Source organism: Gnatocerus cornutus, chromosome 1, assembly GCF_029298725.1.
Source record: "Gnatocerus cornutus isolate USDA-ARS CGAHR chromosome 1, icGnaCorn1.1, whole genome shotgun sequence".
NCBI classification, from domain to species: domain Eukaryota; kingdom Metazoa; phylum Arthropoda; class Insecta; order Coleoptera; family Tenebrionidae; genus Gnatocerus; species Gnatocerus cornutus.
The window spans coordinates 30,454,632-30,598,810 of NC_142233.1; the positions used below are offsets into that span (position 1 = coordinate 30,454,632).

General features: G+C 35.1%; 7 protein-coding genes across 12 annotated transcripts in view; 4 read left to right on the top strand and 3 right to left on the bottom strand.

Moving 5' to 3' along the window:
• The first annotated feature begins 2,721 nt into the window (after nt 1–2,721).
• On the top strand, nt 2,722–88,099 carry LOC148181531 (zwei Ig domain protein zig-8-like). Of its 2 annotated transcripts, none has more exons than XM_088045727.1 (6): nt 2,722–3,154; nt 65,709–65,860; nt 82,931–83,141; nt 86,041–86,231; nt 86,375–86,501; nt 87,971–88,099. In XM_088045727.1, the coding sequence occupies exons 1-6, from the start codon at nt 3,100–3,102 to the stop codon at nt 88,084–88,086; spliced, it is 852 nt and encodes a 283-aa protein (XP_087901853.1). In that variant the 5' UTR covers nt 2,722–3,099; the 3' UTR covers nt 88,087–88,099. The 2 variants fall into 2 exon arrangements, with proteins under 2 accessions (XP_087901853.1, XP_087901861.1); XM_088045735.1 differs by having other exon boundaries at nt 86,044–86,231.
• Nucleotides 78,555–79,181, bottom strand: LOC148181532 (E3 ubiquitin-protein ligase MARCHF3-like). Its single transcript, XM_088049545.1, has one exon. It carries the CDS (start codon nt 79,179–79,181, stop codon nt 78,555–78,557), a length of 627 nt encoding a protein of 208 aa, XP_087905671.1.
• A 417-nt stretch (nt 88,100–88,516) lies between the features above and the next one.
• On the top strand, nt 88,517–90,583 carry LOC148181533 (uncharacterized). Of its 2 annotated transcripts, XM_088037161.1 has the most exons (4): nt 88,517–88,667; nt 88,729–88,868; nt 88,917–90,173; nt 90,225–90,583. In XM_088037161.1, exons 1-4 carry the CDS (start codon nt 88,608–88,610, stop codon nt 90,301–90,303), a joined length of 1,536 nt encoding a protein of 511 aa, XP_087893287.1. In that variant the 5' UTR covers nt 88,517–88,607; the 3' UTR covers nt 90,304–90,583. The 2 variants fall into 2 exon arrangements, with proteins under 2 accessions (XP_087893287.1, XP_087893278.1); XM_088037152.1 differs by having other exon boundaries at nt 88,917–90,583.
• Nucleotides 90,584–90,813: 230 nt separating this feature from the next.
• Rme-8 (receptor mediated endocytosis 8) lies at nt 90,814–99,671 on the top strand. 3 transcript variants are annotated; one of them, XM_088030226.1, is made up of 27 exons: nt 90,814–90,882; nt 91,310–91,388; nt 91,442–91,709; nt 91,787–91,949; nt 92,209–92,644; nt 92,702–92,951; nt 93,002–93,174; nt 93,221–93,428; nt 93,475–93,630; nt 93,677–93,931; nt 93,985–94,362; nt 94,410–94,781; nt 94,829–95,098; nt 95,150–95,638; nt 95,685–95,836; nt 95,885–96,086; nt 96,132–96,320; nt 96,371–96,506; nt 96,550–96,734; nt 96,780–96,971; nt 97,018–97,359; nt 97,407–97,628; nt 97,678–98,387; nt 98,437–98,653; nt 98,699–98,884; nt 98,938–99,319; nt 99,366–99,671. In XM_088030226.1, exons 1-27 carry the CDS (start codon nt 90,849–90,851, stop codon nt 99,473–99,475), a joined length of 6,756 nt encoding a protein of 2,251 aa, XP_087886352.1. In that variant the 5' UTR covers nt 90,814–90,848; the 3' UTR covers nt 99,476–99,671. The 3 variants fall into 3 exon arrangements, with proteins under 3 accessions (XP_087886352.1, XP_087886344.1, XP_087886359.1); XM_088030218.1 differs by having other exon boundaries at nt 90,815–90,882; nt 99,363–99,671; XM_088030233.1 differs by lacking the exon at nt 90,814–90,882 and adding an exon at nt 90,921–91,253 and having other exon boundaries at nt 99,363–99,671.
• Nucleotides 99,672–99,773: 102 nt separating this feature from the next.
• Nucleotides 99,774–105,078, bottom strand: LOC148181535 (tyrosine-protein kinase receptor torso-like). The gene is made up of 13 exons (XM_088030243.1): nt 104,863–105,078; nt 103,013–103,088; nt 102,831–102,967; nt 102,558–102,783; nt 102,440–102,507; nt 102,228–102,393; nt 101,604–101,773; nt 101,289–101,558; nt 101,039–101,243; nt 100,795–100,996; nt 100,594–100,747; nt 100,194–100,546; nt 99,774–100,146 (listed from the first exon to the last, which is right to left on the bottom strand). Exons 1-13 carry the CDS (start codon nt 104,980–104,982, stop codon nt 99,936–99,938), a joined length of 2,358 nt encoding a protein of 785 aa, XP_087886369.1. The 5' UTR covers nt 104,983–105,078; the 3' UTR covers nt 99,774–99,935.
• Nucleotides 105,079–107,879: 2,801 nt separating this feature from the next.
• Nucleotides 107,880–108,618, bottom strand: LOC148181536 (dolichyl-diphosphooligosaccharide--protein glycosyltransferase subunit 4-like). The gene has a single exon (XM_088045339.1). The coding sequence runs from the start codon at nt 108,164–108,166 to the stop codon at nt 108,059–108,061; it is 108 nt and encodes a 35-aa protein (XP_087901465.1). The 5' UTR covers nt 108,167–108,618; the 3' UTR covers nt 107,880–108,058.
• Nucleotides 108,619–143,365: 34,747 nt separating this feature from the next.
• The window catches only part of LOC148181537 (uncharacterized), a 6,275-nt gene continuing 5,461 nt past the window's right edge, over nt 143,366–144,179 (top strand). Inside the window, exon 1 of one of the 2 annotated variants that reach the window (XM_088032691.1) lies at nt 143,366–143,990. In XM_088032691.1, the coding sequence (XP_087888817.1) occupies nt 143,868–143,990 (123 nt within the window). In that variant the 5' untranslated portion in view covers nt 143,366–143,867. The remainder of the gene's footprint in view (nt 143,991–144,179) is intronic. The other variant, XM_088032699.1, reaches the window with a different exon arrangement.

Below are 144,179 nucleotides of genomic sequence, written 5' to 3' on the forward strand. Positions count from 1 at the left end.
TAAGTATTATCTCGGGGGTAGTTTCAATATCTAGGTACGCAAAAATGGGAAGATGCGTGAGAGAAATCATCAGTTGTGACAGTCCCACAACTTTCAACTTAACAAGTTGTGCGTTAAGAATTTGAAAACTAGGGTGAGGGGAATGATAATGTCAAGTTTTACGGTAATGATTGGCATGACTTTCCCTCCCTCTATGACTAATGATTTTTATGTGAAACTGATATACTCTTTGTTTGGGTGCGGTTGGGGCGAGCTGAAAAAATAGTTGGCTTCCTGAAACAATTTCTGTTTCACTGATCAACGGCCGGTTTTAATAAGCGACTTTGCAGTATCTTATCTCTTCTTCCAAGAGCTTTATCATGGAACGAACGTATATAAGAGACTTCGTAATTAACAAGATGCATCAAGTAGGCTATAAATTTTAGAGAACTTCTCAATTTGATCGATTATCGCCATTAACCTAATTATATTCTCGTCTCATCAATGATGATCGATTGGATAGTGAGCTTATACATTATTAATTTTAAAACATGAAGCATCTCTTTTGATAATCTCAACAAGAGGGAAACTAGGTGGCTAAGTGGATATACCCGGATTTGGGAATAATAGTGGCGTTGAATAAAAGCTAATTATTTATTTATTATCGTTGAGTACTGTCTCTAGTTGTGAAACATTTTCCGTCGACCGAATATTTTACACCCGAATTTTTCATCGTGTGTGATGTTTATAATGTCCATACTTGCTACGGTTTTGTTGTAAAACACAAATTCGGTTAGCCCTAGCTGGCCGAGTCTTATTGACGCAGGTTACACAGAAAGTCAATATTGCAAAACAAACCCTTGAATTTATTTTTCCCTCGTGTTTATGTTTTGATATATTAAAAAAGAATTACAATTTACATTCAAGATAACCCAAATTTTATAATAAATCATTACGACATTGTTTTATTTATAAAGAACGCAGAATAATTAATTTCTACGGATGCGGTCAGTAGCATGGCAAAGTTCATTAATTTACATTTTGCATTGAGTCCCCGAGCGCTGCTGACCACGGGGAAATAACAATGTTGGCTCTTATTTCTGGTGAAAGTAAATCGTTTTGAATCTCGCTAATTAAATTTCGACCTAAATTCTACTGATTGACAGCTTCATTCATTTAAGAATCGGTTCTAAATAATTAATTTTTAGTGGACTTTAGACATGCAAATTGAGTCAGCAGAGTGTTGCTTCTTGTAAGCTATGCATATTAAGGGACAAGTATATGAAACGGTGATAAAACGGGAATTCACAGTTTCGTTAAATAATTCAGATCCTGAAAGCTTAATTGTGTCTAGTTCGCAGCTACCCTCGCACAAATTATGGTAGTTTTCGTAGGGATTTTATTGCTAATTTAATTTTTAAACAGGTGCGCTTGGACCCGATTTTTCTCTATTCTAATTTAGATATAACAGATAATTGGGACACATTATGGTAGTTGATTTGATCTTCCCTTTCAGGAGCATAATGAAATTGAGTGTGAAGCCGCTTTATACTTTCCCGCTTCATTAAAATGTACTAGCTAGGAATTTGTAATTACTTTCAATTTGAATATCATTGATGTAGGACGAAAAGAAGACAAGTTTACACTTCGAAATTTGCAAAATTAGAAGTTTCGAAAAGTTTTCAATAACTCCTCAGTAGTTAATGTCTATTTCCTTTTCAGGTGAGCAAGGGCGCTTTTGTGGAGGAAAACAAACATTTGGGACAAGGACCGGACTTGGTATGATTTCTCTTCTATTTTTATAATGAATTGTCAGTTCTTGTTTTAATCGGTTTACGCGGTGAGGCTGTGCTAGTGGTTAGGGCTTCACCCTCTTTGCTCTCAAGAGTCTTTTCATTAAAACTACATAAAATAATTGGGAGTTTTCGAATGGCAACAGTAATTTTAATTTCTACTAACAATTTTTTTTATTAATTCAAATTTTATCCTTAGACGTATCAATTTCGTATTTTGTGCATAAATCCGTTAATGGTAAAAGTCGTTTAGTTTCCCGGAAATTCAGTACACACCTTTCACAAAACTTTAATTTCCTTGAATAATTAACTTGATTCTCCTTTTGACATCTCCACAATAAACAGTCGGAAGTTCTCTCCAGACTGGCACCGGAAAATTTTTGCATAATTTTCCCTGAAATTTTAATTAGAAGGCACCTGAACTACCTATTATCGTCAATGTCGCAGTGGGTCTAGTTGAAAGTGTATTACTCTCTGGAGACGTTTTTTATCTATACTCTTACATTAGCTATTTAGTTAAAGATCCTGTGCTCCAGTAATTGGTCAATTTAAACCCGAAGTAAATTGGGATTGGTCGTAAATTTGCGCTGTGATTTTTCACTGTAACATGTAGTTAAATAGCGACAATTTTTTTACAGCTTGTCCCTCGCAATTATGTAGGGTTACAATCGCGTCGGAACGAAATTAAAATCGATTTGAAGATTTGAGTTGGCACTTGTGTGAAGCAGGCTAACAGTGTAAAGCTCTCGAAAAGCCGATAGTACCTTTTTATCTAGAAACTGGCCACTGACGTAAATAACTTTAAAGCAAAAGGGTTTTGATAAAGAAAGGAGGAGATCCAAGCAACTATCCATCAATATCGAATCTGTGTTATCAGCGATGACTATAATCATAATAGAATTAAAGGGACAGACGCAGGCGCCCAAGAGCGACCGGGTTTTGCGGCGTCGAGGCGCCACTCGCTCCCGGTAGTTCTTAACAAACACTTCGCGGCATGTTTCCTCTCCGCAACCCGCGCGCTCGAACACCACCTGATAAGCGCGCTAATTGTCAACAATAAAACTCTTTCAGAAACTAGTGTTGTCTTAAAGTTTTGACTTTAGAAATTACAAGTAGCCGCTCGTAAGGTGTAGATAGAGTTAGTGAACTTCCTCTTCTTCTGTGATTTTTAAGTGTACAGTGTTAAAGTGTTTAGTGTTAAAAGTAGATCGAATGATCACCACAAAACAATTGGATAGAAAATGACCGCTGTGAGCTCCAGAGACGCGATGATAATGGTAACAAATTATAGTGTTGGCGGTAATGTTGAAGAACCCCTCTAAGAGCAATGGAGAACGCACGAGAACTTTTGTTCTTAGGCCTTTTGTTTGTAGCTTGCGTGGGTAAGTTGCACCGACCTTCCCTTTTACTTTTCCATTGTAAACGCGCTGCCGTTATGATATTTTCTGTCATCATTGCGACGTGCCACAATGACTTACAAGAAAGAACAAACATCGATTGTATGCCAGACACAGAATTTCTAATGTGCACGACAACGTCTAAAGCTAAATAAATATCTCAAATATTTCTTCATTTCCGACCTGCAAATATTATGGAAATCAGAATCAATCAAATATTCCGAAAGTTCTTTTTCTGAAACGTTTCTCAAATATCGAAGTCACAAAATGGAAGGGAACTCGAGGATAACATTTTATCGAGTTTTTTTTATTGACACTACAATTAATCTCACACTAGTAATTCTACTCAAAGGTCTTGTATTAATCTTGCGCCCCTTGATTATCGATTTTTGTTTAACATGTTAATAATGTGGGAAAGCATTAAACTTATTAGATTGCGAGGTTAAGTGTATTGTGCGGAAGCAAATGCGAACCCACAGGTTGATAATTGTATTGATTGTGTTTGGAGAAGATTAGAGTCTACTTATTAAAGTTCCAAGCTGGTTAAGAATGGGAACAATAGTTGATTTATTTCCTTTGCAATATCTAAGATAGTGATCATTGATATACAGTCTTTTCAACGAAATAAATTAGAATTTACCTTTACTTTTTGTACGCTCAAGGTTCGAAATATTCGTGAAAAATGTCCATGTAAATAACGCCCTTTTATTGTACCGTTTTTTTTTTCAGTGTTTCGAAATGTTAATCGCAGGACATGCGCAGTGGTCTCGTTTTGATAAATTGCAGCTACTTCCCTCATTTTTTAAAATTAGATGCACTTTTGTTGTGTTAACAAGAGGGAATTAGACTTTTTGTTGGTACGACTGGTTTCTGGAGTAGAATGCATATATTTCACCCTGAGTGCATGAAATAAATCTGCGCGCATCCACCAATTTTATTTTCTCTGATTGATGGCGCAGTGGTTCTTACGACTTGCTGCAGATTCACGATATTTTTCATTACTGTAAGCAATTGCTTTGATAGTCAGGTCAGGAGGTTGAATAAATTCCACTTATCCTCCTCTGTTTGTTAATTAAAGATTGAAGATACCCCAGAAAAACTATATTTAAAGACATAGTTTCACTGGAACGCGGTACTCACAAACTCCCATCACACTTAAAACCAATTAAAACAAACGTAATGAAGCTATTTGTACACGTGCTGCTTACAAAGTTTAATACACTTCCACAAGAATGTTATGTCTTTTTCATCGCAACGGTGAATGATTACTAAAACGTCAACGGAATTGTGTCGTTTCTTCTAATAGAAGCTTAAAGTGGATTTGTCACAAACTTGTGCACAGTTATAACATGAATTTTTATCAGATAATAAAACATTCCGCGCAAGATATCGAATATCTCTCGTTTTGCCGCACTTGTGTCTCACCTGACCGTTTTTCAATTTTCCGTGTCACAGTTGAAATTGCGCAATACGTGTGCTTTATAGTGCTAGATAGCGGCAGTAAAAAATATGTACACATAACTTAACGAAATAGGAGTTGAAATTGCGAGAAACTAATTAAATTGTTGATGCAAAATCAGAGTCGCATTGTTTAAAAAATAAACTTTACCTACAAACAACTTCCAATTAAGACGTAATTTCAAACACCAACCTGCAGCAGAATTTATGCAGATACTCACAACTAGTTTGAGCAAGTAAACAATAGAATCTCGTCAAACAGATGAACTTTGCAAGTTTTGTAGATCAACAAGGTTGAGGAATGAATACTTAATATAAATGTATAATAGCATATCCGGAATTATAATAAAACTTGGCGCTCCGGGCTGCTTTGTTTCATTCTCTCCGTTTCGAGCTCAAGTTTTTTTTAAATCGACTTTTATCGAATACTTGACCATTCGAATTTATGTATCCTGTTTTTCCACACAGTTAGCTAACTGTCAAGTTCAGAGCTTTTTACTTTTAATAGTCAGTTCTGACAATATCGAAGTCTATTTTTCATCGAAATCTGGTCGACTGTCAGACATCCCTCGTCCTTGCTTCAACGAGTGCTTGTTTGTATGATAAATGGCTACGATCAAAGCGCAAATAAAACCGACTACGAATGTTTTATCTACCTATCTTTGGTCTATAAAAGCTTGTCTAAAATAACTCAAAAATTTATAATTTAAATTAACGATGGAAAATCGACGCGGCCTGAAATGCTACTTTTCGAATCGAAGGCGTTTAAGTTTTTATGGAACAAAGAACAGAACGAGTTTTTCACTTTGTTTTTTGATTCGGGTCTTGTATTGATGTATTGTCTTGTTGATAGTAAGGGAAGTTTTAATTAATAAACTTCGCAGAAACGTAGAAAGAAAGGCACTTTTCAAGACTGTTACTGTAATTACATAAGTTGGATGGTAGATGCGAAAAAAATTGCTTTAAGTAAATAGAAAAAAAAAACATTATTTGAGCTGATAAAATGTCGGTGTAGACATAAAATTTCAGAAGGGTAAATAAGTTTTTAGCGGAATATGATTGATGTTTTCAAATTTGAAATTGATTTTTGAAGCTTTACGCTTAATAGCATTACAACGGCAGACAACGGCAGTTTGACATTGCTCATTATTTTATGACCGCAACAGTACAGTTAGATTTATTGAAATAGAGATTTATTATTTTTAAAATTGGTACTATCTATTTAACATTTTGAAATTCGCTCATTTAGGTATAATTAATACTGATTTTTCTTTATTTTGATATGTTAATATGTTAATATTGTTCAACATTGCAACTACTTCTGCTTTGATTTATCTACTGCTGGTTTCAAATTTAATGCTTCTATTGTATTCAGAGTAATATTTTGCGTATGTTAATATAATCACACGATTAACGACAGATTCCACATTGGCTTCAATATTGCGAAATAATAATTGATGCTTAAAATGGAAATGCTGGCTTAAAATGAAACTGAATCCATCATTTTTAGAGGATTATTAATTTTATTTGCAGATGTTTTGGAAAATACCATGAACCTAATCACATAAAAAAGCCTAAAGAGACAGATAATACCTTAAGGTCATAATTTTAAAAATCAAATTTGTCTGTTGCTCTCGTAAAACTTTTGTAATTAGACACAAGGAGAATTTACTGATTTTGACTTGTATCTAATTGTAAAATCATATAGCAAAAGAGATAAATTTTAGACATTTTTATTTTGGGGACGAAGCAATAGTATAAGTATTAAGAACGGTAAGAACACGGTATAGTCTTTACCGTTCGTGATGCTTATAATATTTTTTGCACGATAGACAAATTTCGATTATTTTTATAAAACTAAAAATGTTTCAAATAATTGACATTAATTGTTCTTCAATAATTTTTGAAAACTCAAAATTTCGGTATGAAAATGTATATAAATTCTTTTTTTGAAATGACAATTTCTAAATTTTTACTTACCGTTCTAGAACGGTAAGTAAATTTTGTACTTACCGTTTTGTTTATCTTGGTAACCAGTAAACCCAACTTACTGTTCTAACAGCAAACGCGGTAACTAAGCAAAATTGTTCTATCGTGCAAAAAATTCTTTAAGATACTTTATTACTACCTACAATTTACGCACTTCTAATCAAATTTAAGAACATTATTGATTTAGATCTGTTCATTAGTTGTAAATAATTGGAAAATTATACAGCAAGCAAGACAAATTTCACAAATTTTTATTTGAAGACCAATCGAAAACTTTAAAAATAGTTTGTTTGGCTTGAAACTGCAATAATTTTCACCTAATTTTAATCAAATTTAGGAACAGTACTGATTGTAATCACTGATTGTAATAACTGTGTCTAATCGCAAATTTTTGTTTGTAGCAAACGACACAAACTGTAGACAGTTTTATTCTATTTTTATTTGAACCTGTAACATTATAATTTTAACGTGTCTAAAATTCTGAAACTAAAGAATCTAATTTTTAAGCTACTAAGACTCGGGTCTTAATGGAACACACATAATGGGAGGCCCAACTTAACAACAAGTTTGGCGCATCCACCAATTTTTCAGTATCTTCAAAACTTTATATTTGAGTAAGCTAATGCTTTGTTTGCTCAATGGACGCATCAATCGTTCCTTTAAGGCAAGTTTGGAATCTCGACAAGAAGATTTTTGTCATCATGGCAGTGACAGCAACAAAATATTTTTTTAATCGCCAACATACTTCTGTGGTAGACTTTTCCGGAATATTCACCGCCACGTAACCTTCGATTTGCTTCCCTGTATTGATCCTGCATGTAAAAACTCCTTTTTTCCTCGAATTTCAAAATTCGAACTCGCCGCAGCGTAAATCCGATACAATCTTAAAATGACCTAAAATAAACCGCCCCAAATCCAATAATTTGGCTCCGTGTTAGTTTATCTCTACTGCAAGCCCAATAAAATGAATCATTTACAAACAGTTAACTGTATCTATAAGCCACAACTTTTATTAACAATAAAATTTGATTTTATTGGAAACTGAGGACTGGACCGTTTCTTTTAGTTTCACTAAAGTTACAATTTAAACACTCTCTATCCACTGCGTGTGGTCGTAGGTTAGGGACCCCTTGTGCGTGTACTTCTAAATATTTCTTTCGTTTGATTGATGTGAGCGTACCTTAAAATTAATGACACGTAAACAAGCTGACAACTGTACGACCTTCGGAGAGACATCGCAGGATGGCACTCCCAAAATAATGTGGTTGCAGGATGAATGAGTGAGCGACGTCCGCTTCGATCGGCACTTTGGAACTATACGTCGCGACGCGTGGCGTCGCTCTCAGAATACGTCACCTGCAGAAGCAACAGACGGTGAATGTCGTATCATCAAAACGTCATTTAGGGCACAACTGTATCGTCGACATCATTGAGGGATTAGAGTTAACAGAGGATTGTGCATCAGCGAGGATTTTACCTTCGATCGATAAATAGCGTACAAAGTTTATAACACGGAAATTATTGGTGTTACGAGGCGTTAGAATTTTAAAGTGGATTGGAACTATTTGAGCCACAGCTTCCACACATTTTATAATAATTAAGCGGGAAATTACCTGAGAGAACATCTTTTTTATATGAACTTTCTACATTAATATCTGATTGTAAGCATTTAGCTAAAACTTAGCGAAGTTCAAGAGGAAAAGTGAGACTTTTCTACGGATTTTATGAATGTTGGGTTTGCTAAAAAACTGCTCTTAGACTTCAAAGAACGGCCGACTCGTACTAAGATAATTAAGTAAATCATAACCTTTTCTGTACAAATAAGTTTTCTTTGAACGTAAAGAACTTAATAGTTCACTTTATAAAGTAAATGTTTATGGTATTGTGGGCCACGGCTTTGATCTTTAAAATTTGTTTCAAAGCAATTATTTATTTTTCGCCTTATCTTTTTACCATTGAAACTTTGATGGGACAATCGAGGCTGTGATTAAATTTTTGTTTTTAGATGTTTGTTTGCTCGGATTGGGATAAAAATTTAGCGCAGCCAACACAAACAAAAACAAGTTAAGCTTTTGCTGTACAGATAGACATTGTGTTATCTGTTTTATTTTATAAGTGGCAAATTTCTAGTTTGTTTTTATCAAATTCATTAATTTAATGTATTTTATAATTAAAATGCTTTTTACTTAATTCAAACAAGAAAATATTTTTAAACTTAATTAGGGTAGACGCTTTTTTATGTGGAAATAATTTCTCTTCAAACTTTGTTGTGCACAGAACAAATCTGTAGGTACACTTTTTGTATAAAGTAATGTTATTTTAAATTTTCACAAAAAAAAGAAAATGTAGAGACTAAACAAAAAGTGCAGGCAATACTTTGTTTACTTTTAAATATATTGATTAAATACTAAATATTTTATTCCTCTATGTAAACAACAATTTTTGTAACGCTCTATTTATTTGTCAATCATAAATAAAACATTAAATATTGCGTTGAAAACATTAATTATTTTTCATTGAATAGAAAGGTGGACAAATCCTAATAAAACTCCATCCAGAGTGTTTTTCTTTTTATTGCCTTATTACGCTTAAGATATAAGTGTTTTTTTCCCAATAAAAGTTCTTAAAGCAATTTTCTGCACCCTCATAAGCACTCCAATTTGTTTACCTATTTGGCCAATACTTGGAAAATAGGTCGCTTTAAACACATACAATCGCTGTAGAATAAATTCTGAAGCTTGTTTTTCAGAGCTTGGCAGAATGAAGGTGAGAAAAGAAACAAGGTAATTAAAAACATTCGGTTTTTGCGTGCGTCCCACACAAAGGTTTCTGCTTTTTCGGACTTTACAAGATCAATCGTCAACATTGACATTAAAACTCAATAAAACATACTTAACCATCACGGTTTGTTTGGCTTATTTATTACTGCCCGGCGAGTTTCTCATCCAGAAAAATTTCTGATGGTATTAACTTGAATGTTTCAACAAAACCAATTTCTATAAACTTTTATATCCAGCGGAATATTTCTCTTACTCGGGATTTAGCGAAACATAAGCACAAATCCACCGTCGGTCAACCAAACTCTTCTCAAGAAGTCCCATTACATATTTGCCGGAGGCTGGTTTGGGCTCGTAAATAATCTCACAACTTTTTTATCTATGAAAGAGACAAATTATAAAAAGAGACTTTATGTTGCTTCGTTTGCGTAATATTTCAAGTGTGAATATCGTTTTATGTAAGAAGTCAGAAAATGTCGGATTCAACTAGGAAAAATTGACGTTGATTTTCTTTGCTGTTAATATCTGTTTTCGTGTTTGACATAAAGTACTTGAATTTATTCCAACGTGACGTTTAATCTGGAAAAAATATCACCGGAAGGCTCAGTGAATTTAATTACTGACTTTGAAACGTACGAGAATCACTCAAAGCTTGAAAGAAAAGAGAGAACAAGTGCCTTTGTGAATACATTTTAGAGGTATTTATCTGATTTTTTCTAGTCCTCGGAGGAATAAAGCGTGAAAACGATCTAAAATAGATTATACTTCGACCATTAGCATAAAACCCACAATGTTTGATGGAAATTATTTTGTTTTGTCTTAATCCGAAGTACAGTTGTGGTCAATAAATCAATATTGAGCTTATTGAGAGCCACAATGGAGAAATATTGTAGATACGACATAAATTATAGTCCTCCAAATGAGCACGAACATTCATCAATTTTGACACCAGTTTGTTTTTATTTTTCTCTCTCGTTCTTCATTTCTTAATCTAGATAATAAATAATTTGAAATTGAACTCGGCGCATGCACCATTTTTAATCAATCTCTTCAATTTTAAAACAATATTGGCCAATAGTTAGCTCCTAGCACTTTATAAACTCAGACCCTGTAAAGTTGAACAAAATCAATAATAGTTCGGGTGGCTCAAGTTTTGAACACTTGTGTTTAATTTTATCGCTCTCTCAGCAACTAAAAGATGACGATTCTCTTCATTTGGAATTCAAGCTTCCATGACGATTCCATCGAAATTCATAAAACTTAGTGTATCTCGGCTCCTCGCAGTCGTAGATTTGTTTACGTTATTCATGCAATAAAAGCAAGACGAGATGTACGTACAAGTCGGTTAACTAAAACAAGATTCAAAGAGTGTGATGTTGAGGAAAAAATGCGAAGCGACGCTGGGAATTTATCACTGACGATGTATCAATACACTATTTGCATGCGACATTAAGCACTAACGTAAGATTGGAGCAATTCTTTCGGAAATTGGAAGATCTTATTATGGGCGTTTCCCACGACAAACAATTCATGTTCTTCATTTTTAAGTGTCACGTCCATGATTTAAATTTCATAGTGATAAAGTGCGAACGCAATTCACAATTATGTGATCCAACGAAGTAGGGAAACTTAATAATATTGCACAAAACAGCAATAAATTTCGGGCAACAGCTATGCATACAAATTCAGTAATAATTATACATGTATAATTCAAGCGAAACAATATTACTGTTTCCATAATTTGTTCTAGAGTTTGCGTTCATTAATTTTCTGTTTAAATTCAAATAAGCGCACACATAAATTAAGTTGGAGAAGCAAATTTTTTTTATTGTCGGTGCAAATTTGCTCACTAACAGTATCAAAGCAATTGTAAAACATCATCTCGGAGATGGGCCGCCCATGAGGACAACAAAGACGAACTTAATAAAATTTAGTTGTACAATGTTGCTACTCTTTTCTCGCATTTTGTATTCGTGCACTTTCATGGGAATTGAACCAAGCTAAATTAAAATTACGAAACAATCGGATGTAATATCGTTGGCACAAATTTAAATTGTTCATAACAGTCATCGCGAGGATAAATTTTAATTATGCTTTTGATTATGGCAATGACGTAACGTAAAACATTTCTGTAATTTGGTGCAAACGAGATTGGATTAGCGAAATTTATTAGGGTAGTTCTAGAATTTAACATATGAAAAAAGTTTAGTTTAATTAACTGAATTTTTTAATAAAACTTTACTTTCATTAGCGCTCATTTTAATGTGTGCAAAATTCACCGCTTCACGAAGAGGTAAATTTTATTTATATTTTTAAATAATTGCAATTTTGTGGATAATAATCGATTTGCAAACAATTTTAAACTCGGGCTAATATCGTTTTGTTAATTTTAATTTCATTTTGTCTGGGAATGGAGATCGCGCGATGTTTTTGTAATTTTTCTGGCAGTCTAGTCCCTAATTAATTAGTCTAGATTTTATTGAGTTTATCAACAAAGCAAAATCTGTTTATATAATATTTCCGTGTTGATTTAGGTACTTATTTAAAAACATTCCCGTGCGCAAACAAGCCCGTAATTTAAATTGAAATTAATTTCATTTTTATTCAGAGCACTGTTGTATTTTTTAAATTAAATTCATCGGCGTGATTACTTAATTTAATAACTTTGTAAAGGCAACCTTATATTAATATCCTAAAGGCAACCGATTTAAATTAATTTTGGAATCGAAAGAGAAGGGAAATTCTGGTTATTATGTGCTCAAGTAAGCTAACATGGCTATTTTTCGTTTAGCAACCGTAAAGATTTACACCAAAAAAGCTGCTTGCATGTTGAAATTTTCAGTCCCAAGGCCACGTCGTCCAATTATTACAGTTCCGTTTTGTGACTTTCCTTTTATAGCGTCGTTTATGTTTTTAATTTTTTAAGCTGGTTTTCCGCGGGAATAGTCATTTTCAGTTACTTTTCGTTATTAGCGATTTTCTACTACTCTTGCTACCATAAATTGCTTTTATTACCATCATTTGGGATTCTTAAACTCCCATGGCTTGCGACTTTAAAATCGATATGAAATTCCGAGCTCCAAGTTTTCGCGGCTCCGAACGAGAGACAAATTAAAAGATTTCGATTTCCATCAATGGAATTAAAATGTGATCCAATGTGATCCATATTTACTGCTTGTCATAATAACACAGTTTCATGAAACACAGAAGCGCATCAATTATCTGGCATCTTGGGAACACAAATATTAAATTTCCGCGCCGTAATTTTCTTGCTAAAGGAAAACTTAATGATGTCATTATGTAGGCATCGTGTTGACATTCATGCGAGTTGTTCACATATTGGATACAAATTTTCAATATGTGTCGCCTCTTTTATATCGTTTGTTGTCATCAACAAATGCTAAAGCCTGTGCATAAATTATGAGAATAGGAGCAAAAAGACGTAAAAGCGATGTTTGTCTTCTTTTAATATAATTGACACGAAATTCGAAATATAACTGTCTGGGACTTTGTTGCTATAACAAGCTGGCGAAGAGTCTTCAAGTAAAAAAAACGTGTTAGATGGTTGAATTCGTCGCGTTTTATTTGCGTTGCGTTCGGTGTAAAAATAGAAGTCACAACTAGAAAAATGTTAAAAAAAAATTTGTTGGAAAGTGTTCATTACTGACGAGAAAATCCCAAAGTGTTTCGTTGAATCTTCGGTTGTTGAAACCTCCGCATTACGGCGTTACCGGAATCACATAACCTCAATAAAAACCACTAGCGACTACAAAGGTGGCAGTTTACCAACCTATGAATATTTTGTTCCAAATCCTGGGAATTGAGGCAACACGTTCCGAAATAAATTATTTGACGGTCTCCATTCGGTTTTCCGTGCGTTTCTTGTATTAGAACATCGATACGATAAAATAAAAGTCGCAAAATGAAACGTGGATTACCAAGCGTATGACAAGTTCTATAAATAGAATTTCCTTTCTCGTCGTGCAAATTTAATTTGATTTTGGATTCGAATCAACACGCAACAGTCGACTTGAACTTTATTTACTTTTTATAAACTCTGAAAGATAAATTTTCAATAAAGTGTTTCTTTCAGTGTCCTAATTCAATTTTCGCCGGTGGTAGTGAAAAAAAGCAGCTGTAAAACGGTAAATAAAGGCAGCCATGCTTATTATCTAAATGAAAAGGCTCGAGCGAGGCGGATACATGCAACAAAAGTGTGCTTAGGGAGCAAAAGTTTCTAAAACAATTTGTGCAACTTAAATTAGTTAATTTACCTTAATCACAACATATATAACTGCAAATAACGATGCCCACATGTTCATCTACATGCTTATAACTCACTGTGTCAGCTGCTGCGAGGCACCAATTTTAGTTCAGAGAAAGTTAAACCATTTGAAATTTTAGGTTATTAAATAAAGTAAGAGCAACCGTGGAACGCGCTTCCAGGTTTCATCATTAGCAATATGTATGCTCGAAGAGTTTTAAGTACTTAATCTATAACATACATTCTGTTAACACCCCAAAAGGCTGTTAGGAGGGCGGTTGGAGAGATCACGTTTTGGTTATATAGAGTATTTGCAAATTTTATAGCAACAGAAAAAGTAATAGGTCCATACTTTCCCTTTTCATTTAATATTCGAAGAAAGTCATAAAGTGAGCAAGAAGAACCGGAGACTACGCAGAAATTCACTGAGTTTATTGAATTTTTTTCACAGATATGTCAATTAGTTGGATAAGTTATCGAGACAAGAGTACATCCGATATTGGGAAATTTTTGCTGCGTCGGCTGTCGTGCTCGGAAAACGCAGTTGCAAAAAATGGTTACAATCTTAAGTTAATTCCAATTCATCACATTTTGTTACCGACACGGATCCCCTCAAACAACGCACCAAAAATGAAACCGGATAATTCATTTTGGACGTGTTACAGCACGAACGAAAACAGCTGTAGCAAAAACTCATACAGTAATAAAATGACGGATTGGGATGTGTTGATTGCGGTTTGCATTTTCAAACGGTTTTACCGCTGAACCTACTTTAGCACGCATGATATTGAATTAGACATTGAAATTGTACTTTGGCTTTTAAATTGATTGGAACTTTGACCCGGCGCATCCACCATTTTTTTATTTTATAAACAGGCCCGGTGTTGTTAATCTTCTTTCCTCTCAACGCACTTGCTAGTTTGGAATGTGTTTAGTAATGATCCCGATTATAATGCTGCTTCAGTGGTTATATTTGCCCAAGTGTTTAAACCTACATCTTGAATAACAGAGAGTAAAGCTAGAGCTTTCAAACTTATAATTTAGTTCAGAGTTTCAAAGAAACACACCTAAAGCAGTTTGAGACAAGATTTTAAACTAGGTAGACTTTTGTCGGTGAAATATTACACTTTTCAGGGCTAGCAGTATTTTACAAAACTCGTGATTCCATTATCTATTCGAAGCAAACGAGATGTATTCTAGTCTGTATTACGAAATATTGATTCATCGGATATCAGCTGTTCAAAATTATGCATCTTTGTTCAGTAGGAAAGCCTCATAAATTTTCATTCCTTTGAAGGGTTAAATTTGATTTACATTAAAGAGTGTGTTACGCAGAATTGGTTAATGTGAGATTATTGGTTTCCGGCTCTGGAGTTTGTAGATTAATTATCCCCGAATCGATCGCTTGCTTTGTTGAAATGGAGGACGCCATTCATTGTCACATTTCTTTTATTTGTACACAGGAAAATGTACATGAGAACAAAAAGACTGAGCTTTAAAGCGATGTTAAGACGAGATCCGCTTTAATATTTTATAAAGAGTGACGATCTGGATACTTCACGTTGTAAATTTTTAGCATCATTTTATATGCGGTGTCATTTACAAGACTTTTATCTGTTTGTTTGTTAAACAATTTTTTAACGAGCTCCAGGCTTTTCACATAACAATTTTAATTGCAAAATGAGAGAGTCGTCGAAATTAATTCATACAAAAAGCGCACAATTTCCAAAGTTTCGTGTCCCATGAAAATTGGAAGTACATAATTGAATCGATGTCGGAATTGCGGTCTGTAATCAAAGTGCTTTCTGCTTTCTGCTGCTTTCTAATGGCATTGGCGGCACGTGAATTTCAATAAGATACTGAAAGACAGCGAAATTTTAAAATCAGGTCTCATACTTGCCAGTTCAGGGAAAAGTCTGCAATTTTTGGAACCGGACGTTGCTTCGTACTAATTTATTTTCTCGAATTATCCTGTTTTGACCCGCTGGAATAAAGCAAAATTTACTCGGTTTCAATTACGAACTCCACGACCGCGTCTGTATTTCCAATTCTTGAAGTTTTGTTCAAATCTTACTAAAACTCCGTTTGGTAAGTTCATTCCAAGTAAAACTTTAAGTGCTACGTAAAATCGTCAGTTTTTTATCATCGCGTTCTGGTTAAATGCTTTGTTGAGAAACAACACTGACACTGTGTACAGGAAAAATATGCTAATAATTTTTCTTTTCTTTTCTCTGCTGAGCTCTTGGTAGAAAACTCAACGAGTATTTCGAAATGATTAAAGTGGAGACTGTTTAATTAACTGGTGAAGGATTCCACTTCTAACGCGAAATAATTGTACATTTCTCATATGCTGATACTGCATACAAATCGCTAATTTAAAATGAAATGAGGGTAACTGAGATAGTATAGAAATTTTCACCTTTACAGTTGTGCTTTTAATTAACAAATCTAATTGAAAAGTCAGTGTAGTTTGATACTGGAAAACTATAAATTGTGTGTGGAAAATTCTCTTAAAAGTTGAATATTTTTTGCAATTAACCGACAGATGCTTCTCAAGAAAGTTGGTGTTGGTGTTCGCTTATTTTATGGCTTCGTACCGTTGGCAGAATTGGCTCTTATGTCGTCTGGAATCAATACAGAAAGACAAGCTGCAAAACTAATATTTCGCCGGCTAGAGAGCGTCTAGTTCACCACTGGGAAACTCAATCAAAATTTATACGATAGGGCGACCTTAATATCTTGAGAGAATTAGAACTATTGATTTTATTCTTTGTACCTTCCTTTGCTAACGTGTGCAGAATTTGGAATCAACGCGAGATATTGGCAATTTGCTAACACTGTATTAATACAGTGATGTCGGTAAGGTAGATGGCTGGCCATTAGTTCTTGTCGATTTAGAAAGTTTATTCAAAATTAAGTGAAATGCCACGGAGCGGCACTAATGCCTCAGGCAAACAATCGATGAAAAAGAGTTCCGCGAGGTACGTGAACGATTACGTAGAGTGGCTGCAGGGTTAAACTCGAGGGGTTAGCCGAAGAGAGCATTGTGGATGCAACTCCACGACAAAAGCAGCGGGAAATGCAGTGAGCGTGAGATCGATGACACTGGAGTAGAGAGCCTGACGCGGACAAGTAATAACCTATTTTCCAGCGCTCTGGAGCTGGAGACAACCCCATCACACGCCCATCGCAAAATTTAGACGGCTCTCAACTTGCGATACAATTTTTGACGAGTTAATCGTGCGAACGCGTCGGAAAGACATTAAATTTCGATCTTTGAGGGACTAACTAGAAGCCTCGAGATAATTCACGACGGGAATTTATTAGAATTTATGGAGCTGGCGCGTACAAGACTTCGATAACTTTCTATGCTTATGTAGTAATCTTTTTGTAGTAACAGCCGTTAGTGTCGGAAAAGAAACTTGGTCTAGCCGATAACGGGCTGTCTGAAAATTTAAACAGCCTCCATGTTTCCAATTATCATGCAGTCAAACCAAATCTACTCTGATATGTTCAAATCAAATTCCAGCACACCAATTTTCATTATTACTGCTGCACTTACAGACGAGAGATTAAAGGGAACCTCGTTTGTTTATACTGCATATTAATTATTATAGGTTAGTAATGAGAAAACAATCTAAATACGATTCGCACATCAAATACAAATAATGGAAACAAGTCTCCACAAACTCTGACTCAATCAACATTAGAGGTTTCATTAGCTGAGACAACTTAGAAACTAACAATAATTATGTTGTCAAGTTAAATGAAGTACTTACACAAACGATCACAAGTTACAATTGCTAAAACGATGATTGATTGACTCGGAGCTAATAGGTTTCTAGAACGAAATAACGTAGTTATAAAACCGAATCCGACCGAATTGTAGAAGCAGAAGTAATTTATTTCAGAAAAATCGGCGTACAATCGGCTTACCTCACCTAGAAATGAAAAAACTTTGACGAAATTCAGACACAGATCTTTTTATGCTTTCTAAACTCTTTAATAAAGTTTGCTACTGATCTCCAGAAGATCAAAACATAAGTTAATAAGCGAACATTGATTTCCACAGTTTTGCACCACCTCGATAAATTTCCGCAAGAATTAAAAGTAATTTGCTGTTAGAAATAGAAGATCGTTGTTCTACAGACCTCTTAAATGAATCAATTTTTAAGTTTGGTGCTCAGCGATATCCGTAACACTACCCTATAAATTAGGAAAAATAAGTAGTAGAAAAACGTTTCGCTCCACTGCACAATTTATTGTCCCGTTGAAAAATGAGGCAACTCGGCATTTACTACATAAATAAAGATTTGTGTTTCTACTGCAAAAAACACAATCCCTGGAAAATGCACGAATTATATCGAGCATGTTTAACGGAATTTACATAACAATTTCATCAAGTTTATTTGGCTTGCCTTGCGTGCCTTATAAAATTACTCAATTTCTTAAAGTCGGTTCACAGAAAAATGAAAATTAATGTAGTGTGTGATTATCTTTAGGACGAGTGTTTTGATTAGAGATAAAATCGCCAGTTTCGATCTAACTCGTAAAATTTAAAGACGGGACTTTTTTAATCCGGCAGTTATTTTAATTATAGCGTTGTCAGTTTTGCTTATTTCGTTTTAATTTTCCGACACAGTAACAAATTAATTTAAGAACCTAAAAGATCGCGAATTCTGTAATTAAAACTTTAATAGACTTTCCGAATGGACAAACTTCTTTAATACGTAATTAATGTGTCTTTGTATTGTTCGTTTCGGATAACGAGTAATACTCAACGAAATTCCGGTTCAAATTACGACACTTTATTTCCAATTTGATGTAATTAGTTAAATTGTTAATTAGGTGTAAGTGGCGGTAACAGGATTTTCCGAAAACTGTTAAAGTAAACAATTCTCGCGATTTGATATCGAAGCGTTATAAATGATTTACCGACGACCTGGACACTGATCACATTAATTACATCCAAAGATGTAAAAAGCTGTAAAACCGGATTCCACGCAAACTGGGCATAAATCAACAGAACCGTTATTACAGTTGCCAAATCATGCATTATCAAATCAAAGATTCTAGCCAGGAATCTCGTTTATTTTATTTCCAAGTTCTCAGTCAAAATTTGCGGTGGTATTAACTCAAGATAAGTACTTAAAACTGCTAGAAAAAATCAAAGTACCTTACCTGTTTTATGCAAATTATCTCTGTCAGCGTATATAACTTTGAACAAAGAGCTTCATGCATATTAAAGGAGTGCACCTAACGCATATATTTAGATTCCAGAAGCTAATGAAGGTCGGATCTTTATTTCCTATGATTACATATCAGATACGTTGCCAAAAGCGAAGTCTATGCATGAAATACAAATCTTAACTAAATAAGAAAAATTTGGTTCTCTAGAACGAACGGACCCACCTTCAGTAAACACAACAATTGGGTTACACAAATAGCAAAACACGGCGAAAACCAGATTTTTCAACAAAAATGCGCAACTAAACTTTAAATAAGCTTAGTTGAACTTTCGCTCTAAGAGATGTTTGTTTTCATTATTTTTTCCAGAACTGTTTCTCTTCTAAACAAACCTTGCAAAAAATGACGTCGTTTGTTAGAGTTATTATTCTGGTTTTCTTCGTCAACGTAAAGGTAAATAAGCAAGTTTCAAACATGTTACTTGTTTTTACTGCTTAACTGTTTTTCAAAGCTGTTCGTGTTTATATTTAGTACCATTGATAGCTATAAAAAACATAAAATGAAAGAGTGTTTTGTATCGGAAAATTACACGCAATTGCCGAATCAATATAAAATGCTGCAGTGCAAAGTAAACAAAGCAAAAATATTTTAATTAGTTCAGACAAATAAAACGAAATCATATTTTTGAGGAGCCACCGTATGCAAATTTTCTAATAAATCTTAAAAGTGCACAACAATAACTCGAAAGTTACGACCCGTAAAGACCTTTATTAAAAATGGCAACAACTTTATGACCTGCACACTTTTTAGCCAAATATTGAACGGAAAAGTCGGAATAATTCTTCTCATTATGGAGAAAAGTTCCGGTCGAGTAGGAATTGCTGATTACGTAATCTCTAAGTTTCTTTTTCTGTTTTTGTAGAAATTTTATTAGCTTGGTCGCCAGAAACATTCATGTGTTAAAAAACGACCCAAACGGTGTAATTCGCGTTCTTTCGTCTGGCGGAGATGATTCTGTTTGTCAATGCATTATTTCCGAGGAAATTTGGCAACAATTTTTCGGATCAAAGACGATAAGAGGCGCCTTTTCTCCCTGATCCGATTCTCTGTTTGTTTACTCTAAAACTTCGGAACTATAATAACATTTGCTTGAAATTTGCATGCTTTTCCATATTTGCTTTTCTGTATCCGATGTTTTCTGGTCTTTAGCAGGATGTCACGCTATTATAGATATTTAATTAAGTTGCGACTATTTAGGTCAATAATTTATGAAACAGTTTGTAAGGGAGTGTAAATGGTGGATGCGCTGATGGTAAATTTGCATAGAAAAAGAGACGTTTTGAAATAATTGACCCGTAAATGTGTATCATTACTCATACATAATTTATTGTATGCAATAAAGTGGCGCTGCATCACCGACTTCTTCACACATCCTGTTAAAATCATTATTCAACTAGTGCTGTTGTAACATTTACATAACGAGCAAAGACGTCTCATCACACTATCACCATATTTGCAACCTCATCTGGGTGGGTACAAACGCAATTCGCTTAATACCGTCGAGACTACATCCATTATAACTAATCCAGTTTAAAACTTATCATGTAGTATTGTAAACACAACCCCAACAATGATAAGGCGAAATAGCCGTTCTTAAACCGAATCGTTTTGTTTAGCAGACAATATAACGAACAGTAAATACCAACGATATCAATAGATTCCATAAATTTCAGTGCGCATTGCCATGAAGGAATGTGTGCAATGCAATGTGAAACTGAAATTCGGAGTCATCCCAGTCGAATCAATGACAATATTGGCATAGTTTTGAGTAAGGCTTCCAATACAAATCAAAGATGCACAATGGACACATGTGCACAGAAGCAACAACAATACAGAACTCGTTTTGAAATAACTCTGGTAATTTGACACACGACGGAGCATAATCGAGTTTTAGCCATAACAGGAAATATTCCACTCACTTTTGAAGCTTATGCCGAATTCTACACACCTACACGTCACTCAAATTTCAGACGCTTCTTTTAGTGTCCTATTTATATAAGGTAATGCTCCTCGTATGCGTTTTATGGCGTGTAATATTTTACGTTAAAAGTTTAGCCAAGTTCGCGGATGAAGTAGAAAAGCAACGCTGATAAAATAAAGATACAGAAGCCCATGACAACATCTACGTGATGAATGAATTATATTGTTTTCCAGCTAAAACCTCACAACAATAAAGCCTCATAATTCCAATAGTTTTACGCTCTCCAGCTTTGTTTTGACGAAATTAAATTTGAAAATCTCGCATAATTGAGTTAAAGCTCGTCGAAAATAACTCATTATGGCGCCTTACGCCAAGAATTGAAATTTTTATGGGGGTATTGATTGAAATACTTAACTGCTTTCAGCATTAATTGTATAGGAGAGCAGTGTCAAAGGGGTTACCACAGCTTTGAATATGACGATAACACTCATGTCAGTGGTTCTCATAAACAACAAATCCAATTATACAATCATAGCCTCAAGGAGTTTGTTTGGTTTGATCCAAGTTTTACAAGTTCTCATTTGCTAAATACCACCAAAATTAATACTTCTCTGACAACGTGGAACACGCCGGATATTAGGGTGATGGAAATATTGATAACGTAGTGATTTAATGCTGCTCAAATTACGCCGAAATTGCTCATTTTGGGCTTTTATCACGCCGAAAATTGAAAAGGAGGAGTAATGTGAAAAAATCTGCCCGGCGCATCCACCATTTGTAACTACCTCTACATCTACGGCAATAATCGAAGAGAGTTTCTGGGCGAAATTTACTATTAGAATTTAGCTTGGCATCTTTATTATTGAGCCAATTTGCAACGAAAAATTTCCAACACAGTGTTATTGATGGGGCTGCAATAACGCAATTTGTAGGAAATTTTTACACTCTTTAAGATTGGAAGTTTGCAGAACGCTTTCTAGAAAGTTATCATTTTTTTTTGTTTTTTAAATTTTGAGTTAACTACTTGTAACTCTATCATAGTTGTGCGGGACGTATTTTACATTACCCTTAAAATGAAAAATGTTATAAAGTTACAAAAAATACAAACTGACTGCATTTGCTGAGCCTGTCACGATTGCTTGTTTTACTTGTCATTGTGTTTACTAAAGCTTAATCAAAATACATTTCCACAATTCTCAATATTTTTGTTTCATTCCAAGCGCTTTAATGAGTGCATAATTTTTGAAGTTTACATTTTGAAAGCATCACAACTTAAAATGTAATGCATTTTTTAAACTAGAATTACAAACAAGACAAAACATAGCTAAAAGAGTAAAATAATAATGAAACAAAATGTAGAAATGAGTGTTATTTGTTAAAAAAATATCTGTTTATTTTGAACTGAAAAGTTGAATACAGGAACACAGCATAATCCGTGATAATTCCAAAACGATAATAGAACTGAAACGTTAGTTGGATCGTTAATTTTAAAATAATATTAATGTTGATAGAAACTACACGCTTCACTAAGACGGCCTAAACTCAATATTGAATTTTAATTATTCCTCCAGTTGAATGGCGGAGGGTTGGGCAAATATTTTTTATCTAAATACAATTATGATTTTGATTAAAAAACCGAAATCTCTTGAGAATAATCTCTAAAGTTTGAGGATCCTCAAATAGTATTTTGAACAAAAGCCTTCGTGAATTTATGGAAAAACATGCATTAAAAACACAAGCTGAATGACGCGGCCGTTATAATAATTCAATGGTAAAAATACTGTAGACGTAAAAAGTACAATGAGAAATGATTGATGATTGTAATTATTCCATTTTTATAGACAATCAATTTTAGATTGAAATCGGGTCGAACCTTTAGTATCGGATGATGAATGGGAAGTTTAGATGTGGCTATTTTGTTCGTGACGATTTTTTAATCGCCTTCACGCGTCCTAATAATGCTCGTGTGGCGGTTTTTCCTCCGCTTAAACGGGATCAAATTCGAGGGACGCATTGAAGGATTATCTGAGGGTTGGTGAATGGTCAAAAACATGATAGGTTTTATTGAAACGCACACACGACTGCACAGAGACTAAACTGTTTAAAAGTCAATTAATAACGTTTTTCCGCAACCAAATAGATCGTCTCTCTCCAAAGTGCCTTGAACTCTGAAAGTCGTTGTCAGGCTAGACAATAACATTACAAAGCAATGAGAACTTACGTGAAGCAGTAACCAGTAAAACCGCTAACTTTATGTCCACACGTCGAGTTGTGACAGGAAATTACACAACATCTACATCAGCGCCGCTTCCTGGAGATTTCCAAACAAATTCCACGTAAATAAAATCTCCATTTACTGCTGTTTTTGTGTACCGATTCATTTTTATTTCATTACACCGGACGATAAATACCCGGCTCAATACATCGACCATGAAATATTCAACAGCTCTTTTATATCCGGGGCTTGACAAAAAAACGCTTGTTGCTGAAAGAAAGTAAAATTTTACCGAATCGAGAAAAACTGGGGACGTGCTACAAGTATGGCGTGAAAACTTTTAAAACTTTCGAATTTGGTAAAAGCGCATCGATTTTTCACCTGGAAATTTGTCAATTCATAAATTATTGTTGTTCCGATAGGATAAACGTATTCTAATGGGAAGGAATCAATCAATCTTCATTCATGGGGTAATGTTGGAGAATATTCAAGAACCGGGTTGGTTATCGGCACGTCAACAAGCCCAGACAGCAGCCATTTGTCACATGACGTTCTGATATTCTTCAATGAGCCGACTCTGGAAAAAGATATTCGAAATATCCAGCAAGGGTGTTGGAATTCTCTCCATAATTCCGAAGTGGCATTCCGATCTGGAAGACTTTTACCTGGCTAAAATATGCGCCATGTACATTGACATATGAAGGCAAGATGTGCCTGTTTTATCCCCAGAATTTAATAAGAGGCGCCAATAAAGAAAAACGTACTTTGCTACTTCAACTACAATTAACTTTCTTTAAATGTTTGAAAAATTAATAGCAAAAGTGCTTCCAATTTGACATTGCAAATAAATTGCAGTTTTATTAAATACACCGAGCAGTCGCCGGTTGTTGCGTTTCTATCTAACAAAGAGTTTCATTCGCGTCTGCTGCTAAACGAATTACTTTGAGAGTTGATGTTGATGAATTTTTAATTTAACTGCGCGGGACGTGACAGCATTGAATATTGACTGATTCTGAATAATTTTAATCTTGTATTCGACGTACGAATAGAGAAATGAATGTTTCCTAAATACAAATGAACGAGTGAAAAATTGCATTGTCTATTCAACCAAGTAACTAATTCGGCCCAAACGAAGAAGAGACAATGCGTTCATTAAAATGTTCATCAAACATGCACGTGTCCGACATCCTTCGCTGACGTATCTGTAATTAATTAACAGCGAAAGAATGACAGTGAGTCGATCAAATAAAAACACAAAGAATGGAAATTCGGCGACAATGCTCCTAGAATCTTCCGCAATCCAACATAGCTAGCGGTCCAACGTGATGAGTTTTCTTTCTTCAGTTTAAATTAGTTGTAGCCATTGTCCTAGATCTCAAAGTTTCCTGTAAAGGAAATGTTTCCAAGCCGGAAAATTCAGCGTTTTTGTCAATAAACTGCTAATTAAACTTTACAAGTGACTTAAGATCGATCGCATATATTTTCGCAAATATTTCATTCTATAAATAAGCAGTCGCGTGTATGAATAATGATAGATATAAATAGCCCGTACACAAGGAATTGTTTTAGATTTTCTCCATTGGACGTTAACACGACATATGTAAATGTCAGACTGTCGCATTCACATTAGCTGGTGTTTTATTTTAGCTCACTTAGCGCGGTTTTTGCGTATTTATGGCTTTAAAATGTCAAACAGTAATGCGAAATGTGAATATTCACAAGCGAGGTTTTAAAAGATGCTGGCTTTCAATACAAAGCAGCACTTGTTGACAAAGGCATATTGTACAATGTTTGATGTTGCAAATACATTTTATTAAAAGAATAATAAGAATGGTAATTTGAAAGATAATGGCCATGAGAATATCAGCACTAATATTATTTTGATATCCATAAAGCCCCAGAGATTCGAAGCGTTGTCTACAAAAGTCCAAACTTTTTGTAGCATACCTGTTGGACGTTTGCAAAAATTTGATTCATGGCCATACAATAATATTTACGTAATTTCTGTTCCTGTTTACGTAATATATTTTTGTAGCGCTTCTGTATTTATTGTCGCCATTATCCTGGGCTCTCATTATTATTTATTTGTTGTTTGCCACATCCAAGGAAATTTATGAATTTAATCATAGCCCCATAAAAATCATGAATTTTTCATGTGAATATGCACAGTTCGCCATCAACAAAACTGATGAACTTAACGATTATTCAGAGTAAACGCCAAAGATGTAAAACGCACAAATTTCCCGACCGATCTCGCGTTAAAAATTCCATTTTCCCACTGGCAATCACATTTAAAAAGAACAATGTGTTGTCTTAAAGGACAGTCATAATTCCGGCAGTTACACCCCTAATGGCTTGAATTAACAATGATTTTAATCTACGCGTCATTGTTGCCGGTCTTAAAAAGTGCTTAAGTCCCGCCGTGTAAAAAAGTAATCAGAACTGTATTGTAATCGTGTTACTGCAATGAACAATAGGTTAGACACCGCCTCTCTTACACCGTTTATCTTCAACCGCGAGGGCTGTTCAAAGGCAAATTTCTGGCTTTGATCTCTGAAATATTTACAGGGCAGCTAGGCGGAAAGACATGATTGTTTGGTTATGAAAATGAAACTAAATTTCTAAAGGAGTTTTTGGTGGTCTAGGAGAATGGAATTGTTCTATGGGCCAAATTACTACATAATGACGAGTCTTTCGAGATTAATTTAGCTGCGAGTTCACAGACTTGCAAAATGCATTCACGTTTTATTGTAGTCTTGATCAACATGTGAGCGTGCTAGCAAATCATAAAATGGCAATTAGGGAGGAACGCTACAAACAAACAGAATTTATTCTGTGTACAGAGACGTCGGACGCTTTTGTTTCCACTTTGTACTAATGCACCCAAATTCGAAAAATGAGTAATTTTGTGGTAAATATTTGATTTTACGCGTGATTTGTATAATTTATTCCGATAATAAGGTCGACGTTCGCGTGTCTTATCGACGGAAAATTAATAAAAAAAATACAAAAATTTACGTGTCTGACCTTGCCTTGTTAACTAAAATATTTCTCAATTTATCGAGGTATTTTACAGTCTAGTGCCACCCAAGCCGTGATAAACCAAGCTTTGTCCCTTCTTTGTGAAGCTTGATATAGACCATATCGGATGTTCGCTCGAACTGTTAATTACTGTCTGCTAAATTTAAAAATTGACTTGTCATTATGTTACCAAATCTGCAAATTATATCAATGACGGGACATTAATTTTGACATATGAACCAGTAAGTTGGAATTAATTTCGTGTTTACTTTGGTGTAAATCATCAGGAAAACTAGTAAAAAACAATTAATAACAATTGGAACTGGAACCGACGGCGTTAATTGTAATTTTTGACGTTGAAATTAATGAAACAATTTATGCGAATTTAATATAACACTCATAAACAGAATCTAATTTGCAGTTCATAAAACTTTGTACTCTTCAAACGCTACTCGAATTATTATTAACGTGTTTTTTTTCGCACTTTTATTACTATAAATCCGGTCTTAAATATTTTGCAAATTTAAATTATAGGTGCTCTTTTTACGCAAAATTTAACGCAGAATCCAAAACTGTTCGAATTTTTAGCGTACATTCACAACTAAGGGAATTAGAAACGCTTAAAATTTCAAATTTCGAATAGTAAATTTTTAATTCCGAAATGTATAAAGCTCGAGCTTTGAAACTAAAGCAAATAGACAGATGCAGTTTTCTTAATTGTTTTTCTGGTGCTTTTGCCGATAAGAATCGCATGTTACAAATCTAATTCGGTCGATATCTCGCTTATTAGCAATGCGAACTTAAATTATTGGTGCTCATTTTACGCAGACTTTCACGCAGAATCTAAAACTGTAATGCACATTTCCGTACGTCGACAAATAAGAAAGGAGGTATGTAAAGTAGTCCGTAAACATCTTTTATTTTTGTTGTATCTGCCGATTTAACCGCAATATCAAACTGCCATTATAACCGTGAAACGACTACACTTCTGTGATGACTTTCTTTTTGTTTTACTGTAAAGTCGATGTCATTTCTTGAAGCGACATTGCTTGATAAAGATCCAATGCTTGCCACGAATTCAGGATTAATTTTTGCAAAATTAAAACGTAACGTGGCTAGTTTTACAGCCTCGAAAATCATAGTTTCCCTCATAAACTAGCCAGAAATTTCCCCTAGTAATAATTACAACGATATGTTTAGCTTACTCGGACTACAAACTATCCAGTGATCCCGAAATTACTTTTCCATTGTTTATACTCCAACTCGTGACCTGAATTTTGTCCGTTTTATCAGTTTGTGTTTACATCAAAAATATTGTATATGCACACGTGGAACCCTCACAGCACTTTTTCTGGACTTGGATATAAATTCGCTGTATTAACATTGCCGGGAATGTATTGTTTATTAGTGACGGTTACGGCTTTACGAGAGGTTTTAATTAGACCCTTTCCTGGATTTTTGACAGGACGCTACGCTTTCGAGTGATGTGAAAATATTTCGGGGTGAAATGGCTATGTAAGTATAAATTATTTGCGGTGAAGAAGGGAAATGTTTTTGGTGGCTTGTTTAGGAAAAAATTCGGGTAAAAAAACAACAAATTTTGTTCTTTTTTTAACGAATTTACATTTGGGGAATAGTTGATTAAATTGGAGCCAATTTAATTTTGAATTTTTTTTTGAAATTTGGAATCTGACAATTTGTGAATCTCAGTGTCAAGATTTCCGGAGACTTTGGAAACCCTAAGAAAAAAAGTCTTAAATATGTTTAAAATATTTTTTAGGATAATCCAGTATAATGCTAAACTAAAAAGTCCGGGAAGCTCCTTGGAGTATGAGGATTTAAGAACTTGAAAGTCTCAGAACATGGAAACTTGAAAACAATTCGTTATTAGATTTATTACTGGAGCTTCAAGTTTCAGTTGTCAATGGTTTCAATTCTATTAACAATTTTATTATTACCCAAAAGTTCGAAATTCGTTTTCTTGCCTCATTTTTATTATTTTGCAACATAAAACAACTTTGCGCCTCCAATTTGAAACCGGTATAAGTTTTCTACCCACTTCAAATATTATAATCAGATTTTACAACATTTTTATCCAGAAAGAACTTTGAATTCGAGAGCTAAGAAAGTGACCAAAAGACCCATAAATTTATATGAACCCCATCGCTAGAAATTTTGTCGCAGAATCTCACGGGACACTTAAACTTCACCTGCGTCCACAGAAAGTTGTATATAGCGTCAAAATGGGCTGTTTCTCACATCCCAGAAATTACCACAGATATCGAAAAGCGAGGTATCAAAAAAAGTGACATGAAAATTCATTTTTCTGAATTTTTGTTATAGCGCTTTGGAGATAATAGTTTTAATCAGAGCTTTTTACCCAAATTGAAAATTTTTGACAGGGCAAATTGTTTTTGCGTCAAAACTTCCTAGGCCAAAACTTGGCGAACTAACGTAACATGTTAATTAAGTTTATAGTTATGAAATTACAAGACAAGACGTTTAAAATGAGGAGAAAACCACGCAGACACTTGGTAAAGCTAAATGCTTGGCTTTTATTTAGTACACAGTGAACAGTTCGTTATCAGGCAGTGAAATAAATTGCGTTGATTTTTTTTTGCCTCAAACAGACAAGTAAATTGAAAGTCAAGTAACCCATCAGCGTAAAATCTAATTTAGAGCGTTCAGTCCGCCGACAAATCGAAGTAATAGGTTGATTTTCATCACATCGCCGACAAACAATTCTCTCACCACATGACGGTGACCACCTTGTCCAGATTGCCACTGCAATCCTAATTAGTTCTGTCGGAATAAAAGTCGAACTCGCCACCTAAAGTAGTAGTAAACAATACTGAATTAATTAATAGCATCCCGTGGACACAATTTCTAGAGCCACATGTCTAACATCTCCACCAATTCTCCAATTAATTTCCTGCTCTATTATAACGAGCAGTAGAAAGCCTGCTTGCGGAAAATCATGTAAACATAATGCGGTTTACGTAATTTATTTCCAAGGAAAATTACAAAACGAGCCGATCATGCGAACCGATTTGAAAATGTCGTGTTTACGCCGAGGTGGTATTTCGGTCCGTTCAAAATGTATTTGACATCACATCAAGTACGCTTGATAAAAACTTTGCTTCTAACAGAAATGAATCAAAAATTCAGTTTCACTTCTGTGAAGCGATCAAAAGTCTGGTCGTTTGGAGACTTGTCATTGTTTATGAAAGCAATCGTGACTTCAGCCTCGTGATAAATAATGTATACTTCTCTGTAAAATGAGACCAATCACGAGCGTCTCTAAATTTCATACGGAAAATAACTGCTTTTTATTGTGACGCTGTAAGAAAATTCTTACCCTCTTGCGCTCTACACTAATTAATTTTCCTCTCGGAGGAACACACTGCGTATGACTACATGCATTAATAATAAGGGAGCTTATTAATACACTATCCTCATTAGATTTTTGTTGCCACAAGTTACAAAAACGTGCCCTCTATTTTTTACAGATTTAACCCTGCTCCAGTGACCTCGGAAACCACCCCTTAACAATAAACCTAATAATACAATTATTGTTCTACTCCTACATTTCCACAAACCAATTTCGTATAAATTACTTCGGCTCCCGAACCTCATTACAACAGATTTAAACGTGTCTTGTGAAATGCAAACTAGACTAAGGACGGAAATCGCACTAAATTCATTACGGTCGGTTTTTCAATAGATTTTAAAATAAAAGATATCCTGTGATAATGATAATAATCATATAACGCATTCGTAACGAAACCTAAATCTTTAATGAGGTGAAACCACGCATTCACATTGATTTTCCGTGGTGTTAGTTCATATAAATGTAAAAATGAGTTTCACACTTTTACATGACTTATGGTATTTGCTCAATAGTTACTACACACGTTATTAAAAGTAGGTGTGGTACAATGGTGGAGAGGCGCCAGAATATTTTATTTAGATAAAAAAAGTCTCGATTTTATTTAATATAAATGCGAAGTGTAGAGCAAAAAATAGATTTTAACAGGACACCAACCAAAATTCATTAGATGCCAAAAACGAGCAGATCTAGACGAGTTATTATCGTAAAATTAAATTTTCTTAGACCTAAACCCCATTTTTTGTAGAAATTAGATCATTACACGGCATAGTATTAAACTTGTTCTTTGAGTGCTCTTACACCGCATCTGATCTCAATTAAACTTTTATGATCCAACTTATAAATAATAATAATCAGTGTTCTTTCCAACAAATTACGAAGAAATTTTCAACGAGTTTTGAAACTTGAGCAAAGAAACTGGATGCACCAGACCAAATTTGAACTGTTGGCAGAATTAAACTCGGATTTGGATTCAAGTTCCACTTATTTCAAATAAAATAGCTCACTTTCTGAGTCCTGCCAAGTTATATTTTTACTCTTAAATTGTCCTTGGGTCAATCTTATTGCTGCTAACAAAATCTGGTTCACGTCTTATCGTCATTAGGACCCTGAAAGCTAATTTAGAGATGCTTTCAATCAGACTCGTATTCATGTGTGAATCACCCTGAAAAACAAGAGGATGCTTTTAGAAATCGATAAACAAAAATGTCGCAGGGAACCGTAAATGAAATACTTAGAATTGGATCGCCGTGAAACTCAGGATAAATTAGTCCTTTTTCCTGTAGCGTTAACTGAAACCTGTTTAAACTAGTTTGAGATAAGTTGTTTAATAGAGTTCAGTCTATTATTTATTTCAATGGGCAGCAACTGTCATTTACAACTCCTACTAAAATTGAATTGAAATTGCAGTTCATATTTTCATGCTTTGCTTTTGTGAAGTTTCCTGCCGAGTGCAAATTACTTCCGGCTCATCTTTCGCGTAAATTAAACCCCGTGACAAAAGTAACCCACGAACGCAATAATTGTCGTTAAAGAAAAGAAAATCCCGAGTTTATCTAAAGTGTTGGCATTCATCCCAAACGGAACTTGATTACTCTCCAGGTCAAAGTCATAACATGATGCAACCCTGGGCACTTATCTCCCATTTCCATGGGAGTGTAATTTCCGCCCGTAGCCATACATTCTCCTCGACGTGTCCTGGAGCAAGTAGCACGTCCGACAAATCCCCAAAATTTTTCCTGGCACATTTTAATCGCGTCAGGACATAATCCTGGCGCACGCTGTGGTCGCTAATCAAATCCGGCGTTGATCCTGCTGATTCCGGCTTCCTGCCGCCGCTATCTATTTATCGATGCATCGTAAACATATCACTTTCTGAATAAATCTTCTCTGGACCAATTCCCAGCATCTGTTTACATTCAACCAAACGATTTTATGGGGGAAATTCTAAGTGGAAACCTGGAATTAATAAAATCCGACCGTCTCGAGGGAAATAGTTGATGGACATCGATCGTAATTATGCAAATATTTTTACGTAACGGATGAGTCTGAAAGGAAGGATATGAAAGGGAGATTATGAGAAGTTTAATTAAATTGAAGAGGTAAATTATTAGGTGGTGATAAAGTCAAATAACACATGGCGGCCAGATTAATTTAGTTAGTGTTGCGTGTTTAGGCCAGTTAAGGAAACATTCATTGCTCTTATCGATATTAACGCTATAATTAGCGTTACGCCTTGTCAGGTGTGCTAAGTGCTACTGCTTGTTCTAATTTTTCAACCCATAAAAACACAGCTTGGGAAGAAATTTCAATGACCACGAGAATTTCAAACAGCCAATAATTGCACGACCCACAATAACTCCTCTAATTAAATGTTTCGTATTAGCAAAAGCTTTAAAAAGGGCAAATCCTTTATAGCCCCAGCATGATATGAAACGCAACTCGGAAAAAGCATCGAATTTCAAGAAGCAGCGTAAAGGAAAACCTTTTATTTCCTCTATTGTATTAATCTTTGTTCCTGTCCGTAATTGCCTTTTTTATTGTTAGTAGGTCTGGTTGCCGTTGTATAAGAATTACCCTGAAAGATTCTAAATTTCAAACGACTCATTGTTATGTATTATGTATTTCCGAATTTTTAAGCCAATTATTGACTGTTTGTTATTCATTAAATTTAATTCTATGAATAAAAAAGACCACACTAATTGCTCAATTTCTCTTTTTTTTACGTGTAAATTAGGATTAAGTGAGATTAACGCGAAACGTTACTGCTTAATTCATTTCATACCACACCTGCTTTGACATTGTACTTAATAAAAGGCTTTAAAATGTCTATGTTGCTGAAAAACTTGTAATTATACCGCATCTGTGAGTTCCTTGATAATAAATTATACGTTGTAGACAAGTCTATTTCTGCCGGAAGTTGCACTAGTGCGCTACGAAAAGGGGCCCAGACAAAAGCGTTTAACCTGATTATAGTCGCAAATGGTGGATGCGCCAAGCCAGCTTTAAATTTTTATGATCTTGATGGCACCACTGAACACTTTAATTGAGATACATATTTTACAGGCAAGTGTCTTAAAATGACGGAAACGTCTAACATTTTTAGATATCCCAACTTTTCTTGTTTGTTTCTCTTAAACATGTCTATCTTGTTCGACAGTTGCACCATTCAAAAGAGGAAACTTAAACAACAGAATCCAATAACAGATAAATTATGAAGCATCTATCACATAACTCCGCGACACTACAGTTTTATTGTAAATCGATTGCATGTATTTTATTTTTCTTTTGGAAAAGCTGCATATATCTCAGTACGTGTCAATTTGCGTAGACTGCGGATTTAGCAGACAATTTTAACGGATTTTGTTTAAAATATCAAGCGTCTGCGAAGGAACTCAATAAATTGGAGTTTATCGATCAAAGCTGTTATGGAAAGAATCACAACACAATCTCCGATAGCGTGACCTTCTTCTGTTCCGATGACCAAATGTCCCTAAATTAATTCGGTGACCATAAAATAAGCCCCAGTTGTCAGGACATCCAGTGACAAACGTTCTTTAACCGGAAGATCTGGCCGGAGTTTGCGCGCTCTGTTGGTCCCGGATATAACGAGAACACGCTAATGATGCGTGCCATCCTGATGATTGGGAAAATTCCACAGCAGGACAATACTGGCAAATTATCATTTACAACAGTTGTGTTAAATAAACACGGACGTCAGCATATTTACTAAATACAATTGGAGCTAACGAAGGCAGAGCTCACAAAACTATTTCATTAAATTCTTTTGTGAATTTTCCGGCACGTTATGAATAGTTATGAAAGAAAAAGTTTTGAATTTAATAGATCTTTCACTTGGAAGGATTCTCCACAAATTATAATTAGTTTTAAGAATAACCGGAGGCAACTTCACGGTGGACAAAAGTTCAGTAAAATATTCCGTGGTAATGATCTGATAATTACGTTATAAATTTTGATGCGTGGTCATGTAACACTTTTCTACAAATTTATTCAAGCTTGAAAAATTTATTACACGTTTCGTAACGTGAGTCCAATAATCGATAGAGTGCAAGAATACATAACGAATAGCTGGCGATATTGTGAGCCTCAGGTTACACTTGCGAATAAAATTTGATAGCGAGGTTGGTAGATAGAAAACGAAATGTGTTTGTGAAAGGTCGAAGCTTTTCTTCGCACATTTCGTGCACTTTTTCATAAAACCATAAATGAACCGACCAAAATATTAAAGGAAAGGGTCTATACAACTCTTCAAAAGACGAAAATATTTTACTTGAAAAGCAGACCCTCCAAAACACATAAATTTTATGCTTTCTTACGAATCGCATAAAAACTGATCGACGCACATCGCAAGCGAACTAATTTCAAAATGTGACAGCTTGATTGACCCCACTTTAAATTATTTCATTTCGAACAACTCATTTTTTTTGCTGTTATTGAGGTCGGGAGACGTCTAGTAAATAAATATGTGGCTTGACATAAAACTGATTATGAAAAACTGACTTAGCAAACAGGAGGATATAATAAGATAATATTTAAATTTGATCTACGTGGTCTTCTTGACGCATATAACCAAGAAAATTGAATTTGACAAACAAATAGATAAATCAGGGCTTCGTGAGTTTGAATCTCAATAAAATTTCGGCGAGGAAGAAAATATCACGTCGTTTCAAAAAAATATTTTGATTTAATTTACTCGCCGTTGGAACTCAATTAGAAGCTTTGTTATAACTAAATTACAGCGACATAAAAGAAAACTGACCGCTTTCACGAAAAAAACAGAAAGAATTTGGAGCTATAATGTTTTAAATATGGTGGATGCGCCGGGTAACTAATTAGTTCCAAATAGCGCGGACAGTTGCAGCTCACTCCAAGCTTTTCCTCATTTCTCCCACCAGAAATACTTCCAGCGATATTTCAACAAGAGTGACCAAATGTCACAAAGTTCCAACAAAAACACTCGTGATGATTCATTGTTGTTCCTGGTTTCTTGTTATTATCCAGAGATTTCTTTCGTCTCTTCGCGAATTAAACGCGATGATAAACTTCTGGACAATTTAAATTTGATTCATTGAGGCCGAGTTAGATCTAAACCAATGTATTCTCAGTTGGATTAGACAGGTATCTTAACGACATCCTGGATAACAAGGCATTGTCTCTGGATGTGCTTTCCAGGATGAAAGCCGCACTACCTCCAATTAACTGGAGCTTTGTTACCTTTGACTATAGAAAGGATAACAGGAAATTCCTCGTTAATTGGAGACGAATTGAGACACCACATATGAAAAGGTGCTTCAGCTGATCTCGAGCCGTTATTAGAAAACTAATTCTAGGGAATTTTGGTTTTTGCGGTTGCAGCGTTGAACAGATTTCCTTTTATTTTAGGGATTCTAACCGAACTAACTAAAATTTCATGGGAATTTAGCTCCAAAGCAAAACTAAGTGCGTTAATCAAGTTTTTTTTTGAACCACTAGGTATATATGTTCTAGAGGAGATGATGTCGTGGTCTAAGTGATCAGTACGAACAAGGCGTGCATCTGTGTTCACATCAAGCGAATGAAGCCACCAGACGGTACATGACATGACCAATATTGCCTCCGATTTTAACGTAATCAGTCTGAAGTAAAGTACATCACAATCATTGCAGCAACTATACTTAAGTTTTGCTTGAAACAATTTACAATTTGCTTTGTTTCTACCTCGTAATTAAATTAGCTCGCAGTCGCGTCTGATGAGGAAGTATTGTCCCTTCGCTTAATTTGAAAGTTTTGTTTGCGAGCAATGGACAAACAGTTCGATAATTATTTTTTAAAAACGCAGCTTTTCATTTAATAGCCTGCACTATTTATCTATTGTGTATTTACGCTCAAAGCATTGTTTATGGCACCATTATTTTAAGTTTAGCGTTGTAAACAAAACAGTTTTTATTTCACGAGTTTACTATGAATAAAAAATGACCTTTCACTTGACATAAATCAGTTTTATTGGTTGAGACTATAATGGCCTGTACAATGCAAAATATTTGTAATTAATCCCATATTACGTCAAAATATAAAATTGGTTGATTGGTATGAATATTTATGAGGTTATTGTAATTTTTGAAACCCGGTGAATCAGACAGATCAAAGGTTTTGCATTTCGTTAATGGGTATAACCATTTTGTTTGTAAGTTTATTAGAGAAAACGTGATTGGAATATTGCAACAAAGAGATTATACAACCGGTTTTTTACATAAATAAAAACAGATAAAATGGTGAATGCGCCGGGCCAATTTTAACTCCATCCAAAGTCGAATTGGATTTTTTGCCAAACTAATGAAAGACTAGTTAAAGTTGTAACACTAGTCCGTGTCAGCAAAATATGCCCTCATTTAAAGTTGTGACTATATTTATAGCAGCTATTTGTCTATTTACACCTAAATTTATAAAGCGATGTTACTTGGTGTATACATCGCACTAAATTTATTCGACCGGAGAAAATGTGTCAGTATTATAAATAAATGACGATTTATGCCCCATTTTAGACCAGAACCTCTCCCAAAACGAAAGAAGCAATCACCAACACATGTGTAGATCAAGTCGGGACCGTATGTGGCGTTTTTCTCTGCCACTATATTAATATATTTTTATCCCGAAGCTCGTTTACTCCGGCACAGGAATGATTGATTATCCAGTGGTTTACGTAATTGCAAACACGGCCGAACTGCCTAAACTTCTAAACATGAACTTAACTAATGGACTCGCACCAACACGCGAACCGAGCTTTAAGAATAGACGCGATTTTCGCTTTAGCCGGGCTCCAACAAATCGACTGATCTTTTTCTATTTTTTTAATTCGCGAATTCGAACCCGGAAAATTGTTCGCTGCCATTATAAAGTTTAATTTTCTTCGAAGGAGTTTCAAGCGCCGAAAGTATTTCTTTTCAAGTTATTTCAATTCGATTTCCGAAATGTACGACATTCTCGCTGCTAAAACTGGAATTACGTGAAAGTAATATGTCTTCATTCTTCGGGAATTATAAAAAAGGGGTCTTTCCGAATCACGCATCACGAGACTCGTTAAAAGCACATTTCGCGGACCTGAGATAATTTGTGTCCTTAAATTGTATTTAATGATTCGTGTTTTACGTTTAATTTAACACAAACAGGAATGACAAACTTTAATTAGCAGTTTGTTTGGCGCCAAGGCTGTGTTTATCAAACCGTTTCTCGGAGACGTAAATAAATTCTATCCCAATCTTATTGTAAGGAAATTTTATTACAAAAATATTAACCAATCAAACCATTGTAATTTATTCCAGTTATCATATCACAAGTTGATACTACCCTCTGGAATCTGTATTTTCTGTTTTTGTATTTTTTTAATCCCAAAGTGGTAATTTTCCGGTGGACAAACTGAACCCCATTTAGATCAAAGCCGTTAAAATTTCGAGTTAAATGTAACAAAGCAATAGGCAGGTGTCAAGATTCCCTTCGTAAGTAACTTGGAAACTTCAGAGTATCATACCGTCAACATTCTAGGAAAGTTAGCGTTTCATTGCTGTACGTAAATTGTATTACATTGTGCGTTAAATAGTCGCACCGTCTTCCGTGGTCACTTTTCCCCCGCTTCTTTAATTTAAAAATATCCTGTCTCGTTCAAATTCTGTATAATACACTTACCTGAAATATTCAAAAAGCCGGCGATATTTCGACTCATTTCCATAACAAGAAAAACTCATTCTTACTTTCTAATGCGGTCGTGAAAGCTGTCTTTTTTGATGTATTAAAATCCCGTTTGACATTTCTGTTAAATTGAAGAAATCTGTTTTGATAGATTACGTCGTCAATATATCGACCATTTTCCGTTCATAAACCGTTCTCTCCCTCGACTATAATTTTCTATTTACTTTTCCTGATCACCCATATCTCTCTCTGTCGTCTAATGTTTCCGCCTTTCTAAAGTGGAACGTACAACCCTTTCATGGGGCGCTTTGTTCCCTTTAAAGATTTCATCCAACGAATCTCTGCGGTCGACTGACTTCTCGAAGCAAACAGCTTTCGCTTTTCCACCGGCACCATCTTGCCGCAAAAGTACAGACTATATCGCTAATTTAAATGGAAGCCCTGCAAATGGACATGGGATATCTTTGTTGTACTGTTATTACATTGTAATTGTCGCAACAGATGTTTCGGGCACGTAAACGCGTCGTTTAGACGTGACTACGGCTATGAATGTCTCCCCTACTCGGTATAACAAAGTGGGAAATTTTCACGAGTGTGGTGGTCTTAAGGTTTAACAGAAGTGGACGGCCAAGTCTACAAGTTCATTATGGAAGTTATTTTCGGGAAATCCCGAGCCGTTTTTAAAGTGGGGTAAAGAAAAGTATGTGGAGAAAATTGGTCTTTAAATGCGAAAGTGTGCAGCTTTTAGTAGGTTTCACGTGGTTTTAATTCCACAAAACTCAAGAGCTGGTTGGTGTAAATATCCAGTTCTCAAAGCGACAAGCTTCGAATTCACATTTCCAGTTCGTCTTTTGCTGCAGATTTTGTATCCGTTTTTAGACGAAATTCTCACATGCTATCAAATGATTCCAGGCAATTGCAGTCTAGTTATGTGTCCTTAGAACAAGCCGCTATCTATGTGAGTAGAATGGAGCGTAAGCACTAGCGTCGAGTGCCTAGTTGTTAAAATAATTCTCGTTCTGCCGATTTTCTTGTAAATGTTTCTCTGAAAGGAATAACGGGCACGCGATGCGTCGCAGAAGGGCTGAAATCGTACTTCGCTTGTGATTATTAGAAGCCAAGGCAATCCAGTTGATGAAAGTCAGGATGTCCTAATTACAGCCAGTTTTCGCAGCTCCACATTTCAGCATCGTCACATTGACTTAATTGCGGAAGTGAACCTTTGCAAACCTTTGTAATTTGTTGTCGAATATGAAGATATTCGAAAACTGTCAACAGTTTGGATTCCCGTCATTAAAGTAGAACTTCCAATAACTGCCTTGTAACCATCTACAACATTAAATTTAATTGCATTTTGGGTAAATTCGCTTGCGAATCATCCCGTTTTCATGAATAATTGCTTTCCAATACCGAATAATATTAATTAGAAGCGACATTTGGTGGCTCCCCGTGTAATTTAGAATCAATTCCGTTTAAATAGAATTGAAAATTTTTCATTTTATTGCCAGGTTGATGGACGAAGTGGAGGAAATTTATGTTTGAACGGCTATAAATTCAATGGCGGTCTGCAAATTGACCACAATATTCCGTAACGGGTATCGACTTAATCCGAGGCGAATTTGCTCATCGCAACGAATTTGCATGTCTATAATTAATTGCAGAACCAGCTTGAGAGATTACTGAATACAATATTGTAGGGAATTACCATTGTGGCGCCATTCGCAGCCAAGTCACGGTTAAAGCGATCAACTGTCGAATGATTTATCACCATCGATTTCAATTAAAATTGTCTTAAGAAAATCACTGACGTTTATTTCCGTTCGAATTCCACAACTCGGGATCTGATATTTCCCTCCAAATCTATCACGAAACTTCAAATTGATTTTATAACTTCTCTAAATATATAATGATATATTTTGCTTTGGCTGGGCACAATTTTGCTCTGCGGGGATTAGGGTATTCCCACTGAAACGTTGGTCTCCGTTACGCCTTTGTTCTAAAATATTTAACTAAGAAGTACTCGGAAGGAGTTTATAACCAATATTTTTAAAGATATTGAATAATTAAAATTGGCTTTAATCTTTGTTGGCATATTTCTGAAGCCATTTTCTTCAAGAGATTAAAGTCTGTAAATATTAATTAATTCTCGAGTTACTCCAAAGTAAGTAAGAGCGTTTCCCAAGTTTCGCCACATTTTTTTAATACCACGGAGTCGCATTATCCGATATTGCTCTAAAACATAATTTTTACAACAAATAAAACCCTAAATGAATCTTTACATAATGCTGGTTCTAACTTGAATACATTTTTATTAAAAGTGGCCACATTATCCGGCTTGCGGTTATTCTATTCTAGAGCGATCTATTAACTTTTTTTTTGTTCTTTCGAACCATAGTTTCTCATTTCCTGGTCTCATTTTTGTGGTTTTGTGATCAATCTGTACAGAAGCAGATTACAGGACCAAGTCGGTGAGCGCTTTTATCGATTTGTCGTCTTTAAAATCTGCACAGATTTCGTATCAGAACGGTAAAGTTATCACCTCCTTTTTTTATTGTAGCTTTTTGTTCTCTTTTTCTCCAGTTCCTGCTTGTTTTGTGATGTTTCAAAATTTTTTCATTATGTAGACCATTTTCTTTTTTTCACCTTAGTTATGAGTACCTATTATCTTCTCTTCAGCAGAATCGTGTTTTTAAAAATAATTTCGTTCTTACAGTCTTTATTAATTTTTCTAGTTTTTAATGTGAATATTTCTACAGTTAAGGTAAAGACAAATTTTGTATATGTACCTATATATTTTTTCTATAATTGCTACATAAAGTTGATATTTTGATTTCGAATTGACATTTTTTTTAGACCCAAGTGCGTAAAAGTTCCATTAAGATACAGATATGTAAAAATGGCCACACGAGTGCGTAAAATAATATCACTTTTTTTAAACAATCGTTTTGTACCCCATTTATAGATCATTTGTTGGCTTTTGTTAAGTTTTACGCGTCTTTGCGCCGATTTCTTACATTCCAATCATCTGCGTAAAAACTATTTATCATTAAATTGTGCATTTTACTGCGATTGTAGAAAAAATCTTGTTCCCTACTCGTGCGAAATGGATGTTACGCACACGACGTGTTTTACGTCAAATGCATAAAATGTTACCACATGTTGCAAAAAAGCTATTTTAAGAGCCTCTACCAGGTATAACATTTCCAGAATTAGATTATCTAAAAATCAGATTACTAAACTCACTCATGGCGGATGCTTGTTAATATAAAATGATCTGTTTGTCGAGTCATGTAACCGCCCATTCAAATTTCAAGCCTCTAACTTCATATGCTTCGTATGTCAGTCAATCTTTTATGTATATAATATGTATGGATTACGTAATGGATCTATAACAAATACCTGCCAACCTCACGTGTAATACAATATTATCGGCTTAAGACTTCCTCTATGGCTCTTATTTGTCCTAACCATGTAGTCTCGATGCTCAATTGGCAGCTTAATTTCTATTAAGTTGCCTATCAAACCCACGTCGTAAGTGCATAATCTATCAGCTCCAATTTTACTGAATTTCCCAGGTTGCAGATAATGGCTAAAACAATGCACCTTGAACCAGCATGGTGTTCAAAATTCACAATAATTAAATTTCCAAAATTCCAGTCACTCTAATAGATAAAGTAATGGTAATGGTAACACCCAATAGAAGATTGTTACCATGTTAACATGCGCCTTTCAACAACAGAGTTGCATTGTAGTTGAAATTGCTTTTCTGCATGGTTGCATAAATCACACTAGACCTGAGAGCGTTTAACTTCAACTGCACACCTGTAGATATAAGTCAGATTATACAGCTTATCAATGTTTACATAAATTTGGGTTGGTTTGTAATTGAAATGAATCAGACACATCAAAGCTCGCGCGATTAATATTTACACCTCAAACTTGAAAATCTGGCTAGATTATAGTTTTTTGGAAACAAAATAATCCCCTCATCACGTGCAGTGGTATAAACATGTCAACAACCTTATCTGAATAGATCCCTTTGTTTTAATTTTAATCTCGGAGAGAAATTTCGGCAATACAATGGTAAAGTTTGTTTCTCCAGTGTGGACAACAAACCATTAGTTCATAACTATAGTTGGAAGCGTGTTTGATAAATTTACAAAGTTGAGGCAAATAACGCGATGCCTTGAAGTTCTATCTGAGTGGACTTGAAAACATTCTTGTGTATTAATCTTAATCGACAGCAGTTGGAGGGCGCCGCTGGAAATAACATTTTTTCCGGGGACAACTTAATGATTTTTGTCCATCATCATTCCGGAATAGTTTTCAGACAGTTGAATTTTGAGCAAGAATGCGAGCCATATCCAGTAATTTCACAGCTATGCAACAAAACTGGTTATGCAATGCTGCCTCTAGTGTTTCAGAGCTGACCTCTCGTTTGCATTCATCTGATGAAAGAGCAGCGTCAATAACTGCACAGTAATAAATAAACTTGTAATTGTTCTCGCAAGTCCGAAATTTATAACACTTGAAAATGAAGAGAGGATTGCAGTGATTCCACATCTAATAAATTTCAAAGATGGGTGTAGTAATAAATAAATTGTTTAACCGGTAAACGAACGAGACGTTTGAAATGAAATATGATACTCACAAGCCTGAAAATCGTAAATTTGGAAAGTACAATCGTCGCCACTTTAACGACAAAAACGCTGGATGATCGTTTATCGGTCTGCTGCAGACTAGACCGGAAATTAAGTTCAGGAGGAAAACTCACTTTTCCCGGGAAAACACGGCTGCGAAGATGTCGCTCTGCTTGGTTAACGTCATTTTATTCAATTGTGTTAGGGTTATCAAATGAGTGAAACTATTTTTTCCGCCAAGCTCGGGTGTTTATAGTTTCCAAATTCGGGTCAATTACTTCAGCTTGTGGAGATGCTAAAACTTTTAAAATTCTTTTGACGTAAAACTTGAATGTTCAACATTTGCAACGAAACTGTTCAAATTTATAGAAACTGAAGACTTATGCTTGGTAGAAAATAAAAATTTTATGGGACGTTGCTGTAAAGTATTTACAAAAAATAGTTTATTAATTTTATGGTGTTATGAGGAATTGCTACGGTTATTTTATGGACTACGTGGGCCATACATCTGCTTTTTATAGACCCAATACCAAAGTTCCTCCGGTATTAATTATATAAAGTGACTTTCATGTTTTTTTGTGAACTAAGTTATGATTCAACTTTGAGATATAAGATTTTGTGCTGTTCGTGAAGTCCTCTTTTGATTTATGTAGCTCTGCGAACGAAAAAAAACACACTTAAACGTGGCTTCCCTTCGCCATTTTATTAATCAACTCTTTCCGTCAACGGGGAAAATTAACCCCCTAATTACTCAATGACATGGTGAGAAAATGACCATGTCATCAGATGTTGTAAGCTCCCAGGTGTAAAAAATTCTCGTTTGGACTCTTGATGAAGTTGTAGGCAATATGTTAGTGGCAAAACCACGTCAGATACATCAATTTGACGTTGGCGAATAAAGTTTTGACAGGTCGATATGTGAGGTATGGTCGCAATTCCTTATACCCTCGATCGCTCTAACTGCTCAGTATATCATGGGAAAGTGGTTGAGTCCGGTTTTGCAAAGCTCTAAATGGAATTTCAACTTTTCATTAAAAGTCCATCGACATGGAATTGCATCGTTGCACTGATATTTCAACAATTTATTGGACGACCACTGCACTCACGGCATTTTACGAATTTCCATCAACTCGAAACTGTAAATCTTTCCGCATTTTATTGTAGCAATTATTCCCGAATTCTAATGTCGAGGTAGTAAAAATTCTTATTAGCTGAGTTTAGGTGCAAATTAAGCGCGAAACTGCAGATTTTAGTGTGCAACAAATTGTTTGTCCTGGAACCTAGAATTGTTTCATTTTTATTACACCGTATAATTATATTTTAGGTCTAAATGTACGTCCAGTTTTTTAAATTTTGCACATTGGTAAAACGCCCATAAATTAGTTCGCATTTAAATGTGATGGGCCTATAATTCCGGAGATTGAATTTTGTAGCGATAAAAGTCTACGAGCCTGTTATGAAAGGTTCACTTATGTCCTCACATCCAATCAGACCTTCGCATTGACGTTGACGCTTTTCTTTCGTAAGGCCATCGCTGAGAAAATTACTGTCCATTAAAATTCAGTACTCTGCAAGAGAAACAGGACGTTTGAGAAAACTACACTCGAGGGATGGCCAATCAAGTCGACCTTGCGAGCCTACATTTTCGTTGATTCTTTTTACTTTATAAACAGCCGAGTATTATAACAAAATTAAATACACCCCGGGAAAGTTATTTTTTAATGAGTTTTTGCAGCTAGAAATTAAGCGTTTTTAATCCTTCTGGGCTTGGAGCATCGTTTAAAAATATTACGCAAAGTTGAGAGTTCAACACTGCTCTCGAGTCTTAATCCGTCAAAACGACAGTTCAAAGAAACTATCAAGGTGGGTACTTAGAAGTCGCGTTTTCACGTTGAACAAAAACCTTAAATTTTCTACTTAACATTCTTCGAAATTGCCGTAAGAAGCTTTCAGCGGAATTCCCACATATTTGCAGATAAAGAACTCTAAGCACAAACATTTCAAAATTGCTCTGTAATCATATTTTCTAATAACTGTGCTTACATGAATTTTACACTAAAATGCCTTCTCGTTTTCCCAGCGATGTGCGCGAATCCTCTTAGAATACTGAATTGTTTTTAATTTCTTCCGTGACAAATTTCAATTCGAATCTGTTGCCTCAGTTCACGGGACTGAAAGAAAATTAAAAATAGGACCTAAAGCGAGCTGGAATGTGGAGTTATTGATAGTGTATGCAAACGAGTGAATTGCAGACGTTCCGGATAAATGGCAGAAATTAAATTCCCTGGCCACATTTATTGGTTTTGTTAAGAACATATTGGAAATTGAAACGGTGAAGCGGTCTCTAACCTACAATAAATTCAACAGTTGCTCTAGAAGTCCACGTTTTTCTGCAGAATTTTAATTTCAAAAGCGAAGATATTGGATTCTGCACGTTGGGAAATATGAAATTTAATTATAATTAAAACTTCTTTAAAAAACTATCTTTCAATAATTCAAGAGGTGGATGTGGCGAATAGTAAGAGTTGTGTTCATTTTTCCGGTTATTTAGTGTCAGTCCTATATAAATTTTATTCAATTACGGAGGCCGAAGTGTCCCAAAAATTATTCAAACTAATTATGCTCCCAGGTCCCACATTATGATGACAGAAAATCCCAGGACGGCCAACAATCCAACACAAAGTTTTTTTTTTGAAACGTACTGGCATACATTTTAACAACATTAACGAGCTAGCGGGGCTAAAAACAACACGTCCATTATGTGAGAGTGAAATCAAATTAGAACGCTGAGAGCTTTCGCAGCAACCCCATGCCTTTACAAGCGTGCAGGTGAAATAACGAACGCCCTATCTTTTATGCCTTTTAATTACTATTTTACTCCTTATTCAAGCTTCAATTGCACTAAGAGTGATATTCGGCGCTAATGAAAGAAAGCTGAAATTAGTGCAGGAATATGTGGAGAAAAATAAAATCGTTTGGCATTTCGCTGGGGCTTATAAATGAATTCATTACCCTTAATTGCTACCTTAAAAAGACATTTTATCCAATTAAGGAAGCGCTGTGTATCTTTTTAGAAAAAATATTGCTCCCGAGAAAGGATTCCGTGTAAATAAATTCCCATGTTGTAATGAGGGTTGTGATTTGGCGTGTTTGCGCGTATTTCAATAGGAAATTTAGTGAGGGATTTTTCATCCGTTCTAACTTATATATGGTAGTGAATATACATGGAGCAGACGTGATAGGTATTCATAAGGCAACGTACTATGACGAATGTGTGCCTTTATGTATCATAACTGTACGAATAAAGAATGTATTTGTGTGTACGAGCCGCTGCGACACCAGATTTTCCTGCCGCACCGCTTTCAAATCTGATAAATATTTATAAGCCTATAACGTTCCGACGATGCTAAAAGCTTTAAAATTTGTCATGACACCCTTAGATGCATATAAATCCGCCTTCATTACCTTTATTAACACTCTGTAAATCCTGTCACATATTCAATTTGCACTCGCCGCTTTCATGCATCATTTGCCATAAATTACCAGAACAAATAAAGATGCGCCCGAAACTCCTATTGAACGTGCAAGATCTAGTTGCAATCCGTGAGCAAAGATATATTGAAATGTAAAATGTGGTCGCGTTCTTTGGCATGTAACTGATACAAATCATGTTCGAAAAGTCGTTATTTTTCACCTTGAACTGCAGAGACAACTTTCGACCAGTTCGAAGTTTTCGTTATTATTTTCCTATAAATTTTATTAAATCGCGATGTGGGGGCGGGCGAGGTTTTACGTCCGGCAAAAACATGTACTAAAACGGATCGTGTTAAACGAGAAAATAAAAATGTTTTAACAACGAACGAATTTGGAATTCGTCTGTTCAAATTCAAAAAACTAGCGCCTAAAATGAGACCCATTATGTTTATTTCGTTTTTTGAACACGGATTTGGCGCTTCCACCATTTTTAATTTAAATTTTCATACACCTGCGATACAGGATGGTTTACGACGAACCTCTCACAGCCTTAAAAATAACCCCAATTCTCCACCCGTATCTTTTCCTTTGCCCCGGCGAAAATGGACAGAATCAATTTAAACTGTAAGAGAAAACTCGAAATCAATTTAGGTTATGTAATACTAGCAGCCGTCGAGTTTTTCGATTTAGCGCTGGCAAATTTGAATGTCTTATTTGTCAATATTCGTACAAATGCAAAGTTCAATCCAGCTGTGTAGCTTAAGAGATCTGGTGACCTACTTGTAGCTTTCTGGTGTTGTTGACTTCAGAACTGTGAGATATGGCCCGAAAAGGCAAGCAAAATGCTCCAGCTTCAGACCTAGTGGCGTCGAGTTGGTCGTTTCACCTGCTCTTTCTTTCTCTACGTAATTAAGGCGATTGCGTCTACTCCAGCTTATCGCAATATAATGTTGTTTGCTCTACGTAAACTTAAGGTTATCCTGTTCCATTTCGTCAGCTTCAACACCAGGAAACACGGGAATTTCTTCTTTGTATAAAGTGTTTAGAGCGTTTAGTTTTACTACTTCACTTACAGCTAACGAACTTCAAGAGTTGTGATTTATCAAAAGCGGAATCCACATGTGCATATTCTCGTAGTTATTTTAGTTATTTTTATGTTTTATGGCTTGTAAAATTGAGAATCATGCTACTGATGCAGCATCTCCGAGCGATTATGTTCACCGTTATTTTTATTTTTTTTATTCCTCATCGTGTTCGTTTTATTGTTGTTTTGCAACTTATCATCATCAAAACAAAGGTATTGGTAATTTTAAATGTTGGAAAAGTTAAATTACAACTCAATTTTACGAGCACGAGCGTAAAGTTAAATCAAAAAGTTTGTACATATGTATCACGTAAATCAAAATCCAATCTTTAATACATTTAACGTCTCATATATTGTAGATGAAACTTTTTCCAAGTTTTTGGGAACTTTAATTTATTTATGAATGGGATTCCAAGTCAGAGTTTTAACACAATTTGACCAAAATGAGGGTATTTAAATGATAACGACTGTGTCCCGGGAAATTTACGCTTATTCCTTCTATTCTCTACTTAATATGAAATCGTTTTAACGGAACTTGAATGTATAAGAGGCAAAGTAAAAAAAAAATAAAAAAAATAAAAAAATGGTGGATGCGCCGGGATCATTAAATTTTTTAATAATTCTGCTAATCAGTTTGATTAATTGGCAGACGCATTTCCGTACACTGAACAAATCTGCTTGTTGTAAAGAGCGCAGAACGTCTAATTAATAACTATAACGTGGTCTAAATCCAGGGAGAAACTATCGAGAAAAGCAAACAGAACACAAAGGGAGGCCTGCTACCGTTATCCTTCAAAGATGTATACGCAGTGTGTACGTAACAATTAGCCGGTGATTTCAGAGACAATGCAGGCAGGAGTGGTGTGGTAGCGTCCCTCTGAATTGAAGAACCCAGGAAATGGGATGGCTTATTCTCTCTCTGTGTGTATTAGATTTATAATCGTTACTAGCAACGTAATTACTGACGATTTATTACAGCACAACAGCTTTTGTTATTAAAAGAGAAAGCTCCCTTTTATTTTCATTAAGGCAGTATTTTATTCCCACGTCCAAATGATTGTATGACAGCCGTTAACAAACTAATTCGCGCTTTTTATCTCAATAATATGCAGAACAAATCTCGCAAGCTTCGCTTTTTGGTTGTAAATGCGATCGGTCAGCATTTTTCAATGTAAATCTGGTTTCACGCTTTCCGATTCTGACCATCCAAATAGAACATTTCTGTTCAAAACACTTTACGAATTTTATAATTTTCAGTTGTCCAATTCAGCACATTTTAACAGATGCTCTAAATCATTTTTTTAGTAAAAATAATCTCGTGATTTTGCAAACGCCGATGAATGGAAAATATAAATCCTCGAAAACGGGAAATTGCAGTTTTCGGATTACATGGGCGATTTTTAAGTTTCAAAAATGTTCGATTTGGTTCTAGAAAATTTTTCTTGCTTCAGGCTGAAAACAGATTTGAGCGTTTTCTGTTTTCTAACCTTGGAATCCAGAATTTCGAGATAAAAAAATTAAAACCTATTTTGGGAATTATACAATTTGGAATAGGCCAATATTAAATTTGTAAATGGAAAACGTGGTTTAGCGTGAATTTTAAACGCTCAAATATTTATATTATGTATATGACGAGCTGAAAATCAATCATTTTAAATGTCGGAATTGGAAATTATTCGTATGATTCAACAGATCTGCAGTCCGCAAGAAGAAATGTTGTGGTTCCAGAAATTGTATAAGGAGAGTGGCTAGGCGGAAAGCTCAAAAAATGCTGAAAATTGCAAATAAACTGTACAGTTTAGCGCAGGCTGCATTCAGCGCCCTGCAAGATTTAAAGAATAATTGCACCGGTCCATCTGGCCCTATCCAATATTTACTCTAAACTGATGACTTGAAATCCTCTTTTCGCACAGAGTGAAATATTTAAAAATTCTATTCCCGTTCCCGAAAATATTAGCCGGGATAGAATGAATAATGCGTGAAAGGAAAACTTTCGCATTTTCGCAGCCTTCCGCAAAATTGCGTCGGTATTTCTTAATGTTTGCGCGCTCACATCCACATTTTGTGAATGACAATCTGTACAAAAGCCGTGTCAATGACTGTTTAAAGTTAAGCAGCGAAATTAATTCGCAATAAAACTGTCAACTGCGGTGTTTCACTTTTCATTTCCTATCTAAATAATTACACCAATGCACTTTTGTTCACCTCTATGCACAATGCAATTCGAAATGTGTTAAGCCCGTCGTTAACAAACAGGTAAATAAATGTCGATTTACGTGAATGAGTTGGGACCGTAATATATCCTGTCGTAATCATCCGTTAATCAAGAGCAAACTGGACGCATCTGTTATCTTTTACCGAGAATCGAGGCTTTCGCTTTATCTATTTGCATCCGCATATTCGCAATATTTAAATTAATGCATTGGTTAATATAATCGTGAGCCATATCAATGATAATTTAACTGAAATGCAGAGCTGGGAATAAACAAATCTGAAGTTTATATTGCCAATTTATTCAGCTCCGCTTAAAAAGTACGAGAATCTGCTGTCTATTTGTTTTTTTGTAAACAACGAAAAACTGCGAATCTTCCCTGCAGCATTTTTTTCAAACATACCCAACATCTGTAAAAGGAATAAAACTTTGAAAATGTAGTTGTAAAAATATTTTGCCGCAGGTAAAGATAGTGACGACATGGCTCGAATGTTCCAGCGGGAGTGTGTTGTCTCGGGAAATGGGCACTTATGGAACTATTGCCGTTATATAAGTGTTGTATAGCAATTTAAAACTGTTGAAATGGCTTCACTTAGTCAACATTATATGTAGATAAATTCCATCGCAAAGTTTTCAAATTGAAACATAAAATACCGGAGCGTTTAAGCAACTAAGTTGTCTGCTCAGCTAAACTTAAAACTGAAGAGGATTTATTTAACGCTACAGGTAAAAGTTAGATGTAAGAAATGAGAGTGTTTATGTATGCAGATGGCGGCACTGCTGTCAAAAACGAATGAAGGAGAAAGATGTTTAAAGTGAATGACAAGTAGTCAAAATAATAACATTTGTGCAGGAAGAGCTGACGAGAAAAAGAAGCAGAGTGGGAAAATATAAATTTCGCGCAGAGAAATATTAAAAAAACTGACAAACTTAATTTGGGTTACAAACATGTGCGAATGAACCCAACTATATGTTATCGCAAATTTAATCCGTTTCAAATTGAAATATCTATTGACTATTTTATTTTAATTTATTTGTTTGAAAAACAAATGAAAAACTGAAATTGAAAATGTGCGTTTAGCTAATTTGACCCAATTCTGTCAGTTAACAGTTTTACTCAATTTTAAAATATTGTGTATTTAGTTGTTGCGTTGATTAGATTTCAATTGATGGCAACTTTTATTTTTGCTTGCCATTATTATTTGTTACGTTGAGTTCTAAAAAAAAATCCTAATTAAAACCTACATGAACATCTGAGTTCTTTTGTAACCATTTACTAGGGAAAATGTAAGTAGAATTTCCTTTAATGGTACGAAAGCTGACAGTAGTCGGTAGCTTTAGTTCGGCGGTCTGCAATTAAATCGGTTTACATAGTCTCGTTCGAATCGATTTGATCAGGGAACATGTTTGCTTACCACTCTTACTAAAGTAAATAGCTCAACGCACTTTCGTTCATCTAAATATTTTACTCGTGAAAATTTCTCTGAAATAACAGCGGCGTAAATGGAAAATTTCATTTGATCTCTCTGAATAAATTTTAATGTAAATTTGTTTTTATGAATCAGCCTTCTAAATTAATTTAAAAATATCTGGTTCAAACAGAGGTCAATAATTCAAGGAGAGCAAACCTCGCAACGGAAACAATTACTCCAAGAGACGTTTCTTGCACTTTTCAATGACCCTCGGCCCTAACGAAGGTCTCAAACCAAATTTCCAAGACGAAATAATTTAGGCGTTCATGAACCAAGTCTAAACTCTGATCGATATCCCGTTAGCCGCCCCTTCTCCAACTGACCACCCGCAACCCTTTCGTTTTAGTCTGACCATACTCGTCGATTTCCATTCGGGTTTATCTCGTTCTTTCCTCTCGCCTACTTGATTTTACAAGAATTCAATTCAGTCCTCTTTATTGATTAAAATGGGCCACTAGGAGTAACGCAAAACTGCTTTTATCGACGAGGATATCCAATACGGATTCAGTTACAACGCACTTAAGTACTCGAGGTTACATTACTAAATATTAAACACCAAGAGAGCTATTCCTTAAACCCGTTATCATCTTTAGTGGAGATATAATCCCGTGGCTAAAGTTTCACAACTTCATGAACTTGGACGGAGCTAGGCATGAAAGGTGCAAGAATGAAACAAGTTTAAACAGTATGAAATTTTTTGCGTTTCGTTTTCGCTTTGAGGATAATTATTCTAAATGAGTTATGCCGTCGCTAATTTAAGACGTTTTTATCTCGTTGGCAAAAAATAAATTGAAAGTATCTCCAGAGTCCTTATTCAAGCGGTTTAGGCTAAATCACTACTGCAATTCGGGTCAATTTTGGAGTACATAATTAAAGTTTCTTTAAATCTTTCATTGCCAATATAAGTTATGAGGTTATGACGTTAATCTTCGCCGTAGTTTTAGACACTAACTACGGCCATTCACTCAAGTAAAGTTCGAAGGCGATTTATTTCATGAATAAATTTAATTTAACATAATTTTATCTGGTGACGATGACTATTCACGACCAAAGTTGGCTAACAAATAGCATTGCACATCTCGAGCCTTTAAAAGGGTTCTTTGCGGTTTAATTGCCTCTCAAAATATTAATACCTTTCTGACTTCTATCATCCAGTAAATGCCCGTTAAAATTACGCTTTTCATTTCGAGGAGACGTCGACCTCGCGTTTTATTAATACCGCCAAGAAAAATACAATTTCATTTAATGCCTTTTCAATATGAGAGGATTTTATTCTGACGTGAAAGATGTTATCACCGAGTAGTATTTAATGGCGATTATGATAAAGTTTCGTTCGGTCATTATATTCATTGTGCAACTTTTCGTAGAAAGCAGGTGTCCAAAGTTTCGGTCTCCACATTGGTTCGTTATTGGCAATTGGTGGCATTGGTCTTTGTGTGCAATCCAATTAACTTAATCGCGAGTCGTCACTGAATGGCGTCAATTAGGCGACGCCACCACACCGTCACGTGACTTGGGATTCGTGCCCTCATACACGAACACCCCTGATTTCACGTCACTTCTCCGTGAAATAAGATAATCTACACCCATTATTTCGAACAAAATGATCCTTTCTTGAAAAAGATTCATTCGCGGTCCCGTTAATGTTAATTTCCTTGCCTCATATTTGTCGTGATAATGAAAATATTAATTGCGATGCCAGAAACACACATCAATGAAGATGAAAAGCACTGAAAGAAGAAAGCAGATGGCGTGGTTAATAGCTGGTATAATCGCCTGTAAAGCACAGTCTAATAATTCACTCCTCGGTGGTTTAAGTCACGGACCTATAAATTACAAAACATTAAACTTTTCGTAAACTGTCCAAGAAATAATTGCGACTGTAGGCGTGTAATTGGAACTAGAAACTTTTCCACCTATCGTGTATTTTCTCAAATTCCTCGAGGACTACAACCTCGCTATGCGCAGAGACCTTTATACTTTAAAGATTTACATCGCTGGTTTTCAAATCACTCCACATCTCCGTTTACCACATCTTTTATTTACGATTATGTCGCTTTTAACAAAAATGATGTGTACAATTTGAGATTGCTTAACGTTTGTAGCCGAAAACTTCCAAGGAATGTTTCTTTTTAATACCGGAGCGACCGACGTGTCTGTAATTACAAGCGGAAGTTTCACAGAATTTTTCACTTCCCTGTCAAGTTAGTATTTTCCAAGTTTTTGATGAATTAAGTGTCGCTACTATTTTAACAAAGCAAATTCTAAAATCGTGAAATCTCCCAGAGGCAACGGAGTCATCTATCATTTAGCACCAACTGAATTGCAGAGATAATAAGAAAGAACTGAACGGATAGTTGCATTTTTCATTATTATTTTAAGACAATAATAGCGAGAAGACTGCTATTTTCAACAAGGAATTTATGAACCAAGTTTCAAAACTTTAAGGGCTCAAAAGTCCCGGCGCATCCACCAATTTTACATAATCATTCAAATAATTACAGCCAAGTTGTCATTTTCTTGGAACGATTTATTACTTTATCCAATCGTTATTATGAAATTGTTGTCTCTAAAGCCCGAAATTTTACGGGGAAAGTAGTATCACATTTGAATTTTTATCGCAGCAACAATAAAAATTTTGATGTTTCATTTTACTGCCAGGCCAAAAACAATTTGAGAGAACTACGAAGATTACTCAGAAAAACCAATGCGCTCCGAGAGGAATCAATTGATTTTTTTGATTATGTTCCGTTTTTCAAAATTTCAATAGGTAGGTACTTTTCGTTTCTAAAAATTCTTAAATTTTCTAGCATTAAAGTTTGTTAGTTCTCACGTAAACTTAGAATCTAATGAAGGATAGGAAAAAGAGAGAAATTAAATTTTGGTTATTTTTCTTTATTGTGGAATCGATATTAAGAACGAAAAAGTTAAGCGCCATCCCAGCCAACATGCTCTGTCAAAACGTCAAACACGATTTACTGAAAATACAGAAAATGTCTCTTAACCCAGTTTTGAATAACTCCGTTCATCGATCGGAATCGGTTCTTTTCTAAGAATTTATTGTCGAGATTTTCCAGTACACTTTTACTCTAAGTAATGGCACAATAATTTTCATTTTGATTTCCACGACGCGACGTTTTTCTCCCCGGTTCTTTTTTTTCATAACTAGAACGAAAACTAATTTAAACGGTTTCGCTCTCAACACAGTTACTTTTTACACGCAATTTTGCATAGGACGATTGTTTCATATAAACACGAGAATTTTCCCTCAGGACGTGACACTAAATGCAATATTTCTATTTGTGATGGTTGGACAGTGGAAAAACTTATAATTTATTGTTTTTAAAGTCTTCTCACGTTTATTTCCTAACTTTGTTTCTCAAGCTTTCGGCGGCAATCAACTAAGTTTTGTCACTGTGATTTTTTATCAAAGTGCCGCAAAAGAAGTTAGCATACAGGTAGATCAAACGACATTTTTGTTACACTAATAAGTTTGCATTATATTTAATTGACAGACGCGTTTCTAAAGACTATGATGCACAGAATTGGAAAAGTAAAATCTCTTCAGCTTTGACGTTTCCAATTACCAATTAGAAGACATTACCATTGCTCAATTTCCCGCTGCACTCACATTACGTTGTTTGTTGCACTATCTTAATACATTCCGTCTCATGTGGCTTTGGTCGAAGAAAGAACAGTTTCTGTTAACGATTTTAAATTCAAATTAGTAGCGCGACTTGAACAAACTAACTTTAATCAGTGGCAAGTGGAATGTTAGTAATTAATTTAATTACAAAATACGTATGTCATCATCTTATTGAACTCTGGAAATGCGAAGCAGTTCGAAACTCTGTTACAATTCATTAACACGACCTTATGAAGACTGTTCTCTGTAATCATTTGCTTCAGCTGATTTTTCAGTCTGCAAGATCTTAAATCTAACTTTCTAGTGAGTTACAATTGAATAAGGCTCCCTCGAGGAGATTGTGTTATATTTATAAATCTTCCAATATTGAAATATTATATTCCACCCTTTTCAAAGAGGACCTGGGAAGATTCATTGTGATTTGGTGACAATATATTGGAACCAAGTGTATTCATTTGACACGGTTGTTCTTGAAATTTATGTGCCCCAATATGAGTAGTATGAATTCCGATAAACCGAAAAACGCGTTCTCCAGCGCATCACAAAACGTTTTATAATCTTTGAATTTCACATATCAAAATTGATACACACCACGGCTGTAATTGTTTGATTTAGTGAGAAAACTTGCTCCCTTATTTGCATCTCCTCTTTGGAACATTCCGGCCGAAAGTTTCGTACAAGTTTGTGTTGTGAGAATAAACGAGTACGAATAAACAGCAACAAAGGCGGGCAAATAATGTTGGTGAAAGTTGACCAATCTCATGGAAAGATATGGGTTGTTTATCGTTGTGCTTTTTCCATTTATTCCTATTTGTGTTGGTTCGTGATCACGGATATGCGTTCATTTTTTACAATGCACGTTCGGCTTTGCTTTTACAAAATTTATTGCAAAAGCGTAATTATGGCATAAAAGCAAAAGAAAATGTGTTTGTGTATTGCAGATGGCATAACTTTTAACGATTTAGAGTGACGGTAACTGAAAATGCGAGAAGTATTTATAGAGGCTTGTGATATCTTGATGGATGACTTTTTAATGTAAAGTGTTGATTTCTAAAACGTTTGCTACATTTATATTTTATTTAATTAGTTAAATATACAAACTGTGTCCGGCGCATCCACCATTTTTAATTATGTTCAACTGGATATTTCTTTGGTTGTCATTTAATTAAATTAGTCAGCTATCAGTGAAATATAGCGTTCCACTTTCCTTGCGATACCTTGACAATTATTTATTCTTTTAATTAAGTCTTTGAGCTCGTGATTAAGTAGAAAAATATAGCATCTGCATCACGAAACTCCACTGTAACAATCTTTCACCGTCACTAAATACACCGTGAATACAAAACGACAAAAAACAGTGTCCGGAAAATTCGGAAACGTAATTAAGTCACTTTGTAATAAATAGGTAAGCGGACATTAAGTCCAGACACATTCCCGAGGTTATTCCGGCCAAAATGTTTGTTTGAATGCCGCTGGAAGAGGAAGCCCACATTTGAATAATCTTTTTTTAAACGAAACGAACATTTTTGTAATATTCATGAAAAATCGGGGGGTTTTCGTGTCCAAGTCCAACAAATGCTTCATGACGCGGCATAAATATTAATGTCCTACTTTGTTGACGGTAAGTATAACGTTATGGTTGCTAAAAAAATCCAAGTTTAACAAACGCATGATTAATACGGCTCTCAAAAAAAAATAATGTCATTAAGTTTAATAAATAATTAGTTTAACTAAATTACGATCTGTCTGAAAAACACGTGTGATAATGGCTTTAGATCCAAATCACAAGGTGTGCGTGATATTACCCCATTTTCACATGGGGAATATTGTGGTGAAAATGAGTCATAAGTGACAGGTGCATATAATATCTATTGTTTATATAAATTACAACTTTTTTGATGTGTAGAAAAAATGATAAACGAATATTATTTTTAGATTCAGTCGTAATATAATTGAGGTTGTTGAAAGAACGAATTAACGAAACTGAAATTGAAAAGCAATTTTTCCGGACTGTTTGATCAATCAAAGGTTGAAAGCGCAATTCAGGAGAGTACTTTGATATGTTTCAGTTATGATTGCATGTCTCGGCTATCATTTTTTTCATAGTTTGTACATCCAAAGTTTTCCAGCTAAATCTGCTGAAAAATGTCGCGGTTGTGAGATGAATGAGAGTGGGACAGATCCTGGGTCGAGGGAGTATACAAGAATGAGTAAGAAAAATGTCGTTCGATGGCCGTAGCCCCAACAGGTGAACCCACAATATGTTTCTCGAGGGTGTCGAGAGATGCATCTCGTGAATTTAAATCAGCCTCGTTGGCGTATTTCATCGTTCCTACCAAAGAATTGCACATTTGGCCAATAATTTTATCAAACTTTCGGCTTAATGGTGGCCTCAAGGGAAAAATAATATTGGATTGTTTCGAGGCAGATATTCAAGTTAGGAATAAACTTTAGAAAAGGTTACCTCTTTTGTTAACATTTACTGCTGGACATTCTCTAGTTGCTCCCTAGACATTTGCACGATTTCGGAGTTTCCTTCACTGTTTTATTTTATGCGGAATTTGAATGAAACGTTGACATTTAACGCAGATTATTCTAAACTTTCGCGCCGGGATAATCTCCGGGAAAAATGCACGGCTTCGTTAATCCTTGATGAAAGAGACACTTTATTTACACTAAGAGCGAGGTGGTAAAGTCTTTCATCGAATATTTATGACATGTAAACTACATTTCTTCGGGAGAAGAATTGGCCCGTGATCGATGAATGGACATCCATGCTACGATGCATTATTCATTTGAACTCCTGTACAGTCGTACCTCGGAGACGTAGCAAACTCGAGGGGCAGATCCATTGGCCGTGCTATATTCTTATCCGATTCTACCGCATTCGCTCATGTTTATTTGGAATATTTCAGACCAAGTCGAATTTAGTCTCTAAAGTCCTGAATACGAATAAGATTCCCATGTTAAATACTGAATACCAACAGGAAACATCCGGGACGAACGCGACAAAAAATTAACGACAAATATCCGGCCGAGAGAAAAACTCCCAAATTTCGATTCGTTCAAGTCTACCGGAAAGGAGGTCGATTTGAAAGTGAAACTCTCACCAATTGGAAGGCCGTTTTCGTAATTTTATGATTTTTAAATGATTGATTAAATCTTTGCAAAAATGTTGGCGCCTTCACCATTTTTGCAATTTTTTGTAAAATTATGGCTCAAATTTGTGACAGATTTAAATAGTAACAAATACGAGTACTAAAACTTTTTTACAAAAAATGGTATCAAAACCCTTCAAATAATTTGAATTATTGATAACGAACATGTTATTTTAACTGCAATTGAAAGAAAAATACCGCCACACATCGAGCATATATTACAGTGAAATGTAAATATTTTATAAATTTCCTGTAATTATTTTAATTAAACAAACTCTTCAACCAAACTGATTCAAACCATTGGGAATATTTGAACAAGAGTATTGACATGTTTTTTCATGTTTCTAATGAGTTAAATTTAGCATGAGATTATGTCACAAACGAAAAATTTGTTTGAAACATCACCAAAAAGAGTTAATTAAACCTCCCAAAAAATGATAAATAATTTGATTCACCTGATATTTTTTCACCTTGAGTTATTGCCCATCGGCCAATGAATTACGTCGTTTACTACAACCGATAACGCAACTAAACAAACCCACAAAAAAGCTACTTCAACAAACACCAATAAATCTCGTAGAAAACAAGAAAACTATGCCACCATTCCAGTTCTAGCTGCGTGAGCTCTGTATTATTTCTGATTGGATCAATAAACGGGCTAATCGTTGTGTTTACTATTTTTTTAATTTCGGCATGCTTTTTGTGGGTAAAAACCAAATTGTAAATTATCGTCAGCAAGTAATAAGCCACACAATAAAAATCTGTTAGGTATAATGCAGAGATATATCGAAGCTAATCCAATTTTGGTAGGTCGGAGTATAACGTATATATGAAACATTCCCGACAATTATTGGTCAATTTGTTTCATTTATTACGATCATATATTTTAAAGGCGCAAGTATCAGGTTTACTAGAGGATTTATCGAACAATTTGACGCTTTTTCTGTGTACAAGAAGGTGCTCTAACTTGTCGAAAACTGAAATATTATTTCGCAAATAAATCAAAGCAAAGTTCATTAAAGTTTTATTACTCGTTATCGCCAACGCTTGGAAAGGTAGCAGAAGGATGAAATAAAACTGCAGCATTTAATTGGCTGTTATGAAAGGGTTTTATAAAATACTGCGTGAATTTTAATTAGATGAAAAGTCAACGATTTTATTTGCGCATAGAACTAATAGAGTCAACTGGAGTAATCCAATTAAGCGTATGTTCCACTGGAAAGAAATTATAATTACTCTCCTCATTATAACTAACAAGGGCAAGGGAAATTTTGCGCAAACCTCGTTAAAATTGCTGCATTCAAGGAGCCCTGTTTCTTACTTTTGTTAGACTTTGTTTAAATATCGAACGTATGCTTTGCTGAATGTCTCTATTAAAAATCATTGGAGTGAAGAAATCAATTGATCCTTCACTAAAATTTCTACTTTTGATAATTTTAGGTCTATAGCTATAAAATTTGAAAATATTACTATTTTGTGTCACGTATTATTTTTACCAAATAAAAGCAAAATTGTAGAGCAAAAAACACAAATTTTAGAAATTTTTATTTTTAAGACGAAATAAAAATTTCAGACATCCCTCACCAAAATTCGTAATTTTGGTAATTTTAGTGCTACAGCTATGAAATTTGAAGATACATATTACTATTTTTGAGTCACGTGTTAATTTTACCAAATAGCAAAATTGCAGAGCAAAAGGCATGTTTTAGAAATTTTTATTTTTAAGATAAAATAAAAATTTCAGCCATCCTTCACCAAAACTCGTAATTTTGGTACTTTTGATGCTTAAGCTATGAAATTTAGGAAATTTACTCTTTTTAAGTCGTTTTTTAACTCTATTAAATTGATTAAATTGCGAAGTTGTACAACAAAAAACAAAAATTTTGGAAATATTTATTTTTAAGAAGAAGCACAAATTTCAAACATCCTTCACCAAATTCGTAATTTTTGTACTTTTGATGCTATACTCGTAGCTTTGAAATTTAGGGAAGTTACAATTTTTGGGTCGTGCATTGACTATCAAATTGTAGACCAAAAAGCACAAATTTTGAAAAATTTTATTTTTAGGCAAAGCAAAAATTTCATACATTCTTCACCAATATTTGTAATTTTGGTAATTTTAGTGCTACAGCTATGAAATTTGGGGAAGTTACTATTTTTGAGTTTTGTATTAACTCTACCACAACTGCAGAACTGTAGAGCAAAAGACACATTTTGGAAGTTTTTATTTTCAAGAGAATTCAACTCACCATAGATTCGACCAATAAGAGACATTTATTTTTTCAAATAAACCAATCAGAGCAAACTTTTTTTGGAAATTTTTACTAGTGAAATTTTCAGCGGAAATACCACGCGAGAGTGACAATTCCACCACGCGAGCTGTCAGTTGCTTGTCAGTTCGTTGAATTCTCATGACGAATATAACTCGGGGGCTCGAAATTGTGGGAAATTTTTCCTCCAGTACTCGTAGTTTGTTTCTCCGGACAATTGGCACTCGTTCGCTTCGCTCACTCGTGCAATTGATCGTCGAAAAAACTACTCGTCTGTCGGAAAAATTTCCGACAATTTCGAGCCCACTCGTTATATTACTTATGAGAATTCAACTCACCATAGATTCGACCAATAAGAGACATTTATTTTTTCAAATAAACCAATCAGAGCAAACTTTTTTTGGAAATTTTCACTAGTGAAATTTTCAGCGGAAATACCACGCGAGAGTGACAATTCCACCACGCGAGCTGTCAGTTGCTTGTCAGTTCGTTGAATTCTCATGACGAATATAACTCGGGGGCTCGAAATTGTGGGAAATTTTTCCTCCGGTACTCGTAGTTTGTTTCCCCGGACAATTGGCACTCGTTCGCTTCGCTCACTCGTGCAATTGATCGTCGAAAAAACTACTCGTCTGTCAGAAAAATTTCCGACAATTTCGAGCCCACTCGTTATATTACTTATGAAAATTCGTACCTACTTTTAGTAATTTTTGGTGCTACAGCTCGCAACTACTAAATTGCAAAATTGAAGTGCAAAAAATACAAATTTTAGGTGCTTTTATTTTTTAGGCTAAGTAAAAATATTAGACTTTCTCCACCAAAATTCGTAATTATGGTAATTTTGGTGCTACAGCTATTAAATTTGAGGAAGGTACTATTTATGAATCTTGTTTAACTTAACCAAATTGGAAAATTGTAGAGCGAAAGACACAAATTTTAGAAATTTTTATTTTGAAGGCTAAAAAAGCTTCTAGACATCTTTTTAAATTCGTAGTTTTGATAATTTTAGTGCTACAAATATAAAATTTAGAAAAGTTAATGTGTTAAAGTTGTGTATTAACTTTACTAAATTGCAAAATTGTAGAGCAAAAGAAGCAAATTTCAGAAAATTTTATTTTTAAGACAAAGTAAAAATTTCTGGCATCCTTCACGGAAATTCGTCAATTTAGTTATTTCAGTACTACTGTTTCCAACAGTCTAATGAAACGAAAAATAATAATTCGGAAAATGTTTTTCATTACATTTTATTTAATTAGGCTCGAGTCTGTGACGAGGAAACTTTGGCAAACACTTTGAAAGTTAAAGAGGATGGATTTGTATAACCATCAATATTACGATGCGAACGACAAAAAATGGTTAAGGAAACTTAACCACGTTCAGTTAAACCAATAATTGAGTTAAGCCGCATTTTTGAACTTTTGATTTTCATGAGCTACGTTGTCTACTGGAAGTATGTTAACTGAAATTTGAAACAATAATTACACCAAAGTTGAGAGGTCGTAGCTGATTACCCAACAGAAATGTGTATAAGAGTTGCGGTAAGCTCTTAATTGGGCGTCTGCATCAGTTAGCGTAAATAATTCCCGTGTCGTAAATAAATGGCTGGCATTATTAATTTATCAGCTCTCCAAATCTTGCTTTTAGTAAAATCTGATCAGCAAAGTTTGAACAACAGACGTCCAGAACAACAGTAGATGAAACAACACAGAGCTAACCGCCAAAACTACACCCGTGCAACTGGGTTAAGTGCTAAGTTCTGGAGTATATCCTCTCTTATCCTGCTTGAGGACAATTGCACCTGGCCACGACGCCCACAAATCACTTTAATTGCGTCTGATAATAACATACGTACACTCAAGAGAGTGCGTGCGGTTTCTAGGCTTTTTGTTCCCTCTATTGTTTATTGAAGGAATAATGAAGACGCGGGGATTTTTTTGCGGAAAGGGTGAGTTTAAGCCGTCATTAGATGAACACAAAGTAAATATTACCACTCGCATCCGACAATATAATTTCCGGAGATGTATTTACTTTTGCCTTTTAAAATGATAACATGAAAGACACTGGCAGCTTTGCGAGCGGTACGCAAATAATTGCTCGTTATAAAGTTTTTTATTGTAGGAAAACTATCGGTTTAATTGTTCGTGAAATTGTTCTGTCCAAAGCAATATTTAGAGGCGACTTGTCTCCGTAAATTTCACAGTCGGATACGATAAAACGGATTTTACAAAAGGAACTTACTTAACAGATTGCTTGTTAAAACTTGTCTCCAAAGAAATTTTTTTAAACTTTTAACGATCAAGATTTGCGGCTTGGGTACCACTTCTAATGGACGAGTTTTTTTTTTATTTTCTCCACCTATTTTTCTACTTCAGGCTAGATAAATTTAAAGCACCATTTTACTGTTTATTTTTGCTCCTGAGTACATAAATGGATGTTTTACCTAACTGAGTTTTGTCGTCAGAAACTTATTGAATCTAACCAAGTTTTAAGACCGTATTTGGAGTGAAAACATTCCTGAACAAATTCTCGTATTCCATAACTGCAAAGAGACGAAAATAGATTATTTCTTTGGGTCAATTTAAAAAAATAAGTTTCATTGTTTGAATTGGACTCCCACAATAGAACAGATGGATTTTTGTCAATAAAATCATTTCGATAATTTTAGAAAATTATCATAGGAATTTATTAAAATTATGTTGATTTTGTATAAGCTATTGTTTTCTTTAAGACTTGCAGACCATCCAGTTTCTATGTATCCCTTAAATTTATTATCAATTCTCTTTTATTCTTTTTGGAGTCCTTTGTGGATTCTATTCTTTGTAGCCTTTATCATCAGGATGAAACAAGAGGAATTGAAAGTTACACAAACCTAAAAGGATGAATTTTCTAAATTCTCTGTACTGCAATATGTTTGCAGCATACTTTTCTATTTTCCATTTCTTTGTCACTCGTAAAATTAACAAAACTGTTATACATTTCAAAGTAAATTTCTTATCAAATATGCTTTCGAGTACATCTGCGATAATAATTTCACATGTTCTATTTCCGGATTAATAATCATCTTAATGGCTTAGAAGCCACTGCAAATCAGACTAATTCAAATTCTGTGTAAACGTCACGATTTTGGATCTAAGTCTCGCTTCTGCCCTGTAAAACCTTTCCAAAATCTTGCACGTAATCTTGACTGAAGGACACGAAATGCTGCCAGTAACTTTAAATAATTAATCCGATTGGCTCGTTCGGTCTTCTGAATTCGAAACGCTTCTCTGAAAGCGACGTGAGTCGTAAGCCCTGCACAAATTCCCCAGAAAAAAACAAACCAACGTTAAAAGAATTAGTCTTTAAGTGTAATATCTGTAACTTAGTTAGAATACTAACTGTAATTTGGAGAGGAAAATTACCCCCAGCAGTTGGCGGAAATCGAATAATTATTGGTCGATAAATGTTTTCTGCAATTCCCACTGCTCCAAATTGATCAGACTAGACAGGCAAATTTCATCACGTAATTTCTCTGGTGGTTGTCACAATCTCAGGGGTGAAGTTGCAGCGTGCAATTGTTGCATCCACTTGGTTAAATGAAGACGGAGCATTCAACTGCGGTCTTATGTCTATAAAGACATGCACTGATTCAGCTGCAGTGCGACACATAAATATGAAATGTTTATATCCGGTGCACTAGAAGTGTTTTACAGGGTAAAAATGGAAAATATCTATTCGTTTATAGACTAAATAATTCAAGGATCATCCATTTTCTTTATGTTACTCGCTATTAATCAATTTGGCTGTACATTAATTAAACCACCTCCAAAATTTTGCAACAATTGCCCCCACTTGGTGGTTATTCAGCGTTTCATATCCGAACAATGCATTTTAATTATTTTTGTTCCCAACTAAAACTGCGAAATAATGGCGCTATTATTTATTTAAAGTGTGCCCGAATAAGTCCATTAAATGCGTGGAATATGACAGTCGAATAATATCTTTTTTGCATTGTTTTTGTGTCCACATTCTCGCCGGTGTAAAAGATCGGATTTATTCGAGGGATGTAAATAATTAAAAATTTTCAACGTGGGTTGTAATTTAATTTATCAGTAGTCACATCAGGGAGACTATTTGGAGAGCAGATCGACGTAATACAAGCAAATTACTACCTGGACCCTATTTATCCTCCAATTAATTACTTGGCCGGAAATTTTGTTAGATAGATACAACGCATTACAACGTAGTGTAATTGTTTAATTTCACTCAATTCTGTTTATATAGTGTATTTTATTTGAGTTTGTTATCATTGTCCCCAAACAGCGGCCGTAGATGAGTCGCAAACATTGACTTAGGCACCTTATAATAAAGTGGCAGTCAACCTCATTATATTATTGGGTATAAGATACATAACATATCTCACAAACAAAGGAAACTGTATATTTATGGCTTCCAAAGCACGACCGGAACTAAGAAAACATTCCGTGCGACTCAGTGTTTAGTTAAAGGAACTTTCCGGGGTAAATAGTTCTTTTCATATTTCCGTGCAGACAATGTTTGTGTTGTGAGATTACACTATAACAGTAATAAACAAATTTACACTGTTAGTTTCACTTGCCACCAACTAATTTATAAGATCCGTACCGGTGTTTGCTATGCACTTATAAGCTCATCAACCCCAAGGAACACGTTAACATTTGCCTCAGAGAAAATTACGCTCTATGTATGACATCGTTTAGGGTCGCTTGAGGGTGTGCAACTACAACCTTTCTAGACCCTACGAGGTCATAAGAGCTCAACAAACACGTCTTGTTTTGACCGTTTGTTATTGCATGCGACTTCAAGTGCACCCCGTTTCACCGAAATCAAAGAAATCCTTTTTTAACGACACTGCTTATATTTTTTAATTATCTTCCGAACAGTTCTCATTCTTGTAAGAGTTCGACACTTAGTCTAATTTACTGTGATCGATGAATTGGAAACTTTGTGATTAATTGCAGATTGAACTTCACCTTTGTAATTTGCCCACAATTGGTTCAATTTTTAATTAAAATATTGATTGGGACAAAATTTAATCCGCTAAGACTTCGAGTGAAGTTTATTTCTGTTATTAATTAAAATATGATAAACATTGTTTTAAGCTAGAGTTAGTTTACTAGCTTCGGCGCTCACAGTTTCTGTACTGTAAAGCAAAAACCCAAAATTTTGAATTTTTTCATTTTTAGGACAAAGCAAAAATTTCAGACATCCTTATTTGTAATTTTGGTAATTTTGATACTACAGTTATGACATTTGGGGAAGTCACTATTTTTGAGTCGTGTATTAACTCTACCAAATTGCAAACAATTGAAATTTTTTATTTTTAAGACGAAGCCAAAATTTTAGACATCCTTCACTAAAATTCGTACTTTTGGTAATTTTTGTGCTACAGTACTCAAATTTAGGGAAGTTACTTCTTTTAAGTCGGTTTCTAACTTTACTAAATAGCAAAATTGTAGTGCAAAAAACACAAGTTTTAAAAAAAATTATTTATTAGAAGAAGTAAAAATTTTAAACATTCTTCACCAAAATTCGTAATTTTGGTAATTTTAGTGCTGCCGCCATGAAATCTGAGGAAGTTACAATTTTTGAGTTTTGTATTAGCTCTACCCAATTGTAAAATTGTAGAGCAGAAGACACAAACTTTAGAAATTTTTATATTTTTAAGACGAAGCTAAAATTTCAGACATTCTTCACAAAAATCGTTATTTTGGTAATTTTTGTGCTACAGCCATAAAATTAATGAAAGTTACTATTTTTATGTCATCTATAAACTCTACCAAATTAAAATTGTAGAGCAAAAAACACAAATTTTGAATTTTTTTATGTTTAAGATGAAGCAAAAAATTCAGGCATCCTTCACTAAAATTATTCGTAATTTTAATAATTTTCGTACTACAGCTATAAAATTTGGAGAAGTTATTATTTTTGGTCGTGTATTAACTCAACCAAATTACAAAATTATAAACCGAAAAGCACAAATTTTGAAAATATTCTTTTTTTACTAAAATTTGAAATTTTGACAATTTTGATACTCCAGCTTTGAAATTTGGGGAGGTTAGTATTTTGAAGTTGTGTTATAACTCAATCAAATTGCACAATTGTAGAACACAACACACAAATTTTAGAAATTTTATTTTTATAAAGGGGGACAAAAATGTATTTATAAAATTGCAAATTTTATATCTTCAGTATGTACCTATGTTTATTCACTCAAATTAAAGTTATTATCTTCTAATGAAAAGGTATCTCTATAGTAATGAATATTTAAACCTAGACAACAGAAAGAACAATCCTCTTGAATTTGATTATAATTATCCCTCGACCAAAACAATTTTTCGAATAAATTCATCTCTATTCATATACAAATGTAACTTAATAAAACGTTATGAAAAGTGACAAAAGCTCATTTTAACATGCAAATTTCTATTACGATAATTAAAACCCCATAAACTGATTAAACTTTACAAAATAACTTTATTGTGCACACGTTTGTACTTCCGCAACACCAAAAATGGCAAACTGGCTATACCAAAACATTTCGAGTCAGGCGAAAGTTTCCTTTTTATTTTTGTGGGAGTTTAATTTAGTTCGTTTTTCAGGTGGCGTGGAGCCTTATTCCGGCGAGGGGTTTCTAAACGGCAACGTCAGCACTTACCCCTACTTCGAATTCAATGTACCCCGAAATGTCACCACCGCAGTTGGCCAGACTGCTTTTCTCCATTGTAGAGTGGAACAGTTAGGAGACAAAGCGGTAAGTGAAACACGACGAATCTTTTTTATTCGAGTTGATAGGTTGCGATTTTAATAAACCCGGAGCACATTAGAAAGGTTATATTTCAAAACTGTGAACGAAGCTAGGGTGGTGTAATTTCCGTAGTTCTGCATTGACGGATGATTACAGTCTAGCTAGAATTGCGGCCATGAGAGATGTTACTTGTGACAGGAACAAATTGCTTTACGTTAGTGCAGAATACAGTCTCATCTACTATAATTCATTTTGTCAATTAATTCTTTTAGTTTTTGTCGCGTCGATCAGGAAAGCGTACCCAAATGCCCGGGAAGTGTCAGAGATGATAAAGGGCACAACCGCAACTATCATAAATGAAGATTACGTCTTGGTACTGTCACTCTTGGTAGCCGAAACTCGTACAGAAAATGTGGTCCACATCTCGAGAATTCTATGCATCTGCTGCATTCTCCGACATTCGAAAACCATTTATTTTCATAGTTCAAAATTCAACCCTTAAAGTTCGGAATTATTCGAACTTCTCTATTGTACTTTAGTTTGGCGAGTAAGCCTTCAGTGTATTATTGCTTTACGTTCGATAGATTGTAAAGAAAATACCAACTATTTCTCGAGCTCTGCTAACAATGCATGACTTTGGGAACAACAATCAAGACAACCAGCTTCAAGAATCGGCAGTTTTGTTGCAAAAAATGCAATCTCTTGCTACTGAAACAGATCTATTGATCTCAAAACGAGGATTATGGAGATGCGACATCATCCTCCTCATAAGTGTACGTATTTAAGCCTGGAAGTGCTTAAAAGCTTTGTACACTTTACATTATCTACTCCTGGCAAATCATGTAATAACTCCTGCCAACCTTAGAATCCCATCTCTCTGAAGGACGTCTGTTACAAGCCTCAAAAATGTTTACATTAAAACCACGTCATGTCCAGGATCGGTTGTTAAAATTTCACGACCTTTATCCATTTCGCTCTTAATTGAACGTTTTATACAAAACAAAATGATTTTTTTATCGGTTTATGTACACATTGTTAATTTGCAATTGGCAACATTTCCATTAAACACTCATGCATTTTTGACATATTTGATGAATTGTGAATTTCGAATTTTCGACATGTGGCTTGTGCACCTAAATTATTTAGGTTGTTGCGTGTTAGATTCTCTTTGGTAAATATGCATGTACCTACACTTACAGCGATTGAGTTGAGAGTTCCGGAACATTGCAACGACTGCACCTCTATTGCATTCTAAAGATAACACTTGCAACACATAATTTTAAGATGTCTACTGAAAGTCTGTCGAAGCTTTTAGCGGCGCACCGGATATATGCTATAGATATTTGGTGTCGCAGAGGAAGTGGAAGTTGACTTTTAATAAATCTGCGCTGATATCGAAGGTTCTTATTTCCAAACCGGTATAAAATAAATAAATTAAAACGAGGGTTGAAATTGAACGAGTTTTACCCAACAGATTGTTATTTCATAGGATCACACAAACTCTGTTTTTGAATTTCCACGATTTTGCATTTTCTTCAGCTTTTAACGTTTCCTACAATTTTTTTGTTTTTAAATGGGAGTGGATTTTTTTTGGCTCACAAATTATTACGTATTTAATTTCATGTTTCTAATCGCAATTGAAGTTATTCAGCGTGAAATTTTCAATTTTACGGAGAAACGTAAACTTTCAATAAACTGTTGAATTTCTTAAGATAACTTACAAGATTAGTGCGCTTCATTGCACGTACGTACAAAATAAAGTGGAAAAGCTTAATTAAGAGAAGTTAAAAAAAAAGTCGAAATTCTGTTGATCGGTACTTTTTGGTCAATTCTCGAAAAATAATTATCGTGATGCAGTTTTAATAAGAAATAAACAATTCAGAATTAAAAAGTAAAATCCGAACGCTAAAGCTGTATAAATAAAAAGTCTAAATAATTTCGCGGCGCATCCACCATTTTTCACGCATATTAAAAATTGTTGATATTTCTGTTTTTTTTCAGTTTTTCGGGCGTCCTGCCAATTTAGTTTGTTTAACAAACCCACAATGCCAGCAATAAAAATATGATGTTTATTCGGGCTGTGGTCAGTTAAAATTAAACATGTTTGCCGCCTAATTTATTTACCAATTTTCCAGCTTAAAAGTTGAATGACGAATTTTCGGATTTTGTTCAGTGCATTTTTGCAAGTAAGCCGCATACGATGTCATTAATCAGGATAAAGTCTCGTGGAAACTTGTCAGACGGTTAACTCCATTCCATTTCTTAACTTCCGCGGAATGGAAAACGCGCCGTATAAATATTATTTGAACCATCCAGTAGACACGTAACCCCCATCGATAAAATTTAAATTATTTTTGAATTTGCGCATAATTCCGACATAAATAACTTTTAATTGAGCTATTAGAGATTCGGTTATAACGAGAAAAATTTATATCGGGATAAACCTTGAGGAGACTATCGCTTTCGTTGTTTTTGCGCACGCTTTTCTCCAAACAGTTTTATAATCATTATTTTATGTGGTGCTCCAAGTTTAAGGCTAATTAAATTTATCACTTTAATTAGATGCGTGTCTCGGAATTTAGTTTTTAAAGCACAAAGATCTGCCTTTAAAGCGTTACACTTTTAGCGCCTTTGTTCTTTGTTGGCGCGAAATTTGTTGGTTTAATGCAGCAAGCAAGGGCAAAGTGTAAAATCAATTCGCTAGGAATGATCTCAGAAACTTTGTTCTCCTTTTTATTAAATAAACTCTCCATATTTTATAAGAAATTGACTTGACATTCTCATACCTATTTCAGAAATCGAAATATAAAAAAGCTGAAATTGGTTGGCAAAGTTCAAACAAGAAAATATGAAATAATGTAGATCCAGTCAAGTCAGATGGAAACTCCTACCTCTTTTGTATATTTTATCAAGGGAAATAAATAACCGACAAATCTCAGGTTTCACAAATTAAATCCGACGCATTTAGGGGGAAATTCCTCAGATCAAGTCAGTCAAATTTCAGAGACGATGAAGTTTTCCCTGTAGTTTTTCTGCGAAGATAATTAAACCCGTGTACTTTTCACATACTAAACGAGAGACATAAAAATATAAACTGCGGACTTTACAACCAAGAAAATGTGAAAATTGTCTTGTCCAGAGATCGTATCACAGATCTTACCAAGTCTCGAGCAGATAACATAAAATGTAACTTTATGCTAACAGAATATTAATCCCGACATTACAGTCACCGTATATTTTTTCGTAGAGGAACTCCGACATGCACTGCATTAAATACTTTAATGAAAGCTTCATTATTATCATAATGGTAATTCTTTGCGGCGCAGCCTTATACATATTTAGTAGCCGGAAAATAAATTAGTTGTCGGGAAGCGCGCTGAAGAACTCAGATAAACAAGACAATTATCTCGTATTCTGATCCAACTATGAATTTACAAATTCCAGGGATATAAAATTTATCCCTGTAGTATTCGCCACGTTGAATGATATAACTGTCCCTTGATGGTAATGCTCTTTAACTACCCACTAATTGAATGAAGACGCATCAGACACAATGCAAATGCACCAAATTTGATTTATTCCCTAGGTAATGGGCGCAATGGATTTCCTAATTAATGGCAACAACATGAAATACATACACACCGCAAGCTAGGAGAGTTCCGGGTTTGTATTTGCTCGTCAGAGTTTAAGGGCTAATTTCTATAAACTTGCTTTGAACGGAGAACTTTAGCCGGGTTTATTCTTTTTACCACAGCATCGTAATTTAACTAGGTGGTTTTATAATAACAAAGACTAACCTCCAAGCTCTCATGAAAAATGAACCAGAAACCGTCGTTTGCCAAAACAAAAAGATTCCAACTCAGCATAACGTGATTCTTCAAAGTAATTTCCCAGTTTAAAGTTGCATTTGTGCGCTGCAGATTCTGTAAAATGATACATTCGAGCATTTGTTGTGCGGGTAACCGTAATGCGAAATCCGTTTCAGCTAAGGACGGGTCTGCTGAAATTTTACGATCTGCCAGGCTGCTGGGGCTTACGATACTAAAACCGGTACTAAAGGTATCCTGTAATTTGAGTTTTTATGCACGAGACCAACCGCTATGCATAGTATTAAGTTTTATATGTTCTTTAATTTTGAAAGAGAACTCCTCTTTTATTATTTAACATCTCAATTATTGTCTTTAGCATGTCGCAAAGTGAGGGTCGTGCCAAAACCACATTTTAAAAATGTTTAGATCGATCACAAATTACCACTAAATGTACTGATACTTCCGCGGTAATTTACATCCAACGCTTAGCACCATCTGTTTTAATTTACATAATGTAACTTACATCGTTTTAATTTTATGAATATTTTAAACCCCGCGAAAAGATAATAACCAAATATATCGCTTATGCATGTACATATATTAAACTGATGAAGTCGAGACAAATTTAGGGTTGAGGGGAATTATCAAAGTTAATTTGACATTTCGTGTTAATTTTGTTCACTTGGTATACAGAAATTGTTGTGTGTTTATCATGTAAACTTATTTGCGTTGAGTTGTAATAATATAAACTTGGCAACAAGAAGATTATTGCTGTTGTGAGACTAATGAACCGTTTGACTTAAGAGCGGACGGAATTGATCCTGTTGACGTAAAATTCTTGTTGGATATTAACTCAAGTTTATCTACATGTAAATACGCAAAAAAAACGATCGGAACATCGTCCATCAAATAGTTTTTTAATTTATTTTCTTTTACTTACATTTTTATTGAATATTTCTTTTTCTAAATGGTATTTTGTTCCTTATCAAAAATAATCATCCGAGGTTATAATTCTGAGTTTACAGAAATATCTGATCCAGACTCATTTTTCCGATTGTAGGGTGGTAGTTTTTTAAATCTCACGGGAAAACTGATTCAAACATTTTTATTTCAATTGGTCAGCGAACGAGAATAATGAAATGACCGGTATTTCCCCCACCAGAATTAATATTGCCCATCAAAATTCACATTTTACATTTTATATTATGTAACTTTATTGCTATTGTCGTAGAAATATGAACATTTTTAATTAAAGTTATTAGCTCACGGACTGAAAATAGAAGCATGTGCATTAACCATAAATTCCGCTCTTTACTCATAAATGCTGTTATATTCTTTAAACTAAAATATTCATCGTTTTGACCAACAATAGTATATTCCTCCACCGTGTAAGTGGTTTAGTATGTCAGTACAATAGAATTAAAGCAAGTTTTAAAAATTATGAAGTCCATTTTTTGCCCGCTGAGTACAAACAGATCCATTAAAAGCTTTAGTGCTGTAACAGCATTATGGATTTTCTTCTCATCCATTTTTCCTCAAAAGTGTGACCGTCATAATATTTTATTTTCCACATTTCCATTTCACGTTTCTTTCCAAGATAATCGCGTTAATGACAACAATCGCATTGTGTTTATGTCAACAGATGAGTGTATAATTTTTACGGCCGCATACGCGGAGATAATGTCGTTCCACCCTAAGATAATGCACATAAGACGCAATATTCCAAATTTCGTAGGCATTAGAACCCAGACGACAATATCACGGAGAAGAGGCGTTTGACGGCGACCGCATCAAAAAGCAATATAGCCACGTTTAAACGTTTATATATTAGGAGAGTAAAGACGTTTCCAAGTCATCTAAAGGGCGTCATTATGCACCAAGCTGACATGACGCTCTAGAGAAATTGAGGAACAAAACGTCACTTCCGGTTGATTGCAGTCGGAGCGAGATCAATCTTGAAAAATCGCAATTTCCACGACCATACATTTCAGCGGTTCTATATCCGAGATTAAATTAGAAATGTTAAAAAGTTACAACGAATCTACATGTCATTCCCAAACAATTTCGTTCGAGACTTTGTTAAAAAAGCGTGGATACTTTTAGGGCAAAAATGTTGTGTAATCCTTGGGGATGATTCAAATTGACAGCAACTTTGGCGGGTACGCGATGTCAAAAGCAGAGTTCTATTGACAATGGTGATGATACTGCTCTGTACGTTTATTGACTTTTATTCTATTATTAGGTTTTACATAACTTTGACGTTTAATTTATCGAGGTGGAGCTAGCGCACACTTTGAACGAGTACAAAGTTGGTGATTGTTTCTTTGAGTTAGACAGGTGGAGGTATATTTAAAGAATCGTCTCACAACTGTAATGCACTTCAAAAAGCACCAGTTTCGTTAACTAATAAATTATATGGCACAGTTAAAAGTGGTGGATGCGCCGGGCCAACTTCTTAAACTATTTATTTCATTTTTATAAGCGTCGTTTTCAAACCCGACCCAATTCTCCATTTTCCTTTGTAATAAGATTCAAAATTACGTGTTTACATGTCTATCGTATTAGTTTACCATCGTTCAATGTTCCCAAATGTACGCTACATGAGAATTACTCCGACACAATATACTAAGACAAATAGACGACGGCATTTCAAAGGATCGAAGCGCATTGCATTCTGGTACACTGGAACTTCATGAATGCTTCTGTGGACATATCTGATGCGATTAATGAAGGCAAATTTTTGCCGCCTTAAAACCAATCAGATTGAAACATTTCAATTTAATTGTGGTAGTGTACCGGAAATTGTTCTCGTTTTAAGTTTTACGACAAACTTTTTTTTTTTCTTAAAGACGAAGTTAATTATCTTTATGGACGGAATGCTGCAGTCTCAATTAACAGAAAGACGACAGTTTAATTAGAAGGCATATCAGTTTAGTTTCCTTCCGACAAATAGCCAGAGGAATGTGTCCATTTCGTTGGACTACTGTTTTAGTAGTGCTACGATAATACATTCTAACTACTCTTCCTTGATGTTGGCTAAATATCAAAGAAAAATTCCATGACAGTTGCTAATTCACTTAGGTGATAAAGTGTAGGACACATTTGCATAACATCACATGCAGATTGGATGAATGACACTAGGTGTTCAATATACCGACGAATTACTATGCTCATATAACAGTTTAATTAGATACATGTTGCAGTTGCAGTGTTATTGTATGAGTTATTTGCAGCTTTACTGTTAAATGTGCAATAGGGCAATAAAAAATAATAAGTGTATATAGCGGTTTGTGTGGAAGCTTTTTGCGCACATAGTACTCACAATGTATCACTTTTTTACACAATCTGAGATCTGAATTCAGCAATTTAACTAAATGGTTGTTTACATCTGAAAGCAGTTACTCGCCGTATTAACTGTAATTTACACAACGATAATCTAAGTATCTTCATGCGGAATGTTCAACCGAAGTTGCTAATTGGATACAACCGTGGAGATATAAAAATTAGTTCAAGATTGATGAAAAAGTAATCAAAAACAAACTGGTATGAAGTTCCAGGCAAACTGAAAGAGCTACTAGTAATTAAAGTCATTCAAGCATTTCAAAGATAGAAAATCTATTAAAGCCGCGGAGTGAGCGGAAAGGAATTTCCATTAGTTAATTTGTTTACACGAGCGAAGGATATACAGGTGGAGATATTCTGTTTGTAATTTAAAAAAAATAGAATGGCTTTTATAGCGATATCTCCAACTGCGCTCGATTCGATTTTGAAGACGTCTTTTTATTTATTTCTACAGTCTCAGAGACAAACTATAATAACGTCTCTATAAAACGAATGGTTTTCCACAGCATGTCCACAAGGCTCCAATATCATCATTGCGCATTAACCTAGATTATTTTCGTCGTAATATCGCATCAAGAAAATCTAGTAGTAAGCAGAAAAAGCGTGCCAGCCAGCAGCGTCAATCCATTTTATTCCAATCAGCATTCATTTTAAGATTTAAGTGGTAGCAGTGTGCGACGAAGCGAGTGATGGATGTGGGCCTGACACACTCTATAGCGCCGGAAGGTGATCTAGGTTGCAAGTATTTGTGTTTAAGCTTCATTAGAGAAACGTAGCCGTTGAGTATTAGGGCAAATGCCAAAATCAAGCCATAATTCTCAATAGCTGAAGCGAGCGCAAGTCTCGGAAGACGTCGGAAGTTCGCCAAGCCTTCTACGTTCCGGACGTACCGCAATCTTGGCTAGATAATCACCCCCGTGAGTGCTGATTGCGAATACCACAGAGATCAGCTGTTAAGCTAGATGGGTCTAACCGTTTCCATGAATAGTCTTTAACCCGTTTGCCGATATTCACGCAGAATTATGGTGCGTCGGGGGTTACCAATAACACGCTTTTAGGGGTTAAAGGAATACACGCGGATTTGCATATTAAGAATTTTTCATCAAATCGGCGTTTAACAACTCTCTATACTTCCGCAATAATGGAGACAGGAAGCTGAACAACAAAACATCCAGATATGCAACAGGATCCTTTGAACATGCAGGTCTGTTGGACCTTTTGGATGCTTTGGATTCATTGAATTTGACAAATTCTCTAGATACTTAATCGGGCGGACAATTATTAAGATTCTCTTCATTCCTTGGATGTCTGTCATTTTTTCTACTTAATATGACTACTCATTCTATTTACATATTCTTTTTTTTCTCTGACAGCTGGAGAACATGTCATTAAGTCGTCTAGTTTCGAACTGTGAAATTAAATTTCTCTCCTACAAGTAGATAAAGAAAAACGTATTTTGGGTTGCCTATGTTAAGCTAGGGATTAAAACAAACGTTGTATACGTTCTTAGGATCTCAGGAAATAATAACGCTCTGCTCAGAATAGTGTCTTTTCTCCCTTGACATATAATTACTATTAGATTATTCAAATTTTGGATCCGTTTTAGAATCGCCAGAGTCTTCGTTGTGTTTGCATTGCAAAGATGTACAGTCAATACGTTCTTTGATTACAAACTTTAGTTATTATCTACCTGTTTCAAATGTTAGTTCACAAACTATAACATTGATATACGTAGATATTGTAAATATAGCGAGCGAAATTGTATTATAAATTGACAAACATAAGGAAGGCTTTGCTTATTAAATAACTTAATCAACACCACGGCAAATTCACCTAACGAGTTTCCAACTTTGTCCTCGGTGTATTCATCAATAACTAACTGAGTTTGCCAACTTCATACCACTATTATAGGTAGGTATAATCCTTTAAGTTTATTCAATCCCATGTTGTCTTTGGGAGTAGGCCTGAGCAAAAAGCTATAAGCGTACAGACTGCGACAACATTATAATCTTTAAATAAAATATTTGTGCAAAATTCTTGTGGTGAAAAATCTCTTATTTTGAAGCATTATTATGCAGACTGTACTCTGTCAACAGCAAGGTGACGCTTTAATGAAATGCCATAAAATGACTTGCAAACTTCTTTTATTATCCTCCTTATTACTTTATCCCAGTGGCAGGTACAGGACAGAGTTATTCCCGACACTTTAATAAAGTTTAGACTTTCTCTCCTGGTTGGAGCTTTAATTTCTTGACTTGGTTGCTGATTGAAATATTTGTGCGACTTAAGTCTGCCATCTGTGCTTTATTATTCGATTATAAAATAAATTCTGGAATGAATAAAAGCGCAGCGTCGAAAATGGAGTCGCTCGTAATTTCTATACATACACAGAAAAGATTTAATTCGGATCTCGAATTTAATATTAATTCACGCAATAAATAATTTCCCCTGTGATACAACTTGGAAATTTATTGCGTTCAACTGTTTACTATTGTTCATAAATCTCCAGTAAAAATATCTCGCTGGTAAAACAATAACGAATTGTTTTCCAGCAAAGTAAAGAGTCAAAGTTTCTTCCGGACAATCACTAATGTACTTTCTTTAAACAGGTTTATGTTCAGTAGCTTTGTAAGTTGAAAGTTAAAAGCTCGCTCTGCGTATCCAATTTTCTAAAGATGGATCAGTTACCAAGTAAACACTTTAAGATCCAATAAAAAGCAACAATTCTTGAAAGAGCCTTGACGGCGAATAAACCGGGGAGTTGAAAATCAATCTGTGTTCTGTGAAATCACAAATCGGATCAACTGTCTCCGTAAGCTGCTTGCGTATTCTATAATCTGCACTGCTCGATTTACAATTAGCTTTCTTTTAAAACGAAAGACCCAACTTTCCAGTCCCTAACACTTTCGGGTAATTTTTAGGCGGCTTATCGCCAAAGTGAGCTGCGAACTTTACGCCTTTGAACAAAAAATGACCGACTTGAATGCAAAGGAGCAACTTTTTTCACATTTTAATTCAAATCGAAATCAATTCTTGAACACACGTGAAAATTATCATCCGGATATCAATGGACGTTTTAAACGCTTTAATTAAAAGTTTTAACGTACAGTTAAATTAAAACTCAATTATTCTGCAATAACCGTTGCAATCATTTAATGGTGGAAAACTCCTCCAACAAAGTAGTTCTAATTGCGCCCTGTTCGTTGTTAAAGGCACTTTATTGTAACCATACACGCTCTCAATATATTCAAATCTTAATCCGTAGTCGGCAATTTACATTATCCTTTCCTATGTACAAAAATACCACATAAATCCGCTTGGAATTTACAAGGGAAGACAAAACTCAAATCAATACTATTCTAAACCTAAACAAGGCCGGTTTGACCACAAACAAAGGCTTGGTAATAATCGTATTTTGTAACAAACAAGAAGAAATATCTAAACATAAAAGCGATTATCCGAAGTTTATTAATGTATTATTACAATAATACAAAAGGGCATGTGCACGTCATCTCACCCGTTTTGTGTATATCTCTTTATCGCAACGCCATAAAACATGAATTTGGTCGGCTTTTCTGGTTGTTATTTGAAAATCGACGCCGATTAATTATGTAATCAATTCGAACCTACCATGGTTTTACGGTTGGTTACCTTTATTAAACAATGCTGTTTGTGAAGAGCGAATTTATGTAGAGAAATCTGACCCACTTGGTTTTATCAAAAGAGAGCTTTTCTAAGAGCATTTGTAACAAGAAAATGTTTTTCTGTTTTTTTGGTAAGAGATTATATCACGTTTCACAAAGAGACAAAATTTGTCGAAAATTCTAAATTTCAGGACTGTTGCTGCATTGATAATGAGTTAGCAACTTTATGAGGGTTTTACGACTTGAAGAAAAATAGTCTTGTAACTTGACGATGTATAATACATAAATTGGTAGAGAAAATGGCTGTCGCTAGAATTTTCAGTTACGTCAGCCAGTACTTATTGTCACATTCTTGTACCGCAGAAACAGTGTTATTGATCTAATTTTCAAGAAATTTAGGTCATTTTGTCACTTATTGGTGTGTTACTCTTAGCTACAGCTCTCTTTTTTGTACCAACGTAGTCAGATGTGGCTGCTTTTAGAGCAGAGCTTCCTCAACGAATTTACGACTTCATCTCCGGATTTTTTCTACTCCTCTTTTATACTTTTAGAAAATAATACAGTAAATTCAGCTCTAGTTTACTCAACATTTCCTCAATTAGTTCATAGGACCGCTGTAGTCCAAGGGTAGCGATGCTAATGTTACTCTCATCTCTATTTTGCAAGTTGACAATGACATTACCAGCTTTAATAATGTCGCACCCATTGTTCTAGCAAATATATTGCTGGTTACAAGCGGTGCGTTGCTGTTTCAAGCGTTGTTAATTCACGAAATCTGCAGATTTTGTAAATTACGACTCTCATCTGCGTCACATCCTGCGCAATACAATAACCGTCTCCATATCCTGGGGCTGGAAAAATTTGTCCAATTAATCGTTATGGCGGACCCGGAGGCGGCCACTTTGAGGAGCAAACGCTACCAGCAAAAATTTGCAAACTGGAGAGGATTTATTCGAAATATTTCGAGGTGGCAAAAATCTGAGGAATCCAAAAAACACTCAATTTCTCGTTTCAGTGGGTGCGCAATAGCCATTTACACAACAAGTGCGAAAAGGGCCAAATTTCACACAAATGCAAGATACGTTCTTTCTTTCGAGTTCTGTACACTATTTTTTCTACGCCCCGTCATCTAAAACAAACAATGAGTTTCGTTGATTTTTACTTATATTTATGTCATTTTCCTACGGCTCATATGAAAGTTTCACATAGTTAAATCGTCCCGCCAGTTATATCGTTTCTGACATAAAGCAATTTTGACAGATCTGGGCAGTATATCAGATATACTATTTATATCTTCACTTGTGACTTTAACTTTCCTAAATCGACGTAAGAAAACATCTTTTTTTTTTGTGCTGATGTCTTTTATGCTCTTTAGAGAAGTATACAACTTATGTTATGTACAGTACTCTTGCGATAAGCTCATAGCGAAAGCTCACTCACATGCAGCTTATTTCGCTAAAATTTCTTCGGCGCTTGTACAGTAAAAAACTATTTTTTTCGCCATTTTGTTACAATAATTACGATTGTTGTTTAATTGTGTAAAATTAGAGTGACTACAAATTTTATTGATATTTTATACATTATGTGAAATGTCCTAATAGAAAGTATACAATGTTTCCTCTCGTTTAGGTCCTAAACAGCGCCGTTTTTCTCCCGATTATGCAGCACATAAAATACAAAATCTAGGGTCAAAATATAAGGCAAAGACTTTACAAGCCGAGCTAACCAACATCCCTGAAACTTTTTATATTTCCCCAAGTTTATGATATAGAAGTTTAAGACAAATTTTAACGTAAAATTATTCACGAACATCTCAAGTTCAAAGTTTTCCTAAGATCATGCAGGTACCTAAAAGTTGCTTGAATATAATAAAATTCCTATTTCCTGTCAGTTTTAATGGTCATGTTAAATTTCCGCACACTGCGTTTGTCGCATCGTTGCCTTCCACCAATTATACCACGGTAAAAAGTGGTTTCTGCAGATTAAATAAAGAGTGCTCATATAACCAACCACCACGAGCGTTAAAAACAGATAAACCGTCGCTTTGATCCACTTTTTCGCAATTCCGGCTTGATGGCCCTCGATGATGAAGTATTCCATTCCGATAAAACACACGATGGACAGACCCACAGTTACAAGAGTCAATAAAGTGGCGATAAGAAGGTCAGCTTGCATATTCATCCTGTTTCTTGGATGAAGTAACCATATTTGTAAACTCTTCAACATGGAATATCTGCGTGTCTGGATCGAAGTGTATCTAAATCCACATAACTCACAGTCCAGGCGGAATGATTCATTTATCCAGTTTTCCAGACAAGATAAGTGTACGTACGCTAAAGACCCTTTACACTGGCATGGCGATATTAAATTTTCACCGAGGGCATTGTTAGAACGACAGATACGACAAACACTGAAGTTTGATGATGATACGGATGAAAGATTTTTTTCCAAGTAGTTCGGAAGTGCCGCCTTCGATTCTCTACTAACTGGAGTGATATTAATACTGGATGTTTTTGCTTCAACTACAGACATTTCTATTTGAGCTACTTGACAAATTAAATTTTGAATGAAATGACATTTTAACGAAGTTCGATCAAATCTGCATTCTGTGGTAGAGTGATTGAATGTCGTCTGTTGGCTCGCGTTCCAAGAGAGACTCATTTATCAAAATACATTCAGATGAGATGCATATCAAATGTCTCTTACATTAACATAATGCACGTCTATTATTGGAAAAGAGTTCCCGGAGTTGTGTGGTTTGAATGAATGAAAAATTTTAAACGACGAAAATAATTAGTTTATCAATCGATCTATTTGTGTTGACAACTGTCAGCAAGTTCAGATTTCCCTGAAAATTCGATGGTGCCAGCTCTCGCAGGTCGGTAATTGAAGCTCCCAAAGCGGAAAGGTTTTTGCTAAGTGGTAGCTGTCATTTATTGTTGATCAAATCGTAATAATATTAATGGCTCGATGACGCCTAAAAGAGTAGGTCGCCTAGTTAATAATCCTTGAGCACATTTTCCTGATTTATAAGGGCAAAGTTAAATCGTAACTCTGTTTTAATCGTCACAGTTGTGACAAATGTCTTTGCTCTCTTCGCCTTCGCCCTAGTGCACGCACGGCTTAATATGATTCAATTAACGTTCGGCGAAAGCTCGCTACTCTCACGTCAAATAATATCAACTGTCGATTTTCAGGTTCGGATATTACATGTTCCATGCGTGCTTTTGTGTACAGGCTCTTTAATGGGAACTAAATTACTTCCTTGTAACCCCCTAATAACTTGTTTCTGGTGTATCAGGTTTTATTATATCGATGAAAATTGATATTTCCATTAAATTGATTTCGAAACGTCACGCCAAATTGATTTCCCACTAGGGTAATATTGTTCGGATTGCTGAAATCACAGCTTGAATTAGGTTTTATATTTACTGCAAACTGCAATCAAGCTACGAGATGCTTTGCAATTTGGCCTATTCAAATTTGTTCTACTCTAACTGCAATTTCTGAAAATCCATTATTGCGGATGCCGCTAAATTATTTGTTACAATAAAAATAGACACAAATGGTTTGATCTGCTGTGAGGAGAAGTGTATGTACAAAGCGAATTACAAGAGTACAGAGTTTCCAGAAATGTTACAACTAGCAAAATTTCATGTTTCGCTAACAATATTGCTGTAATACACGTTCATTTAATAAATACAAGCACCAATTCATGTTTACACTTACTAACATTTTGGGGGAAATGGTGGATGCGCCGGGAAAAAATTGACTTTAAAAATATGCCCGTGATAAAGAAATGTAATTAGATAACTAGAATTGCTAGAATTAACGTTGTGGCAATGAAATTTGCGAACTTATAGACCGGACTAAATTGCAAGTTCATGGAACAAATTAATAAAGTTTTAGATTTTTTTGTCTTGAACACATTCAAATTTTAGGTGTTTAGCATTCTAAACTGCACAATATTACAAATTTACAGCTAGGAATCAAAATTTTACTAATTTGGTTTCTCCAACTCCAGCGAAAATTTTCAACCTTTTTTGGATTCTTGAAATTTCAATTTCAAATTTTTACTTTATGGTTTATCTCTTATTTTCTAGTTACTCATTTTTGTCAGAGGGTTTTTTATCTGTACAAAATATGGAAGTTTTACTTTACTTTAAACAAAAAAATGTGTTTTTTTTATTCTCGTTTTTTTTATTAATTTGAATTGTGTAAAATTTTTGAGTACTTTCAGCGTTCTAAAAGGTACTTGAAACCTGAAACTAATGTAAGTGATATTTAAAAAAATTGATAAAGGACGAACAAGTTTTAAAAAAAATCATTGAAACCTATTTTTTTCATATATTTTTTTTCTAATCTGTTAGCTACATACATGCCCAATCATACAGGCTGTCTCAGATCGCTCGCACCTACTTTTAATGGGAAATTCTCCTTCAAAATCTGAGTTGATTGCCATATTGCACATTGTTCAGGCATCTGTAAGGTGTTTATAAATGTTTCCAGCTCAAGGGTGGCTATGGAATTCCTGTCATACACTATTTTGCCGCTTTGTTTTCATAGTGAATATAACTCTCTTAAAAATTATTGATAATGTCACTACGTTTCAGTTACGGTTTTGTGTCCAAGTTTAAGATTTTCATGTTGTAAACCACAACTAGAACAGTTTTTTTTTTCAAAACTTATTTTGCTCCTTGATTAATGTTAACTACAAATGTCAGTTGAAAAATCTAAACCCACATTTGTAATAAGCGGCAATTTTTTTTGACATTTCTTAACCACCCTTAATGCTAAAAGCATTTATAAACACCTTGTACAATATTCAAGTTACAAGCATTTAAAGTTGACCATTTACAGCGCATGTTCGAACAATTTAAGAAAACATTTTCGCACGTAACGTAGCAACAGAATGCTATCTAGCGATTTATGGGCTGTGATTGGCCGACTTAAAGTGCTTGTATATCCAAAACTGTAACGGCCTAGACTTTGTAAGATACGATAATCAACTCAGATTGAGATGGAGAATTCCTTATTAATAAAAGCAAGTGCAAGCGTTCTGAAACACCTTGTATATTTTTATCATGAATTTCAAAATATATTGTAAAATTTTCAAGTGAAGTAGATGAAAATGACTATATTTATTAAACTAAAGGCAGAAGTGGTTCATTTTATCACTAGACATGCTACACTACACGTGTCGCCTTGTGTTTCATACAAGATTTTTTCTAATCCGGTAATAAAACTCATTCAAATAGATTTGACAAGTTTCAATATTTTAATTTCACAGATTTTGCGATTATGTTTTCATTAAGGGAACTTTTTGTCACTAGTAATAAAATGAACCTCATTCTAAACGAAATGGTGTCATTTTGTATCTGAACTAGGTAAAGAATATTTATGTGGTTTGTTCAAAATTTAATATGTATCTCTGAATCTTGACCTAAATTATCAAAACAAGCGAATCAATAATCAATTGAATTTTAGAAATGACTGCAAATATTCTAGAGATTTGTTGTTTGAATGAAAAATATTTTTACACTTTTCTAGTACGGTTTTATTGTTAACTGGATAATTGGGAGCTCTGGCTGACAGCTCACACTCTGTTTCCAATTTGGGGTTAACCATTAATTGATATGAATTGTCAAACGTAGCAATCAGTTCGTGATAAACCAACCAACGCACACTATAATATTATATGATATTATAATAATGTAGGTCGATAAAATGGCGCCATCATTAATTAAAAATTTTATATGCAATAATAATAATTTATGGCAAAAATTTAATTTGCGCAATTTTAAAAAGGAAAAATGAAGAAATAATCTATTATTGGGATCAAAGTGAAAAAATGGTGGATTCGTTAAGTTATTTTACAAAAATAAACATTTTATGCACCTATAACTTATGCATACCAAAATAAATTTCTCGTCATGCAACACTAATTTGCACTAAAAAATCAATCTTTAAAAATGCTCATAAACCGTGCGATAAAATCATATAATAAAAATAAATGTGTATAGTAAAAAGCTTTGTACATAATTTTAAGCGTGTAAAGCTCAGTTTTAATAAAAAGCACAACACATTAAAACCGGTTATTCCCGGCCTCTGATTAAATCTCTCGTGTCCCTCTTCTTTTAAGAGAATAAAAAACCATCGATTTTCAAAGTGGAGTCATTTTTGTTGTTTTAACGCGAGCTAATCGACTTCGTCTCACGTCCTTGTAAAATTTCCCGCAGCGGAGGTGGAAAATAATAATTCCTCGTCTATTTTTGTTTCAGGTGTCATGGATCCGTAAGCGGGATTTACACATCCTGACGGCCGGCATATTGACATATACTTCCGACCAAAGATTCCAAGTAATTCGACCTGACAAGTCGGACAATTGGACGCTGCAGATTAAGTTCCCTCAAATTCGGGATTCAGGAGTATATGAATGTCAGGTCAACACCGAGCCGAAAATGTCGCTTCCGTTCCGATTAAACGTTATCGGTAAGAACATGATTCCAACAAAAAAAACTCCCTCGCTTTTTGAAATAAATTCCAAGGATGCCGAGTTATACATGAATAATCAAACAATTAAGTGGATTAAGTAGATACTGAATACTTAAATTCATTAAAAATAATTTAATTGTGATGCAAATGAGATTTTCGTTGGCTTCGCCGAGAAAATATCTAACGGTTTGAATGTTTGAATCTCCGTGCATTCGTCTAATTACTTAAAAAGATAAAGTGAAATTTAATAAACGTAACTGCTGAGTAGTGGAGATTAATTTTAAACCGAATTTCAATTCGAAAATCGTTCAATATTGAAATTATTAATCCTGTTGTGATAAGAGAACTCGTTTGAAACTTGGTGTATTGGTTTTATTTTAAAATTTTAATCAAACTCCGGCTAAGTATCATTAAGTACTCGTAGGCTGTAATCTGCACCAAGAGTGGCGAGAAAAGTTAAATTGGAGATTTCCATTAATATATATTTTTTCAAGGTAAAGGATTTCCTCGATGTTTACCCAGTGAAATTCAGTGAAGGTTGAGGGCTCTCCCGGTAATCTCCCATTTTGACATCATTTAAAAAAGTAATTGGCTTTTTCTAATACCGGACTAGAAATTAAATTGGTTCGGTCCAACTTTTCCGTTTTAATTAATTTTTCAACGGGATGAAATTGATCGGCTAATTTGCCAATTAGAAAATCTGTCACTTGTTTTGTTATTTTTATTTATTTCTCGCATGACACAGCTGTTTTAACCGTCATAAATTGCCAAGGAACTAAAATAAAAGCTGCACTTACAATTTACGGGCGTAATTAATTTTTTGCGCGAAATGCGCTTTGGTTTCCTGAAAACCACCGCGGCCCAAGTAAACAGCCTCAAGACATGTTTCATTAACAAAAATAACAACTCATTAATACCAACCGTATTTTCCATGTTTATCATTTTGAGTTTACTAATCCGGCAATGTATGGCACCTAATGGCGGATAATGTTCATTTTATTTTCTTTGGTGTAGCGTTCGAAGTTGATGTTTTCTATATAAATATTTAACGCAATCTGATGGTTTGTAGGGTAAACGCGTTATTGTAACCGAAGATCCGAGTCACACATTAAAAATGGAAACGTCTAAAGCTTTTTTATTGGAGGCTGTTTTTAAATATTTTAAGGAATAAATTTTTAACGCACAGTTTGAGGACAAGAGTCCTTCAATAAATCAAATCCCGAATACTGTGCACCGTTGTGAATAAAACAAAACTGTTCGAGGGTACGCTTATTAATGAGACTTGTAGTAATTTTATTCGGCTTTTCTAGTCTTGTGACATCGCTAGTATATTGCACGTAATCCGGATATATCTTTGGGAGGATTTGACGGCCGTTATAGATTAAGATATTAGAGCACAGGAATATGGATCGCTCAGTGGGTCGGTATAATAGCCTGAAAGGAAAGAAAGAGGGAGGACAAAGAAGAAAACAAATAAGGAGGGGAAAAGACTTATTGCATACCAATAGGAAAGGATAAACGGACCATCGAAAACTGCCGAGCTTTCGCTTATTTTGTTAAGGGATGTTTTTATGTATTTATACAATTTGTTTTACGGCACAAGTTCGTAAATAAAGTCGTCTTTAGATTCCGGGCGCATTTAAAAAGACGCCACGATTCTCTGCAATGGAAGTATCGCCCGGCAAACTGCGGAGTTGAGCGTTATTGCGCCTTTTTCTATTTCGCAAAAATTACCAATTGTTTAACTAGGCCTCGGAAGTTATTATCTTGCAACTACATTTTTCAGAGCAGCTCTAAACATTAAATATTTACTGACACGCAAATGTTGCTTAATTAAAATAATGGAAGCTGACGAACAAAAGTAAATTTGGCGGAGCGTTTATAATATTTACGACTGTAATAATTGCGACAAAGTTAATAATGAATAGAATGAAAAAACATAATTTGGTACACTGTTTTAGTTGTCAAATTATTTAGAATTAACTACATTTTTAATTCGGTCCGAATTATGTTAATTGAATTGTGCGAGTAAAATATCCATTAACTGTGGTATGTTGTCACATTTTATGCATGTGGTATGTTTTAGCTGCACACAATTAATTAATTCCAGTATAAAATTTTGTTACAACAAAATAATAAGCGAGTTTTCAATTTAAGTTTGGAGGGATCTCACAAAATAATTGAGTTTATCGTTGGAAATAAATAACTTGTCAAACTGATTTATTAGCTTCTTTTCTTAAGAAACTTTCATACGAAAATTAGTTATTAAAAACCCAAAAAAATCTCTCATGTTTTAATCAAAAACCTCTTCGAGAAAAACCAATACATCCTATCCAAAATTCGAATAAATCGTGAACTAAAACAAGAAGAGTATGCCGTCTCATCTTTATATAATCCCACATATATTGTGAAATTGGCTTCAGACCAACATCCTTCGAAGTAAACTCTCCTCTCCAGGGGTAACTGGTCCGCTCGTAAATTACATCTATCGATTCAGAATGAGAAATGTCCCGAATGTGGATTCTGAACAAATCCGCACATGATATTTCCCACCTTAGATTTATCCCTGATCTTCTCGAGCCAAACACGTTGGCTTTCAATCTTCCATTGTCTACATAACAGAGGCCTCTCATGAGCGTGGTTTGCCTAAAACAATGAAAATTATTCTCTGGTAAAACACTTCGGGCACTAAATAACACAAGGCGGGCCTAGAGCGCTAACTACTTTGAATCACTCTTTTTGGAGGTTTTATGAAACCGCGAGGGAAACAAATTACTAGGTTGCGATATTTTGCCATTGAAGTTATCCTGTGCACCGAAATTAGCGGCGACGATGAATAAAACTGCTCCTTTTGGCGGTCCCCCCAAATTAACTAAATTTTTCACCGTGCTTTCAGAAGCAAAAGCTCGGATTTTGGAAGCGAGTGACCTGCACGTGAAAGCAGGAAGCTCGGTAACCCTCACCTGCGTCATCAATCAAGGACCACATGATTTGGGGACAGTCTTTTGGTACAAAGGCACCGAAATCGTCCAGACAACACAGTCCCACGTTAACGATCTCGACAGTGTCAGCAGGGTCACAATACAGGTGGGTGTTGTAAATCCTGAGAACCAACTTACTTATAATAGTATCATCAGCTCAATTATGTAGCGGCGTTGTCCCATAATCTCCGAATTTAAATTCTCATCACGTAAATTCAATAGTTCTACACCGTACGACATGTGTTACAGAACCAATGGACGGATGGTTTAACGTCACGATTGCACATCACAAGTGCACATCTCTCTGATTCGGGGAACTACTCATGCGTTCCCACAATCGCAGCCCCTACAAGTGTTAACGTACACGTCATTAATGGTAAGCGCACACGAAAAGCTTTTAAAGTGTTTTACAAATGGGACAGCGATTTTAACGCTTTGCTCATCAATTTTAAATCAGATGAGATTCGAGGACGTTCAGAACAGTTTTGATCTTGCATTAACTACCAAATTGCTTTAAACTTACAGGTTTTCAAGATTTCAGGTAATTATAACGATTAAATCTAATTAAACCGGAATTTTTAAGTCCCCATTTAATTACACGCTTGTGTTTTTTACACTAATTTCATTACAACTGCAAGTGACAATCGTTCGAGTTTTTTGTACATCGATAATTAAATTGGTGGAAATAATTGCTTCAGTGGCGAAAGTGGTCCATTTCCCAACGAGAGATTTGTAGAAGACACATAGATTTCGGTTTAATAATAATAACATTTCTCAGAGTGCGTCCTAGGATTCTCTAACTTTACTAAATTAGAAGTACCGTGACAGTATTATTGTAAATAAATTCTAAAGACGTCTAGGTGCTGAATTCCATGCTCTGAGACCACCATAAATTTCCCCACTTGTATTCTCAACATTGCAGTTAGTCGTGCTAACTTTCCTTCATTTATATCAGTAGCAGTAAGTATGTAAATTCAAGATGCATTTTAATATCAACTTTGCAACTATTCACCGAGTTCTCATTTCTTATTCCAGCGAATTTCCTCTCCGCCATTTCTCACGTGCGGTATTTATTCGTGTTTAAAGGTCAGGTTCAATTTATTACGAGAAGAAAAGTGATCATTAATTCCGATCAAAAAGTTGAGATTTCTAAAAGATTTGTGTAGTCCGAAAACTTTTCGAATATTTATAAGAAACGTTCAATAAAAACGGAGGTAGCGCGTAGAATACTGATGAAACTATCTTCTTTGGACGGTATCCGTTTTAGTCGTCTGCTTGACAAGCTTGAATTTTATAGTGTTTGCAAAATCTATTTCACTTTATTCGAAATGTATTTAAATTCCGTGGGAAACTGGAAGGAACAGGTTTTCTATTTTTATCGTGCGATTTCCCTAATAGGGTTGGATTACTCGGGAAACCTGTTTGTTTTTATTGTTAATATATTTAGATTTGTATAAAATGTACTGACACCCGAATTCGGGCTCAGACAAACAGCCCCCGCGTCGGCTCTTCTAAATCTCCGGGAACGCATTAGTCACGCCGCGCCAAAGTAAACAAAAAGCATTTGACACCCGCAATAATTATTTGTAGATAAATTTAATCTAATTCACATCAGGATGGAAGTCAGTCAACGTTGCAACATCTGCCTTTGCGGCAAATCTAATACACGTCAGGCTAAGTTCCCAACACTAGGTACCTAAATGTGTAGGGCGTCAAAACGCCAGGGCGAAGGCGCCGTAATGAAGCGTATTTGGAGAGTGAATTGCGCGTAATTGCCGTCCCATTTGTAATACGTGCATACGTCGGTGTTGTGTAAACTAACGATAATTTCTTGCGACATTTCAGGAGAGCACCCAGCGGCCATGCAACACGGAAACAAGAACACAGCGCCGTTGTCCTTGTCGCTGCACTGCACCCTTGTATATAGTATCTCTGTCTTCATAATAAAACACATCAGATGAAACCTCTTGTAAATACGACTTTCATTTATCACCCCGCAAGTCCACCAATCCTGCCGTCATCACTGTACTAAAATCCTGGTTCCATCTATTTTACCCAGTCGTGTATAAAAACATATCTTTCTTTCTTGGAAATTAATAAAGATGGTCCCCACACACACTTTCACGCCTACAACACTATCCCTTCCTGTTTAATATTTGTACATTTCGTTGATCAATCATGATGTACATGTAGATATTATTTATAGTAAATCGACTTTTTGTATAATAAAACATTAAATGGAACAATGCTTTTTTTATTTCTTTATCTGTCTTCTACCGGAAAATCTAGAATTATTCGAAAGCCTAAAATAACCCGGCGCATTCACCAATTTTTACATTCATATTTTTGAAATTACCGCTTTACCAAATGTCAAGTTTCTAGTGTCGATAAAATCGCTTCCTATTTTTTTCAATTTTGTACACATCAACACCACAAATAATTTCTCGTTTTTCTATGCTTGTAGTGCATGTAGCCCCCAAAGATGACTACTCCTGAAGTTCTGCCCCCGCCTATGCCCCAACAAGACCAAAATACACCAAAAGTATGTCATTTTCGGAGAAATTTAACCTCAAACTGCCGGTATTTTAATCTCACTTTTGTAGACTCGAAAAAACGAAATCTTTCTTGCGGTTCACCGGAACGATGTAGCCACCCTTCGACTCCTCTTAGATTCCCCAAATTGGTACAATATTAGAAACGACCAAGGACACACTCTGTTACAAGTAGCAATGCAAAAAAATAGGTAGTTTGTAGTGAAACTAGCTAAGTGTAGTTGAAGCCTTAATTTCAGTGCCCAGGTTTTTGACTACATGCTCTCTCTTGTTGACTTTCCGTTGGAATTTGAAAACTCGGCAGGTCAGACGGCTCTTATCTGTTGTCTAAGTGGGGGCACCATTGGATTTTTTGACCCTTACAGGATTGAAGAGTATTACGCTGTGGAATTGATAAAGAAGGGGGCTTCTATTGGCACACTCCGCTCTAGAGGGTATTCACCGTTGCACTCAGCTATTGCTAAACTCTACCTCAATGTGGTGAAAATCTTAATAGAAATGGGTGAAGATGTCAACACCTGTAACAACCAGAGAGTATCACCATTAGAAACTGCTTTAAGTCTTTGCAGTAGAAACAGCTTTAAGGCTATTAATAGTGCAGTCGTCACTCAAATCGTCGATGTATTGTTACTAGCAGGGGCAATTCCTACAATGCGACACTTTGAAATGTCAGTACTTTACAACATGACAGAAATGCAATCGATTTTTTTCTTGTATGTCTTTGACGAGTTTACAACGAAAAAAATCAGTTTTTATGTTTTAATTAAATTAGCATCAGACAATAATTCGCTGTTTGAAGAAGTCATGAAGTGGGGGCCTAAACTAAAAATGGGGGACACTGTAGAGGGTGATTTTTTCCCACGATTGTGTTCAATGAGTTTTGAGTACTTGGAGCTACTTTTTGAGAAATTTCCAAGTTTTCTAGAAAAACTCTTTTTGAGTACGTTAAAACCAACAGTATCGTTAGTAAAATGCATGTCTTTGAAAAATTTAGCTTTTATGCTGGAGAGCCCCTTGAAATTTTCCATTATTGATTACGTGAACTGTTCTGAAATCACCACTGTAGTTGGTGATCTTCTTGACTCTAAGCACGACGCTCTAACTGAAAAGATTTGTTTTTTTGCAAGTTATTTCAACCTCTTTATTGGATTGGAAGATCTACAAGAGATTTATAAAAACTTTGGTTACGGCGAGTTGTTTAAAATTGCGTTACATTTTGATATAACTTTATCACATCACGTGTACTTGAGAGGTTTTTACGATATGGGAAACTTTTTCACGATTTTACTCTGCGATATCAATACTTCACTTGAAACTTTTTTGATGTATCCAGAAAAATACACCGAAAGTAGTGTTGTGGAGCTCATGGGCTTTTTTGTTGATGTGAGATTAAAAGCAATTCACGATGAGTATGCAGATCGTGGACGTCTCACAAGAGTACAAGATATTCCAAAAGTACCATTGCTGCAAGAGATGGCTAGAAACCAGTTTCGGAAGTATTTTATTTGGAAATTTGGTATTCAAAAAACGAAAGATTTTTATTTTAGGTTGAAACATCTTCCAGGGCGTTATAAGAATGTTGTTCCTATCATCGCGTATGAAAAAAAATTGTATGACACTACCTAGACCTTGATTGGCCTTGATTTTCAGACTGTCCTTGAAGTATGTGTACAAATTTGTATACTTGTTTGTAAATAAGGAAGATAATTTGTTTGTAAATAATGCATTTTTATGGTAAATCAACGCCAGTATTGACTACCAAATTTGCTTCCTGATATTTTACAGGGACATACTTCAGATAATAGTACAATAGATAAAGCTATATACCTATTTGCACTAGTCCTGTTATCAAATGTTTTAAACACTAAATAAGAGTTTATATTTTAATACACATTTCTATAAACTCTATTTTTTTTCCTTACCTTCTAGATTGTTTGAAAATTCAAATTGTTTCGTTTCTTATAGAGATGTAATGAAACAATATCATTAAAATGAGATTAATTTTAACATGTTTACAGATTAACATTCACTTAACCGCGTCCATCAGTTCACATTGTTTCGTTGTTTGTTTTATTTTTTATTTGAACCCACGAAACTGGGAATCCCACTCGTAAAAAATGGATTGATAAGATATCAGATCTACACTGTGTCGGACCCCTGTTTTCATAGTCATGTTATCTTTGTGGCAAAGATGGCTAAACATGGGTAAGTAAATATGCCGGCATCATTAGCTGTGAAGGTCCCCTCAAAAAGTGTGTGATTTTGGCCACTTCCGCGGTAAAGTGACAGCCGGGAACTGTCAATCAACAAATAAATAACTAATATCAAAAAATTAATCCAGTAAAACGTTACGTGTTATTTAATCTGGTGCTGGCGGGTCGAATTTCTATCGAACGCCCTTGAAAATTTTATCGTTATTACTTCGAAGCGATTGTGAGGTTATGTACCGACTTTGACAATTCGTTTTGACAACACAGCTGACACCCCCAGCAATGAGTCTTCTTCAGGAAGAAATTCCCACTGTTTTGTAAATATTATTGTTTTTACCGAGCCGCCTTTAAAAACGACTAAAATTCGTACGTATAATAAATTGAGGTTTTGATCGACATGCGTCACCGCTATTTTCTTCCAGGAGATGAAAAAATGATGCCCATTAAAGATAATCAAGATGTTGCGTGCTTTTTCGTCACAAAACACTCCTGGAAAGGGAAGTAAGTCTTTGGGTAAGGTATCTTGAAATATGATACATTGTGTTTGTTTCAAGATACAAAAGAATCTTTTCTGTGGGGACAATGGGCATCACCACCTACAATCCAACCACTTTGGAGGTGACGAATCGATGGGCTTACAGCGAGTTTATCTCGGTACAGCCCCAAAGGGGCGCCGGGAACTCGTTTAGTGAATTTGTGATTACAATGAAGAAGGAGAAGAAGATAGATCATATGAAATTTTCAACAGAGCATAGAGCACAGTTGCTGACAGAGGCTTTGAAGTTCAGGTTCTGTTTTGCAGAGAAACCAAAGGAAGTTTTAGTAAGCGAGTTTTGTTATCGTCATTTGGATTATATTACTTGTTGATAAATTCTCGTATTCATTTCATGTTTTTTCAGCGTTATCACGCATACAAACATCACTGGTCAGATGTTAGACTGCCAATAGTTTTAGAAGTTACACCATACTCTTTAGATCAGTTGGATCCAGCAACCAATCATGTGCTTGCAAGCTACTGCTTTAAGGATTTTGAAGGGATTTGCACAATATCTGATTATCCAGGTAAAGGACACGGTTTTTTCTCGTCACTGGACAAAAACGTTTTTAAATGCACAATTAAGCCAAATTTCCAATTTTTTATATCAACTTTCGTATTATATTGCAGTTGCAATTTTATTTTATTGATCAACAAAGTGGAACAAACAGGATGAAGTCTATTTGAGGGGGGACCAAAAACAATAATTAAGCTTTATTATGATGCGACTTAATTTTTCAAACCTTCACAATTACAACAAACGTTATTACAATTTTTACCTTCTAGGGGCTTTTGTGATAGTTTACGGGGGCTTCGGCAGACTCCACCTCTTCCAAGCCGTCGATTTCGAAGACATAAAAATTAAAATGCTCGAAAGCGCAAGTCAAAATTTAGGTCTCACTATCAAAGTATTGAGTACACCTATTACTCTGGAGGATTTCCAACTCCAAAGATTCGGGAAATACAGTGACGACGAGCATCTTACCTCAGTATCCGAATTCCCCGTTTACAAAGTCCACAAGGCTCGCCATCAAGAACCAGTTAGAAGAACGCTTTGCCTCTCAGAAACGTGTCTTTTGGAAAGAGATCCTCAGACGTACAGCATCTGCACGTTACGACCTTTGAGCGAGGTCTTTGCGTTGATCCGCGACAACAGCAATCCCCAATTGTTCAACATTGAGTATATTAATGGTCTCGTAAGGACGTACACAGCGACGGATAGGTGAATATTGTCCAAAATACGCCCGAAAACAACTTTTTTGTATTTTTGTATTTTTAGAGATTCTCTCTTGGCTTCACTTCTTGATGGAGTCCGAGCCTCTGGAAATAGAGACGTTCACGTGGCGATGGTGCCGACCGAACGGGGACTGCGTTTAGGCCCCCTTCACTTGCCAGTTGAAGAAGAAGCTGAAAGTATCCACGTAAAATTTCTACAAAACCCGCCACCAAAGAAGTCGTTTTATGAATGCGTGAGGAGGTTTAACGCGAATGTGCCGTACAGTGGGCTCTTGTACAGCGTAACACAAGATGTGAGTTTCAAACCTCTATTGTAACATTTCACCTAACAATGTACTTGCAGGGCATTTTTTCCGAGAACAAAGAGAAGCTGATAACGGGCGCTCTTCAAGCTCTTGTACAAAAGGAAGGCGACCAAAGAACGATTTCCTCGGTGGAACTAGAAGCACAATTCCATGCCTTGCGGCGGTTGGTAGCTAGTAAAGTTGGTTACGCCGCGTTTACAGTGTTGCCGGGGTACTTTAACTTATTTCCCACATGCTCTGTTTAAATTCGATTTTAGTTTCAGAGAAGCCATCGGCCACAAAGTTGTTTCCGCGTTGAAACGAAATGACTTCGGGCTGACTCATGCCGCCATTGATATGATCTGTGCACTGATGCATCCAATGCATGACGATTACGATCTCAGGCAAGAACAACTAAACAAATCGTCGTTGCTACAGACCAAAACCTTTTTGGAAAGCTTGCTAAATATGTGGACAATTCACATAGTAAGAACAGCGCTCAAATTCTTCTCAAATTAATCGATTTTTTCAGGCTCAAGGGACTGGGGCTCTTATAGTCTCAGCAATGCTCGACTTTCTCACGTTTTCTCTCTGTGTCCCTTACAGTGAAACCACCGACGGAAAACATTTTGATATTCTTCTCGAAATGGTGTCGGATCGGGGAAGAATGCTTTTCAGATTATTCCAGGTGATTTCAACCCTTAATTGTATTTAGTCTGACTTGGAAGTTGCAGCACCCTTCTATGGCAATCGTGAAAGGTGCAGGTTTGGTGATGCGAGCCCTTATCGAAGAAGGAGAAGCTGAAGTCGCCGCAAGAATGCAAAATCTTGCGTTAGCAGAAGGAGCTCTTCCACGGCACCTTCTTGCCTCTTTGTATACCCAAGGTTCCGACGGTCGGCTACTTACCCATCGACAATTATCGCGGCATTTGGTTGGTCTTTGGGTCACGGGAAACCCCACGGCGATGGGGCTCCTGAAAAGAATAATGGTAACGATTTTACTATTTCTTTCTACTGGAAGTACGAATGTTTTTCGTTGCAGCCCACTGGTTTGATATCGTTCCTAGACTCCGAAGACAAAGTTCCTGAACACGCCCTAGAACAAGAACTGTTAAATCATAGAGATAACTTAAAGATAGCCCAGGACCATGCGAACAAATCGAAGAAGAGCCCCAATTGGGCTGCTGTTGAGCGTCAACTGAAAAACGTGGAAAAACGCGTCGAACATTACACAAATCTCGCGCTTCAGCATTGGGGCGCACGTGTCGGTATTACCCTAGAAAGGAAGGAGAAAATCAAAGAGAGGCCCATCGTTCTAAGGAAGCGGCGAGAGAGAATCAAGGCTGAAGCAAATTGGCTCTTATTTTACTGGAAATTTAATCAGGATCACGCTCTCCCGAACTTAATTTGGAACCATAAAGTAAAATAATCGCTTTTCCAGGTTTTAGACTAAAATTGTTCTTTTAGACAAGAGAAGAGTTACGAAGTGCCTTAGACAATGAAGTGAGAACATTTGCTTCCGATCGTGAGTTGGCAGGTTCGGCTTTGGTCGCGTGGAATCATCAGGAATTCGAGCTGTATTACCAATGTCTAGCTGAGGAAGTCAAAATCGGTGATTACTATCTAAGGCTGTTATTAGAAATGGACGATCACAATGACGACTCTCCTATTAGAAGATCATACGAGTTTTTCAATGACCTCTATCATAGGTTTCTCTTAACGAACAAAGTCGAAATGAAGTGCATGTGCCTTCAGGCTATGTCCATCGTATATGGAAGGTACTTTGAAGACATAGGACCCTTCAGTGACACCAAGTACATCATCGGGATGTTAGAAAGAGTAAGTAAAGTCACCAACTTACCCCCAAACTAAATTATTTTACCTAGTGCACTGACAAAATGGAGCGCGACCGCTTGGTGATGTTCATCAACAAGTTAATCTTACACCACCGCAACGTCCGCGACATTCTAGAATCGGGCGGAGTTCGCATTCTCGTCGATCTGATGACTTTGGCGCATCTCCACACTTCGCGGGCTGTGATTCCTACTCAAACTAATGTGATTGAGGCCGGACCTGGAATGAATCTAATTCAAGAGAAGGAGTGGTACTACACCACCGAAGAAACGGGTAGAGTCGGACCTATCAGCTTCCAAGAGGTTTGTTTCATTCCGTTTCCATTGTATCACCTCTATCATTAAACTTCACAGATGAAAGACTTATTCAAGGACAATGTGATAAACCATCGAACGAGATGTTGGGCTATGGGTTTAGATAGTTGGAAAACCGTGTCGCAACTACCACAATTGAAATGGTGTCTTCTGGCGAAAGGAAGTCCAGTGTTGAACGAAAGCGAACTTGCTACTTACATTTTGAACATTTTGATCAGAATGTGTGAATATTATCCTAGTAGAGACGCGGATGACGCTATAATTCGTCCTTTACCGAAAGTAAAGAGATTGCTGTCCGACGCAACTAGCTTGTCACATATCGTGCAGCTGTTGCTAACTTTTGATCCGATTCTCGTCGAGAAAGTCGCTACTTTGCTGAGTGAAATCATGCGAGATAATCCCGAAATGTCCAAAGTGTATTTGACGGGAGTCTTTTATTTCATTTTGATGTATACTGGGAGCAACGTTCTACCAATCGCCCGGTTTTTACAACTCACGCACATGAAACAGGCTTTCAAATCAGACGAGGTATATTTTACTGTTCTGGTTCTTTATTTTAACGTTTTAATTTAAGGCCACCTCTGACATAATGCAGAGGAGTATTTTGGGGCAGTTGTTACCTGAAGCCATGGTCAATTACCTGGAAAATCACGGGCCGGAGAAATTCGCCCAAATCTTTCTCGGGGAGTTTGATACACCTGAAGCTATATGGAGCGCGGAAATGAGGTGGAAGAAGGACTAAGAGTTAGGAGAGATTGTTAATTTTTTTTGTAGGAGAATGTTAATTGAGAAAATTGCCGGCCACATCGCCGACTTCTCACCGAGATTACGTAGCCACACAATGGCGCGGTACCATTACATCCCCATTCCCGCTGTTCGTTACCCGCAGCTAGAGAGGGAACTCTTCTGTAATATCTTCTATTTGCGACATCTCTGTGATACTCATAAGTTCCCCGATTGGCCTATTCCCGATTCTGTGAGTACTCATTAATTTTACCACTAAAACTAACGTGTTGTTCAGGTGAGGCTGTTGAAAGATGTTCTCGACGCCTGGAGGTCGGAAGTTGAAAAGAAGCCTCCGGCGATGACCGTGGAAGAAGCGTACAAAAGTCTTGGACTCAGCGGTACAACGCCCGATGAGGCTGCTGTACGTAAAGCCTATTACAAGCTGGCTCAACAGTTTCATCCAGACAAGAATCCGGAGGGCAGAGTAAGCACTCTTTTGTCTTTAAAACGCTTGTAATTCTTTAATTGGTTTAGGAGCGGTTCGAAGAAGTGAACAAAGCGTACGAGTTCCTCTGCAGCCGAAGTAGTTGGACAAAGGACGGTCCTAATCCCCATAATATTGTCTTGGTACTGCAAACTCAAAGTATTTTGTTCCACAGATACTCAGAAGGTGACTATAAAAAATTGGTGGACACTTTTAATGAATTTTTCAGAGTTACAACCGTACAAATACGCGGGTTACCCACAGCTGATTAAGACCATCAAAATGGAGACTGCTGACGACCAACTCTTCTCGAAGAGCGCTCCATTGCTTGCCGCCGCGAGCGAACTGGCATATCACACCGTCCACTGCTCGGCGTTAAACGCTGAAGAACTGCGACGAGAAAACGGCCTAGAAGTGAGTCTCATTCTTCTTACTCTCACCGTCTAACACTTCTTGTAGGTTTTGTTGGAAGCATACACGCGATGCGTCAACGTTTTGAGCAAATCTTCCAAGCCAACAGACACAGCTGTCTTAGTCTGTACCCACATAACCAGGTGCTTCAGTGTCGCGGCCCAGTTCCCAGGCTGCCGCGAAAGAATGATCGACCTAAAACAACTCGTCAAAGATCTCTGCAGGATTCTCTACTTCAAAGTATGGTGGCAGTTCCTACACACCTTGGCTAACATTTTCTTTGCAGCATCTCACGAAACTGTGCTCTGTAGCTACAGAATGCGTCAGTGCGTTGTCTATCGACTCCATTCTTCAACTGGAACTTATAAAGTCGGGGGCGTTGTGGCACCTTCTTCTCTTCATGTTCAATTACGATTTCACGCTTGATGAAGGCGGTGTTGAACGCAGCGAAGATGCGAACCAACAAGAAGTGAGCAATCGCTTGGCTAAAGAAGCTGTAAAGGCCTGTGCTGCGCTCGGAGGCTACGGACAAGATGCGACGCCGTTGAATAATCTGACTAGGAATATTTTGGAGTCGTTGTTGACCAGTTTCTTGGCTAATCAACTGGGAGGCGAAAAGCCCGAAGAGGTTCCGCCTTGACTCCAGTAAACCATAATTTAATTTATTCTTTGTAGATTCTTAAAACTTTGAACAGCAACAGCGAAACGCCGTATTTGGTTTGGGACAACGGAACAAGAGCAGAACTTACCGATTTCTTGGAGACGCAGCGGAGCGGGAGAGGCGATCTGGACTTAAGTACTTTACCAGAATTCACTTACTCCGCTCATTCTGGAGAGCTAAAAATTGGCGAAATCTTTATTAGGATATACAATCAGCAACCAACTTATGCCATTGAAGTTTGTAACCAGCACTCTAATGAGAAGAGTTTCTAAAGTTTTGTTGCAGAACCCGAAGAACTTCGCCGCCGAACTCCTATCATTCCTTAACGAGCAGTCCGAGCACCTCTTCAATTTAGTAAACATAGCGTACTCGGTCACCATAGAAGATCGTCTAAGACACTCTGTGATGGCTCTCGACGCCTTGTCGCATGTTATAAAAAACAATACCAGCGTCGAGATGCAGTGCATCGGCCACTTCCGATTATTATTCAGTCTACTTAATGTGACCCACAGTCCTATACAAAAAGGGGCTATCAATGTAATATCAGTGATGACTAGGAACAACGAGTGTATAAATGACATCGCCGCCAGTGAAGTCTTGGGTTATTTGCTCCTCGTTTTGTACACCATCCAAGACTCGCAACCCCAAATTTTGGACACCCTTTTCGCACTCATGTCGACAACAAAGATCGTCAAAGAAGCCCTAAGCAAAGGCGCCGTGATCTACTTGCTCGACCTCTTCTGTAACTCGACGAATTCACAAATCCGTTTAACATGCGCAGAGTTGTTGGCTCGGATGAGTTCCGACAAGTTGGTGGGACCGAAAGTTCGTCTATGTTTAGGTACTTTCCTTCCGCCGATTTTCGCCGATGCCATGAGGGACAGTCCGGAATCGTCTGTTAATATGTTTGAGACAGCTCATGAACATCCAGAGTTGATTTGGGACCAACAAGCCAAAGATCGAGTTTGTACCACGGTGGCGCGTCTGCGAAGAGAGTGAGTTTCCCACGATGAACTCATCAGTGTTCAATTTTGTGGTTTTTAGACACCAAAGCGTTCAAAGCACTAATCCGTTGGCTTTGTGGAAGATCCCTGATTCGAACGGTTTAACAAACTTTGCAACTCCTAATGAGTTTATCGTCGGTGGGGTTTATCTCAGGATTTTCATAGCTAACCCCGCGTGGACACTCAGAAAACCGAAAGAGTTTTTGTCAGAGTTGATGGAGACATGTTTGACGTTGATGGCCAAGGACAAACCGAATGTAAGTTGGAAGTTTGGTGGGACGACGCTGATGGTATTTTTTTAGACCGAGCTTTTAGAAATCGGCACTACAGCTCTCTGCTCGTTGCTACAAGCGCAACCGGCGCTTCTAGATCTCATCCCTTCCATGGGACATATTCCGCGGCTGTGCCGGCAAATGGGGTCGAATGTTCGCCAGACCATCGTTCCAAAGTCGGCTATACTCATACTGAACTCTTTATCAAACAGCAGTGTAAGTATTTAGGGAAAATCCAAGAAGCAAACGCCACTCAATGAATTTTCTAGATTTGTGTCGCCGCTATCGCACAAACCGAATGCATGCACCCCTTGAAGCAAGCGATGCAAGTTCGCAAAGACATGGTGGCGGTCGCTTGCGAGGCCCTCCATCGCCTCTTCTCCAACAATCAAGACCAGTTGGTCAAACAAGCTCTTGACGTCGACTTCGTCCAGTTTCTTCTCACCCTTCTTGAAGGACGCTTGGAACTCATCGACAATCCTTCAATGACGAAAGCTCAGATCGTCAAAGCTTTGAAATCAATGACTCGTAGTCTTCTCTACGGGGAACGTGTTACGAGTATTCTTGAAAAAAGTCCAGTGTGGGCTGAATACAAAGATCAGAAACACGATTTGTTTATTTCGAGTACTCCAGTGGCTGGTTACCTCACAGGTGAGTTCTTTTGTTGTGCGAGTTTTTTGTTAGTTGTGTTTAGCAGGGACACCGACAGCTGCGGGGTATTTAACCCAAGGTTCCAGTGCCAAAGTGTCGTTGCAACCCCCTCCAGTTGATAAGGAAGATACCGCCTTAAAACCAGATGGGCTCTAATGTACAAGGTGATATTTACGGCGCTTCGGTCGAGTATTGTGTACATTCCTACAGTTACAAGCAATAGACTTAACCTTAGTGTAATTTAATGTGAAGTTACATTGTAAAAACGTGTAAGTATAAAGTTAAGTACTTTGTATGCTTTATTAAGGTTATTATTTATGCTAAACAAAAATATATATTTTCTATCATACAACAGTTGTTTTCTTCGACAGACAAAACAAACATAAACTTCTGAAGTTGGTAGCAACACTTACAAAAACGATAACAGAAAATTTAAACGTTAACACAAGTTAACGTTAAACTTATTCACAGCTATGTACGTCAGTCACACGGTTCTCTTTTTTTAGTTATCTAACAATAAAATGTAAAGATTTTTTACATTTGATCACAATTAGTTGAACTTTGGATGTGTGTTTTCAAACCTCACGAAATGCACCTTTCATCTATGCATCTCCAACTATTTGAAAGTCACAGGTTTGATGTAGCGCTCGTTTGAACTCAGACTTTGATGCAACTTTTTCGCGGTTTTCTGCAAGTTTGGATCAACATTTTCTATCTGTAGATAATGAGAGATGTTTTCTAGCAAGTCGTCCAAGTTCTTGCATAGCTCCGTGAAGGTTGGTCGATTCTTAGGAGACGCTTTCCAGCAGCTTTGCATAATCGCATATCTAAAGGAAAAAATTACTCCAAACCCAAATCGTGGTAGTGTACTTACAGTTGTGGACTGCAGTTCGAAGGCCGACTCAGCCGATTCCCACTCTTGAGAAACTCCAGCAAGTCCGAAGTGTGTAAACCTACGTAGGGTGTACTACCTAAAGTCACAATTTCCCAGAGTAAAACTCCAAAAGACCACACATCACTGTAAGTCGTGTATATTTGATGAGTCAAAGATTCAAGTGCCATCCAACGAATCGGTAATTTCCCAGCACCACTCTTACAGTAAACGTTATCACGATAAACGTCTCTGCTCAAGCCGAAATCAGACACTTTTACGGTGTGGTTTTCACAGACTAGCACGTTTCGAGCGGCGAGGTCTCGATGGACAACACGGGTCTTGGCGAGGTGTTCCTAAAAAAAACTACAAAATTTCTGTTTGGAGGATGAGAAAAGCGCACCATGCCAAGGGCCACTTGCCGGGCTACTGAAAGAAGATGCTTTGGTTCGATAATAAACTCGTCTTGGAAATTCAAATGGTGAATATCGTAAGTCTTGTTAGCAAAGTAGTTCTTTTGATTGTAGTAGTAATTTTCGTCGTTCAGTTCTTGTTGGCTGAAACGACAGTTACACGAGGCTACTTTCTGACAGTATCGGCTTACATGCTGCAGAATTTCTCCCAAGCGTTACGGAGGTACGTCTGCAAGTCTCCCCGTGAACAGTACTCCACCACTAACAAAGGACCTTCAATGCGCCCTTCGGTGATGCAACCAACCAAAGAAACGATGTACGGATGCTGTTTAACCGACTTCATTATGTTGATTTCTTGCGTGAACTGGCGGATTTCATCACCGTTGGGACAGTCTAAAACTTCCGTTAAAAATAGTCAGTGAAGAGCAAGCATACCTTTCAACATCTTAACCGCGACTTGGATCTTCGAACCGTCTTTCATCTCCAAGAACGCGCGGCGAACGACACCGAAAGCTCCTTCTCCTAGAACACTCTGGAAGCACAGTTTGTCCGAATTCAACTCCCATTGATCCGGCGCTGATTTGATCGTCGCGAACTCGATTTTCTCCACAGAGTCTGGGAGCTTTTCTTCGTCGAGTTCCTACAAAATCCATTAGTTAATATTATGAAAAAACGATTTCCGTACCGTGAAGTATCTATCGCGTTGTTCTTTTCTCTTCTGTTTCATGCGGTAGTAGTTGATGAGAAAAGCTCCTCCAAGGAGTGCGATCAAAGGAACTAAAACGAGAGTTAGCACCCCCCACTGGTGAGGAGAAGACACGTCTATTGTCACAAAGTCTGTTCGATGGCGCTCTGTAGCGACTTTCTTGCTGCAACCGGCGGAAGAACACGCCATTAGAGAGACGTGGTACAAGTCCCCCAGAGACATGTTTTCAAAAACGGCATGAGTTAAGTTCTAAAATTCTTTTGTAATGTTTGAAAGTGGGAAAAATTGACTTACTCCAGAGATATTAAGAAATTTTCCAGTCGCATTGTGATCTAGATTTGTGAAATCCGCCATGTAATACGCAGGTTTTAAATCGGGGTTTTCCCAGTGCAAGTGGACGTTGTAGTTAGGAGATCCGTCGATCAGAGTTTCGTTTACCACAAAGTCTTGCGGTACATCCGGAGCTAACACAGATTTTGTACAATTCTGATTCAATTAAAAGTGGCGAGAACTTTATTTACTACGAACAGGAGAAGCTTAAGAAAGTTTATCACTACACGTAATTAAAACGATTTCTCTTTGACGGGGTCGACTCCGTCTTTTCTTCCAGTAAATTTTAATAATGAAATGCTTTACCTTCTATTGTTCGTGTCAGTGCATTTAATTTCAATAATAATTATTATGGTAGTTCCCGGGTAAAATATGAGATTTGTATTTATTAATAATAATAATAATACTAGTAAATAAAAATCCCTCATTATTTTCCTTCCAGGAATCGAAAACGAAAGGCTGCCGGCACTAATTCGTCTGTTATCGATCAGTTGTATTAATAGTACCAACTCCAAAGTTATGAGACGTATGGTAATTAAGCCCGCAAATCGTCGAACTAAACTTGCAGTTTTTTCTTCCCCAACTTACGACATTTATCCAAACTCTGGAAGACTTCCAAACACGTCGGAGTCTGAAAATGCAACGTTTTCTTCGCACTTTCGTACATGGGATCTCCATTCCGAGCCATAATATCAACACTGTAGTTCGTGCCAAATGTTAAACCTTTTAACGATGCTTGATGGAGCCCTGAAACCTGTGAACGCAATTACTCAAACTGTCTGTTGCTTCACCGAACTTACAACGTTAACTCTGTCTTCGACTATGGTTCCGTCTTTTAGCCAAATTAGATCGTAAAAACAGGAATAATCTAAAAAGAAACGGAACAATTGTATTTCCCTTGTGTTTTTGTGTGATAACCTTCGTTAGGATTCCATTCGATGGTTGCGTCACAGAAATTTTGTCCACAGCTAATATTTTGGACGGCGATATGCGTCACTGGTGGTGGTGCCGTTTTAGAGACTGCCATTGTAAGATTTGTGAAGTCACTATACAGAATTTCTTTTTTTACAAACGAGACGGCCCATAATCGAATTTGATTGCTTCCTTTCCTCAGGTTCTTAATAGCGATGTGGTTGCACGTGGTCTGAAAAAAGCGAATTTCGCAGGGGAAGACCAAAGAGGAGGTTTTACCGCAGGAGTGAAGTCGCCGCTCGCTTGCAGAAAAAAGGCAAAGTCTCCTTCATCCTTCCAGAAAAAATTCGCAGAGTCGTCTTCCTTACATATCAACTGGGGTAAAGACAAAGCTGGTTCGGTCGCGAGTTTTAGCTCTAAAAAACATGAAGGAATCTAGTCGTTGTCTTTTTTAATTTTACCTTTTAAAGCAAGGCGGGATTCGTTTTTCCAGGTACAAACATCAAAGTAGCAGGATAAAAACGGCGCTTCCTGCTTCTGTAACAGGAAAACAAATGGTCAGTTTCATGTTACGCAACTAATTTGAGCGAAATTGTTGTTAATTTACAGTTTTACTACCATTTCGAGTTAGTGATTCTGGAAAAACCATCTCAAAGTGCTATTATTTTTAACAAATCTCCACTCGTTGATACATTACAGGGTGTTCAATTTTAGCCGTCTGATTTTTATTCAGATCCCTGTCGAAAACAGCGATTGCGATATCAACCATTTAAATAAAATTATTCGATGCTTATACTTTAAGGGTTCTCATTTGCAAGTCAACAAGTCCCTGTCTGAATTACAATTAATTTATGTCTATTGTGATGCGTAAATAATTCAAAGTGTCAAACGTGCGCATACAGACTTCGCTAATTACATTCAGGTCCATTTTGTATTCACACTGGTTTCTGTAACCTTGTTTACGTTTTTCGTAACTAATATTTTTGTGAGAAAGTTATTAGAGCGTCAAAAGTTTTAAATATAATTAATTAATTAATTAAGGAATTGCGCATGCTTAATTATTTATGTTCCTAGCGAGTAAATGAATTTCAAATAAACTTAATCCAAACAAAACTCATCTGGAATATTAGTTTTATCCATTTATTAAAGTGCAATTAAAATTTCATCTCAGCATAAACTAATTTCGATTTAAACTTTTAAACTAATATTTCGATGTAATTACGTAAAAATTAATATTACTGAGAGTCCAAAAAACTGATTTTATAATCTAAATTTGTTAAATGTAAAATTTCGTGTTTTGTGTCCCCCGAAACGTTCATTTTCATATCGAAAATAATTTGGCTTTCAAATTATAAAACTTCAGGAATAATGAGCACTTTTTCACCACATTTTAATAATTTGTTTTTCTAATCTGAAGGTAGGAATTTCATAGCAGGGACTCTATTATCATATTGGACACAAAAACAAAGAAATGCAATTATAAAACTCTACAAAGAATGACCATTTTTTTTTATTTTAATAATTTGAAGACATCAGCAGATTAGAGACTCGTAGCAAAGACTATTATTATCTAAGACAGGAAAACAAAGAAATGCAATTGAGGATATTATTGAAAAGAAAATTGAACTCAACAAAGGCTCTTTGAAATGTTCTATTTCAATCAATAACAAATATTTGTGGCCTCTCGCTTATCGTTGAAATTTGGACACATCCAACTAACTTTGTTTTAAATCAGATCTGTTTCGACTGATTCATCGAACAACATTTTTGCTTATCATTAATAATTATCATGTATAACGGCAGATCTGATGAAATGTAGCGAGAAATTTAAATTATAACGACCAGAAAATTGCATGTTCCTATCTCAATCATTAAATCTTCGAATGAGATAATTACAATTTTAACAATCGCTAGAAGTGTATAGAAATAAACAAAACAAAAGTGATTCCCGCTAAATATCAACTTTTATTTTTGTCCCCAATTAACATAATATACGGATTTCATTGCTGCTGCACCTTGACAAAAGATAAATGTTTTCCTTTTTATATCACGTTTTCAACAGTTTTTTTACCGGTTTTTCAATCTTCCATCACTGTATTGTTTACCAATGTATCATGAATGAAATTAATAACTTGAAATTATGTTAATACAATTCGCATCACGAATTCAAAGTTCGCACTAAACCAGTGTTTAGATAAAATGCTAAAAAAAGTAAAGTTCAGCCAAACAATATTTCAAAACTTCATAGTAAAAGTAGATGCAATATTGTAAAATTAATGTCATGTAATTATGTCTTAAATACTTCACTCACCTTGTGAAAACTTCGACAAACTGCGTCCAATAACTTTTCCTCGGGCAACTCATTAAATTCGACATTTCTAAAATTCCGGCCACACACTGTCGTTATTAAAATTAAAAATATTATAAACATTTTTCTCGATTTTTGTCACTTATAAAAACGAAAATGATTGGTACCAACATTAGAGAAGAAAACGGAGCGCACAGTAAATCAACACTGTGAGAATGACACGATGATTCCGGAAAGGTGGATATTTTGAGTAGGGATAGCAATGCGCTCTTGCGAAATTTTGCTCGAATATTGATGGGTTTTTGATTGGGTGAAAGAGGGTGGCGGAAACAAATTAGATGCACAAATTTACATAAACAATTTAGCTGCATTCAACCCACTACTTACTCCGAATTTTATTCCTTATTCTTAAAAGTAGTAAAAATACATAGTTGAATATTGGAAATATTTAGTTCGTCGCGAATTATTATTAATTAAATTTCTAAAAAAAATCTATTTCTGGTTCCATAATTTTCTAATTTGGCAGCATTATTGAGCGTTACATAAGTAGTAACGCTTCCAAATGTCAATCTTGTACTCGTTAAATTAGCGAAATTGCGCAAAATACCGGAAATTTTTGGTTTGTCCTAAAAACAAATATTTAAAAAAATAGTGCTTATAGATATTTCTAAAACGTTGGAAGGATTAATCATCGTATTAAAAATAGGACTGTCCAAATTTCTTTCTTGAATTCCCAAAATTAACGAACATACGAAATTTAATCTAGAATATTGAAAATTTTGAATTCGTCCCAAAATAAAAAAATTGTAAAAAATCTGTTTCTGGTTCTAAGCTTTGGGACTTTGACAGACTTAATAAGCGTGTCAAAAAATAGTAATGCCTAAAAATATCATTCTTTTATTCCTACAATTGGCAAAAATACGAAAATAATCATTAGCATTTATTTGATTTTAAATTAGAACACTTTTTCGTTAATTAATATTCAAACATACATAGTTTATAAATTTTATTTATGATTACCTCTAAAATTTCGGCTTAAGTTGAGTAGTTATGTTTATTTTAAATTTTTTCTACGGAGGCACAGTGGTCTTGATCGGATTTTTGGAGACGATTTTTGAAATTTACCACATTCATAAAACTTTGTAAGGCGAATCTATTAATGACACCTGCGACATTATAAATTATATCCCTTATCCCAATTTTCACGTTGAAAATTTTTATCAATAAATATTATTAAGGAAAGTTGCTTACAATTAGAATATTTTAGATTTTTAGACCAAATTTCAGTCCAAAATTCACATTTAGGTTTTTTTTACTTTTCAAAAATTTAAATTCGATCAGCAGTTTGATTATTATTAATTTGTCTATTTATGATGTTAATATTTTTTAAATTTTTATGCGATTCAGTATCTCTGTTTTTTTATCATTCACGTTGATTTTCATTGAAAATTGCTTAATATAGGCAATCCAAAATACACTTTTCTTTATCTCCTTGTAGGAAAAAAATGGGATTTCACAGTTCGAAAGCAGACGAAATAATATGTTCTGAAGCTAGTAGTAAAAAATAGTATATTAAGTATTAAGAACGGTAAGGACACTTTACCGATCGAAGACAATTGTTTGGAGGAGGAGCGCAGCGACGACTCCAATTATTGTCTGAGATCGGTATAGTCCTTAACGTTCGTGATGCTTATAAAATTTTTTGCACGATAGACAAATTTCGATTATTTTTATAAAACTAAAAATGTTACAAATAATTGACATTAATTGTTCTTCAATAATTCCTGAAAAGTCAAAATTTCGGTCTGAGAATGAATATAAATCCTTCTTTTTTAATGACTATTTTTAAATTTTTACTTACCGTTCTAGAACGGTAAGTAAATTTTGTACTTACCGTTTTGTTTATCTTGGTAACCAGTAAACTCAACTTACTGTTCCAACAGCAGGCGCGGTAACTAAGCAAAATTGTTCTATCGTGCAAAAAATATTTTTTGCCACTTGTTTAGCGTTTTTATTCCCAAATTTTCGATTGTCTTGACTGCCATTGACATTGATCAATCTCTATCAATTCATATAAAACTGCGTTCTCTGATATTGGGGTTAAAATCTTTGCATTTTATTATTTTATTCGGGTTCACCCTTTATGGTTGCATGTGGTTGAGATTTTTCGAATGTGTAACCTTTAATGGTTCTTTAATAAACCAAAAGTAGTTCCAGACTGAAATAATTTGAAACAAATTCTAAAACTCTAGTTAAACTCATGTTTATTTCTAACTTCGAAAGGAAACTCCAGAAAGCGATATGTATTATTATTTTCGAAAGCATATTCCGGGAAAAAATGTGTTTTTAGGTGAGTATGTACTTTCAGTACAATTTCACAAATTATCAAAATTTAAAGCAGTTTGAAAAAATAAGCTTGCATGTAGTTTTAATAATTTAGCTAAAATGGCCAATGCTAGGTAGTAAAGTGGCTTTGCTGGCTGTTTATCTAATTTTGATAAAAACAAAGGCGGGGGATATACGCACAGTAATGATTTTTGTCCACTTAAATTTGCTATCGGGACCACTGTGGAAAGCTGAGAAATCCTAATTTTTCACATATTTGTCGTCAAATCCAAGATTTAAAAAATTTAGGGACTGAAAATAGAATGTTTCTTAATTCTGAAATAATAACATAAAAGAATCCAAGGCGAAACAGTTTTGTTCCCCATTTTACAATACTCAAAACGCGTCTTATCCAAAAATGGACTTGGCAACTTAACAAATATGACCGAAAAGTGAAAACAACCCACCGGATTCACTTTTTTTTTTCGATTAAGAATAAAAGAGTGTTGTGCAATTAGAAACTCGTTGAAATCACAATACAGTTGTTGTCAGTTCTCGGATGGGACGGTCGTTTCGTCAACGCGCCCAGTGAAAAGTGCGTTCAAGGTGAGAGAGCTAGATTATTTTTTATAGTTTTTGACCTTAGAGTATTTTCGGTTCTCCTGTCTTAAGAAAGGTAGTTTAATACGACTTGCTTCTTGAACATTTTTATTCTCCATACTTATGAAACTATCGTTGCAACCAAATTACAAAAAAATACTACATACTAAAAAATATTTATTTAACAAATATAATGATTTAGGGTTTAATTACAATGAATTTACTTACAAATGGCTTATACATGATGATGAAAAATAAATGCAAAATGATGACATCACTGTCTGGAGTAATTGGCATTAATGTAATGGAATAAGACCACCAACAAAAAAAGAATTACTCCTAAAGCATTTGAAAGAATCGCTAGATGAACGTCGGTTACCATCCTAAAAAAACAGCAACATTAAATAATGAAATCTTATCAAAATAAAAAAATCATTTTTTTTACAAAGTGAGATAATCTGGTAAGTACTTTTAACTTAACCTTATATTCCCCCATGAAGTTAATTTCAACTTTCAGTTACAAAAAGTAGTTTAATTAATTAATAACTTCCATTTGTAACTTATGTAAAAATGAAAGTGATGTATTTATTTTCGCAAACCTTAGAAAACGCATTTATTATGAATTCCACAATTTTCCTGACCGGCAACCTCTCATAAAGCCAAAACATATTTAATACTAACCATAAGCATAAAGAAATGGACTTACTTTCTTTTTTGTAATAAATTTACCAAAATGTTCACAAAATTCGATTTTACGTGGCTTAGTTTCGGTCTAGGCGATTTCGGCGATTTGACGTCAAATGTCAAATGTTGAAAATGACAGAATTGACAGTTGCCGTTAGACAATAAAGGTAGGACTCGTACTTATCGATTCATGGCGGAACGTGAAGTTGAATCGCATCGAGAGAGGACTCTGGATGTGTTGATTTTTAAGGCGACTAGATTTTGTGTAAAAAAAGATTTTTCTATCCAGTGACCTTATAGTTTTTCAAATGCTTAATTTTTGAATACTAGTTATTAAATAAAATATTTAAAACATGTTGTTAATTTTAATTGATAAAACTAAATAAAAATGAGCCCGATGTCTTAAAAAAAAAACAATTTTTATAGACAAAATAATGGTTAAAAATCTTCCAAAATTAAGCAAAATTACCCAAACAGCTATCTTACCACCAAAGATGTTAAACAAAATAACAAGATTCACAAGCAACACGGGGTGAAGATGGACCAGTGCACCTGAAATTTAAACTGTTTAAAAGGAAACTTTCTTTATTCCTGGTTGTGGCAACGTTTTTCCTCGTCTAGGTGGCACTAGCCATATCGTTTTAAAATTAAATTTTCAAATTAATATTTTCATAAAGATAAAGTATTTCCGATAATAATAACTTAATGTTGAACGAGCTAATGGCATAAAATAAAAAAAAAAACGACTTTAGTAAGTTGTATTACGAAAACAAATTGTACTTAAGTTTAATGTGTTTTAGACGATTTAAAATAGTGTTTAAAAACAAGCGATGATTTTTTAACCGACTTTTTCGTGTGCCACATGCCTTGGTCCAGAAACAAAAATCCACTTTAGTGTGTAAAAATTCACTTTTTTTTTAATTTTAGGGTGCTATTGGGATAGTTTTGCTCGATTTTGGGTACTTTAGTGGTGTCTTAAAATTACAGTTTTATGTCCTCTTCAGACTGTTTTTCTTTGATTTTTGCATATGCCAAATGCACCGGTCCAAAAGTAACATTTTGCTGTGTACTAAAAATGAATTACCTTTGTTTAAATTTTATTTGCCTGTTATTTATTTTACAGTCCATTTAACATATTACGGAACTGTTTTGTTTTAAAGACTGGCGTATGGTATTATATCTTTTTTATTGCCATCTTTATTACAGGATCGAATGAAAATTAATTACTTGCATTACAGGTGCAGTTTCTTCCGATTTTAAAGTTTTTTTTTTCAAATAGAAAACGTGACTACGCTATTAAATAAATCTCCATTCCGTTTTGCCCCAATTCTCTGTCTATCTTTTCCCTTAAATTTGTGGCATTTTTCGGCTGATCTCCCATCACATTTCGTTTTATCGTCCCACCATTTTACGATGCCATCGTCCCCAATTTAACGATATCAAAATAAGCAAAACTGATTTTAATATGACGCATCTCCTATTTCATTTACTTTTTTCATTAACCACAGACATAAAATTATGGTTGATCGTACTTTTACTGGGCGCCGACCCGAGAAGGACCGGAAGTGCCTCTAGAGGTGAATCACAACAGACTTTACAGGTCACTTGATCGAAACCAACAAGTAACCGGCGTTGACTCATCTCGTATTTAACTGGCTATTTATTTATGGAACTGTAAAAATTATCGCGTTTTTATAATGTATTCCGTTGCTAAACTGCGAAGCGTTTCGTAGGTAATAATGTTAATGAGTCACCATTAGCTGCCATGAAATTCAAGATCATTTATCTTTTATGATTCACACGTTAATTTAAATTTAATAAACTGATTGCTAACAATGAAAGTAAGTGACAATTATTAAAAGCGAAATTGCGTGAAAGGTGCATAAGTTTCACACTTGGATTGGGCAGGACGTGGAAATGGATTTATTAGTCATGGGAAAAAATATGTGCTATATGTGCCGTTTTCATCAAACTATAATTATACATAGCCACCAGAGCAAAACCCCTTTGAAAATATTTCATTTTCACTCAAAACTTAATTAATTATTGCTAAATTAACAAAATTATTGATATTTTGCACGATTGGGTTTTAGGGCGCTCTAATTTTTACTCGACATGCTTTTAAACCTGCAAAACTAATTAAAATAATTAACATATTTTATCAATTAAAATTACTAAACATACATGTTAAAAGAATAGGTAATTAGCTAGAAATTATTGCACCAATAATTAAATTAATATTCTCTATCGGTGGAATTGAACTTCACGTTCGTGTTCCCCCGTAAGTCGATAATGTAGGTAAGAATTTGGACTTTTTTTATAGTTTTATGTCCTTTTTGGGGTGTTTTTCTTTGTAATCGCGGTGTGCAAAAATGCCAATTTCAATGCAAACTATTAAAAAAGTCGAAGTCATTAGTTATGGAGTTCGGCCACAATCTAGCGTGTTCTCTCCAGATAAAATTGTCACTCCAACATTTTACTTTAACAATATATATAACCTCCGACGCATTATATCCAAGAAGATTATGGACTCGAAGCAATTAAACCGCGGTGAATGCACACATATAAATCCTTTTAAAATCTAGCATCTGCAATAAAAATAAAAGACTAATTTATATGTACGCTCTATAATTATCTTCTTGGCACTATCATGTTTTCTTTCCAACGCCAATCCGGAATTTCCCATCTGTAACCGATTTGTTGAAAATGTGTTGTCGAATGCGTTATAAATCAGCTGCACTCAGAGAAAAATCGTGTTTTATGTAAGCCTAGAATTGAGTTAATTGACAGAGAGAAACTGCACATCTTCGGTCGAAAAAAAGTGATTTCATTAATATAATTATCAGCGGACATATATTGCCTGCACTGCACCTTATTGCAAATGCAAGAAATTTTAATTTGACTTCGTTGTTTGTAACGTTTTATCGTGTTTATAAAATAAACAAAATAAGCACCTGTAGCGTGAGTCAGACTGAGCTTGTCTGCTTTTACGTCGCTGCACGGTTCATTTAATTATAATTTAATATTCTTCCATACAGCCAGTAACTGTAGTTTTTTTGCAAGCAAAAAACGCTCTGACTCACGATTCTATTTCAAATAATGGTTAATTTGTAACACTTTTAAATCATGATAGTATTTTCTGCGAAAAGCGTCGCTTTTTCAGTGAATTGAAACGATTTCAAGACGTGAAATGATTCGCGTCATGACAATGAATATGGAAATTTCACTTTTTTAATAACTTTGATGGTATTCTGTGTTGTAGACCCTATAATTATCCCATGTTATCGTCAGACATGGTAAAAACTTTAACCATGGCGTCGTGTATAATTTAATTATGAAGCTACTCTCAACATAATAATCTAGTAATTATGATGGAGGACCAGAAAATCCGGACGTGTTTCAAAAATCTGGAACCATCAAAACAGTCAATTTTAGTTATTTTTATTTTTGTGGTGCTGTATTTTATTGTTCTTGGTATCGTTTAGACGTTTTTTCTATTTCTGAAAATTATAACTCATTTAAATAGCACCTTGATTTTTGGAGACAACTAAATAATAGTTGAGGCTTGAGAACTGAATTAAAAATCCTGAGAATACAATTTTGCGAAACCTGAACCTTTGTCAATGAATAAAATGTTAAGAACATAATTCCAAGCACCGTTTCAGATTTTCATAATTACTCTATTACTACATTTATAGTTTGTTAATTAATAAATTATATTTTTAAATTTTGCACAAATAACTGAATTAGAAGCGATTATAGTTTCGGGCGGTGAATTTTTAGATAGTGCTCAGTATCTCCGAAACTACGGCTGAAAGAAAGATGGGGTTTTCACCATAAGTTTTTTCGCGCTCTTTTTGCTTAGAATCCGCTCTCAAATGTCCAAAATTCGATCATTGTTTTTTTGTAAAAAAAAATTCTACCGAAACGATTTGATTTTTTGTTTTTTTAGTCACTATTCGTAAACTATTACACCTATCTACCAATCTGTGATTTACTCAGTCGATAGATCTCAAGCTGCTAATTCTATTGATATACATACAGGGTGTCCCAGAACTCGCGCCCCAGAGAGCAAGGGAGGATGCCGACAGCAATACAGATGGTAAATTTCAAAACAAAAATTGACTAAGTTTAATAGTATTCGAGAACTGATAAAAAGTTAACAACCAATCCCGAAAGCTTATTCGAGAAGTGGAGTAAATGGCCTTCCCAATTTCCTAGGCAACGAGAGTCTAATGTTTAACTGACCAATAGATGATAGTATGTGTCCATAGTTACCAATTTTTAAATTCTGTTCAGCTTCGGGATTGGCTACAGTTTTTTTGTCTTATCTCGGTTATTTTTTGAGTTAAAAAATTATGGTTTTAAAATTTTGGTTCAGAATTGTTGGCTTCATAAGCCCTTTCTCTCTGGGGCGCGAGTTCTGAGACACCCTGTATAATAAACGTCTTTTCGCTCCGAAAAATTTTGTTAAAATTGACCCTCTAAAAATCTAATTCTATCAATATCTCGTTTAATTGTGAAGCCCACTCAAGTTATTCATGCACATTTAACTTAAAATTAACGCCAAATTACAGAATTAAATGTATTTAAAATTTTTAGACAGTAAATTTTGAGTTTTAAAATTTAACCCTCTATATCACCGAAACCAACACAAATATGAAGAAGCGGTTTTTGCCATGGTTTTTCTCACGTTTTTTCTGTTTAGAATCCGCTTTCTAATATTCAAAGTTCGAAAATTAAATTTTTGAGAAAAAAAAATCCTCAAACAATGTTTTTTTTATTTTTGTTTTTTTGGCCGCCATGCGTAAACTATTTATCCTACCAATCTGAGATTTGGCCAGTTGATAGATCTCGAGCTACTCTTTTGATTGTTATGTAAATCAACAAAATCAAACGTTGTTTTTTTTCTCCAAAAATTTTCCTTGAAAATTACCCCAAAAACACATCTTGAAAACTCATTTCGGTCAATATCTAATTTATTTATGCAGTAAATTTACGTTATTGAGGCTCACTTAACGCAAAATTTCACACAAAATCCAAAACTGTGCTATTTTTTACCACAAATAACTGAATTAAAAGCGTTTAAAAATTTCGGGCAGTAAATTTTTAGTTCCGTTCCATATCTTCGAAACCAAGACAGATAGTAAGAAGCACTTTTGGCATAATTTTTCTCACCATTTTTTTACTGAAAATCCGCACTCAAATTTCCAAAATTCGATAAAAAAAAAAGTTTTATTGTCCTTAATTGCCACTTTGACAGCTGCTAATTTTGAGGTTATAAGATGAAAAGTGTCTTGAAATGCAAATAATGGATAGCAAAAGTACGTGTTCTGGTTATTTTTTCATCACAAAACCTTTTGCAATATGAATCAAACATCAAAATCGTTCATTAAAATTTTCAAAAAATTTCCAGTTTAACAACGTCAAATTACTTGACAGAAACAAAAGAATGTTCCTTCAATCAAAGACATGACTTGAAATTTCAAAGCTAACAAAGGATGAGTTTTTATTTGATCTCTCGATATTTGACCTATCTATCTGAGATTTAGCCAGTTTATAGATTTCAAGCTGCTTCTTGGACAAACGTGTAAATCAAAGAAATTAAACGTCGTTTTTGGCCCGAAAATATTTCTTAAAGATCACCACAAAAAAAACCTCTTGAAAACCTATTTTAGTCATTATCTAGTTTATTTGTTAAGTGAACTTACGTTATTAAAGCTCATTTAACGCAGAATTTCACACGAAATACAAAACTGCTAATTCTTCACGTACGTCAACAAAAAACAGAATTAAAAACGATTGAATTTTGAAACTTCGGAATTTTCGTTGTCTTATATCTCGAGATCCGAGTTTTTGCCATAGTTCTTCTCGCAAATTTGTGGCTAATTGAAAAATTCAAATTTATAAATTTTCAATGTATGTACCTAAATTCATTTCAGTGGAAGTATTTAATGTTTTATCAAAATTTAACAAAATTTTTAATTTGGCAGCCAAAACCCGAAACACCCAGTATAAGGTCTAAAGCGATACAGAGAAATTTAGAAAGAAATAAAAGAAAATCTATCGAGAAAAACATGAGAACGCAATAGATGAAACCTCCAACTGGCATTTATGTAGAGCCACCGTTTTTCCTTTCCCAAAATTTTTACCGGAAACGAATTCAAATAAACGTGAAAGTGGATCCGTGACCGTCAATTATATGAAGACAGCAGAGGAGTTTCCACTTAGCCTCACTCCCCACAAAATTGTAAAACCATCGATGCAAGGATCGGATAACAAATCGATTAATTCAAATCATCAACGCAGTGCAACCCACATATTTCTAAGATAAATATCGCAGTCGTAAAGGTTATAAAATGATCTTCCTGCACCGTATTGAATTTGTGGGCTTCGCGGAGTGATAGAAACCGTGATTGAATTGAAAACATTAGTTACCTACCATCTTTCCAATTACCGCATTGTCGGAAACAGCGTTATGTCTGTCAATCAATGTCAGGAAGTTGCCCTAAAAGAAGGTACGCTTCATCATAAATCCAAAAACTGTAATATACGCTTTAAATCTAAGAATCTGCGTATTACGTATCCAAGAGCGTTGCCCTGGATACACGAGGGGGGTCCATCCAAGTAGGGCTCAATTGGAACTCCACGTGTAGGGGAAAACGAACGACACCGCTTAAGGCTAGTTCATAACATCGCTTGATGCGTCTTTCATGTTCTGTAATCTATCACATATGCAGGTAAAAGCGTGAGGATTACATGGAAGAATTCAACACAATATAAACAAACTGCAGCCTTTTTCTACCGATTGCTTGCAGAAATGTACCGTCATTCTAGCATCATTAGGAATTATATTGTTTGGTCGAAGTAATGGTGTGGTGCTGGACGCGGCAGGCATACATGAAAAATGAATTTGAAGCTACAAGAACATTCCTAAAATGAAATTACGGATTTGCGCGTCGTCGTTTTAAATAAAAAAAATCGTTTCATTTTGTTAAAACAACAATTCCGAGTTCTTATGACTTTCAGAGTGGAAAATATTCATCGTCGGGTTATTTTTTTAAAGTTCAGCACTCTCTTGTGTATTTCATGTCAAAAGAGCAATATTTAAGACGAGATGTAGAGCGTGAAAAGATCTGTCAGGATCGGGAGGGGATGATGAAGTGAAGAGGGAGCTTGATAACCCAAGGCGTGAATTTGAGAGGTAATCACAAAACGAAATTGTTTTTTGATGCTAGGAAATATGTCGATGTGATATGTATGAGAAATTTATGTCCGAAATTTCAGATTAGATAATTAAAGGGGAAACAATGCATTTTTTTATCTGGCTAGTATTTTTTGACGAAACTCATTTTTGTGCACTACTAAGCAAAGCAGCTTCGTATCTGTTTTTTGGTACAAGTTTGCACAACCGAATAGACGTTTTCTTTTCTCTTTACGGTAACTGGTAATTCCAAAGTTTTGCAATGAATGATTGACAAAATCTCCGGGTTCGAGTCCGGTGGAATTGTAACTCCAAAAAATTCGTTAATTTTCATGTAAAATACTAGGAATTATCATAAATTAATTAAGATTTATTTATTCTAATTTCTCGAAACGTATTTAGATTAGGTAAGGTGTGGTAGTTAAAATTTTTAAGTAGTCACCTAAAAAGAAAACTGTTAAAATGACATCTGGAAATATCGTTATTTTCGAGGCTATTTTCGAAACTCAATCGTTTGCTGATGTAAAAACCAACAATTCCTTTACGTCTTATTGCAGTTAAAATTGATTGCAAAACTTGAAATGACGAATCCCATTTGGTTTGCGCGTAATTATTGCAGGTGGGTGCATGTAAATGTAACGTCATCAATGTCGCAAAGAGTAATGATTTATCGCCTGCTGCACATTGTTTAGTAACGCGTTGTAATTCGCGGAATAAAGGAATTATTAATAAGAAACTTGTTGACTTTTTGCGTCGACAGTAAAATAATGTATAGCATCTTCCGCGATCTGAAAAACAAATGTGACAACATGCACCGGCAGTCCGCCAACACGTCTTGAGCATGTTTTTAATATTTCCCCATAATGCGTCTTGAATAGATATTGGCACATTACGAGTGAGATTTTATGCGAAATAAATAGTTGGAAGCGGAAAACGATGGTCAAATAACGCCACAGTCCTTCATAAGAATATGCAAATCCCGCCACGAAATGTTATAAAATTTCAATTTGATTATTTACCGATGGCACATTATTAACGGCTAGGGCAGTGACCTATAATCAAGAAAGGACTGGAACCACCTGAGCTCTCTCACAGGTCACCTGTGTCGGTCACAGTCTACAGATATAATCAGATGTGGTGGATTTCGGCACATGCACTCCTTTTATTGTCATTCGTCGTTCCAGATGCGTGCTTCCTTTGCTTCTTTGATGGGAAATTATTGTTTCGTACGGAAACCAGCTTACGTGATGCAGCTTGTGAGGGTGTGCATTTCACGGTCTACAGTTTCCTTCATTATCGGCCATTGTCGTCTACAAGAAGATTTTTCGGCTTGCAATTTTATGCAACGAGGTTTCGGTAAATTACTTAAATTACAATAAAACTCGGATTAATCGTAAGTCGCAATCGCGAATTTCGCGTGTCTGTGGCCACTTTAATTATGCTTTCCTGTATACCGTATGTTTATATTCTGGTAGTGCACTGATTGTTACTTCTTATACGTCCCCGACTCTTATCTTATCACAATTGCATGAGTAATATAATGAGATAATTGCCGTAATAATAAAAAGTGTTCATTATTTTGTAAATTCGAGGACGATTTGTAAGATTGCGATGTGACAATTGTGTAACTAATGACTAACACCATTACAAATATAGAGCGCACGTGTTTTTAATAGTTGGGAAAGGTGGTCATGGTATTGGTATTCACCAACTCACACGTCTTCCGAAAAATATTTTTTTTTATTTTTGTAAACAAAGGACACTGGGTTAAGGTCAAAATGATTGAATTTGAACTACTTTACATTCATGGAATATTTTCAATCGTGCTCCACGAGGTACAAAGAAAATTCAATAAAACTATTCAAGGTTTTCAGGTGCTGAAAATTTGGGCCTTTGGTTCTTAAAATCTCATCAAGCTTCTGAAAGTTTTTAGATCTGTACTTTGAGGCTCTTAAAAATCCAGAGCAGTTTTTTACATTCTAATTAGCTTATCAAATCAAAGTTTTCTACATTACAAATTCCTAATTAATCTTAAACACTGAACAGAAACGCACAGAATAAAATATAAAACTCAGATAACTGTCTTTAAGTTTCTCAGGTGTTTCGGTATCCATTTCCAAAATTCTCGAATCAGAAAGTCATAAATTTTCGAGTATTGCTTCGAGTTTTTCAGGTCGAATCCAGATTCAAATTTTTAAAGAAAATTTTATAGAAAATAAGATTCTCAATTTAATTTTTGTTCTTAAATTTTACTAGCTCTCATATTTAAAAACATGATAAACTCAAAACCTATAAAAAGAAATATTCCAAACAATTTTAGATTTTGGTGATTGAGGATATAATAAAAACCCAAAACCCTAAAGGAGAACCAAAAATCATAGCTATTTAAATACCTATCAAAAAATTAAGAAAAAATAGAATATAAAACCAGAAATTTGCTGGCCTAAACGCTTTAATACCAACTAGACAACCTCAGAAAAAGTTTCACAAGTTTAGAGCCTTGGGAGCTTTATAAGCAATTGGAATTCTAACAAGTTCGTTTTGTAAACTACATAACGTCGGCTTAGGTCGTTAAGCTGCTAAGTTCAATTTGGACTTTTTTTAGCTGTGGTTGAGAAATCTTAATTTTATACAAATTTGTCGTCAAATCTAGGATTTAAAAATTTGGGGAATAAAAATAAAATGTTTCTTAATTCTAAAGTAATAATACTTAAGAAGATCCAACGCTGTACCATTTTGTTATCCTTTTTTAAAAATTGAAAACGCATTGTGTTCAAAAATGAACTTAGCAACTTAACAACTTAAGCCGACGATAAAAAAAATAATCCGTTTTCATGTCCAAAATTCGATAATCGATTTTTTTTAAACAAAATTCCCACTGAAGCGATAAAAAATTTTTGTGCGCCTCTGTCATTTTTCATGGCATTTGTGGTACTCATTTGCGGCAAGAAAATCACCTTTTGAATGTCTATGCACGGTAAATTAATTAAGTAGAGATTCCACAAAAATTTGCTGAAACACATTTGAATTTACATTAATCTGCAATCGTTTGATTTGAATGGGGTGCTACCAACCTATTTCCCAGCTGATGAAATTCCCCTAAATGAGGGAATGACGTTTCAAATTCAAACCAAAAGTCAAAATAAATAACTATTAATAATTGTCGGCGCACAAAATTTCGTGTTTGACACGCCTAGAAAATGTTTTGGAAATGCTCGGAAATTGAAATCCGAGCCCGGAGGGCTCGGATTTCAATACTTTCCTTGCATTTCCAAAGGACCATTTTCTAGCCTAGTGAAACAAATAACTATGATTTTTAGCCAGTTGATAGATCTTGAGCTGCTTTTGCGATTGATATTCCTACTCGTACTCGTACTCGTCCATATAACTCAAAAGTAATAAACTTCATTTTCGCTCCGAAAAATCTCGTTAAAATTACCCTCTCAAAACCTAATTCGATCATTATCACGTTAAATTGTAAAGCAAACTGAAGTTATTGGTGCTCATTTAAGGCAGAATTTCACGCAGAATCCAAAACTATGTTATTCTTTAACGTAGGTCAACAAATAACTAAATTAGGTGCATTTAAAATTTCGGATAAATAATTTTTGAGTTTTAATATTTAACGCTCCATGTCTTCAAAATTTTAAAATTTGAAGAAGAACTTAAAATCTGAAGACAGGGAAGGCGTTTAAATTGTCCATTGATAGCTCTTATAACCAAAATTCATAAATTTAAAGTTACTACAAAAAACTTCTAATTCTGAAACATCAAAGTCCTGTCTGCTGGGAACACGAAAACCTGAGAATGAAAGACTAGAAAGTTTAAAACTTGATTTCTCAACCATTGCACCCCTTGCTCGTTCAAATTCGATTTTTTACACCTTAATTACCCTCCTGAAAAGTAATTTAGTAGATTTTCGAGCCAATCCATAATCCCCATCTTGATAGCGTGTTGAAGTTTGAATTAACGCTTTATTCATCGCATTACCTGGTGAGACCACCGCAAAAAAACTTACAATCCTTCCCGTAATTATTTTTTTCCGTGAGATGCAGACATAAAGGTACCCACATGTGGCTGGTCGACGGAGGTTGAAACGGGCAGGTATCGAATATCTCCGTGGCGTTTTCATTCGGCCTTCTCTTCTCGCCTTTCAGATTAGACAAGGAGCGCTGGTACCCATATTTATTATCAGCTGCAGCAATTAAATATCACCTTGTTCTTGGATTGGTACGAAGGAAACCGGCAGGACCAGCTGTAATGCAGAATTTACAATTAACCATTATTTTTCATCTTACGTTACGTGGGTATATACATAATGCAGCTGAAGCTTGACATTCATGATTGAAGTTGTAGATAGGTGTAATGTTGCATATTATTGAAGTAATGCGTATTTTAATGTGACAACTTATTTAATGACTGCATGTGTTGGAGATGCTTTCTACAAAACTGAAAAGTTGGTTAAAAAAAAAAATTGTGAATAAACTTCAACAGATATCGCGCATATAAATGACTGTTTACGATAAACGGATAACTTTGTGTGCATTTGAATATAATTATCGCAATAGAAAGATGGTATCTAATCTAAGGTAAGGGTTTAAGAGCATGTTTAAGCATCGTGAAATAAAAAATAAATGGTAAAATTATAATTTATAAAACTGCTATTCGCGTTATTTTAATGTAATAACCACATTTCTATTCTTATAAATATGCATGCTTCTAAAGAGCGGTAATTATATTTCCATAAATTAAAGGAAAATATTCAGAGAACGATCAAAGAAAGCCATCTGTTATATTTATAAAATAAAGACTTTAATTGTGAGTGGTGCAGAACCGAGTTAACCCCCGTTTTTTTGCTTTTAACGCCTTTGACTTTATGAAAAGTGTAAGATCATGAATTTATAAAACGAAAATGCAGCTTTTATGCTCCCCATCCCGCCTGCCTTTGTAAATATTTAATTAAAAGCGCAAACAGAAGTTATTTTGTGCATTTTTGCGAGATTGGAGGTATATTTTCTGACCGTAAAATGCCAAATGGAAAATTTAATTATTAATTTTTTTTGAGAAGAATAGCTCTCTGCATGAGATATAACACGACATTACTCCACGATTTGCGGACAAAACTTTATTATCCATTCTCGTAAAATTATATGAAACATAAAGTTTTAAAAGAGCTCTTAGGAATGTATAAACTCGGAGCTATCGCGAAGAGGTTTCCCCAGTTCCTAAACAATCTAACCATTTTGTTCAGTGTCCATGCGTATGAATTAATTAATATTCTGTTGTTTCCGAGTTATTTCACAGACGTTAAGCCGTTAACAAACGAGGCTCAACAGTGTGAGAACTTTTTCAGCGTTAATAATTTATAGCAACTACAGCGTTTCAAATTATCTAACCGATGATAATTTGTAATAATCTGTGTCTAATAGAAGAAAATCCTTTCAAGGCCGTTGGTAATAGTAACTCTTCGTAACGAATACTGGCATAAACACGTGTCTAGCTCATAAGAAGCTGCGACAGCTGGTCCATTAATTGATATGCTAATGACCGATCGCAGAAGGCAGGTTCATGCGCCACGTGCCACCGGAAAATCACCTGTTCTCCAACATCTTACTTTAAGAAAAAAGCGATGGCTTTAATTGATTGGCGAATTTTGCGGAAATTAACGAGCCGCGTTGCTTATCGGAACGGAGATCTGCTAATTGTACTGCGTCTTGTTGTCATATTTACAGGTATGAATCGACCCTCATTTCCTCGAAACAAAGAATTTTCGGCAGTGCATACCAAAGTAGCTAGATTCAGTGGTCATCATTCAATCATTACACAAACAACCTGTCAAAGTGCCACACACGGAAATCAAGATTCTCCCGATAAAGCATAAAACATTCAAACAGTGTAATTTATAATACAGAATTTTACAGATTGTATCTGGTCCATTTTTCAAGCAGTGTTAGACGATACCTTAAATCCACTCATTTTAAAGTTCAGACTGCGATGCGGTCGTTCCGCACAATGACGTTCTTTAATGTGCTATTCCTGAACAGAGGCATTATTATAATTAAGCGGTATCTACGCATAACATCAACAATGTTAAATTGTTCTCAGTTTTTTAACTTTTTATTGCTCGAAAATACAGTAATTATTGATGTTGTATTAAGTAGAATAGATTCTAGTTCTACTCCGACCCAAAACGGCAGCTGGAAATTAACATTATCAAATATTCCTTCTAACGGTTAATTGACTATTTCGAAACTAATAAAAATAATCGCGCGCGATAATCACACAAAAAAATTGCAGATGAACATTTACTTTTTGCGAATTTTACATACTAAAAGCCAGCTGGGATAGGTCCAAATATAACTTATTGCATCTTTCTGACTAAAAGCAGCTGATCAGCAGGTGGACCTGAATGATTGAACATTTCTGAATACCTGGAAGCTATGTGGCCACCATCGTATCCGACGACATGTGCACCGCGCCAAGGTGCTAATTTTTCTAATTTGGGCAATTTACAACGCTGTGTCACGGATGCTATTCAAAATTGCACATGTTACCCAAAAGTACAGGCAACAATATCACCATTTGGGACATGCAGCCAGCGCAAAATGGGACGGTAATCATTCCGACCAGTTTGCCAAAACACTTTCATACTTGAAGATAATTGCTTCACGTTACACGGAGCCTTTGACAATTAATTGGAATAGTTTTTGTGCGTCCGTAATAAACGTACCGTTTACGTACTCTCGGCTACTTTTTAATATTCGTTCTCTCGTTTTTTACTTGACATTGTGTTGCTTGAGCCTCTCAATTAAGCTGTCACTTTGAACATGTTTAATGTAGAAAGAGAAACATTGTTTCCCAAACACGAATGTCGGGCTTTGTGAAAATTTCTTATTTATTGATAATAATAGTCTGCGTGCGTTGTTTTGTGGTAAAATCGGCGCTACACAGATGGCACAAAGTAATGAATAATTCGGTTATTAGATATTTGCCTAAAGCAATAACCAAATGCGATCGGCTGGGTATTTTAGAAATGTTCAGGTGTTATGCATGTCTCTATTAACCAGTTAAAATAAATATAAAAAATGATTCCTGAGAATAACGTTTTAGTTAATAGAAAAAATTAATTTGTCAATTTGTAATTTTATGTGACGGCTATTATTCATGTTGACAATGAAGGAGTTCCATCAATTTTGGTTGAAAACTATAAATAGATGTCGTTAGGGCAACAAATAAAAACATCACGTGATTTATCACAAAATATGGAAATTCGAAGTCATTTTTCAGCGCCGACAAACAATTAAATTGTCAAAGGGTTCTTTCAATATTTTAGTTTTCGGAGATTTTCTTGTTTACGAAATATCAACGCAACGTTTGCCACATGTGAATAATAAATTGAGCTTAAATATGTTAATTCAATTGACCACTTTTCAAAGAATATTTTCAGAAGGTCTTCAAACAGAATTACCAAAATTATCGCAGCCTTCTGATTGAAAAAACCCGGAGGTTATCAGTCTTTTGTTAATCTTAAACGTCCTTTGAACATACAAAGAACATGTGCGACGATTAAACTGCAATATTAGAGAGCATATTTAAACAGTGTTCATTGAGCGTGAAAAATGACTTTGTTAAATAAGCCAACAAAACCTTCGCGTTGCCACCTGGATGACGAAGAAACAACAATTTGTATTAATGTGCAGAATCTGCGCTTGTACACGTCGGGTTTGTACCTGTAAAGCAACATAGAAGAGGAAACGACAGCTACAAAGGTTTATTTAAATACAATGGTATAATTTTCTAAATAATAACAGTAATTAAATTAATCTCAAACATGGCATTTTTGCTAGGAATGAGTCTGAGATAGCTGAAAATATGACTATCGTCATTTTGTAAAAAATGCGTAATTACCCCTTCGAGATTGCTACAGCAGCGTGTAAAAATGACAATTTATTTGTGTTTATAGGTCAGTGTTTTATGCATCAAAAAAATTGCAAAACAGGATGCGGGTTTTATAATTAAATATCTCGAACAGGTGTTGGCTGCATCGCTATATTTGAAAAATATGAGTACTTCGTTAAAACGTATCGTGTTTGTAAACTACCTTCATCTTTAAGCTTTCCGCCAACTGCCGATGTCGGCTTAATTAAAATATTGTATTAAAATAATCGTTAGTTTACACAATATAATCCACAACGTAAACAGATTACATCGTAGCTGTATAAATGCACCAGTTATTGTCCGTTATCGAACATAATTACCATCTACAAAATATGTCATCTAGCTTGCCCATGACACATTACGCCTCAATTACACGAATTTCATTTTAATGTCTTGAAAAAAGTGGAACAAAATTTACTCTTATTACTCATATCTGGGTTACAGTCGAAATTACTTTATTTACTTTGGTAACAAACATAAATTTAAATCGATTTAAAATAGGTAAACCGGTTAATTGTTTTTACACCTTAAAGAGATAAAGATTTGGGTCGGTACTAAGTACTTCCTCATATTTTCAGAGTCACTGATTTATTACAATATTTGTCATAAAGGATTTTTCGTTAATAGCTATTTTTAAAGATGAGCGTCTCATAAATAAAAATAGAGCAACCTATTTAATTAAAAATTCATTTAGTGTGAAACTATGAGATTTAATTAGAACACTTCCTGAAAGACGCAATTATAAATAAATCAGAGACGAGTTATTACGGCTGGGATCGAAAAACTTTCCATTTTCACGTGTATTTTTCTTGGTAGTTTTTCGGCTTTTGTAAAAGTGTTAATGTAGCAATTATTAATAGACTTGCAGACTCATAAATCGCGTGAGCTGCAATAATCCTCAGCTTCAGCAACTTGGTAAAGAAACGCTAGCAGCATCTAGATCAAACGAACGCTAAAAACTTTCATCACTTTTAATTTAATGCCTTGAAATTTACATCAAAACTTTAATCAAACATCGTAAATTTCCTTCAACTTTCCCGTAGCATCATATCTGCAGCTCATTGATAAAATAATAATGAGCCGACTGCAACTCGACGGTGGGCAGGTAATAGAGATAAGTTTTCTCTTCAGACGCCAACCAACCAGCTGATGGTAACAGCTGATGGTCCGACATATAATTGCGTGACGTCACAGGATCCGCATGTTTCCTGTCACCTGGACCGCATTCTTTTCGATGCAGGTCCCAAAAAAACCCACTTATATGGGTCAAGTTAGCTCGAAACGAAATCGAAGAAAAATGTAAAAACAAATAGAATCCAGGCATAAATCACCACCTTATCTTTACACACACTTTAGCAACACACAAAAATGTTGATTTATATCGAGAAATCCCGGAGTTAATAAATATATACACATCCCCTAAAAGCGATCTGCAAAATACAACGGAAAAACCGACACCCCGTGGCGACGTAGCGGTGTGCAGATTTGCGGAGAAGGGAAGGCCCATATGAGCTGCAAATCATCAGCCGGAATTCCTAAACGCACCCGCTTCCGGTTGAGTATAAATCCGAAGCCGGATCTGCCAGATTGCCTTCCAGTGTTCTGAATCATATGACTTGCGATCACAAAACCGAATGGATTTATTCAATCGGCGCAAAGGGCTGTTATAATAGCCGAGTCTACTTGAGGCTAGGCAAAAAATTATGACACTAGGGAACACATGTCGAGTTGTGAATAACTAAAAAGGAGATTTGTTAGGATCGATATCCAGCTGAGGGGTAATAACACTAATTAAATTAATATCAGAGATGTTAAAATGATTCGATTTATAAATATGGATTAAAAAATTACATATCTTATCCTACAGCAAATGTTGTAGAGCACATTGATTTTATTAAGTGGAACAGTTCAATATGTTATGCGCTCTAACGTCAAATTACTACCTCCAGAAATCCCATGCATTTTTCAAAAAATGTAACGCTTCTCATGTTGGATTAAACTTTAAATATTAAAATTTTAAGCATCAATTGTCTATTTTTTTTACTAAATTTTAGAAACCTGAAATTTTAGTAAAAAAGTAGACAGTTGATACTCAAAATTTCTATTTTGTTGTAATTGGTAAATCATGAAAATTTAAAGTAATTATAGATTTCAAAAATTTCATTTAAAGTTTTTTGGTTGCTTTGGATATAAAGCTCCCGTTTGTAAATTTGAGTTATACTTCATAATCGCAAGTTTCCATGTGTTGAAAATATACACCCTATTCCTAAATTGCCGCAAAAAAATGACAAAGAATAATAAACTGTCATAAATTTAGAATTTAGAAAGAATAATAAACTAGAATTTCATTTATTTGTCTCAATTGGAAAAACAAAGAAATTATAACATTTATCAGAACTAATTTAGCACATTGCAGCAATTCATAAAATCAAAACACTACAATTTGGCAAAACGTTAGTCATAGTAAACCATTGCAACATACATACAGCGTAGTGAGTTCCATCTTGATGTATGTTTTTTTTTTGCATCAATTTTGGAGCACCTGTAAAATCAAGAGACGATGAGCGAAAAGATTTTGAAGCAACTCCAATTTATCAATGTTTTCACGTACCTCAGAAGGGATCTGAAAGGTAGAATTTTAGGAATTTAAGAGAGTTTAACAACTTGAATTTAAGAAATTCGAAAGATTGAGATTGAAGATTCCAAATATCATCAAAATTCTGAAAAGTCTGAATTGATCTAAAAAACAGAGCAACTCTATGGATCAGAAGATGACAAACAAACATTGCTAGAAGTGCAGCATCAAGATTATTAAAAACGAGAGTCGAGAATGGAAAAATCAAGGAATCTAAAAATTATCAAATTATTTTGAAACTCTGGAGAAGTGAGATGTTCCTAGAAGATCCTAAACTTTCTGATGATAGAGAATTCAAAAAATCGAAAATACAGAAAAAAAGACCTTCAAAATGATAAAAAATCAAAAGAATTTAAAAAATCAGACATAACTAAATATACAAAAAGAATCTAAAAGTTCCAGACAATCCAGGGAATCTAAACAATCCGGAGAATCTAGAAAAAAATAAACATCAAAAAAATTTACTAAATCCAGAATCTAGAAAATTCAAGAAATGTAAAAAATCTTTAGTGATTTAGAGAATTTAGAGAAACTACAAAATCCACCAAAATAGAAAAATTCGGAATTCGAAAAAATGAAGCATCTAAAAATTTTAAGGAAAGATCCACAGCACCCAGAGGACCTGGCTTTAAAAACACTTTAGACCGTCAAAACAATTTCAAAATTGTAAAAATTGAAAAATAAAATTATTTGATCGAACCTTCATTTCGAACAATTGCAAAAAGCAGTCCCTTCACTTAACGTATAAAACCGACTTCATGTCTACATGAGTGTATCGGTATAAATACACATAACATTTTTAATAGCACTGTTTCGCTTTCACACAGTACCACTTAATTTTCTACAGAAATACGTTATCATGGTACAATACAACTCCCTAAGTCTGTGTTTTCGGTGTGTAATAACACAGAACACTTAAATATTAGTATAACCTAGTCGTTTCGTAGTCAATGATAATTTGTTTTATGGTCTGCCGCCACATAAGATTATTTTAATCTATTTCCTCTCCAAGATGTGGCAGCCTGCTTAGTCCAGCCAACCGTGGATGAGTTCGGTGAAACTGCCTACGCATAACTTCTTTTTATGCTTGGAAGTGGAATATTCGAAGACTCTCTAATGCCAGACATCAATCTTACTTGAGGGCCTCGGCTAATTCAGGCGTTTTCCTTTTGCAATATTTCGATGTGACAGTGGATGTATTGATCTATCTCACTCTTTAGACCCTTGTAATATAAAAATTCGAAATTATAAGTGAGTACTAAAAGAAAAGAAAGAACCGGATTTCGGATTTCAGGTAGGCTGTTTGTATATCACACAGGTAAACCAAATAAAGCCGATAGGACGGTATTTAATATTTAAAGGGCCCACAGAAATACGTGACAATAAAAATAAAGCCGGGATAGGAAAGCTTTTCGTTTGTCTTCTTTAACTGATGACACATCGTTTCGAAACACGCGACATAAAAAATATAACGCAAAGATTTATCTCGGAATCGCAAAATGCCACTCAATATTAATGTTCAATTCCGAAAAAAACTAGTTTAGTTTAACTATTTTACGTCATTTTTGTCGACGATAATTTTTACGACGGTGAAATAAAATTCCACATCACACCGATGTAAATCATGGATTAATCTAATCTCGGTTTTATTAGCGTCCTTAAAATTCTCGCTTTTTTGCCCTTTTTGACAACGCCCTAATAGTCACTTACAAACGTTACATACCACCGCTTCGTATTGTTCGGATGTAAGATACTTCTGCTCCTTTCAGTGATGGACCATTTACCATTCACGTCAAAAGAACAGCTGACGATGCGACATACACATCACGATAATAAAACAGGGTCAAAGGAGTTCTGGGAATTTTTAAGGAACTTGTCTGCCTTCTACAATGCTACACCGATAATGTCTCCCAGGTGCATGTGGAACCGCTTTGACACTAGAGTGATTATAGCAAACATGTTTTCAATATGACTAACTTACAAGGAGTTAAGATTATAACAAGAAAACGTTGATCGATCACGAGTTTTCAGGACGAAATTCCGCCCGGATTCGGAGTATCGATTACGGTTTTAAAAAAATGAAACCTGAGAGATATAAGGCCTGTGGTTTTGTCTAACTTTACAGGAAATGAGAAAAAACGCTAATTTTGCTCCTCTGAGAGTGGGCATTGTTCCCCAAAATCGAAACAAGAGCAAGACGTGGTGTGAAAAACTGAAATTGCTGTTCTTCCTTGCTGTTTTTATTTAAGTTTCCGCAAAAACTCAACCACTGAGACGTTGTAATTACTACTTATTTCTCAGAATAAAGAATTTTGGGTACTTTTAGGGTGCAATAACACACTTTTTACAATAATTATAAATTATTTTAAATGGCGTATTTGTCAGGTTGGTTCTCGGGTGGACATTTCATTATGACATCGCGTGAGTTTTCTGACCACTTACATTTTTAATTGTCGTAATTTACTGCAGTGGCATTTTAGGTGCAATTTAATAGCTCCCGTAACTTTAAGCCTCTAGATAACTGCTATAAATTAATAAATTTTGCTAAAAAATTTCCACCTTTTTATGGAAATGAAATACGGTACGTAAAATTTTAATGAGAGTTTCAACACGCAAATCGTTCATTCAAATGCAGTATATTAAGATTATGAGCAAGATTCAACTGCTAATAAACCCATATGAATAATAGCGCTAATAGTCTGTGAAAAGCATCTCCAACAACTTTGTCGTTTCCTCGGAATTGAATCGATCGAGATCGGGAAGTTAGTCTTACCCATTTATGCATAAGGATTTGAATTAAAAGACTAATTGTAATTTAAATTGAACATTTTAATAAAGTTGGAGCACCGCCAGCCAACAGTGTCGTGTCAAAGTGCAAATTATTGAGTGGTGCACGTGGAGTCAGGTTATTTCCATTTGAATAGAATTCGTAATCCGGAGTTGAATAATTTCAAACTTTGATTGTTGTGCAACTGTACATTTCATTACAAACCTTCTCACACACAGAATACCTATAATCGTCTCCACTGAACGCCTGAATGGAAACTACACATGAAACGAAGTGTGCTTTAAAAATTCTTACGTGAATAAGATCATAAACTCGAGTAACTTGATGTTGGCGAGTTAAGAAGTGTATATTGCCACCTGTAACGTATATTTTGTAGAGTTAATAATTGATCCGAGATCTGCACGGAAGGATTGTTTCACTCTTAAAATGTGCACCTATACGTGAGTATTAAAGTAAACACTTGGACGAACTAGAGGCTGTTGATAGCCTCCAATTATGGCACGGAGTAACTGTTATGTTAACTACAACAATAACACTTTTCATTGATGAGTTTAAAGATTGGATAAAATTAAAAACCACATTCCCGGTCGATATATCTCTCGCACGATTAATTAATTCTAGTAGCCGTAACTTTGATTCTTTTTCTCGTTGATTGTTTGCTTGAATGTCAGCGAAATGATGAAAGATTGTAATTTGGTTCTGGTTTCGTGCGAGAATGTATTAAATCCAGACCTTAGAATAATCGTATCTGAACAAGCGCGTAATCAAACGAAGTGTTCAACGTGAATAATAAAGGACAATTATAATCAAACGTGCAGCAAACTTCCAAAGTAATGAAAGTTAATAAAACTATGAAAGCTTTTAGTTGGGGTGTAATTCAGTGCACATTGTTCTATTTTGGTCGGAAGCGCCTCGAAAACACCATCAGCGCCCTGCTCCTTATTAAATAATAAATTTTCAATTAACTCTTGTCTCAAATGCTTCATTAATTTTCTCCTAATCTTGAGGGACCGCCGATGTAGGTCAAAATATTTGCATGGCCTCTGTGGTTGGAAGCCGCATTTCCAAAAATTCACCAAGCCTTGTTTTTCTCAAAGCGATTAATTTTTGTTCAGCCATGAAAGTTTCTCACGATTCGATGCAGATTTGGTGAATAAAAACAACAAAAGTTTACCCTGTTGACGAACCTACAGCAGTTTACATTCGTTTTTTTATCGTCTGCACACGCCACAACTATTTTAAATGACGTGTTTATGGAGAAATAGAATTTTGTGTTATGCTTGATTATTTTCCAATAGCTGATAATTTATTGGGTTAACCTCTGCCTTTACGTTATTCGAGCCGACCAATTAATTTGGTATATTGTCAATATAAACCACCGCTTTCAAACGAGCCGACGAATACCTGAACACATATTTTGATGTTGTTGACTAAGAATTTCATTGCTACTAAACTGTGACATTCAATCTATTTTAATTATCATGATTTATAGCCAACTTTCATGGAATACTAATTGTTACCACAAAAAATGGGTCATGAGGTAACAATTTTTTCTTGTTTAAAATGTTCCAACTCTTGTAGCTCTCGACTCGCAGAAAGGTTTTCTTTTCCTTAATTATTAGTTTGAAAAGAAGTTCGAAAACTTCCTTCCTTAAAAGAAACTTGTTAAAAAATTGTATGTATTTGACACCAAAAGGGCGTCTCGTCGCCGTGGAAGTTTTCCTTTTTGAGATAATTATTTTTAATTTAAAATATTAATGAATGAACACGACTCAAGTGGAAGTAAGTTTTAAGACGACGATGACATCTACTTCTATAGAAATTTAAATTTAGGCTTGCGTTATCTCGTAATCGAATTTCACCGCAACAAAAACCAAACCTCAGCAATTTCAAGAAATGGCAAAGGGTAAAATATTAATGACGGTTGGGGAGTGCACGACCGCAATAAGTAACAAACGTCTTGAATCGCGGGATGCGGCAAAAAGTCTTGCTAGTTTGTTAAGCATAGAAGGAACATCCTTTGTCGGATTAAATTTAATTCTCTCCCGTCGACAATTTATATTTTCCAGCCAGTGAGAACGGCCAGTTTTTCCTCCTTAATTACCATACTTTGCGACGGATTTCCGTTTTTCTTAGCGAAGCACATGTCGCTGAATTTCTCCAGAACTAATTGTAATATTGCCTGTCAAAAACCAGAGAATTTGCACAGAATGCACAAATTTCCTTTCTTACACCACCGTGAACAATACGAGGAGCGCAGCAAAAGTTCGCAGATTAACTCTAGGATTAAGTGGCTCCTACTTTACATATTCCCGACATTTATATCTGTCATTCTCAGTTTGGAAGAGAAATGTGTTGAATTAATCTCTTTCTCAAATAATATCGTCAAATCCTCGAATAATTGTCACGGGTTGCTGTGGCAAAAATATTGAAAAATGGTGAATGCGCCAAAAATTAATTTAAAGTAATTTTTGTAGGCTGGCTGTAGAGAAGCGAAATTTCAGCAATTTAGGAATTTTCTTTGTGTGCGAGCAACATCCTGCTTTTTTTAACTCAGGTTTAACAAAAATATCCGAAGTAACAATAGTTTCACGCTCGAATTACCAAAGAAATTAGATAATCAGAACATGCCGATATCTCTCCCTATTATCTCTTCCCTGAATACCCAGACAAAGGATTACCATGTAATAGCGAGAATAAGTACTCTCTAATTACTAGTTTTTCTGAAATATGTCAATCAAATGGCGTGCAAACGACTAAAATGAATAAGCGAACTAATGAATGGAACAGATACTTTAGCTGCATGCGACGAGTTATTGTCCTTCGAGACTCGTTTTAAGTCCTTCAATCAGCGTTTTTCGACTAATTATCTCGTGCGACAAACTTTTGATTTAACTTGTAAATTGGTCTGGGAACATGAGGGACTAACGGCCACTTTTTCTATATAAAGAAATCACTTGAGTAATAAAATTTTTATGCGAAACCCTAATGTCCGTGAGAAAACAACCGCATATGCCAACACGAAGTTTTAACAGCCCTTACAAAATATTTATATTGACATATGACTCCGAAAAGCAAGAACCAGCTCCGCATTGGTCCCTCCCTACTGAATAATAACAAACACACTCCCTTCATTCACGTATGAACGGTTATAGATATGTTTTATTAGATCGACACTAAAGAAACGCATTTTTGCATAGTACCAGTAATCCTAATCTTATGGGGACGACGCCATTGTGTGCAGCATCGTATACATAAAGTACACTTTTTACTACTTTTAAGCATAATGTGGGGTGTTAAGTTTAATCCCCTGGCAGGATCTTTCAACATCAACGTTTTATACGTCCATTCATAATTTAAACAAGTTGCACGTGAAAATCCCCTAAAAGACAACCAACGGAATTATAGAAAACATAACTTATTGTCAGATTTCACACCAGTCCTGACCACAATAGCAAAATCGATGGTTTCGATAAGTAGGTAGGTATCTACACTTGATTTAACACGCTCTTCAACATCTAAGAAATCTGTCATTAATATCTAACTGAAAAAGTGTCACCGGATTTACAATAATAACGATTTATCTACCGCAAACTACCGCCGGTTCCGATAGATGTTAAATAAACAGCAATCAATATTTTCACAAGGCACAAAGGGCTGATAAATGTTGGTAACAAATCAAATCTACCGTGACGGCAATTTACACATCATTTACACATGTAATTCATCGACACGCATCGGCGATGGGAAACTTCAAATTTATAACTGTGAAGAAAGGCTCGTGGAAGTTTATTAAAGAAGTGTTAAGTTTTTGACCTGGATATAGCACCCGATCACTTTGAAGTTTCAAGTTTTAGGTTTTGTAGATCCCATTTGCAAAAGGGGATGACTAGTGGATAAAAAAATTATTTGAATCTCCAGACCAAATTAAGATATTATTTTTGAATCCCTATACCCGGTTATACCCAGAACATAAATTAAAATTAGAATTTTGCGCACGTTTAGAGGTGACAAAGCTCTAAAATCTGACGCAAAAACGTGATTTTTATGACCGATTGTTTGGCGTCGCGAGGCCTAACTAATTTAATTTTTTTGCGCTTTTCGAGTTTTGTGAAAACACTCGCCCTGACTCAAATTTATTTCAATATAAAAATATTAAAATATTTTAGATTTAATTTTAAGGTTTGTGCAAAATAAATACAGTTATAAAGAAAATAAAATAAATTAGCAAATATTATTTTCACAAAAAATCGAAAATTGCTAAAAATCACAACTTTTTAGATGTCGCGACGCCAAACTACAGTAGACTCTCGATAATTTAAAATTCAAGACACCTGGCAAAAAGTTCAAATTATCGAGTGTTCAAAATATAGTGTAATTCAAATAATCAAGAGAAAAAGACAAAAAAATTCAAATAAACGAGAGTTCGGGAGGAAAAAATTCAAATTGTAGTGTTCGCGGAAAAAAGTTCTCGATTTTACTTCGAATAAAGGGACCAAAATACATTGAAATTTTTCAAATTATCGAAAAATTCAAATTATCGAGGTTCAAATTATCGAGTCTACTGTATTTATAATAAAAATGTTTTTTTTTATCAGATCATAGAGCTTGATCGACTGTATTTTTTTTATATTTCAAATTAAAGACACAAAGGTTGCCAGACCCTGTATATCAAAATTCTTACCAAACTTGAAACATTTTTTTTTAGAAACTGGTAAAGTTTGATCCGCGAAACTTCATCACTATTGCAAACTTATCTTACCTCCTTTGTAATGCATTTGGGTGTACCTGTATATTTAAGACCTTAAAGATTTTCCATTCATAGTTTCTGAGAAACTGAAACTTTCATTTCTATGATTTTGTAAGCTTCACATTCCCAAGTTTTTTCACTTCAACCGATTTTCAAATTAGATATATTTTTTTGAATTCTTTTATCCTTAAATTGAAATAATTTTGATAGTCTGAGAAGCTGCCAATTTTTTCTTTGGGTTGCATTCCTGCGTTGACGAGTTATGACGCTATGACCTCTCACTAAACCTCTTTTTCAGGTAACTTGTGACTGACCACTCGAGTCCATTTGTAAACTATCCAAAAATGAAGTTAAATCAGGCGAGCGCGTCTCTTAACAAACTTAATCTAAATTTTGCATAATGGATGAATCCAAGCAGAGTCTCTTTGTATAATAATATAGTAAAGTTTACAACTCTAGCGGGGGGTAGAGTAAAGCTTAGAGCCCCATAAAATCCACCAATAAGAGCATTAAACTGTCCCTCGTCTATAGAAAGAGTTTTTTACAAACACTAGACATCTGTCCAATTTTGCTTGCAACTCTTACCAGTTTCGACCTCCCGCTGCTAAATTAATACTTTCCTCCTTTCATAAACTAGGCTGGAGTCGGTGGTATATAAGAAACTATCGGTTTTCATAATTCGAAAGTTCAAATAATTGTTACGGTGCCATCCTTTAAAAAAAGAGGAAGGAATCGCAACACTCGGAGACCTGGTACGGTCAGGACTTTACAACCTCTAATAATACAAATACGGTTGGCCCTTATTGTTCCTGTAAAAGCATTGGTGAACACTATTTAACCAGTAGCACGGGTGAGTTTTGAACGAGTTCCGTTTTAAAGTCATTTACAGTAGGTAACAAGCTGCAGAATGTGCTACTGCAACTTCGAGGGGTGACTGAAGAATAGACAAGTATCTATTTTAGTACTTCATGAATCGGGTACCCCACGTGACTGCTTTATATGATGTCAATTGGCTGTCACAAATACGTTCTGTGTCATGCAAATTTTCTTTCAACGAGTTCCAAATAATAAAGGTGTGCAATCTTTCCAACTAGTGAGACCACATTTACTTTAATAATAATGCAAGATGACCACTTTTCTGTAATTCTACACTTTGTGAACCTCTCAAAAAAGGGTTCATCAGCCAAAATAAATTTAATTTCCACCTGCCACTTACCGGAATGTAACATGCATGTTATATTTTGATAAATTTGCAAATACAAAGTCCCGTTTGACTCTCTGCCAAATACAGACAAATCCGCCTACATAACATTGAATTTAATTACCGCGAGCTTTTAGCAAAAAAGCTGGCTAATTTTCCGCATGGATGAATGGTTAAACTAGACGAAGTCAACAATTCTTTTATCTACTGCGGGTGTCCTGATATCGGGTTACAAGTCAGACATGAAAATATTTGATCAAAAACGCCGCATCATAATTTAGGTGGCCTTGGATATTACCTCTGGCCTCCGGACTTGTTGAAAACTGCATTTTGCATAATATCCTCAGAATCTGTCTGAATTAATTAGTGAAAAAAAGTCTTAACAATAGTGTAGCATCGAGAAATGACTGGTAAAAATACGCTTAAAATTAGCAAAGGAAGTGCATTCTTTGTAGACAATTACTCAACAAGATTGCTGATGTTTATCGAAGCACTGACAATATGTGATAATTAGTTATCGTTAACATGTTTGTTGCAGTGTAAATACTACAAGATTCAACGACAGTTTGAAATATATTTGTGCCAACGAATCAACTGTCAGATAAAATTAATCGTACAAGCTTTATTTACTTATTCCAACACACATTTTCCCATGCTTTAAAACCATTATATTGATTGCAGACAAATATAGAACGCGTGAAACGAGTGGAGAAAATTACCGAACGAAAAAAGCTGTTTGTTTTCACCTTTTCGATTTATTTTTATGTAATAAAATCTTTATTATAACACTATCATTATGTTATTTACACTATAATTCATCATTCTTCGGATCAGGCGGCCTTCAGCTTGTAGCAACTTTTCTTTTTATTGCTGCCCGATTATGTAAAACACGTATTCATGCAAAAATATAGGAAAAATGGTTCACAAGTTTGCCTCCAACAACTTTTTTATCGAATTAAAACAATTTGATAGAACCTTCGGAGTGGAACTAAATTTCCTTTCTCACGCGAATATTAGCAATTTTTTGTGGTTTGATAAGCGGAAATCGCTAGGGGAGTTAAATACCATACCACAAGTATCAGCGATCATTAAAATTTAAGCAGGTTTTCCATGCCTCGATTAAAATTTGACGGTAAACGGGTGAGAAAATTACAAGAAACATGCAGCAGCGAGCAGATTATGAAGCATTAACTTGGAATAATCGGGACCGTTTTTAATTTGGTTTTGAGGCGTTTTAAACTAATTAAAAATTAAACAGACGGTGCATTCTAAGGTTATCCAGGTTGAAAAAAACAAGAGAATTCAGTTTAGTTTTGGATGTCCTGATCTGGTCACTTCCAGGTCCTGAAAGCAGGAATTTTCGACAGGCTTCTCTTAGAAGTTCCTATAATATGTTTTGTTTGTCCAACTTCCAGTTTGTTGTTCAAGTTCTTTGATTTATTAAGGTTTCATTAACTTTTAGACTAAAATTCTTTAAATCACGAAAAATTTATCTAATTAGGAACTACGGAATTAAAATTTCTGAACACTTGAAACTTTTGCCATCATAATCTAAAAAAAAAAAATTTTAATCTCAGCTTGAGAAAGTAAAAATCTGAGTGGTCGATTTCAAAAATTTAATTTTCAATTAACAACTCCAACCACATTGCGCATACCTTGGCAACGGTTGCAACTTTGCGTTCACGCATGTCAAGAAAACCAATTTTTTTTTGGAACAAAATTTCTAAATTTTTTTTTAGGACAAAAACGTTTTGTAAATTTGTTTGGTTAAAAATGAAATTTAAATTAATAATTAGTTCTAAAAATTTCAAGCTTATAACTTCCAAACTATCTTAGAAAAATATATTTTTCAAGCAAAAATTTTTAAAATTTTTCTTAAGGCAGCTTTCATTGTAAAAATTGGTATGCTTAAAAACAAAACTTCAGCTAGTAGCTCATAAAAATTTTAAGCATATACAGGGTGTCCCAGAACTCGCGCCCCAGAGAGTAAGGGCTTATGGAGACAACAATTCTGAACCAAAATTTTGAAACCATAATTTTTTAACTCAAAAAATAACCGAGACAAAAAAACTGTCAATCCCGAAGCCGAACAGAATTTGAAAATTGGTAACTATGGACACATACTATCATCCATTGGTCAGTTAAGCATTAGACTCTCGTTGCCTAGGAAATTGGGATAGCCATTTACTCCACTTCTCGAATAAGCTTTTGGGATTGGTTGTTAACTTTTTATCAGTTCTCGAATACTATTAAACTTAATCAATTTTTGTTTTAAAATTTACCATCTGTATTCCTGTTGGCACTCTCCCTTGCTCTCTGGGGCGCGAGTTCTGGGACATCCTGTAGCTCTCAAACTACACAATGTATGACAGCAAAATATTTTAGGACAACTGCGATTTTTTTTTCAAGCAAAAATTTGTAAAATCTTTCTCAGAGCAACTATCGTTTTGTAAATTGGTGTGCTTAAAAATGAAACTTAAATTCGTATCTCCTAAATACTTCAAGCTTATAACTCTCAAACTAAATAATTTATAACAATTCACAAAAACTTTGTTTTTTAAGTACAAATTTCTAAAATTTTTCCCAGGGCGGCTATTGTTTTGTAATTTAGTGTGCTTAAAATAATATAACTTTAAACTAAACAATTTATGGAAGTAAAATATCTTATAATAAATGCATTTTTGTCAATTTTTAAGTAAAAATTTCTATAATCTCATTAAGGTCAGCTATTGTTTTGTAAATTTGTGTACTTAAAAATGAAACTTGAATTGATAGACTTGTCACAGCATAAAAATCGTTATTGAAATTGAAACCTTGAAATTAGCTTTACATTTTCAAGGTAAAAAAACTGTAAAGCACTAAAACCAAGCAAACAAACACGTATGTTACATTTGCGGCAATTATAAATTAAAGCTGTTACTTCGGCCGATTTCCGCTTTACAATACCACATTCCATATTGTTAAATGCAATTATTCTTTCTTTGTACAGTTAGAATATGTAAATTCTTTTTTGTCGGCAATCTAAAGAAAGATAAAGGCTCTTTAGAAATGACGCCGTAATGCGTAAAGTGTTACTCATTTTATGCATAAAACACAACGATGTACAAATGCAACCAGATATGCATGAAAAAATTTCCTATTTTTCTGTTGTCACCATTAAAATATATCCTTTTATTTTTTTCTGGCAAAGATAAAATTCCCACTGATAAGCCTTATGAAGGTACTACTTAACATACTTCTTGCAAAATTACTCCGATAACTAGCATTGTCCATTAGCGCATGAAAATTGTACACCACATACAATAACTAAAATTCTTACTTAATTTGTCAACAAGTTGTACAAAACATGATTTTTTGCAAGAAAAACGGTCCTCGCGAACAATATCGTGAGATAACTTCTTGATGCAAGGGGAATAAAATTAAAGAAGATTTGTAGCAGTTCTCGCAGTCCGTTACGTACCACCACATTGAAGTTATTATATGGGTTTAAGACCTAATTGTCATATTACATTTCGGCAGTATTTAAATGTGAAACGCGTTGGTTCACTTTGACAATGGGTTTTCTCGCATGGCTTCATTTGAAACCACAAGTAACCCGAGATGGCCGATGATGACAAAACTGAAGATATTTTAAATTCAGAAAACTCGTACCTCCCATGTGTTGCGAGACGATCCAAAAACGGGTTTGTTTTTAATTTTTGTTCAACCTGGACGGCTTTTTTCTCATGTTCTTTTCAATGCACCCAAACCCGAATAAAAAACTAATCACAACGAAAGTGTTAACACTATCACACTATACCTACATCGCATAAAATTGAAACTGAAATTTGGTCCGATCGAAATTATAGTCTTCAATTGGTTTGCATTTTTAAACAGGTAGATAAACCGAAAATATGATGGAAAATTTTATAAATTACACTACCGTCAAGCACGGTTTTCGTGTCATTAGCATTAAAGATTAGATTATGAACAACATGTTGCGGCAGAAACAAAAATAACTTTGCGTTCATGTGAAGGGTCAAATACATCGGAAAATCCACCTGAAATAGCCGTATCACAATGCGAGATTGTGGCAAGAAAGGGGCTGTCATTTTTGAAAAATCTGCAAATGAATTATGAGTATGATTAATGTTTGCGTTTAAATGAATAAAATGGAATATATTACTATTAAAATTCACTTCCGTTGGTTTTAATCCTGGTTTGTTTGTTCCCATATTTTCTTTATTATACTTCTACATAATTTGAATATAGAAATATAATATTTGTTTTGTGATAAAGTCTGATCAAAAGATAACACGTATCTTCATTTTTACATGCGACGAACTTAATCACTTTCATTACAAAAACTGCAGCTAACTTTGGACAGAAAAAAGTTCGAGTCATCGTAATTACAGACAGGAAAATAACAAATCAAAAATTCAAAATTTTTTCAGCCAATTCAGCAGGTTAAAAGCTTTAATGCAAAACATTCCGTTAATTGTAATTAGATAGCCAGCAATTAGTATTAAAAAACCAGCAGAAACTCGATCTTTCGCCTTTTTATGCTTCGGGCTTTTTAATATTTGAAGCCCGCAAAAACATGACAACAGAGAATTAATTATTCCACATCTGTCTCGTTTTCCTAGAAGCTCAAGACATCGAAATATGTAATGTAAGCAATAAGAATGTGAAAAATTTTTTCATTGCACAATAAAATGAAAGGGTAATTCTCCGCATCAATCACTGGTTGTAGTTAATAGTTTTAGAATTTTTTGATTAATCGGTTAAGCTCCGAATTTGTGATAATTTAGATATTGAAAGTTTGAGTTGCTAAGCGTAAAAATATGCTTCTTTAAAATAAACGAAAAAAGCACCCGCCAAGCTCAAAAAACTGACTGTGGCTTCAATAAAAATTGCAATTTCAAAACTATAAATCTTAAACGAGTTTATGTCTGACCTCAGTTTCTTTCGCGTACAAAAAGTACAAATGTTAATAACCCAACCAATGCCGTCATGGACAACTTACAGCCTCAGATATCAGGGGTGTACTTTTAGCAATTTCGTATTAAAAGGCCGTTTTCACAAAAAACACTGCCATTTGTGTCTCAATTACCAAAATTAATCGTCGAAAGTTAAATAACACCACCGTAAATAAATAGAAACGATATAATACATTAAGTTAATTTGTTCAACATATCTGTGTCCAGACAAACTTGTGGGAAATATAAACAAAGGTCACAGTAAATTTGAACTGTTTGTTTTATACCTAGACGTGTTTAAAGATAAAAATTTATAATTTTATTTATTCGTGATACAAACGGACTTTTCGAAATTATTTATACCGCCGTGTTTGTGCAATTAAAAAATATCTGATAGCCAAAAGCTGCAGAACTTTCTCGTGAAAGCGGCACCTGCTGTAGTAATTTCGCTAATTTTACGTTAATATTTAGAACATCTGCGAGTTCTTAGACGACATTAGTAGTGAAAAAAGGCTTGCCGTAATCGCTTTTATCGTATCATAGTGTCATTTCGGTTAATACTTTGGTTATTTAAAAATGTGATGTAATCGATTTATCTTATCAACTCATCTGGATTGTAATCCGACCAACATCTGTAGTGTTTTTCCGTCGATATTATAAAAATATGCAGTCACAGTCGGCAAAATTTGTCTGTAAACTGTAAATCGATCTAGAGGTTTGAGGCGGAACGGAAACGGATGCGTAACGGATGTGGTCGAAGCGACAGGTGTTGCACAAAATCGCCTATTTTTGTGCCCCCACTCGCTTTAAGAAAATCGATTTTAGCGTCCTTGATTGAGATAAGAGTGATAATTGTGGCTGGAGACAGCGAGTCTGAAAAAAAAACGGGGATTACGTTTTTCTGGGATGATAGTGACCGGATAATTTGAATAATTTATACAGAGGCCACATTTTAAAGTACAGAGTATACATTATCATTAATGAGCGATTGGCATACGATAATATACGCAAAGCCATTGAGCGACTTAATAGAATGTTATTAAACGTTTGGAGTCACGCAGTCTAGTACTTCAAGGAAAATTGTGGAGCGATTTTTATTACACTACGTCGGCTTTATGTTGTCTGTTCGCCGAAACGAATTACACAACAGCGTAAATAACTCATTTGACATGCAAATTAATTGGTAAACCCGTAATTAAGTCGATGTGCTTTTTGTTTAAACAATAATTAATTGATACTGTTATCATCATCAAGGCTTCCAAACATACTTCGCATCACGTCCCATGGACGTAGAGTCTAAAAATCAAACTCTCAGTTCGATCGGCTTTAATTACTCACACGTCTATTTTACCCCGGAGGTAATTATACAAATTACTTAATTCATCGCCGTCGTATTTGATAAGCTCTTTAAATGGAAATTAAACAGCACTCCCAGGTGCAACGGAGCCGAAACTGAATATTTTCGGTTCAATTAAACCAGAAATCAGAAATTATTACAAGTTTGAAACAACCGCCATCAGTTGAACTAATCTACAAAGTTTTTCAAGCCTAACTTCGTTACAGGACGCATTATTCCTAATTCGAGGCATTTATGTTTGTCCACGTTAGATTTAAGTGAATTAAGCTGAAACATGGTTATCCCCATCGCACTTTTTTCTTAAATTCTGAAGAATTATTTACTTGCCTTGCAGGGAACATAAAAAAGTGAATTTGGAAAGGCTCCAACAGCTAACTGTTTTGCTAAAGAAGCACAATTTGGTCAACAACATTATTTTATTAGGACCATATTCTCGACAGGAATCATCATTCATAAGCAAGGCCATAAATCCCTTATATGTACAAATTTGACATAAAAATCATATCTTTCATAGACTTTCCAGAAACATTAAAAATACTGTTTACTTCGCGATAAGCAATTCAAATAAATGAGCAAACGCGGTATAATTTTTTAATCTACGCAGGTTATTGCTTTAATTTAAATTAAAAATAGCTGGGTTTTTTAGGCGATGACGTTATGCCACTATTTCGGACCCAAAGCATGGAAACAAGATATATGTGCTTCACAATTTCTACTTAAATATTGATACGATAAGAAACCTTTGATAAATCTCAGCGCTTCAAATATTTGACTTCCACTTGAAGCTAAAAATTTAAATCGGACCTTAGAAATTAAAACCTCGTAGATAAGAATCAGAGACAATAATATGACACATTACAAGATTCACGAACGATTTTGGTTGAAATAAAATTTGCATACAATGGGCTATAAATTTCAGAGTACGAAAGAATTACTATAAATAAAAATATACGAAAATTAGTACAAAACACAAATAAAGCACAAATTATGTAAATTGCACAGGAAAAAGCTCGAAATTATAGCGACCACCAATTTTTATCCTACATTTAAATGCGCATCAATATCGAAAAAGAAACAAAATTAGACTTAGTTAAGTTAGAAAGTTGGACGTATTTGAACAACCAACTAAAAATTCGAAAAACATTTCCAAAATCGAAAATGGACATATACAGTCCACACAATCACTTTAATCAACTTTTTTAATAAAATTGTCGCTCTGATAAAAATGTTATTTTTATACATTATAATCAACGATAGATAATTTCATCCCGACTTGCGTTTTATTCTAGAACACTCGGTATATTGCAGTAATATTAAAAATAGGGACATCACAATTCAAACTGATTATCTACTAATCTTTATATTCCTGCGTAAAGTTCGATCGGAATCTAGATCACCCCAACCCGTGCCCCGATTAGATATTACGATTTCTTAAAACTTATCCAAAATCTTGCACCAAAATTTGCATCTCTGAAAACAGCCTTGGCACACGCACTTCTAAAGTTAAAATGGTCAAAATAAAAAAATTCAACTTGAAAATGGTAGATTTAATCCACCCCCGGTTAAAAAAACCGCGTACTCCACCAGCAAATTTTAATAAACGAATAAAACATGTTTTATTTAGTATTGAAATTGATCAATATTGTATCAACTTTTTCCCTGATTCCCTCAGTCAATTTCGATTAAATATTAATTATTTAAATGCGCCAATAACGCAATTTGATTCGGGGTATTCGCTGTCGTCTCTTGCAAACCCAAGGTTAGTGTGAACTGTGGTTTATTATTAATTATTTAAATTATTAATAGGGACGAATCCACTGTAATTATATGACGAATATTGGGGATTGGAAAGGGATAATTACACGGTGCAGTGGTGCGTGTTCCCACACGTATTTTTCCTTGATTTTTGGTCCTTTGCTGGGTTAACTCGGACACTTATTCAAGTGCATAAAAAATCCAATTTCCCTGTATTTACTCAGAGGCAGCTTTCTGTACAGTGGTGCCTCCACGGCCGCGGCGAAAACCTCAACTAGATATAAATTTGGTGGGGGAAGAGATTTACTCGAAATCAAGTTTGAAGCTCGGTCAGTGCCAGTAATGTCGCTGGCGGTGTTGTGTAAACTTTGCTAATTACTTAAAGTTAAAAAAATCGTGGAAAATCTAACTCGCTGACAACTTACAAGAACTGACTTTTGAAGTGATTTGTTGATTGATTCAATTAAAAAAAAAAGTGATTGGATTAAATTATGTGTGACGTTTGAATTTCTTGAAATTAAAAAAAATCTTGGATTTATTGTGCTCATCAGCTGGATAGCGTCAACAAAACGCATGCTCCCCCCCACTCCGAAGTGCAAGTGGGGGTAAACAGCTGAGAGTCGGATACACACCGAAAACATCAAGTTCAGGTTGTCAGTTGCGTTGTCGTCGCGATAAGAGCGCTTTGCAAATATGCTAAGTATAGTCGAGTGTATATGCACTTGAGAACTTAGACAGATTCTACATGAAAATAAAGTTTGACTGTTACGAAGTGTAAAGTGAATGTGTACTTAGTTTCTAACTGATTTGGATATGGTGCCCCAACAAAACATGGATTCATCCAGGTCAGAAACACCGATTAGTGCTGCTATACCCAAATTCGGCTCGCAACTAATTGACAAAAATTCAGCAACACCCTACTCTGATGCCACTCAGGTAGGTCGAAAGAATTTTTATCAGCGACCGAAGCAAACTTATCGCGGATTTTACAAATTGTCCGATAACGCAAAATACAGTGTGAACTTAAAAATATTCCGGGATCTCCGAACCTTTTCCACGTCTGAAGCAGCATTTAATAAATGTCAGGATGCTCCGACGCTCGACTTCGCATTTAAATTTACCGTC

What these genes read in the sequence shown, in the direction of transcription:
- LOC148181531 (XM_088045727.1), top strand. Translation starts at nt 3,100, where the DNA reads ATGGAGAACGCACGAGAACTTTTGTTCTTAGGCCTTTTGTTTGTAGCT. An exon ending in TTTGTTTGTAGCTTGCGTGG is followed by an intron (nt 3,155 to 65,708) that starts GTAAGTTGCACC and finishes TTCGTTTTTCAG; the next exon opens with GTGGCGTGGAGCCTTATTCC. An exon ending in AACAGTTAGGAGACAAAGCG is followed by an intron (nt 65,861 to 82,930) that starts GTAAGTGAAACA and finishes TTTTTGTTTCAG; the next exon opens with GTGTCATGGATCCGTAAGCG.
- LOC148181532 (XM_088049545.1), bottom strand. Translation starts at nt 79,181, where the DNA reads ATGTCTGTAGTTGAAGCAAAAACATCCAGTATTAATATCACTCCAGTT.
- LOC148181533 (XM_088037152.1), top strand. Translation starts at nt 88,608, where the DNA reads ATGACTACTCCTGAAGTTCTGCCCCCGCCTATGCCCCAACAAGACCAA. An exon ending in AAGACCAAAATACACCAAAA is followed by an intron (nt 88,668 to 88,728) that starts GTATGTCATTTT and finishes TCACTTTTGTAG; the next exon opens with ACTCGAAAAAACGAAATCTT. An exon ending in GTAGCAATGCAAAAAAATAG is followed by an intron (nt 88,869 to 88,916) that starts GTAGTTTGTAGT and finishes CCTTAATTTCAG; the next exon opens with TGCCCAGGTTTTTGACTACA.
- Rme-8 (XM_088030218.1), top strand. Translation starts at nt 90,849, where the DNA reads ATGTTATCTTTGTGGCAAAGATGGCTAAACATGG. An exon ending in GCAAAGATGGCTAAACATGG is followed by an intron (nt 90,883 to 91,309) that starts GTAAGTAAATAT and finishes ATTTTCTTCCAG; the next exon opens with GAGATGAAAAAATGATGCCC. An exon ending in GTGGCGCGTCTGCGAAGAGA is followed by an intron (nt 98,388 to 98,436) that starts GTGAGTTTCCCA and finishes TGTGGTTTTTAG; the next exon opens with ACACCAAAGCGTTCAAAGCA.
- LOC148181535 (XM_088030243.1), bottom strand. Translation starts at nt 104,982, where the DNA reads ATGTTTATAATATTTTTAATTTTAATAACGACAGTGTGTGGCCGGAAT. An exon ending in TCGAAGACAGAGTTAACGTT is followed by an intron (nt 102,394 to 102,439) that starts GTAAGTTCGGTG and finishes TTGCGTTCACAG; the next exon opens with GTTTCAGGGCTCCATCAAGC. An exon ending in AATTTCTTAATATCTCTGGA is followed by an intron (nt 101,559 to 101,603) that starts GTAAGTCAATTT and finishes AAAGAATTTTAG; the next exon opens with AACTTAACTCATGCCGTTTT.
- LOC148181536 (XM_088045339.1), bottom strand. Translation starts at nt 108,166, where the DNA reads ATGGTAACCGACGTTCATCTAGCGATTCTTTCAAATGCTTTAGGAGTA.